The sequence below is a fragment of the Trachemys scripta genome, chromosome 13 (assembly GCF_013100865.1).
Source record: "Trachemys scripta elegans isolate TJP31775 chromosome 13, CAS_Tse_1.0, whole genome shotgun sequence".
Classification (NCBI taxonomy): domain Eukaryota; kingdom Metazoa; phylum Chordata; order Testudines; family Emydidae; genus Trachemys; species Trachemys scripta.
This window is the reverse complement of record NC_048310.1, coordinates 39,203,959-39,342,123: the sequence shown is the minus strand read 5'-3', so window position 1 is coordinate 39,342,123 and position 138,165 is coordinate 39,203,959. Positions and strand designations below refer to the sequence as shown.

Below are 138,165 nucleotides of genomic sequence, written 5' to 3'. Positions count from 1 at the left end.
TTTAACAGTGCAATTAATCGCACAATTATTCATGATTGATATTTTTTAATCTCATGATTAATTGCGATCATTTTTTTTTAATAGCTTGACAGCCCTAACTTAAATTAAATACAGGTTCAATTTTTAAAAATAAACCTATTGTAAATTAAATTTGAAATGTAAGGCCTAAATTTATTATAATCTATTAAAATCATTTAAATTAAACAGAAAAAATAATATTCACCAGTTCTGCTTTGCTGCCAAGCGTTAAAGCAAGTCAAACTGCTGAACTGGGGAAGTCACTGTCTAGGCACCTGGAACCAGAGTTTCTGAAGTGGATGACTTGATCGTTACCTGTTCTGTTCATTCCTTCTGGGGCACCTGGCATTGGCCACTGTTCGCAGACAGGACACTGGGCTGGATGGACCTTTGGTCTGACCCAGTCTGGCCGTTCTTATGTTTTTATGAAGTGCTAACCCGGCTTTTGACAGCAGTAGCCTCTTCAGCAGGTGCAAAGAATATCTTCCTCATATCAGTTTATTTAACTCCTTAAAGTTCAATGACTAGTTCTTTCTAAGTTAAGAAGCAACTCGGGAGCTGGAAAAACAGAAAAGCTTGTTTTCCTCTTCCAGGTTTGAGAGGATGAGATCTGCTAGTCCTAAAATCTTGTGGAACATGGTACCAGAAACCATCCGCTCAGATCACTAACTACAAATACTTCCTTTGTTTTAATAAATCAGTTTTAAATGTAAATATTTTTGATAAATGATTTTTCTTATGTATCCAGCACATTTAAAGTAGTTTTATTTTAACTAATACCAAAAAATGCTGGTTTTGCACATTTTACATTCATTTGAATTGCCATCCAAGTAGAGCTTGATACAAATCACAAGTAAAAACTTAACCAGCTAGTAAGTAAAAACTGCATCACTCACCATTTTCTACCTGGGACGGTCCTCGACATGCCAGCGTGGCCTAACTTTGGAGTGCATGACTTTGCAGCCATAATGTTCTTTTAGCGAAGGGCTTTTTGTGTGTGACTGAATACGGGGGACTGTGGGAATCTCCCTGTTCTCCGGATCTGTCCCGGTGTCTAAGGGCCTGAGCCAACTCCCATTAAAGTCAACAGAGAGACTCCCATGGACTTCAGTGGGAGTTTGCTCGGGCTCAGTTTTGCGTGTTATTGTAAATATTGCTCCTGTGACCCAACCCCTAACTCCGGGACTGATTCTCCGCCTTTCTCACCCAGCCTGTCCAAGCTGGTGGGACAATGAAGCAAATAGGGTAAGTAAGTGTGTTTGTGCACATGTGCAAGTACAGTCCCTCATGGACACAGACGTGCCACGGTGCAGTGGGGGAGGTCCAGGTTGGATATTAGGAAACACTATTCACTAGGAGGGTGGTAAAGCACTGGAATGCGTTACCTAGGGAGGCAGTGGACTCTCCATCCACAGAGGTTTTTAAGGCCCGGCTTGACAAAGCCCTGGCTGGGATGATTTAGTTGGGGATTGGTCCTGCTTTGAGCAGGGGGTTGGACTAGATACCTCCTGAGGTCCCTTCCAACCCTGAGATTCTATGATTCTATGATACTCTTATCGTCGGCCTGAAATCAGTGGGAGCAGTTGGGCAGTACTGCCATACTCTACGGAGACAGACTCTGGCCCTCAGTTCGTATGTGGCTTTGGGGCCGTAGCCCGGCCCTTACCTCTGCCTTCTGCTGCAGCTTTCCATTGTTCTCCATGTTTCTCTTTTTTAGGAGCTGCGGAATCTGGTTTCCAAACATCCAAACCTGGTGATGGTGAAGCTAGGTATGTGCTCTGCCACCGAACGATTCCCTGCAAGTCTGGGCGCTCCAGCTGTGGGACTGGCTGTTCCCCTCCTAGGCCTGTGCACTAGACTCCCCGAAAGCAGCTCTCACGTTCAGCTGCTAACCCCCAAAGCCACTCCTGTGTTTCTCAGCTCTCTGTGCACTGCTGCAAAGTCAGCTGTGCCAAGCTTCCTGAAACCCATCTGCCACTCGGGCCCGGGATCTCATCAGCTGCCCCGGAATCTGCATGGGGCATATAAAAAGCTCAGGTTCTTTGGGAAGAGACAAGAGATTTTCCCGCGGGGTGGCTTGGGATCTCAGGAGGGGAGGCATGGCATAGCTGGGGTTTCTCCAGGAAGGGTGGGGCTCTAGTCCTGGAGGGAGGGGTGCTCAGGGCTTCTCCAGGAGGGGGCCTCAGGCAGAAGGAGTGAGGCCAGAGGGACTAGCCTCCCTGAAGGGGGGATCCACCCGCCACCCATGGCTGTGCCTCTGTGGCGCTTCAGTAAGGACGCTGCTGCACATCAGCGTGGTTACTCCACCTCCGCGAGCGGCCCAAGCGGTGTCCGTGGAGACACTCTCCCGCCCACATAGCGCTGTCCACACCAGAGGCTAGGCTGGTAGGACTGAGTCTCGCAGGGCGGTGGCTGAGCAGCGTGGTCACACCGATTGTGAGGTTATAGTGCAGACCTGGCCTGAGGCGTCGTGCATTTACACCAGGAGGTACCCAGGGGGGTCCCAGATCCGGGTGTAGTGACTCCTGCACAGCGCTGCTTTTATGGCCCTCAGAGCACTCATTGGTACCAGACAGGTGTGGTGTGCCAGCCTACGCGCTGCATTTCTTTCTCCCAGCAGCAGAGCGCCATCTGGTGCCTGCAAGGAGATGGCAAGGTTAGTGCATCTGTGAGGTAGAGCCCAAGGTCACTGCCAGGTGACTGGGTTTATCTAGGACCCAGACTCGTTTCTTGGCATCCTTCCCCTCATCCTCTCCTTCTGCGCTCCTCCTCTGGCGTCCTCACAACCTCCCCAGCCCGTTCACAGCAGGGAGAGATCTTGCTTCCAAAAGACTAAGTGCAGAAATGGTGACACGAAGGGCCGGTGCTGCACTGGTGCTTTACTAGCTGTGTTTGTCTGACCCTCCCGCTCCATCCTGGCACCTCTGGGGATCTGCATGGATTGGAACTGCCCCATGGCTATTTCTCCAGCACAGGACCCATGAGGGTAACTGCAGAGAGAAGGGACAGGGTCTCCCCCACCCCAAAGTGATGTGGAATCTGTGCTGCCCATGTCTAAGTTTCCAGCCCCCTTCCTCGGGTTCAGAGCCCCTGCTCTCATCTTAGCCGTGAACTCAGAGCACTGTCTCCACAGCTGGTTTGGGAACGCGGGCGCAAGACCAGCTAGCCCCAGTCTGTCGATCCAGGCGCGCTGCTGCAAGCTGCATGGACAGACGCTCAGGGTCTCTCCAGAGATGCTTGTCTGAGCAGCCGTTGCTTGGGGACTGAAGTGCCTATGGTGAGGTAGTGAGGTGCACACTCTGGAGTGCGGCTCACCGAGTGGGCTCACTGCACTGGAGGGCAGCCTGCACCCCCAGAAATCTCAGCGCCTGTAACTCAACAAAGGGCTCTCAGTACCCCTAACCTCACAGCCCCTCCACCCTCTTCACAGACGCCGTGAATCCAGCAAGCATTGAGGAAGCAACCTGGAGGGTTGAGGAGCAGCTGGACGGCTCGGGCCTGAACCTGGTAATAAATAACGCTGGCATTTTCTCCGACGTGTCTCTGGCAACGGTGGATTCCGAAGAGATGCTGGGTGCCTACAAGACTAACGTGGTTGGGCCAATGTTGGTGGGCCAGGTAAGGTTGCAATGGCCAGGATGCTGCTGCACTTCCGGGGAGCGGGTGTAAGGAGGGAGACCTCTGGAAGAAGGGGAGGGCTGAGCTGAGCTTCCAGCTGGAAAACTGGAGATATCAGCTGTGTCCATGGGATGGGGCGTACCCCCCGCACCAGCACCACCAGAGTTAGAGGAGCTGGAGGGGGGTGGTCACCTCCCCGAATGCACCTGGGGCCAGCCTGTGCTCAGGGGGCATTAACAGAGCAGAGGGCGGCCCCTGGTGTAGGGAGAGAGCTGGGTGCTCATGCTCTCCACAAAGGCAGAGATGCAGGGAGTCGGCTCCTGGAATTGGAGGGAGAATCAGGAGCTGCTGAGGGATGACGCCCGCCTGAGCCCTGGGAAGGCAGAGAACGTTGCCAACCCTAGACTGTGGAGGGAGTGAGGCCCAGGCACCTTAGGAAAGAGGGGAGGTTGCTGCATTCTAGCCAAGGCTCAGCTGCAAGGGAGGGGGGCAGCCAACGGAGCCCCATTGGGACAGAAGATTAAATTGTCTCTGGATTTCTGTGGCACTTGTTAAAGGACTCGTGGCCCCGGAAGGGGTCAGACATTTGAATGTGGCTGGCAAGAGGATCAGTTCACGTATATGGCTGGAATGGGCCAAAGAGCACAAGAGGGAAACTGAGGCGCGGTGGCTGCAGCATTCCATCGGGCCACCAGCGAGGTGCTGGCGCGGCAACTGGCTACAGTCCGAGTTCTCTCGTTGGGTGCACAGCTCTTAGTGCAATCACGCCGCTCCTAGCGCCCGCCGAGTGAGTGCAGCGCCCGGACGGACGGACCGGACCGGACCGGAGCGGACCGGACAGTGCTGGCAGAGCCGGTCGGTCTCTGCCGGGCGGAGCGGCGGGAGACCCAGGCACGCGCTGCTCGGGGGCAGCCCGGAGCTCGCCCGCAGAGCGCCCGGGTCCGGGGAGACGATCGCGGCCGCCCCCGGCTGCTCCAGCGGGCGGGGCATGAGAGCGGCGGGGTTCGGTGTGTGACCGGCCCGGAGCCGGAGCCGGAGCCGGAGCCGGAGCCGGGCCCGGCAGGGGAATCAGCCGGATCTGCGGGCGCTGGGCCCGTAACGACACCGCGCGGCCCCACGCGTCCAGCGGCCCTGGCCTCCGCCCGGCCGGGTGTCGCGGGGCGTGCTGGGAGTTGTAGTTCGCGTTCCGCCTGGGCCCTTGGACGGCTCCGCCACCTGCACTACGAGTCCCACAATGCCCCGCGCCTGCTGCCAGCCGCCTCGGCTGCGTGGGTGGGGTGGGCACGGACCCGACAGAAGAGGAAGCGGTGCAGGGGGAGCGTCCCACTGCCAGCCAGGGGCCGCCTGGGTCTGTGCCCCCGGGCCTGGCCCGTGCCCCTGCCGGGGGGTCCCTGCACTGCGCGGAGCGGAGGGGGCAGTTGTGGGGCGAGTCAGCGTGCGACGGGGGAGCTGGCGGTGACTGGGGGCGGAGGGAGGGGAGAGTCTGGGGTGGGGGCAAAGGGAGGGAGGTTGAAGGTGGGGAGGGAGGGGAGAGTCTGGGTTGGGGGTGGGGGTGGTGGCAGAGGGAGGGAGGTTGAAGGTGGGGGTGGGGGCAGAGAGAGGGAGGGGAGAGTCTGGGTTGAAGGTGGGGGTGGGGGCAGAGGGAGGGAGGTTGAAGGCGGGGGGGGCAGAGAGAGGGAGGGGAGAGTCTGGGTTGAAGGTGGGGGCAGAGAGAGGGAGGGGAGAGTCTGGGTTGAAGGTGGGGGTGGGGGCAGAGAGAGGGAGGTTGAAAGTGGGGGGGAGGGAGGGGAGACTGGGTTGAAGGTGGGGGTGGGGGCAGAGGGAGGGAGGTTGAAGGCGGGGAGAGGGAGGGGAGAGTCTGGGTTGAAGGTGGGAGTGGGGGCAGAGGGAGGGAGGTTGAAGGTGGGGGTAATAGTCTGAGTTGAAGGTGGGGGTGGGCAGTAGCAGAGTAGGGGGAGATTGAGAGCCTTTGTGTGAAGGTGGGGGTTAATTGTGGGGACAGTAGGGTGGACCAGATGGGTGGGTGGGGGAGCCCAGGTGTGAAGGTTGGGGTAGGAGCTTGGCTTGAGGCTGGATTGGGGTAGCTTTGGTGGTAATGTCTGTCTGTCTGTCTCTCTCTCAGTGGCCCTTGCTCCCAGCAAAAGATGAGCACCAGCAATTTTCCTCCCCACACTCTACCCCAGTAACTTTACTGGCTCACTTGCCTCACCACCCCTCATGACTACAAAGGGAGAAATAGGCTAAAAACTAACTTTTTAAAAAGTTTTGTAAACATTATTGCACCAAAGTAGAAAATCCAGTTTTCAAAAAAATGTATTTATGAAATGTAACTTGGGTGGAGGTGGGGAGATGCAGGTGCAACTCCACTGATTGCTGCATCCAGGCTTAATGTGGCTCATAAATGTGCTAGTTAAGCAGGAGCAGGCCCTGAGGGTTTAAATAAAAAAGACAAAACTAACAGACAACACCTCTCCCACACAAATAAACCAAATTCAAGAGTATTCTGGGTATATTGATGCTAGCTGAGTTTGTTTTCTATGGGCTGAGTGCAAATCTCAATCAACTCTTATTTTGTTTAAATAAAAATTTTCATCCCCATCCCAGCAGTACCAAGTATACTATGGTGTCGTCGCACCAGGCCACACTTAGAAGGGGCCAGGGCCCATAACAACTACATGGGGGCCCACAAATATATTTGGCACCAGGCTCACAAAAGGTTAAATCCGGCCCTGGTTGTCAAAAATACTTTATACAGGTGCCTGTGTTCCCCATGGGAAACTGGGGCACAAGGCATATTGGATGTGCCCAGGGTCACATAAGTCAGTGGCAAAGCCAAAGATAGAGCCCAGAACTCTGCGTTTGGTCCTGTGCTCCCCCTTCATGCGTCATCTAGCGTGGGGCTTGGGAGCGCTCTCGAGGGACAGTTGCTTGGGGTGGGAGGAAGAGCCCAGAAGTTTGAGGCTAATTGAAAACCCTCCTTTTCTGGTCTGTGCTTCCCCCTGGGACTGTGTTGGACGGAGCTAGCTCCGAGAGCGAAGGGGTACTACCTCCGCTCAGACCCCATGGGACCATCTTCCCACCAGGCGTTCCTGCCCTTGCTGAAGAAGGCTGCCCAGGGAAGTAGCCAGAAAGGGCTGAGCTGCAGCAAGGCGGCCATTGTCAACATCTCCTCTGTTCTGGGATCCATCGAGAGAGTCCCTGAGACGTTCTTCAAGCCAGTCATCTCCTACCGTTGCAGCAAGGTACGGCCCTGAGCCTGGATCCCAGGGGCAGTGGTATCCCCTGCTCATGTACGCTGCTATTCCAGCTGGGCAGTGTCCAAAGGCAGGACCTTGCAGGATGTAGCTGTGGGGCTCTTGGTTTTTACGTGCTGTGCCTTTAACATGCTCAGAGCTCTGGGTATGGCCTCACTGCAGCACTAAGCAGGCGTTTTGGCCTTAGTGTCGCTACTGCCTGTCACAGGAGCTGCACACACTATGCTCTCTCCTGAGACCGTGCTAGTACGAGCGCATGGTAATGCCCTCGGCTCACGAGCCCTTCCCCTGCAGGCTGCTCTCAACATGCTGACCCGGTGCCAGGCGCTGAGCTATGCAGAGGACGGGATTCTGTGCGCTGCAGTTCACCCCGGCTGGGTGCAGACAGACATGGGCACCCAAGAGGTGGGTATTGGGTCCCTGGGAGCAGCAATTGCGGCACGGGGGAGGGGCTGGGGTTCGGGAACCTCCCGGCGTAGAGCAGCTGTCTGCAGCAGTACATGAACTGATCCCTGCCTCCGGTGATGCCTGGGCCTTTGAAGTAAGCCTGTGCAGGTCACAACTTCCAACCTCATGTCCAGCCTTCCAGCTTATCCACTACACACTACCCACCATGGCCCAGAGCTGCAAGCCAGAACCATGTGTGCCTGATCTGCCCGCACGGCCGCTGTGTGTGTGTGTGTGTGTGCGGTACCTATACGTGTAACTGACCAGTCACCTGCGTGCACACCTGTCAACTGTGCACACGCTCGTGGCTCTGCCGCTGGGCCATAGGAGTACGTGCAGATAAACTCCCACGTCTGCGAGCGTGGGCATATGCACGTGTAGGAAGCGTGCCCAGGCCTGACTGTATGGGGTGACATGGCCCCAGAGAACCAAGTCCAGCTTCCATAGGTGCTGGAACTTCGGATGCTGGGGGGCTGCCAGACCCCCTAGCTTGAAGTAGTTTCCATCATATGCAGGGATTACGGTTTGGTTCAGTGGCTTAGCCCCCCCACAGTACACTTTGTTCCAGCCCCCGGTCAGCCTGTTGACTTCTGAATTTCCTGGACTGTTGCAGGCCGACCTGCCCGTGGACGAAAGCGTGCGGGGGATTCTCACTGTGCTTCCTACCCTCTCCGAGAAACACAGCGGGAGCTTCTGGAGCTGGGCAGGGGAGACTATTCCCTGGTGAGAGAGCAGCACGGTACGAGGGCTGAGAGCAGAGGTGCTGGGTGCCAGAAGTCCTGCGGCCCGAGAGGGGGGGCCATGACCTCAGGCGGTTCCTGGCTGCACATGCTCCATGGAATCTGTTTAGGTGTTTGCAGAGCTGAGGTCACGGAGTAGAAATCCCTTGTAGCTGAGTCACTAATAAATACCCTGAGACACAGACAGTGCCAGTCCTCTCTCTTCTCCCAGCAAGCCCCAGGCTCCCCTGCAGATGGGGTGTCTGCCCTGGCCCCTCTCTGCTTGCTCTCCCAGGACTCCAGAGCCCAATTCACATCACTTGTGCCTGTCTGTGTGTGCACTTACCACTTGGCCAAACAGGGGAGCTGCACACGTGCATGACTGGTCAGGTACGCAGCTGCTCAGGAACCTGGTGGGTGGAGAGTGCTGGCTGGGGGCTGGCAGAGGTGGAGGCGCATTTCTCTGCCACAACCATCTAGGGTTAAAACTTGCCTTTTCTCTCCCCCTCTGACGTGGACCCAAAGAGCCTGTCCTCTGATGCGGCTGGGCTGTCCTGAGCTAGAGCCAACACACGGCTAGGATTGGCCGGGCTCAGAGCCCGAGGGGCAGCCTACAACTCACAGTCCAGTGGCAGTGGTGGGGGGCAGCTAAGTTGACAGTAAGCCACCTGTGCGCCCCCTGATCCTGGGCTGCTCTGGGGCTGGAGGCCCCTGGTGGGAGTTAGACAACCTCTGGGTGCTGAGTTCCAGCAGCCTCTGTTACATTGCTGGATCCCCTCCCCAGCACTCCCATCTCCCCACCAGCCCTGCCTGCCGCCTGGCCTTTTTGCAAGAGAGTCCATGGAGGAACTGCTGTGGATATAGGGTCCTTAGAGGGGCTAACATGAGACTCCCAAAATAACCACGCCCCTGCCATCCGACCAGAGCTGTTGCTTTTTCCACACAGGCACTTGCTGCCATGTGGGACTAGAGTTTGGGCCCATGACCTCTCTGGGACAGAGAAGGGGCAGGCTCCCGCATGCTGGCTCTGAGGGGCAGCATGCCGCCGAGTGTGAAAAATGCATTTGGAGCCCTAGCCAGCCCTGCAAAAAGCGTCGTTTTCCAAGCTTGGGTTTGTTGCGGCCGACAGATTCTGTGCATTGGGGTTATGACAAATGCCAGGTGAAGCACGGGAGACCTCAGTGGATGTTCCAGGGAGATGGCTGGGAACATGGGCCGGCCTGAATCGCTGGCCCAACTGGCCAGGGATTTTGTTACAGAGGCAAGTGAGAGCCAGGTTGTGGCAAGCGTGGAGCTCAGCCTGGAAACCTTGCTGCCCCAGCTGGCCCCAATCCTGCAAAAATCTAGTGGGGGTGGCGCACGTAATTCCCCAAAGAACCTGTGAAAATCCCCGGCTAAGGCCTCTTCTCCGCCCCTGCTCTGCCGCAGGAGGTGCCTGAGGCGGGGGCAGGACCGACTCCTGCCCCCGTTCCCTGCACCCGGGACAGGGCCAGTCCAGCTGCTGTTGAAGATGGGGGCGGGGGGACGGCTTGTGCCAGGGAGGTGCGAGGCCTGCGTGCAGCAATGTCCTGAGCACTGAGCCGGCAGGGGGCGGGGTTCATCCTTCATTGCTCTGAAGTGCATGGCATGGCCAGCTGCTGCCTGCTAACACCCTGGAAAGGAAATGGCTTCCTCGGGTTTTGGCCAGCCACAGGGAACTGATGCTGGAGCTGAGCTCCCTTGCTTGCTTCCTGCCCCCGCTGTGAGAGGATTTAACCCTGCAATGGCTGAATTAAAAGGGACAAGGAGCTCGTGGCAAACCAGGAATAACTTGCCTCAGTTAGACTAAGCAGCCAGGCCTTGGTCAAGCCCTGAGGCCTCGGCTCACTCCTCTGCTGCGAGCGTTTGGATTAGAGAAGGCTGCGAGTCTCCTTTATAGCCCACAAGGGAGTGCTGCAAGGTCAACGCTGCAGGGCAGCCTAGCGGACAGAGTACTGCACTGGGACTCAGGGAGCTTGGCTCTGACCTGGGCAAGTCGTTTTCCCTGCTCTGGGCCCAGTTTCCCCTTCTGTGAGATGGGGAGGTGGCCAGGTGCCCGGTTTACAAGTCCGCTAGCAAAGGGGAACTTTTTCCAAAGTTTGGTAACTGCAGGTGAGGGGGAGGTGCCGGGTCATTGCCCAGGCCAGCCCCTCCTCAGCCTGGGTTGCCTCTTACTTGCACTAGGCGGCTGGAGCTCCCAGCCCCGGCTCTGCATCCACCCTGATTGAATTGGCTCTGTTAACACTGGTTCTCCACTTGCGAGGTAACTCCCCGCTCTCCAGGTGTCAGTATATAATGCCTGCATCTGTAACTTTCACTCCATGCATCTGAAGAAGTGGGTTTTTTTACCCACGAAAGCTTATGCCCAAATAAATCTGTTAGTCTTCAAGGTGCCACCGGATTCTTCATGTTTTTGTGGATACAAACAAGCTACCCCAATACCTGACAGATGGGCCTGGGGCTGTGCTGAGTGGGACTCGATGGTTCTCTCCTATTCACCGCGGTTGCTCTGAAGTTCACTCCTGTCTCAGTGAGAGGTGCCTCATTCCCAGCTAGACCGCAGCACACGCCGTTGCCAGGAGAGGTCACTGGGAAGCGGGGGATAAACAAGGTGGAGAGGGACCCTCGGCCGCACAGATGCATCCAGTAAGTGCAACAAAGGGCTCAGCTTTTTCCTCTTGCCCTTAGCATCTGTCAAAACAAACGGTGCTGAGCCAGGGACTCGGGACATGCTGGTTTCCTTTGCTCTGCACCATTCCAAGGTCATAAAGCCCGTGAGCCACCCAGCTTCCCAGCCCGGCCCAGCCCAGCCCCTTTGGCCTTTGCGCACATTTGTTTTTTCTCTTTATCGGAGGCTGTTTTTCTGCCCGATGCCGGGGAGCTGGCTGCAGTAGACCCAAGGGACATGCAGCTCACATGCACATCCCCGAGGCTGGGTGGACCCCCTTGGTGAGCTAATTACCATAGATAATACTAGCTCCACCCCTAAACACTATGTATCCCCTACACACATACACTGAGATAGCACTAGCTATCTATAGAGGTACATGGTGTTTAGGGAGCAAGTGCTATTCTGTATATGTGTGATGGGTACATAGCACTAGCTCCGCCCCCTAATTACTATCTCTAGGGCGGATATCTGGTGATCGGGGCGGAGCCGGAGCTCTGTCTGGCGGGTAGATGGCGAGTGGGGCGGAGCCGGAGCTCTGTCTGGCGGGTAGATGGCGAGAGGGGCGGAGCCGGAGCTCTGTCTGGCGGGTAGATGGTGAGTGGGGCGGAGCCGGAGCTCTGTGTGGTGGGTAGATGGCGAGAGGGGCGGAGCTGGAGCTCTCTCTGTATACATGTTATGGGGTTACATCACAACGTGGGGTGATATAAAGACATCCACCTGTCAGAGTGTGGGCTGGCTGCATTAATCACACATGGCAAAACTGTTAGAGAGTTACTCAGGTCATCCCATGGAAGCTGAAATCTCTTCCAGCCCCACTGCATGGGATCTGGAATTCCCTGCATGCAACAGACACACTCATGGAGGCATGTTTTGGGGTCTCTGGGAGTAGTTCTTGTACATCTCTGCCTGCAAAGTCCAGTGCCTTGGTTTCCAGGAGTCCAACTGCACAGGGCTCGGAAGGAGCCAGGCAAACGTATGTCCACACTGCAAAACCCCGTGGCAGCGAGTCACAGAGCCCAAGTCTACCGCCTGGGGCTTGCGCAACAGTGCTAATGGCTCTGCTCCGTATCCATTCCCAGTCGGGTGCTGGAAGCTAGGGAGGCGGGTGGGTTTCAGAGCCCAGGCTCCAGCCCCAGCAGCAACAGCTGCACGGGTATTTTTAGCACCGTAGACCCAGGTTCTGACACTTGCTGCTACAGGACTTGGTTGGCTGTGTAGACATACTCTTAGAGGCTTTCTGTGCACAGAAATGCCCATGGTGTAAGGTCTGATGTCTCAGCCATCTCCAGGGCTAGGCCCCACTCCTGAGTATCCCTTGGGGGTCTGAGCACAGTACACTACCCCACTGCAAAAGCACCAGGCCCAGCTGCAGAGGGTGAACCGCCCTGGGGTGATCACTGGTGGGATCTGGAAAGCCAGGGCACCGTTTGCTTGGGAGGGGGCTTTGGCAGGAACAAGACACGGGGCTATAGCTTTTGCTGCGTGGAGGGAGCCTTCCGAAAGGGTTCGTTCTGCCTCCCTGTACTGATGATGGCACGCTTTCCACAGCAGGGGAGGCTCAATGTCCCTGGCTCTCCAAACATGTTCCCCAGACAGCCCCTTTCCACAGTCAGGGTCCAGCGCATCCCCCAACAGGCTAGCACTTGGCCACGGTATCTGCTTTTCCCCTTACTCATCTTCCGGGCGTTTGTTCTGATTATCTCTTTCTTTCCTCCTCCGCCTGCTATTTCCTGTGCTGCTTACTTGCATCCTTCCAATGTGTGTGTTTGTCTTATCTCCTCCGCCCTGGCTGGGCTCTGGGTTGGTTCACAGCATAGCAGTGTTTTTCCCCAGGAATTGAAATTACAGGGGAGTGTTCGAATTTATAGGGTGGTGGTCTGGGCCGATGGGGGTGAGACCGTGAGGATGAAGGGGGGGCTGTATGGCACCATAGTAAAAACTGAAAAAATGTTTCATGACCGTTTTATGAGATTTTACACATTATAAAATCATCACACAAATTAAAGTTGGCTACTCAAGCCTTCCATGGAGCACTACGTCTACATCCATTTTGGTTTCTTGTTATAATTTTGCACAACTCTGTTAATGAACTTCTTGAATGCAGTGCGTTCATCTTTGGTGTCTTCTCGTGTGGGTCCGGTACTTCCATTCCTTCAATTGATAAGCTCATTAGTTCATTCACATGATCAGGCAAAAGGCGACTTCTTTCAGAACACAAAATCCTATTCAATGAGGAAAAAGAACGCTCAACTGTAGCTGTTGTGACCGGGAGTTGAAAGAGATGAATTCCTACTTCTTTCATCCCAGGAAACGTAGCACAAAGATCAGGTTGAGCCACAATAAAAAAGAAGTTGAAGTCAAATCTTCATTCATTCATCGTTTGATATGCCACTCTGTGTTCAAATTCTCTGTTCTGTCCTGAGCACATGGCCAGGGCTGGCTTTAAGCCGATTCGGCCGATTCCCCGGAATGGGGCCCCGTGCCTAAGAGGGCCCCGCAACGTCCGGGGCTGCCGGTGGAACGGAAAAAAAAAAAAAAAAGCCGCGTCCTGCTTCTCCCCCCTCCCTCCAGTGCTTGCACCGCCGTACAGCTGATCAGCGCAAGCCTGGGAGGGAGGGGTGAGGAGGAGGAATGCGGTGTGCTGGGGGAAGACGCGGGGCCAGGGCGGGGATTTGGGGAGGGATCCAACGGGGCAGGGAGGGGGCGGAGTCTTGGGGGGGAGGGGTGCGAGACAATTCGCGTCCCGGTGTGGAGCCCCACACCTGCTAAAGCCGGCCCTGTATATGGCAGCCCCATTGCTGGTAGTGCTGCTCTCCACTCAACTGTCAGTGTTTTGACAGGGATCTGTAAAAGCTAGTTAGAGGTTGAGTAGAATCTAGAACGTGCTGTTGTAGATTTGTAAGAATCAAGTCTGTGTACTTTTTCAGCTGGCTTAACAAACACTTCTTGTCCTCTTCACTTAAGGAATCAATATAAATACCTTCATTAGTCAACTTCTGGACTGAAGTCTTTGCTTCTTCCAGTACATTTTCAGAGGATAGCTCTCTGATCCAAATGTAGATTCTATTGGTGGACAAAGATCTACTACTGTTGTAGCAGATGCCTGGATGGCATTGTTTAATGACCCAAGTGGTTTCAACAGTAGACTTACGAGAGAGAGAATGGCAATGGTCTTCTCTGAACATAGTAGCAAAAGTAATCCACCAGCCTCACTACTTAGATCCATCCCATCTTGGTAGATACTTTCCAAAGCCAGTAATAACGGCTGGAGTAATTTTAAGACAACAGCCAAGGATCGCTCATAGGAAAGCCAGCAGGTTTTCCCAGTTGGACTAATATGAACTTCAGTCCCAGTGTATCTTCTATATTTTCCAAGATATTCAGTCTTTTTGGACTCTTGCTGAAAAAAGAATATAGTGAAGACATTAAATTTATAGCTTTTTAAATGCCTTTTGAAGAGTCTGCAGCTTGTACTAGGACTAGCTGGAGTAGATGGCCTCTGTAGTGTGTATAGCAGAGGTTAGGGTTGCACTTTTCTCTGAGCAAAGCTTGTACTTCACCAAGTCTTCTAGAGAAGTTTGCAGCTCCATCAAATGCACAAGCAGCCATCTGTTTGGGGTCCAATTGACAAGCATTTAACTCTTCTAAAATGTGGGTTGTCACAGATGCAGCCGATGTGTCTTCTATAACTTGAACATCTAGAAATACATCTGCTGGCCCACCATGGACATCAAGATAACATACACAGTGTCTTAATATTTGATGCTCATTTGTATCGGTGCATTCATCAGCCATGTATGCAAATTTTTTGACTGTGGTGAGAGAGTTCTTCACTTTTTCAACTGTTGAGTCTTTCAGTGTTGCACCACATGCTTCTAACCAGTCAGCTGAGTTTCTTGCAGAAAGATAGTGAGCATTTGCCGGTCCACCAGTGTTCAACTTCAGGATGAACAAATTACAATGCACTTAACATTGGCCTCAAGTTTGTAGTGTGTGGTTTCTCTTGCTTAAAAAGAAAGTACAATGCCACAGCCATGTTTGTTCACATGAACTGTGTTGTATCTCCAGCATTCTTAACAGCCTCATTGAGTACTTCTAAAATTGGCTTTGAAAGTGGGCTTATAAGGCTTCCTGCGTGTGGATGCAGTCCAGAGACATGGTGTTTTGCAGCCTTTTCACTTAGTTTGTCAGCATTGGCTTTGCTAATCGGTCTGGCAAACCAAGCTCCTCCACTTTTCCCAATTAGAGCATTAGGAAGCTTTCCTTCTTTGTAAGCTTTTTTGAAAGAGGTCCACCAGTAGCCATCTTTTGTAACTTCAATAAAAGGGAACACTTTGACCGACAAACATCAGGAACTGCCTTTCGCGTTTGGAGACTCTGTTTCTTCAGTCGGTAGCTGTATTTGTGCTTTGGGCTGGTCAGATGTAGATACATCACTTGAACCTTCAGATGACACGTTGATATGTTCTTGGTGTGTTCTTCACCTTGGTTGGTTTTTGAGGCCTTTGAGTGGAAAAATTGTTGCATTGATTTTTGTCTTTTCATTTTCACTTTGACCTGCAACATGTAAAAGAGATATGAATAAATTAAATGTTTTGTTAGGATAATGCAAATTTAACATAAGGATAATGCAAATTACACCAAAACACATAACAGTTCTAGATTTCTAAAACAAATATAATTAAAAAAAAATATTTAAATTGACTTTTGAAAAGTAAGCCATCATGGGATAAGCGGGAAGGTCCTCTCATGGATCAGTAACTGGTTAAAAGATGGGAAACAAAGGGTAGGAATAAATTATCAGTTTTCAAATGGAGAGAGATAAATAGTGGTATCCCTGAGGGGTCGGTACTGGGACCATTACTGTGCAACATATTCATAAATTATCTAGAAAAATGGGTAAACAGTGAGGTGCAGATGATACAAAACAATTCAAGATAGTCAAGTCTAAAGCTGACTGCGAAGTTACAAAGGGATCTCACCAAACTGGGTGACTGAGCAACAAAATGACAGATGAAATTCAGTGTTGATAAATTCAAAGTAATGCACGTTGGAAAACATAATCTCAACTATACATACAAAATGATGGGGTCTAAATTAGCTGTTACCACTCAAGAAAGAGATGTTGGAGTCATTGTGGATAGTTCTCTGAAAACATCCACGCAATGTGCAGCGGCAGTCAAAAAGGGAACAGAATGTTAAGAACCATTAGGAAAGGGATAGATAACAAGACAGAAGATATCATAGAGCCACTATATCAATCCATGGTACACCACATCTTGAATACTGTGTGCAGATCTGGTCACCCCATTGCAAAAAAAAAAAAAAAAGATATATTGGAATTGGAAAAGGTACAGGGATGGGCAACTAAAATGATTAGGGGTCTGAAACAGGAGGAGAGATTAATAAGACTGGGACTTTTCAGCTTGGAAAAGAGATGACTAAGGGGGGCTATGATAGAGGTCTATAAAAGCTTGACTGGTGTGGAGAAAGTGAATAAGGAAATGTTATTTACTCCTTCACATAACACAAGAACTAGCGGTCACCCAATGAAATTAATAGGCAGCAGGTTTTAAAAAACAAAACAAAAGGAAGTACTTCTTCACATAACATAAAATCAACCCATGGAACTCATTGCCAGGGGATGCTGTGAGGGCCAAAACTATAACAGGATTAAAAAAGAACTAGATAAGTTCATAGAAGTTAGGTCCATCAGTGGCTATTAGCCAGGATGCTCTGAGTGTTCCTAGCCTGTTTGCCAGAAGCTGGGAATGGGCGACGGGATGGATCACTTGATGATTCCCTGTTCTGTTCATTCCCTCTAGGGCACCTGGCAATGGCCACTGTCAGAGGACAGGATACTGGGCTAGATGGACCTTTGATATGACCCAGTACGGCCATTCTTATGTAAAAAATTAATTATAATAATAAAAATGTTCAATACAGAAACTCCCCAACATAATGACCTCTCAAGAGAGCAACAATGTGAAACAACAACCTTGGCAAATAATGTCTTTTAAAAATCTTGGCCTACTATATAAGTTTCCATTCCCAGTCACAAATCTAGCATTCTGGAGCAAAGTCACTAAAATATAGTCCAATAAACAAATGTTCATTTAATGTGCCCCTCCACCACACCCCACTCACCGGCATTGTCCTTGATCAGTGGAGACTCAGAGTTCAGAGGTGCTTTCATGTGAGTTCACCTCCCAGGTGGGGGGCAAGAAGGCACCTTGCTCATTCCTTCAGCTGCTCACCCCTCGCTCTGGCCACTGTTGTTCATTGTGCCACCGTTCACTCCATCGCTCTGTTGCCAATGGCCTTGCGCAGTCACCTTCTGCTCCACCTGCCACGGTGACCTCTGTGAGTTGGTCTCTTGAGGTTCCACCAGCTCTCAGTGATTTCAGCTGAGCTCTTAGTGGGGGAACCTCACTGCTAGTGCAGGCTGGGCTGTCTCTTCCACAGAAACACTGTCCCACAGCAGGTCTAAGCACTTAGACGTGATTATCAGTGAGTTCAGCTGTAGTGGTCACTTCACAAAACAAAAGACTATGGAGCCTAATCAGCTCTGTCTTTAAACAGTGGAGAGGGGCAGGTCAAATAGTACTTGTGACTCAGGCAGACCATCAAGCGAAACACCTGTTCCCACCCTCTCTCGTGATGCCCTCAATCAGCACAGGCTAAGTACAGTTCTACTGCCCCTTACTCATACAGTAAGAACAACATTTCATTACTCCAGCATTCAAGGGATTTGTAACCCAACCCCAGCCAAAATCTATCACTTGGGCAACACAGCTCTGTTTGCTGGATACGTAGGTAGATTAGGTGTGAATGTAAAGACAATCTGGTCCTGAAGCCTTTCTCCCCAGCCCCCCAGCTCATCACTAGCTGTCAGGGAGAGCTCATTTAGATCTTGCTTACAAATCATCATTTGAAATTATTAGGTTGGCCAACATCACTGAAATGACTGCACCAACATTGTCATAAAAACAACAGCTGTATAAGGAAGCTAGTCTTTGTTCATACTTTTCAAATCTATTATACTTTTTCAGATACACATAATTTTTCATACACTGTATATGCTTGTAAAGTGTGTATTCATGTTTCAATTTCAATTCAAATGTCCAAACAAACACTAAATTGGCAACACTGCATGTAACTAGTTCACAAAATTGGGGGCGAGGGTTTTGGGGAAATTTGGGGGGGAGCGTACCCCCCCCCCCCGGGGGGGGGGTCTAGGGAAATTCCTGCAGCATGGTACTCTCTGTCTCCTCTGTACAATGGCCTGACTGGGGGGAGGGCATGGGAACTGTCACCCACTAACTCCAGATCAGTTGTGCTCCGAGTGCATAGCCCAATGTCTAGCCTGACGGAAGTGCGGACAGGAGCAGAGCAGAGCAGAGCAGGGGGCACGTTCCACCCGCCGCAGAGCAGTGAGCTGCTGAGCTGTTCTCCTGTCTCTAACTACGCGGGGTAACATTTGCGGAAGTGGCTGCCTAACTGTACACTCGCATTCAGGCATCTAATAGGCAACCTGATTATCCGAGACGCCGGGCGCCTGGCCGTGCCCGTTGGCTTGTGGGTGCTCAGCCCCCTCTGGCAGTCGGGCCCAGAATGTTTCACACAGAATCATGGCCACTTTGAAAGCGCTGGTTTCAAAGCAGCGCCCGGTGTGAGAACAAGATTAAAGGCCCAGCACCGGGCTCCATTCATTCAGTGCCCAAGGAAAGCGCAAGCAGGATGTTTGCTATGGGATGCTCTGTCATGAATGGGAACTGATTCCGAAGAAGTAGCCTACAGTGACTTTCTCCTGCTTGGCTCTCCCCACATCACAGGAGCAGCTGTGGTCTCGCAGACTGAGCCACTGTGTGGGTGGTTTGGAGAGCAATGTTCTAGTCACTGCAGTGCTGTGTGATGTCCCGTCCCATGCTGTGTAAGGTGGGGCCTGTGAATGGAAAGCTCTCCATGGGTCGCTGCACCATGCCTGCAGCCCCAGGGCGGTTCAGAGCAGGTAGTTTTGCCTGGTTGAAGGCATTTGCACCAGAGCAGTGTGTCGGGGAGGGATTTGCTCACCATGGATCGGCAGTAGCCAGACTACTTGAGATATCCCTGCTCCTCTGGGGTTCATAGAATCATAGAATATCAGGGTTGGAAGGGACCTCAGGAGGTCATATAGTCCAACCCCCTGCTCACAGCAGGGCCAATCCACAGTTAGATTTTTGCCCCAAATCTCTAAATGGCCCCCTCAAGGATTGAACTCACAACCCTGGGTTTAGCAGGCCAATGCTCAAACCACTGAGCACAGCCTGGCCCAGATTTGTTCTGAGAGGAGCCTGGGCAAGTGCTCCAGCGAGGGGCAAACCCCCCAGCGTGAGGTCAGCCTGGAAAGCCACTGGGAAGTTTAGCTCCTTCTGAGAATGCCTCAAAACACGTGAAAGGTTTTCTTTTCATCCCCACGCCCGCCCATGAGCCACCCACCCACCAGCTCCTTGAGACACAGGACAGGAGCCAGTGCAGTGCATGGAAGACGTGCTTTGAAATCTTATGAACATGGCAGCTGCTGGTCCCAACTTTATCAGCTACAGGCAGGGCCTTCCTGGGGCCTTTCTAATCCGAAGTGTGGTTCAGATCAGAGAGTTGTCCAGCCCATAATGTGCACATCTGGACTGAGGACAACTCCCCAGAAAATTAAAATGTTTGCCGTTGTGGATGGCAATTCCATGTCCCGTGGAGCAGAGATGAAAGAGAGGCCGGTATGTTTATGGTAGTCCTGCTGTTCTAGCTGAGATCTTGAAGAGGCTCAGAATATAACAAGAGAAAACACATGGAAATACTCTGACCTTTTCCCACACACTGCTGGGCTCTGAAATGACAGGGAGCTCAGAAGAAGGCCTGGAAGTCATTGTGAATAGGGCTTGCTGAAGATGTCTGCCTGGTACACAGCCTTAGCTAAACACTCAGAGGATACACAATGGGCAGGGGGGAGAACAGTGACCTGATCCTGAACCGTGTGGGACGCTTCCTGAGAAAGAGGCAAGGCTGAAAAGCTCCAGCATAGCAAGAACGCTGGTTGCAAGGGGTTGGTCATCGGGGGGAAGACTAGGAGTCAGGAGACCTGGATTCTACTCCAGGCTCTGCCATGGATCCGCTGTGGGAGTTTGGCAGGTCTTTTCCGTGGTTGTTGCCTCGGGTTCCCCATCTGTGCATTGGGGAAGTTCTACAATTCATTATTGTCACTAAAGCATGTTAGGGGTGTGTGACAAGGAACAGGGTGTGAACGGTGTTAAACCCTGTCTACATTCACCCTCAACACGGCAGCTCCCAAAGGGACAGGGCCTCCTTGCCGATGGACCACCAGCTGGACTGATCTGCTGGGTCCCTGAGATGGGCTAGCTGGACGAGCAGTCTGTGTCTGCCATTGCCTTCTTACTGCACCACCGAAACCTTTGGTGCCCATGTGATCACTGGCTGCCTAGTCCTTGAGAAATGCACTTTGCAATTCGTTCTTCCAACCTAGCCATATGTCCATACCCGGTCAGCCACCCCACCGAACCAGCGCTGCTGGAGTGGATTCAGGGCCAGCTGTGACTGTCCTCATGGCCAATATGAACCATGTTTGTTAAAATGGGTGAGCTAGCACTGTTTAACCACGGCCCCTTGTCCTAGCCCAGACGGGCTGGATGTTATGAGTGGCCAGGGCACAGGGAATCATAGACTGACATACCGTTGTGATGCACAGGTCACAGGGGCACTGGGTGAAATACAGACACTTTGGGGAGTTTCAGGGCCAGTGATACTGAATCAATGTGGGATCAGGTCACCATCCACGGGACCAGTCATCTCCGATCAGACCACTGGGCCATGGCAGTTGGTGGATTTACTTCTAGCAGGCCCCACGGGGACAGACTCCGGCTCCCTCCTCTGTGGCTGGGCTGCCCCCAGGGCCCACGGGGACAGACTCTGGCTTCCTCCCCCATGGCCAGGCCGGCCCCGCAGGGCCCCCAGAAACAGACTCTCCCCCGTGGCCAGGCCGGCCCCGCAGGGCCCCCAGGAGTAGCAAGTAGCAGACATGTCTCTTAGCCAGGTCGGTGGCTCTGACTGAGACACGCGGGGAGCTGTTGAGCGGAGACAGGAGCCATTTCTACAGAGTCACTTCTCAAGGTAGAGCTGCACTTTACTGCAGCTGGGGGCCCAGCCCTGGCCTCCATTTAAAGCCCCTCTGTTAACTCATGGACCTGAGCTTCTTAGCAGGAGGCCAGGGGATTGCCCGGGGTGGCTGGGTGAGTCTGCTTTGCTCCTGTTCTCCAGGAGGTCGGAGGGGTGACCCTACAGCTGGGGAGGGTTTGCAGAGCCTTGCAGGGACCAGCCAAAGGGGAGGGGGAGGGAGAAAGGACGGTGCTGGCCCTTTAACGTGGGGCTGCTGAAGCTGCTCTGTGGGAGGTGGAGCAGTTAATGGGAGGCAGGACCTGTGTCCCCAGCGTAAGGCAGCTCTTCAAGCAGCCCAGCCTGGCCGGGGAGGGGGTGGCTCCGGCAGCTCCTGGTGGAGCAGGCGGCTGCGGGCTGGCCGGGAAGGAGCGGCAGGGAGCAAGGCAGCTGCTCGGAGCTGCCTGAGTGTTGGCAGAAGTGGCATGTCCAGCCCCCGGGGTCGGTGAGTCCGTCCGTGGTCCCAGCAGGTCCCAGTGACTAAGGCGCCGAGACTCCGGGCAAAGCCGGTGTTGGTGCAATTCGAAGTGGCTGCGGAGGGGTGCGACGCCTGGTTTGGGAGTTCCCTGGGCGCTTGGACACCAGCCGGGCTTTTCCCGGGGGCACGAGCCTTTGCAGCCAGGGCCCGGTGAGCAGCCGGCGGCTTCAGCCTGCCGCCTGCGCCGCTCTCTCCCCGGGGCTGGCTGGGGGCCGCTCCAGGCAGCGGTCGGGTTTCCCTGCTCCCGCTAGGGGCTCTCCCAGGAAGGCGCCGTCTTGTCCCCAGCGGGGCTGCTCGGCCGCCGCGGGACGCTGGGGAGCAGGACCGGGCCCGCTGCCCCTGCTGCACGGGGGCTCCGGGTGCCCGGGCCGGGCGCTGCCCCCTGCTGCACGGGGGCTCCGGGTGCCCGGGCCGGGCCGGGCGCTGCTGCATCGCGCTGTCCACAGCGGCCCCCGACGGTGAGTGGGGACCGCAGCTGATGTGCCGGAGGCTTCCTCCCTCCTCGCCTCGGGGGCAGCGGGCCGGGCCGGGCTGGGTCATGCGGTCACCGCCTGGCCCCAGGCCCTGTGCACTGCGCTGTCACTGGGTCCGGTGGCCCCTTAAAGACTAACAGATTTATTTGGGCATAAGCTTTTGTGGGTAAAACCTCCACTTCTGCAGATGCGTCGGAAGGTTTTTACCCACCAAAGCTTATGCCCAATAAATCTGTTAGACTTTAAGGTGCCACCGGACTCCTGGTTGTTTTTGTAGATCCAGACTAACACGGCTACCCCGATCCTTGTGCTGTCATTGTTCACCAGAGGAAGTCACTTGGCAACTAGAGAATTCCCCACTCGGCTGGAGGTTAACCCCGCACTGCCCGGCTGCCCACGTGGGGCTCCCCTGGGCGCGTTGGTCCCGGGAAGGGGATGGTGCAATACAGGCAGTGGCCTGCACTCGAGGGAGTTAAGTGGCCCATGAGAGAAGTAGCTCTGAGCAGAGGCCACCCAGGCATCGCCTCCCCATGTCAGCTGCTGCAGGTCTCCCCTGTTCCGAAGAGGTGTCGGGGCCAGGGCCAGGTGGGGAACGGGCTCCAACCCCCCCACCCCGCCTCTTAAAGGCACCCTGCAGCCCTCGGCCCGGAAAGAACCTGCAAAGGGAAACAAGGGGGCTCTTGCCTTTCCCGGCGGGGTGGGCACAGGCGGCTGGGAAGGGTTTATATGCTTCTTTTTTCCCTGCTTCTTTGTTGCATTAGCCATCCGGGTCTCGTCTCCTCTGCTGATCCTGGAAGACTCTCTGGAGGCCTGGAACGCTTAGGACATCCCAGACCCCCAGAGGTGACCCCTAACTGCGCGGGGAAGCGTTTCTTAGCCAGACGATTTCAAACGCCCGGATTGCTTTGTTTACACCGATTAAACAGCTGAGAGAAAAGCTCTCCTTGGAGGGGAATTGCAACACTCTGGCCCCTTCTGTTCAGGGCTCAGAAAGTTCTCAAATAACTGGGCCCGCGGGGAAAACCTCCAGCAACTCCAGGACAGATTTCCCCTTCCTGATGCTTCTTGGATAAACCACAAACGAGAAAAATTGCATTTTGGAAGAGTCCCTTCAGGTGCCTTCGCCCGCCAGAGAAAAGCGAAACAGTGACAAGCTGGACTGGTTTCCCTTAGCAGCCCCTGTACAATTCCAACCTTTCCTGTCCCTGCTGGCGCACACGCCCTCTCGTCCATGCTGGGGCCGTAAGAGCAAGCAGCTCGTGCTGGGCTCCTCCGAGCTGCCTTTCGTCAGCATCAGATTCTGCTTAATTGAGGCCAGGGACGCCGCTTCTGGATAAACAGGTACGTTAGAGGAACAGTTCTCTTAGGGTCCCTCAGCACCCTGGCCATCCTCTCTCAGTCCATGCACCAGCTGCTCACGCCCACGGGGCTCAGCATTTCAGGGGCAGCCGGGGTCGGGAGAGAGGGGTCAGTGGAGTTGCTCAAGTGCTAGAGGTGCCCTCAGTCCTCCTGTGGGCATTGGAGAGAGGGGCTGGGTAGATGCCCCTGGGCGGGATCTCGGGTAGAGGAGGAGCGTAGGCATTCCTGCCCCTCCTTTCAAGAGGTGGGAAGGGATGAAGAGTTTGGTGGATAAAGGGCTGGCGGAGGGGAGCTGGCTGTGGCAGGATCTGTGGGGTGGATGGTGAAGGAGGGTGAGGAGGCTGTGAGGAAGGACCCAGCACACAAGGCGAGAGGTGGGGACTGGGAAGGCCCAGCTGGGAATGCAGGGCTGAGGAGGGCAGCTGCGGGGCTGGCGGTGTCTGAGTGCGGCTGGCGTGTACCTTCACCCATCTGCTTGGGGGAGTGAGGGAACGTCCCCCCCCACACACACACTGCCCAGTGCTGGATGGGGAGGGTCCTGCCGGGGGAGCAGCTGCAGGATCTTCTAGCCAGTTGCGGTGTCAGGGATGGGGTAAGGAGCTGTTTCCCCAGCCTGAGCCCTGCTGTCCTGGTGCTGCCAGCTCCCGGCCGCTCCCTGCTGCTGGGGCGAAGCCTGGCACAGCAAAGCCAAGGACACTTGGGCCGGAGGCTTCTTTCCATCACTCGGAGGGCAGCTTGCTTGAGCAGGATCTGCCACACCAGCTCCCTGCTGGACCTGCCCTCGCGATTCACTGCTCCCCGAAGTCCTGTGTACAAACCCTCGACCCCCTGCAGCCGTGGCCTGGCCCCGTGTGGAGCTCCGAGACTGCACTTACACCAAGGCAAATGTGCTGCCCCACCTGCCGGGGAGGTCATGACCCTTCCCAGGATGAAGGGTCGTTCTCCCCACTCATGCTGGCTGCCTCGTCAGCTGAGGGACACCAATGGTACGTGAGTCTGGTTTGAGTCGCCCCCTAGACATGCTATGGGGCCTACACCCCAGGCAGTGGGGCAGCGAGAGCGGGCTCTGCCCGGGCTTGGCCAGCCAATGGCTGAAAACCTGCCTGGCTCACGGCTGCTGCTTTGTCAAGCCATGAGGACCCCCTCCCCTGTGCCAGGCAGTTTTCTTCCAACTGCCAGAGCCTCTAGCCTGGTGCTTCCTTGGCTGTGTTAGTGTTGGCCGAGACTTGAAATACTCCTCGGGAAGGCGCCTGTGGCTTCGGTTCACATCCTGAGTAACTTCGTCTGCATGTCGTGTGAGCGTTCAGCGAAGGCCAGTCGAGTGAGTCACTCCAGGGCTTGTGGCCACCCCAAGGGCACCCCACCCACCATGCTGGGTTCCTCTCTGAAAACTCTCCACACCTTCCTCCATACCCATTGTGCCCTCCGGGGCTCCCTGCTCTCGGAGGGCTGTAGAAGAAGAGGGTCTGTGTTTGCAGCCTTTCCTGGGTAACCCAAAGACCTTGACTTGGGTCTCCCCTCTCGGTGGTATCTGATGTGCGCCCCATTCTGATGGCTTCCACTGCTCCAGAGCAGCTGGGTGTTCTTTCTAAAATGGTAACCAGTGAACGTAAGAGTTGGATGTCATTAGGCTCCAGAGTGAACCAGTGAACAAGGGCAGTTTGCACTGCACAGACCTGTAGCTCTCCTCTATGTGCAGAGCCAGGCAGAGCTAGTGCTATGGCCCGGGCCCAGCATGTCTCACACCCAGGCCTGGAGAGTTGCCAGGTACCAAACAGTGCCATTCTGCCACCCAGCAGCAGGTATGAGCAGTGTACGGGCCACTAGCCTTGACCTACTGAGGACACAGCCCACAGGAAGTCCCGCCTCAGGCGGGTTTGACAGGCTTTAACCCTGCTCTGACCCTTGGTCCTGACTGCTCTTGTCAGGGGCCAGGCGTGGCCCAGCCTGGCCCCAGACCGAGGTCGGTGGGGAACGGCGTTGGGAGGAGGCTGGTACTGGACGGAGCCAGGGTGCGAGGGATACCAGTGCCACCTGGGGTTCTGCGCCAGCACAATCCGTCCCCAACGCTGACAGCTGCACCAGGGCTAAGCCGGTAGCGTAGGCGGAGCTCATGGCCCTAGCACAGAGCTGCAAGCCTGCTCCGAGCTGCAGCTGCTCCGCCGCAGGCAGCGCTGGGATGCAGACGGGCCGGAGCCATCCTGTCCTGCAGCCCTCTCGCGGCCTTTGAAATAGGCTGCTGCGTTTGGGGCCAGCTCTGGCTGCGCTCGGAGCAGCAATGTCTTCCATGGAGTCTGGCCGAGCGCCGCCAGCCGAGGAGCTGGCCCCTTGTCTACACCCAGACACCTTATTCACATTGCAGCGCCAGCGGAGCAGCTCGGGCAGGGGGGCAAGGGCTCCCTCTTCTGGGCCACCCCCGGCCCATGGAAAGAGAATGGCCAAGCTGGGAAGGCAATGCAGAAAAGCAAACGTCTCAGTGTGCAGACACAGCACAGGCCCCTTGGTCTTTGCACTTTGCTCCACGTGGCTTTGGCTCAGCCAGTGAGGAACCCAGAGCTGGTACCAGGGGATCCAGATGTAAACAGTGCTTGAAAATTTGTCCTCCTGCTTTAATCACCCTAAACATAAAAACTTGGTGGCAAATTTCGCCTCAGATGGCTGCAGTGATGTGAAACCGCATGAACCAACCCCCTGGCGCCAGCCAGCACTGGGACACTCCCACCCAAACTGCCTCGAGTGCTCTGCCCAGTCCTGAAACCTTCGCACAGCAGGTGCCACTGCCCTTATGAAAAAAACCCTGTCTGCATGGAAACCTTGGCTCTTTCTGTAAAGAACTGGAAGATGATTTAGAGGGCTGGGGCACATGGCTTATGAGGAGAGGCTGAGGGAACTGGGGTAATTTAGTCTGCAGAAGAGAAGAGTGAGGGGGGATTTGATAGCAGCTTCAACTACCTGAAGGAGGGTTCCAAAGAGGATGGAGCTTGGCTGTTCTCAGTGGTGGCAGATGACAGAACAAGGAGCAATGGTCTCAAGTTGCAGTGGGGGAGGTCTAGGTTGGATATTAGGAAACACTATTTCACTAGGAGGGTGGTGAAAGCACTGGACTGCGTTACCTAGGGAGGTGGTGGAGTCTCCTTCCTTGGAGGTTTTTAAGGCCCAGCTTGACAAAGCCCTGGCTGGGATGATTTAGTTGGGAATTGGTCCTGCTTTGAGCAGTGGGTGGGACTAGATGACCTCCTGAGGTCTCTTCCAACCCTAATCTTCTGTGGAAGGGTGCTGTGCTGAGGACTGTGCTAGAATTGCAAGCTATTGCTTTCAGGCTGGGCAATTCCTAGCTTGCATAGACGTAGTTGTGGGAGCTCTCATCGAGCTTGTGTGCTAAAATCAATAGTGTAGCCATGGTAGTACGGGCGGCGGCATGGCTGGGCACCCTGACCACGAACCCATGGGGTCCAGGTGAGTTCGTACGCGGGTGACTAGCCATTCCACTGCTCATGATACTAATTTTAGCTCACTAGCTTGATGAACACTTGCACAAGTATGTCGGTGTGAGCTGGGAATTACACCCCTAGCTCCAATTGTAGACGCCGCCTAAGGGTGGTGGTGGGGTGTTCTGACTCATTCTTGCAAACAGGGGCACTGTGGGGAGCATCTGGGAGCAGCAGCCACTCTGTGCCCTCCAGCCTCGAGTGAGGTAAGTGTGCCTCAGTGCCTTGGGGAGCAGCCTGTTTTCTCTCTCTGTCTTGGGGTTTTTGTGCTAGGGCTCTGGAGTCGAAGAAATGAAGTTGTTTATGTTGCAATCATCCAGCAAGAGCATGAATGTTACTGTGTGTGCTGTGAACATAAAACAGGGACAACACCAACCCCTCATTCTCCTGCCAAGCTTGGGAGTGGGAGGGGTGTTACAACACCAGCCCTTTTAACAAGATGTTTCTCGGCCCTTCTGGTGTGGAGAAGGAGGAAAGGCTGCAAGGGGCCATGCAAAGTACTGATAAATGCCGAAGTGAACAAATGGGATTAAGAGCCTCGCACCACGCCAGCCCCGTTCAGTCCTAACAACCCAGGGCTCTCGGGAAACGAGTCAGTTTTTGTTGTTGTTTATTTAAATTCATGTCCAAGAATAATTTTTGTTGATGATTTCCCTGGTTCCCCACTCAACGCTGTTGGTGGCCCTCAATCCTGCCCCATAGCCCCCCTTATCTTACACTCCCAGGATTGTATGTGCCCACACACGCACAGATGTGCTGATGCCTCTGTCTCGACTCACAAGCCCTCCTGCTCCCTGAGCAGCTTTGCCAATAGATCTCAAACCTGACCTGTGCCAGGCCTGCCCTGGGTCTGCAAACATCCCACGCTACTGCTTTGGCCACGTGGCCAGAGATCCTGCAGCGACTCCCCTGTGGCCGCCAAAGTCAGGCTGTGGACTTCGCTCCCTAGTGTCCTGACCCCTTCCTTGCGACACCTCCAGCCCTTCTGTTTTGCCCTTGTAATTCTATGGAGCCAGCTCCGTACCAGTGTTACTGTTGGGTGACAGCAGATGGCAGCACCTGCCAGGGGACAGTCACAGTGATGCCAGCTTTTAGAGACTGCCGAGAGTGACAGGTACCAAAGAGTGTGCCAGCAGCCTGCTCCATCTGCAGGCGTCGCCCATCACCCTTTGTCTAAGCAAGAAGCTGGCCCTAGCGGGAGATCTGTTACCACTGGAAGAGCAGGCGGCCGTGTGGGCTACCAGAGAAGGCATTGCAGAGCGCTGGGGTCAGGTCCCAGAGTCCCGTGACTCACTGTGTGACTTCCCCCATCTGCATGGGTCTGCGGATGTAGACGGGAAGGGGGCTGTGGAGACCCCCTGCAGGCAGAGCTAGAGACGTGCTGGGCACTGCCATGCATGTGTGTCTCCAATTGCCCGAGCACAGTACGGTAGCGCCTGCTTTACGGTGAACGCCTCCCTGCCTGCGCCGCCGGTTGCAGTCCCATTGACAGGCTGCAGCAGGCTAATAACTGACCGAGAGATGTTTCAGCGAGTTGTCAGAACCCAATCGGCTGCTCCTAGCCCCAGCCTAGCCCCATCTAGACACCTCCTGACGGGCGTAGGGCCAGCTCAGAACCTGCGGGGCCCATGCTTGGACCATGCTTATCGCAGCTGTTTGTCATTTATTAACCCCGCAAGGAGATTGTGGGACTGTCGCCTGCCCCCCGCCACCCCCAGTGTGTGTGATAACCGGCAACACGAGCAATGTAGGGGCAAGGACGGTCCTTTCCCAGTGTGTCTGGGCGCTTCCCTCCAGCCCAACTATTCCCACTGGCTCCATTCCAGGCCATATCTCGTCTCTGGGCCCAGCCGGGTACGCTGGGTTTCACTGCCACGTATCTTCTCCCGCCCTGACCCCTCGCAGACATACACCAACCTCTGTGGGTTCTGCTTCCCGCACCCCTCCCCCAGCCAGATGGCAGGGGTGCAGCTGCTTGTTCTGTAGGGACGGTGCTGGCCACAGCTGGTCTCCCTCATCTCGAGCCTGATGGAATCCTGCCCCCCAGGATCTCTGGGCTGGGATCTCTCGCTGGCTGACTGCCCCAGGCCCTGCCGACAGAGCCCCTGGTCTTTGCACCGTGCCTGGCGAAGCATGCACCAGGCCAGAACCCACCTGTCTCTCTGGCTGCCTGCAATCTCTGGGTAGGCGGGGTGGGAGGGATCACTCACGACTCCGAGAGCCCAGGTGGGGTGTCAAAAGCCATGGGGGAGTGGAGCCCCCTGTGGCTCGGACCTGGAGGCGGCTGGAGCTGTCAGTTTTCTCCCATGCTTTCTGGGTTTGGGGGAGGGTGCTCAGGCCTCTCGGCCCCAGCTGGGGTTTGTGATGTCACCACGCCACATTGCTCTGTACCCCTGGACTTGGCAGCCATTGCTGGCACCCTGCCTGCTGAGTTTCTGGCTCTGGCTGGTTACGGTCCAGGCTCCAGCTGCGCTAAGAGGAGCACCAGACTTTCCTGGGGTCAGGAGTGCCCCTGTGGGGCTCAAGGTGGGGCAAGAGGAATGGCAGGAGAGCTCCCTCGGGGCACAGACTGTCCCAGCTGGAGCAGAGTGTGGAGCCTGGCCAAGGGGACAGGCAGGGCGAATACAGTGAGCATGAGGCACATAGGAGCTGCCAGACTGGGTCAGACCCTGGGTGCAACCCAGTATCCTATCTCCAGCCATGACTGGCACCAGCTGCTGCAGGGGAAGGTGTAAGAACCCCACAGTAGGAGGTGCCGGATAATCCACATCACACATGGACCCCTCCTGGTCTCTAGTGGACAGAGACTGGCTCAAGCCATGATGCAGGAGGGTCAATATCCTCTGTCATCATTACATGTGATCACCCTGGCTAGTTGTATTCGCTGTATCAAATCAGTTCCTGGCTGCAATGACTTCATGTGGCAGTGAGTTCCACAGGCTAATTATGTGTTGGGGGCAGGGAGATTTCCTTTTATCGATGTTTGAATTTCCTACCTTTCAATTTCATTGACTGCCCCCTTGTTCTGAGACTGGGAGAACAGCTGCTCCCCATCTCCCTCCTCTACTCCAGGCAGCATTTTTTGGACTTCTATTGTGGCCCCTCTTCTCATTTCTAAGGCTTTGTCTACACTGGAACTTTGTCGGCAAAACTTGTCATTCAGGGTGTTAAAAAAACACACACACCCCCGACAGACAAAAGTTTTATTGATGAAAAGCACCGGTGTGAACAGCGCTTGGTTGGCAGGAGCGCTCTGCCACTCGTGGGAGGTGGAAGATTTTGTTGGCAGGAGAGCTCTCTCCTGCCGACAAACAGCAGCTACACTGCGTGCCTTGGAGCAGCACGGCTTTGGCGGCACGACCGTGTCCTAAAATCCTTAGGTAACCGTCCCAGGCTCTTCAACCTGTCTTCATAGGAGAGCTTTTCTGGGCTCTTGACCTCTGAACCTCCTGCAGTTCTGCACCGGCCTTGCCGGGTTGGGGTGACCAGTCCTGCACAGAGTGTTCGGATGTGGCTGCCTGCTGATTTCGATTCCGGCATTAGAATAGGTTTGGGTTTGGAAAGAGGGGACTGGTTGTGTCCCTAGATTGGGGGCTAGGGGCTGCAGCTTGAGGCCCTGCTCAAGGCCCAGGTCTTCTGCCTGTCATCTCAGCACAGAAATGCTCTGATCGCTTGCTGCCTGGAGCTGGCAGGTAAAAAGACAGCACCTGAGGGCCGGGTTTCCCCCAGATCTCAGCCCCGTGGCCCTGCTGGAGAGAGGAGGCCGATGACGGTGCTCGCTGGACAGTGCGGTGGGGGAGGTGGCTGTTTCTGTGCGTGTCACGCGGGGGACTGGATTTGGTGCTGTACAAACCCCGAGGGAAAGCTAGTCCTCCGCGCCAAGGGGGTTACAAACGGGGGAGGGGACAGCTTTTCAAAAGCACCCGAGTGATGCAGGCGCCCAAGTCTGACCTAGGCACTCGGAGCCTTGGGACGGAGCTGACCGGTGACTCAGTCCCTACAGCCTTGAGGCCTTGGCTCCTGCATCCCACAGGGCAAAGCTTTCCAAAGCACCTGACCAGTTCCGTGGCCTTCCCAGATTGCTCCAAACCAGTGGCAAAAGCTCTCTGCAAAGGGGAGGGTGTTTGTTTTCAACCTCTGCCTTCCTGTACTTGTGAGGGTCACAGCGTGAGCTCCGGAGCCCCCCACCCAGAGAACAGGCAGAAGGGGGGCCATAGAGACTGGGTCTGGGAATTCACGGTCACTTCTGGGTGACCTTCTCCCGGGAGTGGAACGCTTGGTGCTCCCAGACAGCTGGCCAGCGCGGCTCTCAGCAATCCACCAACCGCACTCAAAGAGCATCAGGCAGAGAACTCATGACCCTGGCCCCCAGCTCCTCCCATCTTTCTCCAGCCCCCCCCCCCCGGGATGTTAGAGAATGCGCCATGGAAGCCGTCCAGGTGAGGAGTAGCGTGACCAGGCCCCCTACGCTCAGGGCAGCAGAGTGTGGACCCACCCACACACCCTGCTAGAGCAGAGCGCCTCGTGGCTGGAGCACAGTGGGGGTGCAGCTGTGTCTGCCCCGAGCTATTCCCCGCACCTTGCAGAGCCCAGAGTCTCTCTTGCATGCTGAGAGCTGCGGTCACATACTTAATAGACTGCCAGGCTCTTTGAAGGGCTGGGGCCTGGGGCTGGATGTGCCTGGACATTGATCCGAGCCAGCTGGGAAGGGGTCAGGTGTTGGATATAAAGAGCTGAGCCAGCGCTGGTGAAAGGGGGCTGTGGGAGGGAGGCTGAGACTGGGTAAATAGTGCTGAGGCCCAGGGAGGGAGGCAGTGACAAGCCGGGGTCCCAGCAGCCTGTGTGAGTTTTGTTTGAATTAATAACATGGTGCCCTGAAGGCGTCAGTGTGGTTGAGAGTCCTTCATGGGCTGGGAGACAGGCTAGCACCTTATGTGGTAGAAAAGCAGGCATGCAATTGGCCCCCGAGTGAGGGGAAACTGAGGCAGCATCTCGCCTGAAGCCAGACCAGTAGGTGGTGCTGTGATACCCCCCAGTGCTCTAGTAAGGCTGCAGAACTGGGACAGGGAGCTGTACCAGCAGAGAGCCATGTGAGGAAAGGGCACTGATAGAGTGAGCTCCATGGAGGGACCTGGGCAGGAGGGAGGACAGCAAGCGACCTTGGGGGAAAGGTCAGGAGAGCCAAAGTGGGGAGCAGGAGGGAGAAAAGTGACCGGTCCCGGAGGAGAGGGGTCTGCTCTGTGCTGGGGACCCTTTCTGTGCCATGGGGCCGTGCCATTGTGAGCAGGCCAGATTCAGCCCGAGTGCAATGCCACGGCTGGCCCCATGGCTCATGTCGCCCCCCCAGGTGCTGTGAGGCTTGCACTAGGAATGTCACTAGTGCCCCCCATGGGGGAGGGAGCCCTGAGCGCAGGAGGGCCAGCTCCCCACAGGCTGGCTTACCATGCCTGCTAGGCCTGCATAGCATGAGAGAAGCCAGCCTGCTGCCCCCAAGTGCTGAGGGGGTTGGAAGGGATGCCATGGTGAATGCACACCTCCTCCCAACATTGCAAGGGCCTACAACAGGGTGCAACTCCGCCCTGATTTGGCCCATCCACCCTGCTATAGATGGAGATGGAGGAGCGGCTGGGCCAAGGCTGATTCCCCACTCTGGCACTTTGAGTGCAGAAGGTGGGGCCCTAAAATACTGGCCCCTTCAGGCTTGTATTAAACTCCCACAGTTACAGCTTTTCTCTGACCTTGGATGGGTAGATGCTACCACCACCTAAGTGCAAAACCCCTTTGAGAACCCAGGAAGGCGCACTTGGGAACTCCTTCCTGTGGGGTACCCTCAAGCCCTTTCACCCCCCTCTGGGGAAGAGTTGAGAAAGAAAAACAAAGGAAATCAGCTGTTGCCCCCAGCTAATTAAACAACCTGTGCACAAACCTCTTAGGACACAAAAATCCAATCCTGTTCTTAAAACAGGTGAATTTTATTAAAAACAAAAAGAAAGAAAATACATCTGGAAACTCAGACTATTGTTAGATTAAAAAAAAAACACTTACAAAGATTAAACATGAAGAATAACTTTCTTGAGGTCCAGCTTAAAGGTTACAAAAAGCATTTGGGGTTAGCCCAGAGGAGTCCAGAAGCCATAAAGAAATAAAAGAGATAAACGTAATCGCGTCTTCCTAGACATTTCCTGATCTACTTACATCTCTGGATTTCAAATGAGTAGTTTCTAGGTATGATACCGATGATTTTTCATACTTAGCCCGAAGCTTCCTACAGCATAGTTGCCCCCTGTCTGCCTCTCCCCAGAACAACCACAGACAGAGGAAGGGCAAGTTTTTTTTCCCAATTTTAAAAAGTTCTAGCCTTCCCATTGGCTCTTTTGGTCAGGTGCCCACTCCCTTCCTTTTACCTATGCATCTCAGGGAGACTTTTTAACCCCTTACAGGTAAAGCAAGTAGAGAACAGCTGTGTGCTGGATTGCGGTGCATTGGGATGGAGGGGGTCCCTGTCAAGGGGGGGTCCGAGCGTAGCCTGCCCCTTTCCCGGGCAGCCCTAAATGCAGGAAATGTTCTAGTTCAACCAGGATTGGGGGCTGGGGGTCAGAGCATGACAGTTCTGCAATCCCAGGGCTGGTGCATGTTCTGCAAGGCCCCTTCCACATGGGGCAGGAGGAGACAGCTGGTAATTCTCCTCTGTCTGGCTAGAGCAGAGCCTGCAGCTGCCTGCCCTGAGGTCAGGGGGCTCCAGCTGTGAGCCCCGCGTAGGGCCAACAGCCAGCAGGCGCTGTAAGTAACCTAACTACCCTGACCTGAGCACTGCGCCTCTCGCGGAGGTGGAATTATGAGCTTGGTGGAGTGGGTGACTTACGTGGCGGGAGCAACGTTGTAGTGTAGACACTGACAGAGTTCCCTTACAGCGACCTAACTCTGTAGTGTAGACCAGGCCTCAGTCTCCCCCGCCCAGAAATCCTACCCCCGAAATGCCATCAGGTGTAAGTGCAAGGAGCCACTCCCCACCCCTTCCTTCACTGCCGACTTACTGTCAGGAACGGAACAAACCCAGAGCACCTGCTCTCCCAGAGCCCTGGGATTTGTAGCAATGTCCCTACAATGGAACTCGTCGGGTCGCTGTGAATGCTGCTTGCCGGCAGAGATTTTTGCTGATCAGAACAGGAGCTAGATACAGTAATGACAAAGTGCCTGTTCTCCGCCCAACATGAGGGCTCCTGAGTGGAAGGGACAAGTACTGCGAGGGAGGCTTCAGTGCAGCATTGCTTCCAATACCAACATCCACCTTGACTGCACCTTGCATCCCTAAGCACTTTGCAAGCTGTCTGCATACATCAGCACTGAAATGCAGCCACCTCTGGGGCGGAAAGACACTGCACCCAACACAGCAGGGGGAGAGGAAGAGGAAATCCATTCACCCCTGCTTCTTGCAGGAGTCCCCTGCCTGCCTCCACCCACTGAAGAGAAAGGGTCTGAGGCTCCGGCCCAGCTCCACCACTGGGATCTCCCATCATCTTGGCAGGGGAGGCCAATGGATCTGCCACACCGACAGGATAGCCCAGGCCAGTCTGGAGAGCTGTGCAGCTGAGTTGAGCTACTGTCCGTTACCAGTGGAGATGTTCGGCTCCATGAAGATCTTGGCTTCTCATGTCCAGCTATTTGAAGCCATTGGGTGTGTACATCCCCTTCCGTAGGCAGCCGGCCCTGCTCTGAGTCCCCGTGCAGCTGGATTTATGTGTCCCAGCAATAAGGGCGCAATTTTTACTTTCCAAACCAAATGTACCCCTCCATTGCAAGAGCCTTAGCACAGACGCACTCGGCAGGCCGCAGGCACATTGGGACCTGTCTGCACTGTGACTGCACTGGTCACAGCAGCACGAGCAAACAGAGCAGACTGTGTCCCTCACACGTGCACAGCAATGACCGCACTAATCAGAGTGCTAAGACGTGGGACCCTCAGCCAGATTCCACCCCCCTGACTGCAACGGAGCCGCTCCCGGTTTTACCCTACTGCTCAGAGACAAGCCTGGCCCTCAAGCTCAAGCTCCTGGTGCCAAATTTCTCTCCGGTGTCGCTCCATGGGCGTCAGTGGAGTGACACTGGGGAAGAATGTGGCCGCTCCTGTTTATTATTGCAGGAGAAAGTTACCCTTTAAAGCGTAGCCAGCTTCGTCGGCGCTGCATACCGGCCCCAAGGCCTGCAATGTGCCATCGTGCTGGCTCTCAGCAGACGCACTCCCCGCTGCCAGGCCTGTGTCCTCCTGGGGCTGTGCCAAGGCGTTTCTCTTTGTTTTCTGTTCCCCCATCAGAAGGCTCAAATCAAACATCTGTCTTGGCAGAGGACCTGGATCAGCAGAGTCTCTCCAGGCCTCAGTCCTGGACTCCGACGGGGCAGAAACATACGATTCAAAGATCGGGTTGGAGGGGAGCGAGCAGAGTGACCCTGCTGCTGCTTCTGGATCTCAGTACAGGACACTGTCTCCTTTATTCCCTCAGGAGACCAGGCCGGGGCCTTTGAGCTCTATCGAATCCAGCCGGGGAACGTTTCAAGGGAACAAACTGCTGAGCCCTTCGGAGGCAGTCAGAGAGGGAGCGCTGCACCCCCTCTGCACGGCTGAGGGAGGCGCTCTGAGCAATGGAGAACCAGTAGCAAAGACGCACTTTACACAGGGACCCAGAGCAGAGCTGTCACTGTCGAGGCACACTGGAGAGAGGTGCCCAGGCCTGGGAACTGCTCAGAAGACAGTGCCAAGATGCTGAGGGGCCTCCAGATATACCCACTTTGATACCCAGCCTCCCTGAGGGAGTATTCCCCCCATTAAAGCTCTCCCCAGGTGTCTCCCAGGGATTGTCCTCAGAAGCCATTGCAGGTGGGCACAAGAACCCAGGTGACCTGACAAGCCGATGGGGTCTGACTTATTGCTAGTGCTGGTTTCGTTAGCTCATACATAGGGGCTGTGAAACCCTGGCACCAGATTTCTGTGCCAGCAGGACTGGATTCTGGCAGCCAGCTGGTATCTCAGCCACTTCTCCTTTACATGTGGCTTGCGGGAACGTTTTTTGCTGGCTTCCCTGCCAATCAAATCCAGGAGACCTCTTTGATGCATTCCGTGTGGCTGGAGTGTCTTCCATTAATCTGAGTGGGAATCTCTATGCTAGCCATCAATTTACAGTCTGCCGGAGAGCCCTGCAGCCCTCTGCAATCTTGGGGACTTTAGAACCTTAGATCAGGAGTGGCCACCCTGTGGCCCCGGAGCCACATGCGGCTCCTTGTATTGGCACCGACTCTAGGGCTGGAGCTACAGGCGCCAACTGTCCAATGTGCCGGGCGGTGCTCACTGCTCAGCCCCTGGCTCTGCCATGACCCTGTCCCCGCTCCACCCCTTCCCGCCCCCTCCCCTGAGCCTGCCGTGCCCTTGCTCCTCCCCCCAAGAGCCTCCTGCACACCACGAAACAGCTGATCAGGAGGTGCGGGGAGGTGTTGATCAGTGGGGCTGCTGGTGGGCGGGAGGCGCTGGGAGCAGTGGGGGAGGAGGGAGCTGAGGGGGGGCTGCTTTTGGGCGGGAGGCGCTGGGAGCAGTGGGGGAGGAGGGAGCTGAGGGGGGGCTGCTGACATATTACTGTGACTCTTTGGCAATGTCCATTGGTAAATTTGGCTCCCCAGGCTCAGGTTAGCCACCGCGGCTTTAGATGAACTGGTCTACAGCTTCCTAGGTCCGGGCCTGCTCCCGCTGAGCGGAGGAATATGCTAGTCGAGGGCAGGAAGAGCCCCGCACGCCCTGCCTACAGAGCTGGATTATCTGGATTCTTGCTTCCCTTTGGTCAGGGCCCTGCCAAAAGGGGTTGGAGGCAGAGAAAGCTTCCTGACGGGGTGGCTCCAGCTCTGACCCCCGTGTGCTTCTGCCAGCAGTTCTGGGAGAGGTGAAAAAGGAACGAGATTGGGTTGTCACTTTGCATCTGTAACTATGACAATTGCCCCACAGCAGGAAGAAGCTGCCTGACTTGTGTGGCTGCCTGTGTCTCCCCCTGACACGGGCTGGATCGCACAGGCAGCGACTCAGGAGGAGTGCGTGACTCATCCCGCCGCACGCCCCAGCAGGAGGGAATGATAATTATCCGTGTGCGCGCAGCGTGGGCTCCTGAAAGCTGCAGCACGTGCTGGGGAGTGGGGCTGGGGCGGAGTCCGACAGCCCGCGCGCTCGTGCTGGAGGCGTGTGAGGGGGTGCACACCCTGTCGGGCGCTGCTGCACGCCTGCGGTTGGTGCTGCTCACGCTCCTCCCTGACAGTCACTGGCGAGTCAGACTGTGGGGTTAACACCGGGGCCAGTGCAGTGCGGCTCCTGACTTGTGACCATGTGGCCTCAGCCACATCATTTCACCTCCTGCCTGTATTGGCCTCGCTGCCAAGTGGCCTGTCTGCCAAGGCTCAATCAGTTCTGCTTGTAGGCACGTGGTGCGACTTGGCTGGGTGGTAGTGCAAGGAGGACGCTGCACGGAATGGGGCTGCCACATGGTTGGGCTCCTGGGGGTTAGGGGCCCCCGGGGGCTCATGACCATGGACCCTAGTGAGTTCAGGCCCAGAGTCTCTCTGAAGAGGGATGAGGGCAGGACCCCAGTCTGTGAACCAGTCAGAACGGGACGTTGGCAGGGTGAGTGGAGGGAATGAGGCCGTGGCTACAGCTGCCCTGGGCCCAGTGAGTAATAGCAGGGAGCCCTGTTTCCTTCCACCTTGAGTTCTCCTTTCCGTGCTTTATCACCTGCCCTTCCCCTGCCTGCTGTCTGGGGGCAGCTGGCCGACCACGGCCAGCAGGCAGGGTGGGATAGGCAGATGCCAGGGTGGAAATATTACATGGCAGTGGCAGAGCTAGGAGTGGAAATTTGGCTGGGCCCCAACTTATGATGGATAAGCAATGCCCAAAGGTCCAATGTGACAGGAAATAATTGATATTGCATATTAAGTATTACTGCATCGTGTATTTGAATGCCAGGGTCAGGAGTGTAACGGGGTAGCTGGGTGCAGAGAAGGGATCTGTGTGCAGGGAGCTGGGGGAGGGAAAGGGGGGCGATCACTGAAGCCCCATGGGCAGGCCTGATTTGAGCCAGGCAGGGGCGGGTGGGCAGCCAGGAGAAGTTTGTAGCGCTGGGCAGAGGCCATGGCGTTCCACACAGGGGCCAAGAGCCACCTGCTCTTCCTCCTCCACAGCCATTCAGACATTGGCTTCTGCCTGAGGCACCGATTTGGGCCCACCTGTGGCCATGCCCCTGCGGCCCGGACCAGCCCTTTCCCCTGTGGGTGTTAACCCTCTTGGGAGTGGGAGGCTCTGGGACTCCTGCCTGGCCTCTGATGCATCAACCAATCCTGCCTCCTGGGGCAAAGTGTAACCCCTTCAGTGCCTGGCAGCTCCAGCATTCTCCTCATAGACTTTAAGGTCAGAAGGGACCATTATGATCATCTAGTCTGACCTCCCGCATGATGCAGGCCACAAAGCCATCCCAACCCCTTTCCCTTGACTCTGCTGTTGAAGTCCCCAAATCCTGTGGTTTAGAGACTTCAATTAGCAGAGAACCCTCCTGCTAGCGATCCCTGCCCCATGCTGCGGAGGAAGGCGAAAAACCTCCAGGGCCTCTGCCAATCTACCCTGGATGAAAATTCCTTCCCGACCCCAAATATGGCGATCAGTAGAACCCCGAGCATGCAGGCAAGAGTCTCCAGCCTGACCCTCATTGGCCATTGATACTATTTACCAGCGATGGCACACTGTTCGTTTGACTAAAATCACATTATCCCCTTAAACCATTCCCTCCATAAACTTATCTAGCTTAATCTTAAAACCAGACAGGTCCTCCGCCCCCACCGTTTCCCTCGGAAGGCTGTTCCAATATTTCACCCCTCTGACGGTCAGAAACCTTCCTGATGAGGGGCTATCCAGAAATCCATAGGAGAGGCCTTGGCCATGGTGCTATGTCAGAGAGTAACGGGCTTGCCACCCAGCGACTCAGTCCGGAGCACTCCCGGGGGCCCCAGCACACCCAGGGGTGAAGGGCGCTGACAGCGTCTCCTTTGGACGCAGGATCTGGCTCTGGGCAAGCAAAGCCCCTGTTCTTTCCCGCCTGCAGGTCCCACTGGCCCCTGGGAGTTCCCATGGAAACAATCCGATAGGGTTGCACCCTGGCTCTGAATCGGTGCCAGCGCGAGAGGGAGCTAGAGAGATTGGTGATGGCTGCACACTGAGGACCAGTCTCGGGAGCGGGAGCCCTGGAAACGAGGCACAGCAATGGGCTCCAGGTGAATACTTGTGCCCCGTTGCTTAGCTCTGAAGGAGCCATATCCAGCGCACTAGAGAGACTCCGGCCAGTGCGCTGGCACTGCGGAGGGCACAGATGCTGTCTGGCTTTTGGTCCCCCTTGGAGCATCATGGTGGCTTCTGTGCTCCCGCTGGGGCCAGTGTGGTGCTTTCCCGGACGGTGAGTGAGCGTGAATCCGACTGACTGTCACACCTCTCTGCTCAGAAGCTGCTGAGCTTCGTCCCAGATCCTCACAGCTCTATTGCTGGCAGGGGGAGTTAGGCGCCTACACGTCTTTGCAGATCTGGGCCCTAGTCCCTACACAGCCGCCTGTCACCTTTGGGACAATCCTTGAACCCGACAGCGGGCTTGTCTGGGAGCTGGTGGGGCAGCGCGTGGCACAGAGTGTGGGCTCAGTCTCTCATCATTTTGTCCCTGTTTCCTGAGAATGGGCCAGCGCTGATCACTCTCTTCCCAGCTCATTTCCCAACATCTCCCTTCTGCTGTGAGGCCCAGGGGCCCATGCACTGCCTCTCTCCTTATGCAACGGCGCCAGCTGCAGCCCTAAGGGTCTAACCCAGGGCCCCGTACGGTGCGCTGCACCGTAGCCCGGCGACCAAGAGAGGAGGACCCAGCAGGTGAGGTAACGTCCTTTATTGGACTAACTTCTGTTGGAGAGAGAGACAGGCTTTGAGCCCACAGAGCTCTTCATCCACTGCGGCTACATTGCATGCAAGAGAGGAGGCAGGAAGGACTGGGAGGGAGATCACTGGGGCAGCACCATCCAGCCCCAAGGGAGGCCACTGAGTGGAGGCAGTTTAAGACCCTTTAAACAGCAAGATTAACATCTGCTTGGCACAGCCATTACAAACCTCCCAGCACTTTCTGTCCAAATAGGGGTTTGCCTCAGGGCCCCTGGGCAAGTTCCTCTTCCTCTCCCCCTGCCGTGTTGGGTGCAGTGTCTTTCCGCCCCCGAGGTGGCTGCATTTCAGTGCTGATGTACGCAGACAGCTTGCAAAGTGCTTAGGGATGCAAGGTGCAGTCAAGATGGATGTTGGTATTGGACGCAATGCTGCACTGAAGCCTCCCTCGCAGTACTTGTCCCTTCCACTCAGGAGCCCTCGTGTTGGGCGGAGAACAGGCACTTTGTCGTTACTGTATCTAGCTCCTGTTCTGATCAGCAAAAATCTCCGCCGGCAAGCGGCATTCACAGCGACCCGACGAGTTCCATTGTAGGGACATTGCTACAAATCCCAGGGCTCTGGGAGAGCAGGTGCTCTGGGTTTGTTCCGTTCCTGACAGTAAGTCGGCAGTGAAGGAAGGGGTGGGGAATGGCTCCTTGCACTTACACCTGATGGCATTTCGGGGGTAGGATTTCTGGGCGGGGGAGACTGAGGCCTGGTCTACACTACAGAGTTAGGTCGATATAAGGAAACTCTGTCAGTGTCTACACTACAACGTTGCTCCACCGAGCTCATAATTCCACCTCCGCGAGAGGCGCAGTGCTCAGGTCGGGGTAGTTAGGTTACTTACAGCGCCTGCTGGCTGTTGGCCCTACGCGGGGCTCACAGCTGGAGCCCCCTGACCTCAGGACTGACAGCCAGAGCTATGAGTCCCACGCCTGGGTGACAGCTCAGGCTGTCAGCCCCAGGGCAGTGGGCTCCCACTGTCAGTGCCTACCCAGTTAAATTGGTGGAAGCACTCCTGGTGAGGACGCACACCACCCACAGATGGGGCGTCGTGTGGACCTGAACCACTGCAGTAATGCCTGTGGTCGCTCTACGTCGACCTAACTTAGATTGATTTAATTTTGTAATGTAGACTTGCCCCGAGTGAGTCCCAGTTTCCATTCTGCTTCACAAACCAGCAACCCCGTCCATCGCTGCTCCTCCTCCACTGCTCCTCTCTGGCTGTGGGAGGCACTGCTCTCCGTCCCTGAGCCAGGGCGAGCTTCTGACGGGCCTTGGGCTAGAACCCCTGACGCAGGGCTGCCTGGGTGTCCTGTCCAGGGAAGTTAAGTCAGGGGCCTGACACAGGGAGCCATTCATAGAGGGCGTGGCTTCCACTGGAAGGGGCGTGGGAGCACTCTGAATCATTTCTCTCTCCGGTGTGCCCAGCTGCTTGGTAAGGTCTCATCCCTGGCCCTGCCCACCTCTTCTGTCTGGGCTGCGTTAGCTCTGCCATGCAACCAGCCTTCCTGGCAAGGCAGGGGCATCTTCTCTTGCCTGAGCTGCCCACTGCGTGCGGGTACTTGGCCCGGAGAGCAGAGCCCTGAGTCTATGGGTCGGATCTGTAGAGCTGCACACACACAGCTGTCTCCGTCCTCGTGATAGTTTGACATCTCCTGTCAATCAAAATGAAATATACAGACAATTCCTCCTGCCGCTGGGCACTGGCCTTTCAGGCTGCTTGGGGCGGGGAGCCTGCAGGGCTGATGGAACGTGGAAATCAGAGAGCAGTGGATGTAATAACAACAAAGCGAACCCTTTGAGGCCGGTTCTATAAATAGCGGCTGGAGCAGAGAGGAGATATATTTATCCCCCATAACTCACTCTTGGCTCTGGCCCTTGCCAGTCACAGGTTTGCAGGCCTGGCTGGGGTGGGAGTGGGGTTGGACTGGCTGCACTGTGGTAGTTTGGGTCTCATCAGATCCACCAGCTATATTCAGATCAGATCCCACTTAGACCCCAGGTCTAGGGTGTCCGCCTCACTCCGTTACCCACCCCCCACTCCAGGCCCATGTTGGGGATGGGGCGGGGGGTTAGCACTGGTGCGCCTGCCCCCAGGCTCTGCACGCTAGGTGTTATGCAGTGATAAGGGAGGGCAAGTCACCCACAGGGCCCTGGGCCCAGGCCAGTTTAAGCACAGTAATGGGGCAGATGGGTTTGATACAGTGGTAACTCGAACCCCGTGGGCGCCGTGTCCCCAAGGGTCTTGTGCAGGGGCGGGGAGCTGAGCCCTGCCCACCGGACACACCATGTCCCCGAGGAGCCTGTACAGACATCAGGGTCTGAGTGACCCCCGCCCCACGGACGCGCCGCAGCCCCACGGATCCTGTGCAGGCGTCGGGGGCTGAGCCCTACCCCAGGACACGCCACGTCCCAGCCCCCCACGGGGCCGGGGCTGGGCTCGCTGCGCCCCTTTCGCCCAGGGGATGGGAAGGGAGATCAGAGCCCCCGGGCAGGGTGACGGGCTGCGTGTGCGGCCGAGCTCCGCCGGGGCCCCGCGTGGGCCGGGCCGGGGGAGGGACTCGCAGCCGCGGGCCCCGCCCAGAGGCTGGAGGAGGCGGCGGCTGCGGGCCGCGCTGCTGGGTCCGGGCCGCCGCTGCGCTGTGTGGGGGGCAGGCGGCGCGGCGCGGCGCGGCGGGGAGCGGAGCGGAGCGAGCGGCTGCTGCAGCCATGTAAGTGCCGGGCCGGGCCGGGCTGAGCCGGGCTGGGGAGGGGGCGGCCCCTGCGGCCGGGCCGGGCTCCGCAGGTCGGGCTGGCTGGGGGGCGCCGGGCACTGCTCCCCCGGCCGGTGCGCAGCCCCCTCTCCACCCTCCCCCGCACCCCTCGTTGGAGCGGGGCGCACGGGCCCGGGGGACACTGAGCACTCGTCATTGTCCATGTCATTGCCGAGTAATTGTAACCTCCTTTGGCAAGGAGTCCCCAGGTGCCAGCTGGCTTCGATTGCCTCGCTGCCTGCCGGACTCTGTGTCCAGCTAGCGGCCCGTGTGGGTTCAGGGGCTGGGGCTGGACGAGTTTCCTCAGCTTGGTGGGGTGTCATTTACAGATGAAACGTTTCGGCTCCTTGCCGCGGCCCCCTTCCCCCCCCCCCCCCCCCCCCCCCCCCCCCCCGTCCGTGGCTTGTTTTTGATCCCGGGCCTGTTTAGTTGTTTGCTGGTAGCTAAGGCATGGCACACAAGAGTCCAGCCGGGGAGGACAGTGTGCAGTGGATAGGTTTGGTTTGACGGTAAAAGTATTGCAGTGATGGGGTGTTTTTGAAACAGCAGGGCTGTGCCCCTGAGTTCTCTGAGCCTGTGTGTGCCAGCAGGATCAGCCGAGGGGAGCCTCGCTTTTAAATTACCAAGAAGCATTTTCATGGCCCCTGAGAGCCGAAAGCAGCTACTGTGAGAGCCCTCTTGAAAGGTGACCGGCACAGAGAAAGCAATCAGGCCTGTGCTCCTTTCCCCCATTTTATGATGATTACAGAGAGCTCCAAAGGGGCGTTTGGTGTTTTCCAAATGAAAGGGGTGTGTGTGATATCTCTGTCTCTGTCTCTCTATCATGGAAGACGCTGTGGCTGACTGGAGAGCTGGGAGATTTAGGACATCAGGGTTTCTGTGGAAGCAGAACCCAATTAAGTGAAATGGAAAGTGATATTTATTCCGACTCCTTGAAAACCTGTGACCCAAGCTCTCCTTGCTAAGGAGGCAGTGTCCCAGCCTCTTTGTTAAAGGGCTATGTGAACTCCCAGGTCGCATTTGAGTTTTCCAGTGAAAAAGGAAAGACCAGCCTTGACACTCTGATATGTATAAGGACAAAAATCAAGATGCGAGAACCTGCCAGACAAAAATCAGTGTGTGTGTGTGGGGGGGGAACGTATGGGGGTTTTCCTTTGCAGCTCACTTTTAAGTGTCAAGTGTCAGGGGGTAGCCGTGTTAGTCTGTATCTACAAAAACAACAAGGAGTCTGATGGCACCTTAAAGACTAACAGATTTATTTGGGCATAAGCTTTTGTGGGTAAAAACCTCACTGAAGAAGTGCACTTTTGCATCTGAAGAAGTGAGGTTTTTACCCACGAAAGCTTATGCCCAAATAAATCTGTTAGTCTTTAAGGTGCCACCAGACTCCTTGTTACTTTTAAGTGTATTCCTCAGTTAAGGGCTCCAGCTGTACCGTGGTGCAGGCGGGCACAGGATCTGGGCCCTCGCCTCCCGTTCGGGGCTAAGTTTGGAGACCAGTGGGTGACTCTTCCTTAAACTAGATGGCACTTGTCCAGGCCAGACAAGATAACGCGTTGGGTTCTCTTTTCCTTCCTTCCTCTTGGTTGTATAAATAGAAGCTTTGTAAGTTATGAGGGGAATTTGGTGCTGCAGGCTGCGTGTTTCTGGGCAGCCTCTGAACCGATTAGGGATCGCTTTGAAGGCGTTTTGCTTTTGTGTCCTCTGGCAACTAGGTCCTTGCCAGGCATTGCTTCTCATTGACCCACAGGAGGGCACTTGCAGAGGGCATCCAATGTAGGGGCTCTGGCTGTTAAAGCTCGAAAACCGAAGAGTTTTCACCCATTTGCCATTTAGGGCCTACCTCATCTACTCTCCCCCTCAGCCTGTGTTGGAAGCGGCTGCATGCTCGGGGTGGAAGGCCGGGCAGCCAGTCACAGAATCGCAGCAGTCAGAGAAAGGTCAGGCTGGAAGGAACCTCAAGAGCTCGTCTCGCCCCATGCCGAGGCAGGCCCAGGTGTGGGGAGCCTTTGAGTGCTACCTGTCTCCTCCCTGGGGGCTGGGGGGCTGGGCATCAGGCTGCTGGGGCTGGTTTGCTTTGAGGCGTCACAGGTGGCAGCTTTGTCAGCTGGCCTTGTCCAAGCCCGCCTGGAGAAAGCCAGTGCCGCCTCCGACGCCATGTCCTCAGAGGACAGGGACGGGAAAGGCCCGTTGAGCGTGGCTGGCTGTTCCCTGGGAGGCAGGGCAAGAACAGTCCCTGCAGGGTATTGTCTCAGGCCAATGCAGGGTGTGTGTCTCCCTTCCTAACCCTTCCCCTCTGCCCCTGGCTGGGAGGCTGGAAGGCCATTGTCAGACCTTGGCTCAGCCTGATCCATGCTTCTCTCAGCCACACAGAGGAGCCCAGCCATGAGAAGAGAGGAGAGCGCGGGACACAGTGTAACCTAACCCATCCAGGCAACTGCAGCATGCCAGAGCCAGGGGGAGGGGCCCGAATTCTCCTTCGCCCATGGAATACTCAGCTTCTGGTGGAGCAGCTGGCGCACCTGTCTCCCTGGGTCGGGCGCCTGTCTCCCTGGGTCGGGCGCCTGTCTCCCTGGGTCGGGCGCCTGTCTCCCTGGGTCGGGCGCCTGTCCCTGCTGGTCCTGGAGTGGGGCCTTCCCGGGGGGCTTCTGAGGACTGAGCCCTGGGCTTCAGCATGCTCTGGGGTAGCTGGGTTCACCCTCTGCCCAGCCTCGTTGGGAGCTTTCACAAACTCTGTCATTCCATGACATGTCCCCAGGCACGTGACTTCCTCTGGGGTCTCTGTGGCTGCGGGGTGATCCCGCTTTGGGCCCCTGCCATCCAGAAGGGACAGGAGGTGATTAGAGCTGCTTCCTGTCGCTCTGCAGCTTGCTTGCATGTTTGTCCTTTTGCATTTTCCTAATCCACTTAAGAGCATTTTTCCTGCTTGAATTCTAAATACTGCTGCGAAGAGCACTTTCACACGCGCTCCTGGGCTTGGGGAAAACAGGCTCAGGTGCCCAGCAAGCCGAGCAGTGCTTACTCCGTGGCACAGTAGTGTGGGTCACCTGGGGGAGAAACGGATCTGCTTGCCAGTGGGGTGGGGTGCACGCCCCCACGCAGCTCAGCCCCCCCAGGGGATCCCTGCTTGGCAGCACTTGCAGGACGTGGAGTGGAGGGTTTGTGGCTACTCGGATCATCCTGTGCTTGTCCTCCTCTCGTAAAGGGGTCATGGGACTCCGGGACTTGCGTCTGCTCAGGGGCCGGTCCAGCTTTGGGGGCCGGGTGCTGGGATAAGGATTTGGCCCACAAAGGATGGTATGGCCTACTGAACTGCCGCGCTGCTCAGGTTCGGCGCGGTTAACCCTGTCTTGGCAATGGTCCCCAGGAGCCATTGTGGGCTGAGCTCTCTGAATGTAGCCGGTGTCTGGGAGCAGTGAGGACAAGGCAAGGGGATTCTCACAGCGTTAAGCATGGATGCTTTTAGTCCACCCAGTGCAGCAGCCTGATGCCAGCTGCCCGGCTCCACTTGCCTGTTTTGTGGGGGGAGCATAGGCTTGGGCCCGCAAGCTGCGCATGCAGCGGCACCCCCAGAGCTGCAGCGTTAAATAGATTTGCGGGTGGGGGAGTGAGAGGCAGCCGAAGACAGCCTTGCCTTCAAGGCTTTGACTCCCCCTGGGCCACGCAGTGCACTGGTCATCCTCTCACTGATGAACTCTGCTCCCCAGCTCGGTGTCTGACAGCGCCTTAGGGCTGCAGGAATCTCGTTAGTCATGAATACTTTTGGAATGATTGCTCCGGGTTGCACATGAGACATTTCCTACTGTGCTGGGAGGGGAGCGGGTCTGATACTGAGAGCTCGCGCTGCCCTGGGGGACTTGCATGTGGACAGCTGCAGCGCTGGCTGGAAAATGCCCCGAATTCCTGGCCTGAGACGTGCTTTCTGTGGTGGGAGAGGAGGAAGATGGCTGGAGGAAGGGCAGAGTATGGGGTTCATAGAATAACCTGTAGGGTACTACTGCACTCCTTCCGCCCCCCAAATGGCCCATCTCTCACATTGGGGGCAGGGACAGCTTTGTTCTGGGTCGATACAGCGCCTAGCACGGGTGGGCAAACATTCTGGCCAAAGGGCGACATCTGGGTATGGAAATTGTATGGCGGGCCATCAATGCTCACGGAATTGGGAACAGGGGTGAGGGCTCGGGGGTGGGGCCAGAAATGAGGTGTTATGGGTGCGGGAGGGGGCTCCGGGCTGGGGCTGGAGCAGAGGAGTTCAGAGTTTGGGAGGGTGCTCCAGGCTGAGACAGAGGGTTGGGGTGTGGGAGGGGATTCAGGCTCTGGGCTGGGGCTGTGGGTTCCAGGGTGGAGCCGGAAATGAGGGTTTCAGGGTGTGGGAGGGGAATCCAGGCTGGCATTGGGGTGCGGAGGGTGGTGGTGAGGGCTCTGGCTGGGGGTGTGGGCTCTAGGCCGAGAACGAAGGGTTTGGGGTGCAGGAGGGTGTTCCGGGCTGGGACTGAGGTTCGGAGAGTGGGAGGGGGATCAGAGCTGGGGCAGGGGTTTGGGGCACAGAAGGTGGTGCGGGGTGAAGGCTCCGGGCGGCGCTTACCTCAAGCAGCTCCTGAAAGCAGTGGCTTGTCCCCCCTCCGGCTCCTACGTGGAGGTGCGGCGCTGTCCAGGCAGCTCTGCGCACTGCCCTGTCTGCAGGTGCCGCCCCTGCAGCTCCCATTGGCTTCAGTTCCTGGACAAATGGAAGCTGCGGAGTCAGCGCTTGGGGCGGGGGCAGCGTGAGGAGCACCCTGGCTGCCCCTACATGTAGGAGCCAGAGGGGGGACATGCCTCTGCTTCCAGGAGCCGCACGGAGCCACGGCAAACATAGAGCGGGGCAAGCCCCCGACCCCGCTCCCCGGCTGGAGCACCGGAGTGGGACAAGCCCCCGACTCCGTTCCCCGGCGGGAGCTCGAGGGCCAGATTAAAAGGTCTGACGGGCTGGACACGGCCCGTGGGCTGTAGTTTGCCCACCCCTGGCCTACCACAACGGGGTCCGGGACTGGGCTCCTTGGCGCTACCACAGTACGCAGCCCGCTCTGTAGCCTGAATCCAATCTTCCTATGTTTTCAGTCTTCCGGCTCCGTCCAGTTCAGCCCCTGCCTGCCCCGGATTCCCGTTGCAGAGCAGTCCCTTGGATACGTTCTGTCCGTTGGGGGGTTAGTGCCCAGCGCCTGTGGCAGCTGTAAAAGTCTGGGGCTGCTCTAAGCTGCCTTGGGTGCTGACAGGCCCTTTCCCTGTTGGATTGTAAACACAGAAAGGAGAAGTGGGAGCGGAGGGCGGGCCAGGCCTGGCCTAGAAGCATGGCTCTGTCTGACTGTGCAGCCCTGGGGCTCGTCCCTGCCAGGCGAGGGTGGAAGTCCAGTGTCTGACTGACTCGCAGTGTTTCTGCCCCCTTTGGTGCAGGCTTGGAAGCTGCTGCACGTGGATTTGCCCCAGGGCCTGGAGGCCCAGAGGAGCAGAGCTCAGCCTGGAAGTTGTTTCTCAGCTTATGAAGTGAGATGGCTGGGAACCTGGGTCTGCTGGGCTTGTCTCACCCTCTCTCCTAGGCCCTGCCTACGCTAGAACCTGGCACGTTGCTGTCAGTGATTGTTGGCAGCAGCCCCCTGAAGTGGTGTTGCAAAGGGCTGGGGTGGGGCAAAATGTGGGCTGGGGACTTGCCGAGACGGGCCCGGCTCTGGGACCAGTGCCGAGCATGGGTTTGTCCTGCCCACGCCAAGTGGTTGAATGGTTTTCAACAGCACCTCGGAAGGGCCTGTTGGCAACCATCCTTATCAGCCCCAGGCCCGTTTCCTAGTGTGGCTGGACCTAGGTGTGTTTGCACTGAAGGGTAAGGCCAGGTTTGAACTCCAGCTCTGTCTACACACGTGTCGTCGTGCTGACCCAGGGCCCTAGCGCCCCACAGGGTGCAGGGTCTGAGCCTCTGGCAAGCTGGGACCCAGGGTTCAAGCCCTGTTGCTTTGCAGTGTGGACTCAGCCCCACTGGACTCATGTGCTGGGAATCTGCCAATAGTATCCCAAAATCCCACGGGCCAACTCTCTGTGACCTCTGGACAGTTGAGTTTCCCCACACTGCACCATGAGCAGAGGACCCGAGCGGCGCCTTGGGACTGTCAGGAAGCACCGGCAAGTGGAGGCGACTGGCATGGGTTAGAAACCTCTGCCAGGGACGCACCGTCTGCAGTTAGCCCTGACTCCCTGATGGACCTGCAGAGCATGGAGCAGGGCTGGCTCGTCACTGGGGGGAGCCAGTGTGGGGCTGGGACTGAACGGCTGGGGACAGCTCAGCTGCCCATGGCCCCAGGCTGAGGGTGTGGCGGTGACAGCTGGTGGTGCTGGGGCTCTGCTGGGAACGTGCCTGGGCTTTGCTGAGATCGGAGTTGTTCTGGAGGTGGGGACTGGACGTCTGAGGGTTGTAGCCTGGAATCTCACCCCCTTGGATAGTGACCAGGGCCAGGCCCCCCGGTGGCTGTTGGGCCATGTGGAATGAACTGGCAGTTGCTGACTGTCCTGCCCTCCAGCTCCTTTTCCCACTCAGGTCTCCGTTTGTTTGCACTGTTGTCTGTCCAGGTTCAGCTCCGTAGGGCGGGATCCTGCCTGTTGGTTTGTCCGCACGGCCCTGTGTGTGCTGGCGGCCCTGCGTGCCTGTTGCAGGTGTTGAGCACAGGGCCCATCCGTGCACTTTGCCCCTTGTGATGGGCCCAGCAGAGGCCCCAGCTGCAGAGCTGGGGGTGGGATCTCTCCGGCGCAGGGCTGTACCTCGGGCCCCTCCGCACTGCGTTCCCGGGCAGGGGAAGCTGTTCTGTGGCAGCAAAACACTCTCCCTTCCCTTTTCTGTGCTCCTGCTGCAGGCGCGAGCTGCCAACCCGCATTGAAACCGCACCAGAGGGTTTGAACCAGGCAGGATAGCTGGGCTGGGCCGGGCTGAGCTGGATTCGCTCTCCTGGCTCTGCACTGGCCCAGGGGAGGGGCTGGTGGACCCTGCAGGCCACGTGAGGACAGCGGTGCCTTTGGCAGGCTGACCAGGGATGAGTCTTAGCCCTGCTGAGTCGCCCTGTAAATGAAAAGCAGCTGTGAGCAGGGGGAGGGGGGGGGAGCAGCGGGGGGGGGGGGGGTGGGGGGGAAAGATCATTCACTACTTGCTCCTTGTCGGGGGTAGGTCGGTGTTGAACCGGGGGAGCCTTACTGCAGGACTCCCAGGGGCTCTGGGAGCTGGAGGCCTCCCCGCGTGGTCGCTGCCCTCCCAGCTCCCACTTGAAGGGCAGCTTGTTGAACTTGCCGGGAGTGTGCCTGGCCCCGCCGCCCCGGGCTGGCCTGGGGGCAGGAGCTCTGCTGGCCGCCTGCACTTGCTGTTCTGCTGCAGCCGCTGGCAGGGAGCGCTGTGAGCTCGGCTCGTCCAAGGGGTGACGTGGAGAGGAAAGGCCCCGAGCCAGGGCCGTATGCGTCTCTCCAAAGAGAGCGGAAGGGATGAGCAAAATGGTTCTAGCCTCGGGCGCCCCCAGAGACTGGCTCGGTGTGGCCACAAGCAGCCATCAGCTGGCTGTCTGGGGGTGGCCTGGGGGCCACGAGCGGCCTTTGCCTTCGCTCCTGGCAGAGCAGACGCAGCTGATGGCTGGCAGCTTCTGTGTGCTGTCGCTGGTGGGCAATTACTGAGCCTCTCCAGGGAGACGCAGGTGGCGCTTGGGGAGAGGGCTCTGCCTCTGCTGTGCTCGCTTCACCCCACAAAGTGGGGCTGCGGGCGGCCCTTGCTCTTCAGTGGCAGCGGAGATCCTGCAGCGCAGCCCCTGGGCTAGGGCCGGATTCAGGGCGGTGGAGCAGGTGCACCTCTGTTCACGTCTAGGCACCCTCCTAAAGCCAGACAAAGGCCTGTTATAAAGGTGTGGGCCGTGTGTCTCTGGGGGCTGGTCACTGCATCATTAGGGGGCACATGGTGCGTCTCCGGGGAAGAGGGGCGCATTGAATTTCATCATTAGCTTCCTAACAGGGCTCTGTGACTCCCTCTGCTCCACAGCAGGGTCTGCTGGGCAGCGCCACTCAGGGCTTAGATCCTGGCATGCACACAGCATGTCGCGTTCTGGCCTGTCAGCGTTAACCCCTTAGTGCCATTGGGTGCCAGCCCTCAAGCTAAATGGGAAATGCTATTGCATGGAGAATTTATTCCCCCTCCCCTCGAGTGAGCACGCTGAGGATTTGCTGCGGAGATGCTGGCAGGCGAACCAAACCTCCCTTCGTGTGGAAGGGTTTTCCCTATTTGATGTGGGGATCTTGAGTGGAGAGGGCTCCAGGGAGCTTGGAGCCCAGACAGTGCTGAGCAGGGACCTTTGCGGAGTTAATGTTTACCTGGCGAAAGTGCATGCCCCTTCCTGGTGAGGCTCCCTGGGCGCGGAGAGGGGTCGGAGTGGGGGGTTGCCTCCCCGGGGCAGTGGCGAGTGGGGAACTGCCTCCACACTGTCGATGCTTAGTGCTGGTGGCAGGTGGGTTCCCAGGTCTGCAGAAGATGTTGAAGTTTTTTGGGGAGGATTGTCCCGAATTGGGGTGTATCACGGAGTGTGGAGGGACACCAGGCCCTGCACCCCCGGCTTCCTGCAATTCACCATGACTCTCAGCCAGCCAGTAAAGCAGAAAATTTATTTAGACGACAGGAACACAGTCCAAGACAGGTCTTGCAGGCACAGACAACAGGACCTCCCCCAATTAGGTGCATCTTGGGGTCCCAGGGCACCATAGCCCCCTGGGAGATCAGAGTCCTGCCTGCCTCCCAGCCATTCCACCAGCCAGCTCTGAAACTCCCTCCCCTTTGTTCCGTTTCCAGGGCAAAGGTGTCACCTGGCCTCTAGCCCCTTCCTGGGTTCTCATGTTACATGCTCAGGTATTCTCCCTCTGCCAGTCTCTCATCCCCCAATGCAGACCATCCTAGCCACACTCCCTTCTCAGCATTCACAGACCACATTAAGAACAGTCCCAGTTTGTCACAGGGTGAAAATCACAGACCTCCAAAGTTTCCCAGACCTGGGAGGCCATTTCCAAGGCACCAAAATGTTCCTCCTGGTGGGAGCGTTGAGCTGTGAGGAGCCGATTTCATCCTGGCTCTGCCAGGCCTGCTGGGAGCTTGGGAACCGGGAGATCGGTGAGGAGCCAGCAGGCAGGAGGGAGGACAACCAGGCACCTTTCCACCAGTATGTCGACCCTGGAGACACCTTCCTGCGGAGCAGCTCTGGGCCATCGAAGCAGCACTTTCCGGTGGAGAACTGTTGGCGTTGGAACAGTCCTGGTTGATAGAGCCTGTTACGGCAGAGCTGGGGGCAAAATGGCCTATAGAGGGAGGAGCTCTGCTCCTGGGAGCCAGAGTCATTTAGTCCCATATGGCTTCTTGTAACGTGCCCCCATTGCTAGCTCCAGTGGGCCCCATTGCTGCGGGGGGAGATGAGGGATTCTCGTGGATCCACTGTCGGGGGCCATTTCCCGTCTACCCAGCCCCTCGGCCTCAGGGCCTTGTTTCTCACCTGTGGCCCATTCATTGTGAAGTTGCCACCTGGGAGTTCTCCCAAGAGAGCAGCCCACCCCGCTGCAATGGTGGTGCACGCTGCTGAGCCTGCGCTGAAGATGCTGTCCTGGGGACTCCCAAAGAGAGACATGGGGAGGCTGCCAAAGACCTTGTCTTCGCTCGCAGTGGTTGTAGGCTGCGTGTAGTTGCGGGCCGCAGGCTGTGTCCGTGCTCGCTGCAGTTGGTAGCTACGCGTGGCAGCGGGATGTGATGCTGCTAAGTATAGCAGTGTAGGTGTGGGAGGCGCAGACTGGGCACGTAGCGAGCTGTACAGGGTACATACTCCCTGAGCTGTGCCTCACTGCACTGCTCTCTGCACCTTCGCTCGCTGGGTGTGCAGTGTCTGCTGGAAGGGTAGGCATACCAGTCCACTATCTCGGAGTAGGCTGGGTAGAGCTGTGTGCTAGCTGCTTCGCCGGCTACGTGAGTGTTAAATATGAGATCGGAGCATCCAGCGTGCCACAGACTGAATCTGGCATGTCTTCCCTGCCTAACCTTCTTCAGATCATTCCCCAGTCCAGGAGCAGGGCTGAATCCAGGAGTGGTGGGTGGACATGTCCCGAGCTGCCACCGTGAGCTCCAGAGCTTCAGCTGTCCTTTGTCTCCTGCTGTTGGGTTTGTGAAGAAAACCTTGCAGATGTGCAGCTGATGGAGTGATGTCTACCTGAGCTTGCAGAGAGCCTGAAACCATAGCTCTGAGATGGGAAGCCATCTCAGTGGGCACTCACTTGGATGCTCAGTGATCCTTGCAATGCCGCTGTTAAGTGTTCAGTAGACAAGGTGGGTGAGGTAATGACCGACACAGCACGCTGGGTAGTGTTACGTGTGTTGCTTCTTGTCACAGCACGTGAGGAAAGAAAAGATGTGTCGTTACCAAGATCTACAGTCTGAGACACCATTCAGCTTGGTGCCATGACTGGTGTTGCTGGGGGAAGAGACTGCCCCTTAATTCCCCCCCCCTTCCCCCCAATTGAGGAGGGGAAGCCAGCAGGGTATCTGAGCTGCGCCGAAGGGGAGCCAGGTCCAAGGAGTGCAGCAGAGCTGGAGGGGGCATGTGATTGTGTTGTGAATAGCTGCACCTATTGAGAGCAGTGTCGCTAGTCAGCGGGTTCATTTTGTGGGCAGAGTGCTACTACACTCCTCCCGGCCTGGGGTACCATCCAGAGAGGACACCTGAAGTCAGTACGTTTAGCTTGGGTCAGACAGAGGGTTGTTCTGCCCTGGAAATCTAAGGTCTGGCCATCTAGCTGATTGCATTCCCGGGGGGCTGCTGACTCGTGAGGGTTTAGTACGGTGCTGAAGGGTGCATGATGCAAGTCCCCGGGTCCGGCAGTAGATATGGCTGCCATGGGATCCAGCTGCCATCAGACAGAACAAGGTGCATCCACTGGTGCCTATCCAGTCAGTATGTTCAGTGACAGCCCCCAGAGCGTACAGCCAGTGGGAAGAGCGGCATGGTAACTGCTCCAGGTGCTTTGCAGACCTACAGGCGAGGGAAGACCGGATGGCATAACACCCTGACTTGCACCCTCACTGTCCTTCCTGTCCTTCTTCTGCCCAGAACCTCCCTGACCAGGGGAGTGAAGAGAGACGTGGGACTGCCAGCTGGAGCCTTGGGCTTGGTCTACACTACCCCCCTAATTCGAACTAAGGTACGCAACTTCAGCTACGTGAATAACGTAGCTGAAGTTCGAAGTACCTTAGTTTGAATTAGTTCGAACTTACTTTGGTCCACACGCGGCAGGCAGGCTCCCCCGTCGACTCCGCGGTACTCCTCTCGGCGAGCTGGAGTACCGCAGTCGACGGCGAGCACTTCCGGGTTCGACTTATCGCGTCCAGACTAGACGCGATAAGTCGAACCCAGAAGTTCGATTTCCAGCCGTCGAACTAGCGGGTAAGTGTAGCCAAGGCCTTGTGCTCAGATGTAACCAGAGGGAGCCGGAAGGAATGCTGGGGAGAACAGTCAGAGGATGGGGGTTGTTTGAGTGTGTTTTGTGGCATCTCTGTGTGCTTCTGCTTTGGTGTGTCTGTTTCAGTTTAATTCCCTAGTGATCATGCTAAGGGGGCCTGTTCTCTTCCTTCTCTACACTGCTGAGGTTCTTGGTGATCCAGCTGCATCTTCTAGGCCAGAATGGCTTATTCTGCGTATTCGGGAGGCCGTGATATGCAGTGTGTAGAGGGGCTAGGAGCTGGGACTTGCAGGTTCTCTTCTTGGCTTGGCACAGACTCCCTGTGTGACCTCGGAGCAGTCCCTTCGCCTGGGTGCGGCAGTGGCTCGTGTTTGGGGATACTGCTCCGGTGAGACTAGCAGGAGCAGTGCTTCAGCACACCGCATTGTTCGGTGTTCCGCTTCGTTGCTCTGCTTACTTCATTGCAATTCTGCAAACCCTGAACATAAAGTGTGATTAGTGTTCTTGCATCAGACCTTCGCTGCCTCTCCTCCGAACGCTGGGACGGTCCACAGGGGCTGGGACAGGCTCAGCCCATTTCAAACTAGGGCAATCCTGCAAAATCTAGGCCAGGTGCGAGAGTGGGGGAGCTTTGCAGACCTCTGAGCTGGGAGGGGTCGGGTGCAACCATGCCAGTGAGCTCTGCTTCTTCAATGATGGTTGGAGATGTGCTTCCCGCACCCCAGTGTATCCACAGCTCTGCCGGCCTGTGACAGGCATGGGAACTGGGGCCCAAGCTCAGGTCTCCCCAGAGCATGGAGCACGAGCTTGGCTCAGTACCCAGCATAGCCAGTTCTTGCCTGTTCAAAAGCTGGCCGTGGTAATTCCCTGCTGAACTTTAGAGCAGTTGGGTCCTTGGGGCTGGGGCTGACAGAGCCCTGTTCGATCAGCCAGCCTGTCCCCCAGGGTCACCACAGGATTGTGAGATGGGCCTGTGTCAGGCTGTGAGTGCTGGCTGCTGCCTGGAGCTGTAGCGTGACCGCCCCAGCCTGGGGCTGGTCTGACAGCACTAGATTCATTTGCTCTTTGAAGCCCGCTGGGCGGTGACCTGTAGCTCATGACGCAAGCGCTGAGCGGAGCTGCGCACAGCACCCCTGGATAAGAAACCCACCTACAGCCGCAAACTGCGAGGGCAACAGCCCAGACTGTGCTCCCACCGTGCCGAGCCTCCTGCCTGATGCTGCCCTGTGACTCCTCTGACTCCAGTTCTCTCCCCGGGGGGTGGCTGGCATAATGTGGCTAGTGTGGGGCCGCTCTGCAGCCTTGGTACAAGAGGGTTCGTGGGTGGGGGTAAGAATGAGCTAAACTCTTCATTGGTTTCCTGGGTTAGCTGGAGAGGAGCTGCCCGCCTGGTCTGTGCTGGAGAAAGGTACAACTGCTCTTGCAGCACCTCGCACGGAGCCCGTGCACGGCTGGCTCCGTATGCACAGGGATGCAGCTGTATCTCCATCCTCGAGTGCAGGGGGGCAGGACGGGCGGCCTCTTGGAGTGTGGGAATTCTCTCCCTCAGACCAGGCCTGGCTGCAGACACCCTCTGTGTGGAGCATTGCACCTGCACAGGCTGCACGGCATCCTGGAAGTCGGGGAGACCCCGGAACTGTTACACAATTGTAGCTAGTGTGTCTTGGCTTGGGCCCAGCCCCTCCTGCACATTGCCCTCGCTGCTTCTGGACGCATTGCCTGGAGCTGACTCCCCTCTAGGAGGCGCTGTCTTTAGGGGGAGGCAACTTTGAGCTCAAGCTTCCGGCTTCCACCCTCCAGAATGAAGTTCTTCAAATCAGCAGGGTAGGCAGCAAGGTCTAGTGGTTAGAGCACATGACTGGAAGTCATGTGGTTCTGTTCCTGCCTCGGCTGCCAGCTCACTGGGTGGCCTTGGGTGTGTCGCTTCCCCTCCCTGGGCCTCAGTTTCCTTATCAGCGAAATGTGGGTAATTTCACTCGCCTGCTGCAGCAAGGTGCGTTGAGTCCTTTGGACGAGAACCTGTCTGGACGAGCTGAGTGTTAGTGTCAAGGTGTTCTCACTGCGGAGCGCGAAGGGGGACGGATGTAGCTGCCCAGGGTAAAGGCCCAGCGAGAGGCAACTCAGGCTGGGATGGGTCGTTTCATAACTGACATGCCCACGTTAGAGATGAGGATGGCTGCAATCTGCTCCCTCACGTGCCAGCTGGGTGCTGCCCTGGGGCACCTGGGGAGCGGCCAGTGCATCCCCATCTGTGCCCTTGGGCCTGCACCTGATGCTACCCGGGCTCTGATTTCCACACTGGGTTTGTCAGTTTGCGGCGTGCGTGTGAGACACGCGTTCCCTCCGAGCTCAGAGTGCAGTGGCATTGGCCTCGGGTGGTATAGGGCCTGGACTCAGCTGTAATCCCTGCTGCTGGGACTCACCTGATCATGGGACCATCTGCCAAGGTGTGAGACGCAACCAAAACGCTGCCAGTTCCATCCAGAGCAAAGCTGCCCTTTGTCCTGGTTCATTCACCCTTCTCCAGTGGTCTTGATGGCATTGCCCCAGTGGGGTGCGACCCGGGGTCAGCCACGGGTTGGCGCTATCTCATAGGGTGGATAAGAACAGCCAGACTGGGTCAGACCAGTGATCCATCCAGCCCAGTGTCCTGTCTGCCGACAGTGGCCAATGCCAGGTGTCCCAGAGGGAATGAACAGAACAGGGAATCATCCAGTGATCCATCCCTGTCGCCCATTCCCAGCTCCTGGCCGTCATAGCCTAGAGACACCAGAACACAGGGTTGCATCCCTGCCTATCCTGGCTAATAGCCATTGATGGACCTAGCCTTCATGAACGTATCTAATTATTTTTTGAATGCAGTTATGCTTTTGGCCTTCCCAACATGCCCTGGCAGTGAGTTCCACAGGTTGACTGTGTGAAGAACTTCCATTTGTTGGTTCTAGACCCGCTGCCTCTTACTTACGTTGGGTGACCCCTGGATGGGTGTGTTAGGGGGAGTGGAATAGTCCAGGAAAGGGAGCTAGTGTTATCAGCCCTGCTTTACAGATAGGCACAGAGAGGGCAAGGGACCAGCCAGTCAGTTGCCGAGCTGGGAATGGGACCCAGGGGTCCTGTGCACTAGCCCATGCTACTTTCACCAGTCTTGTGTCCTCACTGAAGCCTGAGTTGTATAGAGTGTGGGGGAGTGGGGAATGGCTGGCACTGTTACCCCCCCCCCCCCGTCTGCCATTCCTGTTGGCTACTCATGCCGACTGGCACAAGAGAGGCCACCTCTGCCTCCGCTGGCCACAGGGGCAGAGCTGGGTTCAATGGGGTGGAACTGAGCAAGTGGGAACTTCAGGAAAGCATCCCAGTGGGGCCTGCTCTTCCGGTCCTGGGGGTCCACCCAGGCTGAGTCCTGACTGGCAGCTCCCACCCCTCAGTGCTCCACCACTGGGCCTTGGTCAGTCTTGCTGGCCCCGGACCCCTTTCCCTTGTGACCCAATGTGACTGGAGTCTCTGCTGAGGGCCCCTCTTCTCTAGGGGTCCATGGAGGGCTTGTGCAATTGGCCCTTGCCAGTAGTGCCCTCTGTTGGGGGCTCCCCCCAGCTGTGAAGGACACAGGCCTGATCCTGGCATGTCTCCCCAGGGCTCAATGGCCTCGTTACAGCCCCCCACCGAATGCGGGCTCCTCCCCAGCAGGCTCTGAGTGTCACTCTGCTGGGGAGCAGGTGGCTAAGCCCAGACTCGTCGCCAGCTTCCTGGCTTGCCCCCTTCTCTCAGTGCCAGCCTAGCAGCGCTGGGCTCTCTCCCTGTCGGGCGGGGGGTGGGGGCGGGAGGAGTTCCCAGCTCTTTGCAGCTGATATCCCTGTAGTTTCCTGTCTGAATCACATGGCTGGAGCCAGTTTCCATGGAGAAGGCGAAGGGGGTGGGCTCCCGGGTGCCTTTAAGACTTCAGTGTTTTCCTTCTGTCCATGGGAGTGGAACAAAGGGAAGGCGAGTGGCTGGCTGCGCGCTCTGTGCGCGCTCGCTCTGCCTGGGCACCGGACATGTGAGTGCCAGTGTGTGGCGGGGCCGTGCCGGAAGGGGGGCGGGGTGGGGGGCTGCTGGCTAGTTTAGGACTGGGCCCCCCACCCCCGGTATTTCCTTCCTGCTGAGCAGCCCTGTGGGGGAGATGTTGTGCCGAATGCGTTTAGAGAGGGGGACACAGCCCAGAGCTGGGCCAGCAAGCCTGGGCTGTCCTCTGCGGGATCTGGGCGGTGCTCATTGGTGGTTGCTGCCTGCGGGGTGATCTCTGGTTAGCGCGGTGACATTGGTCTGAGTGCTGGCTCGAGGCCCTTTAACCGCAGGGCACGCGGAGCCGCAGGGCAGCTCCTTGCAGTTGGGGCCGGCCGCTCTGCGTGCCATGGATCAGCCGTGCTTTGCCAGTGGTCGTACCTGGCAACGCCTGGTCTCTGGGCCAGGGCTTTGCTCCTGAGCTCTATTGTTCTCAAGTTCAGCCTTGTGCTTGGGTATTTACAATAGTCATAATCCAGGGGTTTGGACTGATGTCCCCGGGGACCGGGACAGGCAGCCCCTGTCCCTTCTGCGAGGCCAATGGGCCCTGTAGGGCCCCTCTCCGAGATATTCAGGCCTTGGTCTCTGCAGAGGGGGGTCCATGAGTGTCACTGGGCTGAATGGACAGCTGCTGTGTCCTCTAGGGACTGGGTTTAATCCCCTGGTGCTGCCCACGGCCTGTTTCATGCAGACACCGACCTGCGGGGGGCTCGGTCACGTGGATCTTTGCAAGCCCACGACGGCTGGGGCTGACCATGCGCCCACTGCGTTGGTGGCGAAGCGCCCACTGGCCTTGTGGACGGAGGCTGATAGCAGACAAAACCCTGCTTGTTCCTGTCGGGGAAGGATATGTCTGGTTTCCTAGGAGGCATGGGGAGACCTGGAAAGGACTAATTGGAAGCCAAGTCAGTCCATAGAGGAATTTCCCCAGGCTACCCCCTGCCCGGGGCTTGGTGGGTTCATGCCTTGGTGTGCGGCTCCCAGAGGTGCTGGGCTGCTGGAGGCGGTTCAGTCCAGGGCCAGCTGCTAGCTCCAGCATTGCTGGAGGGCGATGTCATTCGCAATGCCCCACCCCTGCGGCTGCATCCGGTTCCCTGGGGCTGGAGCCCCTGCCATAGGCAGGCTGTGGGGGCACTTGGGGAGGCCACCCACTGCCCGTCGGTCAATGGCTGTTTGTCCTGCTGGCGGCCGCCTCCTCCCCGGGTTAGCGCTTTCTCTTTCTCTGCTATTGTGACGGCTGAGGAATGCTTAAAGGAATTGAAAGGACAAACCTTGCTTTGTTGCTGCCTTGGCTACTCCCATGTATTCCTGCCTGGCCACCGCCTGCCAAGAAAACCGGGGGGGAATTAATGCCTGCTTCCCAGTCAGTACCCCAGAACCTTGCAGTGAGCGGATGGTGCCTGGAGAATGGGCAGGCGTCTGGGCCAGGCCTGGGAAATGTTACCAGCCACCCGCTAGCCAGAGGCCAGTCGGAAAGGAGTTGGGGGTGGACGGGGGCACTGGGCTCTGCCCCGACCCGGCTTGGAAGCTCAGTCTGTCATGCTGGCCCCTAGCTAGCTACTGTCTGGCAAAGGCCATGCACGTCCCCCCGCCGGCCCATCTCTAGTGTTTCTTGGCTTGTGCCCTTGGAGGGGGGGCATTGTGACCACCTAATTAACTGTACCCCCCCACCCCGTGGCGGGTGACTGTGGGGTGCTCAGAGCTGTCGCAGATTGAGGTGGCATACGTGCTGGGAGCCTTAAGGGGGTGGAGCAGAGCAAGCCTGGATTAGTGCGTCTACCACAGTCTAGTATTGGCTAGTACCCTCACAGGGGCAAGCGCTGGGGGCCGGGGAGGTTGGCTACTCTCACTAGGGTGAGTGCGCACAGGGACGGGGGAAATTGACCCAAACCCCGTGTGGATGAGCCCGCCTGGGTGACTGCGCTAGCGGTGGGAATCCCCTGGTGCTGCAGAGCCACCAGTGCCTGCTGAGGGCGGGCAGGCGGGCGGGCGATGTTCTCAGGGGTAGAGGAGCCAGGTTACGTGCCGGAAGGGTGAGAAGTGCCAAGGGGGCGCAGGAGTGTCTGAGCTAGCGCCGCTCCTCCAGCAGGGCGCTGACTCCTGCCTTAGGGGCCTCTCCCCACTAGCACCCTGGAGAGGGAGCGGCTGGTGCTGGGGGGCAGATCTGCCTGCCCGTGAGAGGTCCCAGGATGCAGGGGCTGCATCCCTGGATCTCCATGGTCCCCTCTTGGCCCGGGAACAGGGAGGAGCTCTGGTGGCGCAGGACCCATAGTGGCGCCCAGCCAGGTCTTCTCACTGTCCCCTTCCTCCTTGGCCTCTCCCTCGGGGCTATTTATAGGGACTCCGCTTACATCCGTTCTATTTCTGTCTTGCTGAGGGAGATGCGAGGGGCTGATCCCATTTGTGTCTCGGAGCCCCTCCTGGCTTGGCCAGCCCCCAAGGGCTCAGCGCTGAGTCTTGCATGCACCCGCCTTCTCCCTGCTCTGCGGGGATCTGACCTTGTAAACCCGGTGGGAGAACCCCTGGGTCCCCACTTACTCCCTGGGGCCTAGCTCTAAGGGCTGCTCTCCACTGCTTCTCTTGGGGGTGATTTTTTTAAAATATTGAACATTGACCACTGTTGGCAGACAGGACACTGGGCTAGATGGACCTTTGGTCTGACCCGCTATGGCCGTTCTTATGAAATAGCTCCATTGTGCAGCCCCTAGTGTGGACACAGCGACAGAGGTCTCAAGGCGCGCTGTGCCAAGACTGCGTATCCCCCTGCCCTACAGGAATAGTGCTCCAGTGTGAGCACCTTTACCCTTGGTTAATTGTCCCCACAACGGGCAGTCAAATCAGTCCTGCCTCCTAGCACCAGGATTGGCAGAGGAGAAGTGGTGGCCCAAGCGCCTGAGCCAAACGCGATAAAGCAATGCAGCCCCCATGGAATAGTCCTGCCCCGTTGAGTGGGGGTGCGTTCCATTTAACGGGGCTTTTAGGGGAACTGTTCTAGAAACGTAGAGAGCCTAACAGAGAAGGGTGTCCTCCTGCTGTGGCTTTTAAACCATCTGATAGGATTTAATAGAGAAATCAGCCAGAATGTGTGTCTCCTGGGTGACTTAAAAATCTCTGACTCTCAAAGGAAGGGCTCAGGGCTGCCTGGAAAATACTGGTTAGCAGATTCCTGACGCTTTGACTATGAAATCTAACTGCAGGGAGCCCCATGGCTCCTGGAGAGCAGCGGTGAATCTTCGTCCCTGGGGTGAGAGCCACGTGGAAGCGGGAGAGGGAACTAGAAATGGAACCTTCCGAAAGAGAACCAGGGACTCAGGTGAGAGGAAAAGCCAGAGTAGAAAGTCCACGGTGCCTGGTGGAGCCCAATCATGAGAGGCCAGAGCTGTGTGGGTGAGAGTGGAGATGGGGTGAGAGCTAGCAGTGAGGGGAATTAGACACTGGAACATTAACCAGGGAGCTGGTGGCCTCGCCATAGCTTGGAGATTATGTAGCTTTCTGTCAGACAGGCTGTAATCCAGCTCTGGGACGGGTTCTGTCATCTAGGTGTGCAGGGGACGGGGCGGCAGGTCCTGGAATCCCCTTCTGTTATGGGTCCTGGGGAGAACAAGGCAGCTGCATTGTCCTCAGCGTGCTCGTGACGCGTGCAGCTCTGCATTAAGACCATAACTGTAATCGAGTCTCAGGCTTCAGACAAGTGCCTGCAGGGGTCAGAAAGGACTCGCAATTGGTGACCGGGGCAGGAAGGAATCACAGATGCACAATTGGTCAGATGTTTTGGGGGGATTTTCCGCCTTCCTCTGAAGGGTCCGAGATTGGCCACAGCTGGAGGCAGGACAGTGTGGTGGGTGGCCAGACTCCTCTGTCTAGATGTCTGGGGCTTGCTCCCATGCTCAGGATCTAACTGATCGCCAGGTGTGGGAAGGAATTTCCCCCCAGGTTAGATTGGCTGGGACCCTGGGGCGGGGGGAGGGGGGGGTCACCTTCCTCTGCAGCGTGGGGCAGGGTTTTTCTCCAGGGATCACCTAGCACATCCCACCTCATCAGTCCCTGCCATTCCAGGCCCTGCTGCTCTCTGCCTGTGGCACACAACGCTTTAGTCTCCCAAGGACAGAAACGTTCCGTCAAACCTCACTGAGCTCCATGCGGGGTGTCTGGGTGGGGTCAGTGGCCGGAGGACACAGGCGCTCAGACTGGCTGAAATCTAGGGAAGGGGCAGGAAGAAGTGCTGGGAGACCCGCCCAGGGGGTTATCTATCAATCTGCCACTGCCCGGGGTGGGGCAGGACTGCGATATTTAATTCATTTTTGTGGGAGTATTTTGGGGATCGGAAGGGGACATCTCGGGTCTGTGAGCTTGCCAGCAGCCTTCAGAATCCAGCATGAGAGCCCTGTGAAACCAGCTTCGTTCCAGGTGGCTTGGCTGGCGGCCTTTGCTCGTGTGGGGCTCTGGGAACTGGAGTGAGGGATGAGAAGTGTGTGTCTTTGCAGACTGTGCCTAGACTTGCTGTGGCCTTGTTGTGGATCTTGCATGACATGTGGTGCATCCCCTGCTGCACTCAGCTCTCTGTCGGTGGGGCGCCCCAGGTCCAAACCCCACTGTGATCTGATCCTGCTGCCCCAGCAGGAGTCTTGCCATTGATGTCAGTGGAAGCAGGGAGGGAGATCTTGATGTTCATGCTGAATTCCCTTTGCTCTTCCTTCCTTGGCGTCGTGCTTGGGATGGATGGGCAGTGCTGAGTAGGGAGGGTCTGCCTGGCAGAGAGAGCCCTCTGGGCACAGCTGGTTTCACCTGTCAGAGCAAACCTTTGAAAGTGGTGGCACGGGACTGGCATAAAACCTACCCAGCTCAGCACAGGCCAGGGCTGTGTCTTGTCAGAAAGCCGTACGTTACGTTAAGCCTCAGGGCTCGTGTACGCAACACTCTGACCGTTGCTCCAGCCAGCCGCAGAGCATGCCGCGCAAGTCTGTACACGCACCCTGTCAGCCGTGTCTAGAGTACTTGTGCGTAGCCGTGAGACCAAAGTGATTTGATCGGCCAGCCAGGCCACCTGAGCTCCTGCTGCCGACACCACTTCGCTGTCAAGGTGTCACCGGGACCCGTGTGCGTCTGCACTCGTGCACGTGCACAAGCACGCTCCCGGCTGACCTTTCAGAGGGATTGCTCTGTGTGGTGGGGTGGGCACCTGGCTTCAGAGCCTGGGAACCATGGCAGCAGCCTGGGGGTTTCGGCCTGCTCAGCGAGCGAAAGCTGGGGCTCCTTCCATCTGGCAGCGTTCCGGGGCTGGGGTTAATGGCTGGCTGTGCGCCTCGGTTCCGGCTCTGGTGCGATCCGGGCTACAGAGCTCCTGAGTGGCACACGCAAATAGAGTAGTTATTCCTGGTTTCTGCAGGGCGCGGGGAGAAGGCTCTACTAACCCCTCCCTCCCTGAGCTCTGATGGTTCAAACCCAGATCTTCTTCCAGGCCTCTCCTTGGACTTGGCAATTCAGTACAGACGGTGACACTCTGAGAGCAGGCTCTGGGCGTGCTGGCCCTATCTAAGCCTCCCTTGTCTTTTTGTCCCCAACTGCCCCCTCCTGAGACCCCACCCACCCTAACTGCCCCCCTAGTACCCCATTCCCTACCTGTCCCCTGACTGTTCTGACTCCTATCCACACCCCCACCCGATCCCCGGGACTCCCACGCCTATCCAACTGCTGCCTGTCCTCTTACTGCCCCCCCGAACCTCCAACCCATCTAACCCTCCCTGTCCCCTGACTGCCCCAATCCCTCTCCACACCCCTGCCCCCTGACAGGCCCCCCCAGAACCCCTGACCCATCCAACCCTCCCCCTGCTCCCTGTCCCCTGACTGCCCTGATCCCGCTCCACACCCCCACCCCCTGACAGGCCCCCCAAGAATCCCCGCCCCATCCAACCCCCCTGCTCCCTGTCCCCTTGACTCACCGTGCTCCCCGCCCCGCCCCACTCCACCCCAGCTCACCTCTGCTCTGGCTCTGCTAGCTCCCCTGAGCGCGCAGCCGTCCCGCTTCTCTGCCCCACCCCAGGCTTGCCTCGAATCAGCTGTTTGCGCGGCAAGCCTGGGAGGGAGGGGGCGAGAAGCGGAGCAGTGCAGCGCGGCTGTGTGCTCAAGGCAGCAGGCAGAGGTGGAGCGGAAGTGAGCTGGGGCGGGGAGCGGTTCCCCTGCGCCCCCCCCGGGTTACCTGCTGCGGACAGCCCTCCCTGCGCCCCCTTGCCCCAGCTCACCTCCGCTCTGCACCTCCCCTGAGCGCTCTGCTTCTCCCCCATTCTCCCTCCCTCCCAGGCTTGCCGCGCAAAAGTCTGGGCGGGAGGGGGGTGGAGGGGAAAAGCGGCGTATCTGGGGGAGGAGGCGGGGCCTGGGATTTGGGGAAGGGGTTGGAATAGGGGCGGAGCCGGGAGCGGGGGCGGGGGTGCGAGCACCCACCGGCGCCGGCTAAAGTCGGTGCCTATGCCCTGTGCAGCGCTGCCGGCCAGCTGAAGCTGTAGGGGAGGGGGGGGAAGCGGGGGAGGAGCTTTTGCTGCCGGAGAGGCCCCAAGTGAGCGGCTCAATCCGGCGCGGCTGCCCTGTCAGCCGCTTTTGGGTCTTTAAATAGCCGTCCAGGGGGAAATCCCGGACATTTTTAGCTTTTTACAAATTCCCCTGGATGGCTATTTAAAGACCCAAAAGCCGGACGTGTCCAGGGAAACCCAGACATATGGTAACCCTACTGGTGGGGGTTGTGCCAGGTGGCTCTGGGGGGCAGTGCTCACGCGGTAGTGGCAAGGCCTGGAAGGGGCAGCCCGTGGCTGGATGCAGCGGAGAGCTCCCCACTCGGCAGGACTGTGGCACGCCCAGAGGAGGTGGCCTGGGTAGAGATCGTGGCAGGGTGTGCAGTAAGGGATCGGGGGGTTGTCTGCCTAGCAGCCACTCCTTTCTCGGCACGGCCCGTCTAGAGCTCTGCATGGTGGCTCTTGGGAAGGCAGTGGCCTTGCTCCGGTCCCCTCTGGCTGATGGAGTCTCCTCCTTAGGCCCAGCAGGGGTGGGGGAGGGGGAAGAAGCTGCCACCCCGAGGCCTGCTGGTGGTGGGTGCATCAGCTGGTACCTGCCCATTCAAATTCAGACCTTCCCCTCTGTTCTGGGTTGGTGAGAGCCCCCTCCCCCACTCCCGGGGAAGCCCTGCGGTTGGACTGTCTCCTGGTGGCTTTGTGGGGCTGCCTGCCTGGGCCCACCCCCACCCTCCCCTGAACTCTGCTAGGTCCAGTATGGCATGCTCCCTGCCTCGGCCCCTTCCAGTGGGTGCACAGTGCCCGCTCTGGCACCTGGGTTTGGCATCCTGCTTTCCCGCGGGAGGGCACTGATCTCGGAGCGAGGGGTGCAAAGGGGAGCTGAAAATGAAGCCGTCATTGCTCTTGTGGAGCAGGAGGAGAGAGGGAGTGGGGGGGCGCAGTGCATGTTAGTAAAACGGAGACTTATAGTCCTGGTAGGCCAGTCCAGGCAGGTGTTGGGCTGGCGCTCCCCCCGACCACACTGCACTCTGCTGGTGCCCCTCAATCCTGACCCTCAGCGCCCTTGTTATCCACGCCCTGCCCCCCCCCCCCCCCCCCCCCCCCCCCCCCCCCCCCCCCCCTTTTCCCCCCCCCCCCCCCCCCCCCCCCCCCCCAGCTTGGCTGCTGCCCCTCGATCCCGACCCACAGCCCCCTCCTCTCCTAGCCCTGGACTCTGCTGGTGCCCCTCAGTCCTGCCTTGTCCCGACTGTGGTGGATTTTGTGGGGCTGCCGCTCTCACGGGAGCTGTTCGTCCTTGAGCCCAGTCTCTGGAGGTGGCTGGTCTCGTGTTGATTGTTCCCGAGGCGTCTGGGATCTGCTCCCTGAGTGACAGGAGAGGCAGCTTCCCCCCTCGCGGTTCTCTGCAGCATCTCTCAGGTGGGGCACAGCCGGCTGGGCTCACTCTGGGGCAAGGTGAGGATGTGGGTGTGACCTCCCTGCCACCACCCCTGATGCCCAGCTGCAGGTCCTGCCTCTCTCCTGCCCGAAGGGGGTGGGCAGGCCCCAATCTGAGCCCAGGTGCTGTGCCCCTTGCAGCAGGCCAAGGGCCGTCTGATTCCCCCACAGCAGCGGAGCGTTCCACCTACTGGAGGCCTGATCTCCCTGGCCCTGGGGAGAGCCGGCAGCCAAGGCCCACAGGCTGATAGGGAGCTGGCAGGGCCGTGGGGCGGGCAAGCCTCTGCAGGGCACAAAGGTGGGGCCTTTCGAGAGGTGGAAGAGGGGGATGTCCTGGGTGGCTGTGCCGCAGTGAGTGGCAGGCAAGTGCTGGTGGCAGAGCCTTGGGCTCGCCCCCTTGGTATGGGGCTCATCAGCATGGCTGCCTGGGCTCCCCTCAGCTGCTGGGATAGTCACTGTGCCAGGCGAGCGAGGGGGACTCTGGGAACTGTGCCCTGAAAGGCTGGGGCTGAGCTGAGAGGGGAGGGGGCAGAGAGCCCCCGCCCCCAGCCCCATCGTGGGAGCTGCACTTAGTTTAACCCCTTGATTGCCGTGGGGTGGCCACTGGCTCCCTGCACCAGCCCCGTTGGAGCCAGCCCATTGGAGTGGCCTGTGGCACCTGCCCTCTGCGTCGGGGCCTTTTCTTGGCGGGTGGCTCTGGCAGCTGCGGGGGCTGCCAGCAGCACGGGACATTTCCAGGCAGACAACTCTGCATCTGAACAGCTCCCCATGGGGGGTACCTGAGCCAGCCTCCTGCTGCTGGCTTTGGGCTCCATCTTGGGGGCTCAGGCAGCGCTGACTGAGGGAGGGCCAGGCCTGCCAGCCCAAGGCTGGGATAAAGCCTGGATCCCTCTAGCGGGGTCCAGGGAGAGCCCTGTTGGAACCCCAGCTGCTGTTTGCCTTGTACCTGGCTGCCGCCCTGGCCAGCGGTTCCGATTCTTCCCACCAGCCTTCCTCCATCGGGCAGCCCTCCCACTGTCCCCTGCCCCTCTTCCCCACGGGGCTGGGCTCCTCCCCTCCCCTGGCGCCCTGCTCTGCACAGGAGGCTCTGGGGGCAGATATTCATGTAACTCAGTTACCTGCATGCTCTGTCCTGCCTGGCTGGGGCATCTGGGTCCCCTTGGAGAGGGAGGCCAGATGTGCGGTGGCTGGCCGGGAAACGAGCTGGCCCAGCAGTTCCAGAGCGTTTGGTGTCTCTGGGGAAAGCATGGGTCCGTGTGCAGCATGTTTACCCCAACCTGAGCTCCAGCCTGGGGCGTGTCTGGGGCCAGGTGCCATGGGATCAGCAGTCAGCGTGAAGGAAGGCAAGGGCCAGGGAGCTGTCAGGCCAGGGGCTCTGCACTGCCCACGTGCCTGCAGGGTGGATCACGAGCGGTGCACCAAAGAGCCTGGATGAGGTCCCGTCCTCCCCGCCCGGGGGCAAGAGATGGAGCATGCACTCCAGGGAGCGGCACTGCCCTGTGCTGGCCCCAGCTCTGTCCCAGTGCGTTGGGCAGGGCAAGGGGGCTCTGTGGCGCAGGGGTGGGGTGAAGGGGTCTCTGGTTCAGGGAGCTGGGTGGGATGAGGGGGACTCTGGCACAGGGGCGGGGCGAGGGGGGCTCTGGCACAGGGGAAGAGAGGGGGGCTCTGGGGTAGGGAGCAGGGTGGGGTGAGGGGGAGCTCTGGCTCAGGGGCTGGGCGAGGGGGGCTCTGGCGCAGGGGAAGAGAGCGGGGCTCTGGGGTAGGGAGCAGGGTGGGGTGAGGGAGAGCTCTGGCACAGGGGCAGGGCGAGGGGGGCTCTGGCGCAGGGGAAGAGAGGGGGGCTCTGGGGTAGGGAGCAGGGTGGAGTGAGAGGGGCTCTGGTGCAGGGGAGAGAGGGGTCTCTGATGTAGGGAGCAGGGTGGGGTGAGGGGGGGCTCTGGCAGAGGAGGCGGGGTGAGGGGGGTTTCCGGTGTGGGGAAGTGTTCTTGAGGGCAGGGATAGGATTCCACAGGGAGTCCTAGGACCTGTGTTGTCTGATCTGGGTTTGTGGATCCCATCAGAGGAGAACAAAACCTGCTCTTCGGTGATGCCCATGTCCCGCTACCCTGCTCCCCCTCCCTTGGGCTGAAGGGAGTAGAACAGGGGTAGGCAACCTATGGCACGTGTGCCAAAGGCGGCACGCGAGCTGATTTTCAGTGGCACTCACACTGCCCAGGTCCTGGCCACCGGTCCAGGGGCTCTGCATTTTAATTTAATTTTAAATGAAGCTTCTTAAATATTTTAAAAGCCTTATTTACTTTACATACAACAATAATTTAGTTATATATTATAGAGACCTTCTAAAAACATTAAAAGGTATGACTGGCACATGAAACCTTAAATCAGAGTGAATAACTGAAGACTTGGCACAGCACTTCTGAAAGGTTGCTGACCCCTGGAGTAGAGTCAGGAGAGGGGAAGCCCTTGGTGCCCCTTGTCCCTGTCTCTCTGGCCGGCCGGCTTGCTGCCTGCGTCAGGGTCCGCTCAGGCTCTGCAGCCCAGGGGCTCATTCCTGGTTTGTCTTACATTCCTCTAGCCCAGGGGTTCTCAGACTGGGGGTTGGGACCCCTCAGGGGGTCGCGAGGTTATTACATGGGGGGTCGCGAGCTGTCAGCCTCCCCCCCCAAACCCTGCTTTGCATCCAGCATTTGTAACGGTGTTAAATACATAACAAGTGTTTTTCATGTGTAAGGGGGGTGGCACTCAGAGACTGCTGTGTGACGGGGTCACTGATACAGAAGTTTGAGAACCGCTGCTCTAGCTTCTGCTGTAGGGCTTCAGGTGGCCACCGGCAGGGTCAGGGAAGGAGTCCCCCCCGTACTCTGGGTTGGATTTTTATTCTTCCCCCCACGTGTTCTGTTTTATGTTGGCTTATCTCCTTCCTCAGCAACAGGGCAGGGGCTGGGCAGCCCTGGGTCTCTCCTGGTTTGTCTTCCGTTCCTATAGCTCGTAGAATCATAGATATCAGGGTTGGAAGGGAGCTCAGGAGGTATCTAGTCCCACCCCCTGCTCAAAGCAGGACCAATCCCCAGACAGACCAATCCCTCATGCTGCAGGGCTTCAGCGTCCGGAAGGGGTTTCCACCCCCCACCCCCAGTGTCTTCTGCGGGGTTTCAATCTCCTCCTGAAGCCGCAGGTCTGGCCAGGGCTGGGGCTGGGGTGCTGGGCAGGGGCTGGGCTCTGCGGTGGCACCCGGAGCTCTCTCCCTTGGGGGTTTGGCTGGCTGGTTCCTGCTCACAGGCCGGAATTCCCCCAGGTCAGGTTGGCAGGGACATGGGGGTTTGTCGTCCGGCTCGTCAGCGGGTGGGGGTCACTTGACAGGATTATCGGGGTGTAGCTCCCTTTGTTGTTTTCCGGGCACTGGTGAGCCTCACTCCCCATTCTCTGCCTGGCACAGGGCTGTCCTCTCCTGAGGGCTGTAACGCGTGGTCTCAGTCCGGTTGTTGGGGTTAGTGTGCGGGTGCTGGGGCCTGTGCTATACAGGGGGTCAGGCAGGATGTCTGGCGCTCCCTTCTGGCCTAGAACTCCATGGCCCGGGCTCGGGCAGTGAACTGCGGTGTAGCTGTTCAGGCTGGAGCCTGGGCTCTGGGACCCTGCATTTCCCAGGAGACTGCCCTGTGCCCAGATACAACTGAAGGAGACTCCCGCTGGGAACGGGCCAACTAGCCTGGTGTAGAGATCAGAGCCTCCTGCACTGAGTGTGGGCTGCTGGTCACCCAGGGGTTAACAGGAGCCTGTGGAGGGAGGGAGAAGTGAAAGGCAGACGCCCTGGATGGGGCGGCAAAAATGGTAGAGCTGGCCCTGCGGCGCAGCATGGGGTGCGTGCTCAAAATTTTTTTTACTGATGGGGCACGCGATCAAAAAAGTTTGGAGACCACTGCCCTAGAGCACTCCTTTAGGGCAGGCTTCCCTTTGCACGTTGATCCTAAGACTGGTCAGTGTGCAGAGCCGAGTGCTCAGAAGCTAGGAAATGCCAGTATTAAGGCTGCCTGGGCAACCTTAACTCTGCCCCTTGTGCACGTGCATTGTGATCCAGTCGTGAACTCCGTGCTGTAGCACCCCTGCATCGCTCAGTCACCAGATGGACGCTGAGAGGGGCGTGGGGTGGGGAGTTAAGAAGAGCACAGAGTTCTCACAGGGCTAGGGCACTGGACTGGAACCCAGGAGAACTGGGTTCTGTTCCTGCCTGGCCTGCAGATTTCCCGCTGGGCAGGACTGTTGTATAACAGTGGTGGCTTGGCTGTGTCTGGGTGATGTCGTGTCCCCTCTTCTCCAGTCACCCTAGAGTCTTCCAAGGGAGACAACACCTCAATTGCCTCTATATAAATCCATGGTACGCCCACATCTTGAATACTGCATGCAGACCAGAGGTCATCCCATCTCAAAAAGATATATTGGAATTGGAAAAGATACAGAGAAAGGCAACAAAAATTATTAGTGGTAGGGAACAGCTTCCATATGAGGAGAGTTTAATAAGACTGGGCTTTTCAGCTTGGAAAAGAGATGATTAAGGGGTGATATGCTAGAGGTCTATAAAATCATGACTGGTGTGGAGAAAGTAAATAAGGAAGTGTTGTTATTTACTCTTTCTCATAACTCAAGAATGAGGGGTCACCCCATGAAATTAACAGGCAGCAGATTTAAAACAAGCAAAATAAAGTATTTCTTCACAGTCAACCTGTGGAACTTGCCAGAGGATGTTGTGAAGGCCAAAACTATACCAGGGTTCAAAAAAGAACTAGATAAGTTCATGGAGGATACGTCCATCAATGGCTGTTGTCCAGGATGGACAGGGATGGTGTCCCTCGCCTCTGTTTGCCAGAAGCTGGGAATGGACGACAGGGGATGGATCACTTGATGATTATCTATTCTGTACATGCCCTCTGGGGCACCTGCCATTGGCCACTGTTGGCAGACAGGATACTGGGCTAGATGGACCTTTGGTCTCATCCAGTCTGGCCGTTCTTATGTTCTTAATTCTAAAGCAGGAAACGAGCAATAACCCTGTTGTTTTTGCCCCCCAGCCCTTTCCCAGCTATTCTCTGTTGGAAAGAAGTAAACGGGGCCAGTGCCCAGTATTTTCCCCCCCTCTCAGGTTACCTTTAACTCCCAGCCATGCTGGTCCTCTTATACATGGCCCGAACGACCTAGGTATTTCCAGCCCCATAAATAAACTTGCTACCACAGTCGTGCGCTGGTGGAGGCTCTTGCTATCCAGTGAGAGACCCAGAGGAAACCGAAGGTGCTCTGTGCTAGACGTTAAACTCCCACGTGTGCTGTCTCTTGGAGCGCTGCCTGTACACGTGGCATGGCTCTCCTGAGAGGCATGGCTCACAGCCTGCAGAGGCATGCTCCTGTGAAGGTTCCCTTAGAGAGGAGATGGCCCCTTGGAATGTAGATGCCAAGCAGGGGCCGGTCAGTGACCCTGACAGGCAGCAGCTGTAAAACTGGTGAGAGGAAATGCTCTTTCATGCAATTGGCTTGTGGAACTCACTGCCACATGATATTGTGGCCCAGAGCTTAGCAGGAGTCAGGAGGGATTAGACGTTGAGACTGGGAACAAGAGCAGCTCGTTACAGGAAATATTTAGAACCCCCAATAGTTTGTGAAGGGCTCTGCCCTCTCCCACCTCCGGGCTCCAGCCCTCCTCTAACTGCAATGGCTGAGCTAGAGGGTCCCCGGGACTGTCTGCTCCTTCCTTTTGAAGCGCCTGGTGCCGACCGTGGTTGGGGCTGGCTCGACCTATGGATTGCCAGCCTGGGCCAGAGCCACGGTTAATACAAGCAGGGACTGGCAGAACATCTCCCTTCCGTCTGCCCTTGGCTTTATGTGGGTGCCTCTGGGAATCTCCTTAGTAATACACAGCCAGGGCCCGTCTCTGCTGCTATTCGCTCCAGTTCAAAGGGACTGTGAACCTCAGATGCTTCCTCCTCCAATTGCCCCCGCCGGCATCTCTCCTCAGGTGGGGACCGCTGGACCCGGAATGGCGCTGCTCTGGCACGTCCAGGCTGAGCAGGCCTGGTGCCGGGGGTGAGCGTTCGCATTGGGCAGGTAGGCGTGAAGAGCGAGAGTGTCCGCTCTGGCAAACTCGGGTCCAGTGGCTGGCTGGGTGACCTTGGGCAAGTCGCTTCCCTGTTATGTGCCTCAATTTCCCTCCCTGTGAAATGGTGGAAAGGTCTAGCTCAGCGCTAGGGATTGTTATCGTTGTTTGTTATTAGGCAATCTAAGTGGAGGTGAATCTCAGGGAGTTTTGTCGTAGAGCCCCTCCCCCTGCTCCGGCCCATGTTTTGGGAGGCAGGATGAAAACGATGGCCCCCAGGCTGTGGGGGATCCCGCCTGCTCAGTGTTGGCTCAGCCTAGGTGTAGGGAAAGCCATCAGCATTGTGACTAACCCCTGCAGGGGGCGTTGGTGGGGACTGAGCATTGGCGGGGGGCTCTGGAGGGGACTGGGCATCTGCGGGGGCGACAGAGCCCTGCGGGGGTGTCGGAGGGGACTGGGCGTCGGCAGGGGGCACCGGAGGGGACTGAGCCTTGGCGGGGGGCGCTGGAGAGGACTGGGCATCTGCGGGGGCAACTGAGCCCGGAGGGGACTGGGCGTCGGCGGGGGCAGTGCAGAAGCCCTGGCTGAGGGGCTGCCCATGCCCTAGAGACCTATGCCATGGCTGAGAACCCCGGTGGAAGTGCCACCGGGACAGCGTGCCCGCACAGTCCTGCCCCACATCTGTACCGTCTCTGTGACGTTGTTGCAGACCCATTGCCCTCTGGTACCTATCCCACAGTTCCTGGCACGGCTGTATGAAGCAGTGGCTCCAGGGAGTCCTGGGGAATTGGGGGAGAAGGTGAAACTCCCCTCACTCCCTGGGTACCTCCCCTGTTCCTCACGTTTGCAGGGCTTCCCATCCACTATCGGGATCCCCCCAAAGGGAGCAGGTCCCTGCCAGGCCCAGAGGAGAGCTGGTATGCGCCACAGCAGGGAGAGTTCTGCCGAGGCCTGTGGTAACTGGTGCCGCACGCTGAAGGGCTGGTACAGGAGCAGCCGCACGCTGCCCGGTGCAGATTCACCCCACGCCAGGGAAGCTCAGCTTGGAATGGGAAGACGTCGGTGATCTTGTGTGGATTCAGAGCCCAGAAGCCAGTGCCAGGGAGGGCTGGCGGGAGTGACGGGGCTGGGAAGCGGTGATTAAATGAGCGTGGCTAATTGCGTAGTGCAGGGGGCATCTGCAGGGTCTGAACAGCCGGCAGGGAGTGGCGTAGCCAGAGCAGCGGGGTGGGATACAGCTGAGTCACTGGAAAAGCTCCTGGCAGTGAGATCAGCATGGACCATTCTTCCCAGGCCCAGGGAAATGGGGAAGCCCTGTCACGGAGAGGGCCTGGCCGAGGTGCCGGGAGGCCGGAGAGGGCCCGGCTGGAGGGAACAGTTGGCGGGAAGCACTAGGTCAGAGGCTCCTGCTCCCATGGGCCCATGGAACTTTTCCAGGGGAGCAGCTGCTGCAGATGCCCCGGAGATGTTGCAGGCGGGGAGTGGGTGTGTGGGTCCCTGATGCTGCTGGCCCTGCCCCAGGGAAGTCTGGGAGTTACTAGACCGTTTCCAGGTCTAACGTCCTTGTTCCCTGAAGGTGGCGCCGTTGGCCAGCTGTCTCTGGGCTCAGTCTCACTCTGCAAGGAAGCTAATTAGGCTGCCTGGGCTTTTGCTAGGCTGGGCGTCCCGCTGGCTAATTAACTGGGCGGCATCCTGTGCTGCTGGCCCATTTACTCTAATTGCCGACTCCCCAGAGTCAGTGGCTTTGCTGATTGCGGGGCTGCTGCCGGGCGGGGGAGAGGGTGCTGCTGGGCCTGGGCCTGTCGGGCGTCCTGCCGGCTTTGGGAGCTGCCGGCTGTGTGCAGAGCTGTAGTGTAGCTGCTCGTGGGTGGTGGGGCCCCTCTCCTGAGCAGAGCTAGCGGTGAAGCCTGCCGGGTCGCAGGCGTGACTGTGCCTTGTCTGTGGGATGCCGGGTTTCTGGTTCGGGGAGAGCGCAGGGGTGCAGCCCCAGTCTGGGAAGGGCTGGGAGATCTCGGCTGGCTTGAAAGGCGTTGGTGCGTGCCTGTGCCCAGCAGTGAAATGGGGCGGGGGCTGCCTGGGCAACGGTGCATGTGGGCTGACAGCCTGATCCTCCCGCGCGGCTCTACTGCTGGGCTCCTGCCCACAACACTGAGCCTTGTGGGGACCCGCTCTCCCCAGCCTCGCGGGAGAGGTTCCCCTTACGCATTGTGCCTCCTGGACCTCACCCCCCCCACCCCCCGGCTCTAAAAACAGCAGTAAACAGGAAAGGAGCCGGGAGGGAGGCGGCTTTTCCTTTTCTTCCTGGCTCAGGGCTGGGCTCTTCCTCTTGGGCCCTTCCTCTCTGGAGCTGCGGGGGCAGAGCTGGGGGAGGCTGAGACATGGGGGATGTGCCCCACCATCATGCTCCCTACATGGGTATGGGAGTGGAGGTAGCTGGCTCAACCGCACCCTTTGTTATGGTGGTGCAGCTGACACGGACTACAAGTCCCATAGTACAGTGCTCCTCCTTGAGCCGGCGCCCTTGCTGCAGTGCATGCTGGGACCTGTGGTCCCCATGGGCCGCACCTCCCTGTTAAAGATGGGAGCAGGAGGTTGGCTGTGCCCTGCTGCAGTGATGCAGCTTTCAGGGTCCTATTAGGCAGCTGATGGGCTCTCGGGGTGCCGCTGTTAGGGACACCTCCCTTCCCTTGGCATTGTTAAAGGAGAAACTCCCCACCGCTTAGACCCCTCACTGGGGGCACCGTTCGGGGAGTGAAGTAGGGTTGCCAGGTGTCTGGTTTTCTACCAGAACGCCCGATCGAAAAGGGACCTTGGTGGCTCCGGTCAGCACTGCTGACCGGGCCATTAAAAGTTCAGTTGGCAGTGCAGTGAGGCTAAGGCAGGCTCCCTGCCTGCCCTGGCGCCATGTGGCTCCCAGAAGCAATGGTATATCCCCCCTCCAGCTCCTATGCATAGGGGCAGCCAGGGAGCTCCACACGCTGCCCCTGCCCCAAGTGCCAGATCAGCAGCTCCCATTGGTTGGGAACCACAGCCAGTGGGAGCTGCAGGGGTGGAGCCTGCAGATAGGGCAGCACGGAGAGCTGCCTGGCCGCACCTCCCCATAGGAGTTGGAGGGGGGGACATGCCGCTGCTTCTGGGAGATGCCTGAGGTAAGTGCTGCCCGGAGCCTGCACCCCTCATCCCCTCCTGTGCTCCAAACCCCTGCCCCAGCCCTGAGCCCCTTCCCACCTTCTGAACCCCTTGATCCCAGCCCAGAGCCCTCTTCTGCATCTCAAACCCCTCATCCCCAGCCAGAGCCCTCACCCCCACCCCAACCCCCTGCCCCAGCCTGGCAAAAATGAGCAAGTGAGGTAGGGTGAGTGACAGAGGGTGGGAGGATGGTGTGAACGGGGGGTGGAGCCTCTGAGAAGGGGTGGGGCAGAGACGGGACCTCAGAGGAGGGGTAGGGGGTGCGGCAAAGTTGTTCAGTTTTGTGTGAGTAGAAAGTTGGCAACCCTAGAGTGGAGCTGTTACCGAGGTCCTAGTGGGAGCCAGCTATGGTCACTCAATTAGGGTGAACTGCAAAGAATGGCGCAGCCAAACCCACAAAAGCTGGTGGATATTCCAATACTTAGATTCACCAAGCCAGCATAAAACAGCTTCTTTATTACCTCACTGGTTACTCAGAAATCCAAACAACACAGTTCTCTTAAAGTGATCCAGCCTCAGGCCTCCATCCAGGTACCCACATCAAATATGATGACAATTTCTGTAAATCTTATTTCATCATATAAAAGAAAAGGTTCTACCAATCCCAAACGATCGAACACATTACCTCCCAGGTTAGCGAACGTTTCAGATCTTACCCAAATACACACTACAGCCAATTCTTATTAACTAATCTAACATTTATTAAAAAACAAGAGAGAGAGAGTATGGTTAAAAGCTCACTATGCTTACAGACTTGAGTTCAATTCATTGAGGTTCAGATTCACAGGAGAGATGGTGCGCTTTGTAGTTGCAAAGAGTTCCTTTATAATTCAGTTCATAGCTCGGGGTGAGCAAGCTTTTTGGCCCGAGGGCCACATCTGGGTGGGGAAATTGCATGCAGGGCCATGAATGTAGGGCTGGGGCAGGGGTGTGGGAGGGCATGCGGTGTGCAGGAAGGGGCTCAGGACAAGGGGTTGGGGTGCAGGAGGGGTGCAGGATGTGGGGGGGGGCTCAAGGCAGGGGATTGGTGTGCAGGAGAGATTGCAGGGTGTGGGAGGGTGTGCAGTGTGCAGAAAGGGGCTCAGGGCAAGGGGTTGGGGTGCAGGAATGTATGGGGTGTACGAGGGGACTCAGGGCAGGGGGTTGGGGCGCAGGAGGGATGTGGGAGGGGGCTCAGGGCAGGGGGTTGGGGGGCAGGAGGGATGTGGGAGGGGGCTCAGGGCAGGGGTTTGGGACACAGGAGGGGTGCGAGAGGGCAGGGGGTTGGGGTGCAGGCTCCGGCCCGGCACCGCTTACCTGGAGTGGCTCCGGGGTGGCAGCGGGGCTAAGACAGGCTCCCTGCATGCCCTGGCCCTGCACCACTCCCAGAAGCGGCCAGCACCACGTCCCTGCGGCCCCTGGGGGAAGGGGGACAGACAGAGGACTCCACGCGCTGCCCTCGCCTGCAGGTACCTCCCCCGAAGCTCCCATTGGCCGCGGTTCCCCATTCCCGGCCAATGGGAGCTGTGAGGGGTGGTGCCTGCAGGCGAGGGCAGCATGCGGAGCCCTCTGTACTCCTCTTCCCCACCCCCCCCGGTTCCCCAGGGGCTGCAGGGACATGGTGCCAGCCACTTCCGGGAGCAGCGCAGGGCCCGCGGTGCCACGGGGGTGGCAATCCTGCGGGCCGTAGTTTACCTACCCCTGTCCTCGATCATAGTCAAATGTCCAAATCTCACATTCAGGGCGAACCAGCATAACTGGGACCTCAGTCTTGCAACTCAAACTTCCCCTGATGAAATCTAAGCAGATCTGAGATGACAGAATCAGGACCCAAGGGTCTTTTATATAATTTCATGACTTTTAACAAGTTGGAATTCCTCTGGGAACAAAAGGTCATTAGGATGACTTTGAAGGAGGGCCCTCACTTACAAATTAACATAAGGCCATTTGCTTGTTCCTCCACCACTCTCAGTACATTTCAAAGAGAGATGAATACTGAGATATCCTGTATTTACAGTTCATTTACAGGATAGGATGTTCTTTTGACCTCTGAATTATCAGAATACAGCATAAACAGGGACTGTTGATTACATTGTCCACCCTACTCATACATATGTAAATACACAAAAACACAAACATTATCTCCCCACGTGTCTTCTGTGGGTTATTCATTTTGCAGGATGTTTAACCTTTTCTAGCCACGTGTCACACCCCCAACGTGAGACTGGCGTGGAAGGGCAAAATTGGAGCTTCTGGATACACCTTAAGTACCTTCCATTATTGATATAAGCTGTGTTTATACTAAATTATTTGCAAGGCCAAATTACTGATGCATGCTTTGGCCCCAGCCAAAAACTTAGTCCATACTTTGTGAAACACTTTAGTGATTTCAGGGTTTGGTCTATGTGTTAACTTAACATAGCCATGAATGTTCTTTAGGGAGCACTTACTCTGGTATTCAGCCATGAAGGCGGTGAGGTGTTGTACCTCATTTTCCCTTTGTGCACAGCAGTTCAAACTTGTAGTGGTTTTTCTGCTGTGTACTGTTTCAAGATTAGATACAGACACTCACTGTGAAATATCAGTATCACCAGGCCTTTTAACAGTGTGTGTTGTCATGTAATGAAACAGTATAACCATGAAGGCTTTTACAACATAGAGTTCTTATGTATCACCCCCAACATGTTCGAGGGTTTTTCAGAAAACGTGCAGATTGTACATTTTTACAGGTTTTGGTATCAGCAGCAAGTTAGTTACAGTCATTAGCAAGAACATCGGTATTATCACAAATGTACATTTACAGTCATGTTTGCCATGCCAAGCCTTTGGTTTAGACGAATCATTCTTTAGGTTAGCTTGTTCCTTATCCCTTTTGAATCTTTGTAGCTTTTTCTTGACCTCAGGGTCTTCCTTAACATAGGCTTTCAGTTTAACCACTTCCTTGGGGTTTGGGTATTTTAGGGTTAACCGGTGGCTTTTATTTACAAGGTTTAATCCTTCCCTTCCTCCCTGTCCAGTAGGGTCAAAATCTGAACTCTTTGGTGTAACAGAATCAATCCATTGGCTGGCTGGGTGTGTGCTCTCTGCTAACAGCTACAGGCAAGTCTTTCTCCCCCCAGTCTGTCAGGTAATTTGCATCAACACAGACACTAGCCTGCTTACCAGTTTTCAGATCCTCAACCGTTACCAATCCGAAGGCTGGACTCTGTCTTAAAGAGATACCATCCATTTTCACTAGCATGTTAGACTCAAGGGTCTTTTGTCCGTCCATTACCAACCTCTGCTTCCACATGGAATCAGATGTCAAGTCCACTAAGAGACTCCAAGTCATATCCAAAATATCTGGAGATGAGAGTTTGCCTTCTCTCCCTGTTCAGTTATAAGGTTGTTCTGCTCAGAAAAACCAGTAACCCGATCTCTCCTCAGTACCTGAGTCGCAGACTGCTTACTTAAAGAATCAACACGGAGACATTCATTGTCTCCCCAACAAGCTGGTTAAGTGGGCTCAGTCACTGCCCCTCCCCTCGGGCCATGAGGAGCACCCCGAAAGACCCAGTTCACTTCTGCCCCCAGTTGGCTCCTCGAGGAAAGGTCCCATTTCAGTTGCACGGAGTCCGGCAGTCGCAGCCCGGGAACGTTCCCTGGCGCTGGAGAGGATGTTCATGAAATGCAGACAAGGAAGCAGCTGCCCCCTTGCCAGCTCCCCTTGCAGACTTGCTGCGAGGGTGGAGATGCGGAGTGCCATCATTTTGTCACGTGTCCGGCCTGGGGGAGAGCTGGACTGTGCCCTTCCCTTGTTTCTACGCAGTCCAGAGCCTGATGGCCCATGTGAGGAGAAAGTGTGTTCTGCGTGCGTTGCCTTAGCGATGTAGGGCAGGTCGCCTCGGAGACTGTCCGTTGACTGGAGAGTTAGTGATCCTGAGAGGTCAGATGGGAAGTTGAGTGAGCATTTGGCCGCGTTTGAGTCCGACTGTTGTTAGCACCTGTCTACCTCTGGGGCCTAAGGAGCAGGTGGGAGAAGGAACCTGTATAAAGATCCAGTGCCCTGCCCCTTTCAGTCAGCATGTGAGAGCGTCCAGTCCGCACCCCACCAGGCCGCCTCAAGCACCCCAGGGAACGCTCGTCACTGATGTTGGGTTAAAGGGGCAGGGGCGCTGGATCTGTAACAAAGACCTCCCCTCTCCCACGTGGTTAGATACGGGGCACTGCATGGGGGGTCGTGCAGGCTGCTTCGTTAGCGGGTGAGGTGCTCGGTGCCGTTGTGACGAGCCCAGAGAAAGGCAAGAGACAGATTGGAGACTGTGAAAAACCAGCAGGGACAGAGGGAAAACTCTGTCCAGGCCCCTCTCCATTGTAAAGAGCGGGAGCAGGGCAGCAGCCCAGGCCTGGGTGGGGGGGGCCCATGTTACCGTCTCTGGGTGCTGCGGGGACCAACACGGGAGAGGAGACCGTCTCTGACCTGGGTGCCCCCCAGCTAGGATCAATTATTTCCTGCGCCCACCTCATCTTCCCTGCACCTGCAAAGGGGGATTCTCCAAGGTAGCCCTGCAATGCTAGGTGCATTAACCCTTTGGGGACTGGTTTACCCATTAACCCCTTCCTGCCCCGTCCCTGTAGGCCCCTCTGGCTGCAGAGCAGAGGGAGGCTGTCTCTCATGATTGTGGAAGGCTGGCAAAGAAGCCTTCACCCCGCCTCCAGCTCTGTGCCGCTCACGTCAAACTCACACAGCGCTTACAGGGGCTGTGTCCCTTTGGCGCAGCAGTGACGGAGCATCCAGGATCTCTCCTTTCCTTTGCCCTGGAGGCCTGTCTGGCCCCTCCTGGCTGGCTTCAGGACAGAAGGTGCTGCCCTGTGCGCTCTCAGCCCCAGGGGTGTCTGTAATCCTGCTGGCTGAGGAGCCTGTGTCTATGGGCCTCATTCCCCAGGGTGCCAGGTGCTGGCCCATGAAGCAATGCCGGAGTTGACACAGCTGCATGCTGTGGGCCGGACCGCCCCTCACAGGGCTGGCCTGGCAGGAGGGTCTCGCCCTGCCCCACGGGGGAGCTAGAGCTCACTGCTGGGGTTGGCAGTGTTTCTCAGGTGACCCAGCCTGTGCAGCCCATTGTGTGTGGCACCCAGACATCCAGCCGCAAGCTGCAGCGAATACCGTAGGATAGAGCACGGGCCCCAGGAGGCTGTCGGAGCCAGGCAGGGAGGTTCTGGCACAGGGGCCCGAAAGCTGGGCTTTCCCAGCTGCCATTGCACACGGCCCCATGGCACGTGCCAGCCCTGCCCACGTAGCTTGTGCCATGGGCAGGGTGTTTGTGTCTGTTGATCGTTGCCGGAGCCTGGGAGTCACACACCTGAGCTCTCTGGCACTGGCTCCCCGTCTGACCTTGGACAAGTTCCTTGTGCCCGTCCTTGCTTTCCAGGCCAATATAACCAGGCTTGTGCTCCACTTCCCCCCGACCCTGGCCAGGCTGTGAGGCTCAGCGATGGGGGAAGTGCTTTGAGATCCTTGGAGGGGAGGCGTTCACCAGAGATGGGCAGAGCCATGGTAGCTTTCACGGAGACTCCAGCCCTGGCTGCCACGGGAGGAATTCAGGGGTGCTGGGGAATGGGGAAGCGGCCTTCCCCTGAGGTAGCCCTGCACCAGGAGCTCGACTGGTTTCACTCTTGTTTCCCACTCATGCTTGGCGCCAAACGGTGGCGCCGTGCACAAGGGGAAGGGAAACCACACAGCACAGGGAGCCCGTGCCCAGGTGTGTGCTCTGCCCGGAGCCCCAGCATCCTGTGGGGGAAGTGGGGGGACAGGTTGAAGGGTGCACTCTGGAGGAGGCTGGAGCAAGCAGCGGAGGGCTGGGGGCACCGTCGGTGCCTGTCTCAGCCCCCCGGCCATGGCGGCGGTGTGGTTGGTGCTGGCGGGGCGCTCCCCTCCCTTCGGAGGCGTGGGTTTGACTCACTGCTTTGGGAGCAGCAGGAACCATGCGGTGATGTCAGGCCTTGGGCAGGGGAAGCGTGGGAGGAGACTGGGCCCGGCTCAGCCGGCTGGGGAGTGCGGAGCAGAGCTGGCTGCTGCAGGCAGCCCCAGATGGCTTAACCTCCGGTGAGCGAGGGGACCGGCAGCCGCTGCTCCCTGGCACTGTTGCCCCAGAATGAACGGCAGATACAAAGGTACCATGGCCCACTTAGAGCCCCCTCTGCCCTGCGAACCCGCTGTGCCCGGCTTCCCCGCAGTGGGATGCCCACCCCGGCCCGGGTGGCTTCCTCCTCTCACTCTTTCTAGTGATCCAGTCTGGACACAGGCGCGAGCAAGGCAAGGGGGGAGTGTGCCCTGTGCTGCGTGACCTGCCCCCCTGCTCCTGTGCTATAGGTCTAGAGGGCGTGTGTGGGGCTTGAGGTTTCCCTGGAGATATGGACAAGCCAGAGAAGGACGATGGTCCTGTCTCTAGATTTAGAGAGCTGGGGTCTGCTCCTTCTCTGTGGCCTTGGCGAGTCGCTGCCTGGTCTGTGCCTCAGTTTCTCCTCTGTAACCTAGGTATAATCATACTTCACTTTGTGGGGGCAGGGAGGCCCCATCATTGTTTGTAAGGTGCTTAGAGCCTCACGGGACTGGGGCAGGATGGCTGGGCTGGGGTGCTGAGTGTGTGCTGGACAGCCAGGTGCTGGCTGCAGGAGGGGGCTGTGCGTGACACTGGAGTAATGCTGCATGGTCCCTACTGCAGCCGGGATACTGTGATGTAAGGGTCTGGACCGGCCCCCGGTACTGGGTCTGGGAGATGCACCAGCTCGCTGCCAGTGTGTCGGTCTCCCGCCAGCTGTGGGGCGTGGTGCCTGGCGGGCTGGGCTCCCGGCGGCTCTGTGGGGCGTAGCGCCCGGCGGGCTGGGCTCCCGGCGGCTCTGGGGGCGTAGCGCCCGGCGGGCTGGGCTCCCGGCCGCTCTGTGGCATAGCGCCCGGCGGGCTGGGCTCCCGGCCGCTCTGTGGCGTAGCGTTGTTTCTGTAACTGTAGTGTTGTGGTCTCTCACCTTGGTGAGTCGATACTGTGGTGGTCGCCCCTCCCCCGCCATCACTTTGCCAAGTACACCACTCGTTCCGGATAGTGAGAGCCCCGAAATAGACAGTGGGGCGCAGGCTGGGAGCTGCGGTGGTGCCACGAGGTTGGCTGGCACTGCTGCTGGCTGGGGTAGGTCTCTCCCCACCGATAGCCCTTTGTACTCTGTCCCTCCGCTGGGCACCTCAGCAAGGAGACCCCCTTGCTCACTCGGCTGCTCAGCCCAGCTCCGTGGCCAAGGTACCGCACTGGGACCCCTGCACAGCCTGGAGAGGTGCACTGGGGGGCTGGGGGTCAGTGAGCTGGGCTGGCGAGCAGCAGGGCCCCTGGCTGGGGGTATAAAGAGCAGAAGCAGTGCTGAGTCTCAGCGTCATGGCACAGACAGCAAGTGGCAGCCCTCTGCCAGGTACCGGCCAGGTGAGGTGGGCTGAGACGGGGGACTGGCGAGGGGTGGGGGGGATGCTAAGGGCTCCATCAAGGAGGTGGCAATGCCTCTCCCACCCCACCCTGCCGGGGTAAGCTGTGGGGACAGAGAAGTTCTCTGAGCTCTCTCGGCTCAGGCTCTGGAAGGCTGGTCTGGGCACAGCACAGGACCGGGCCTCCCCTGTGCCGTGGCTGCCAGGCCCAGGGAGGGGCAGGGGCTGGGTTGCCCCCGTGGTGGTGATGGCGCTCGGGGCTGGTGCCCTGGGTGGGGTGGGGGTAGCGTCCCATGGGCCCTGCCCTCGCGCCGTGAGCAGGCTTAGCCGGAGTGTTTCCTATGGCAGGCTCTTCCGGATGGGCACCAAGGGCTCAGCAGTGCTCAGGAGGGGATGAGCCCGGCTGGATTCACGCCAGCTCTGCCTGCCTGCGGGGCTCAGACCCAGATCCCAGGGCTGCTCAGGGTCCTGGCAGTCCACTCTTAGAAAACATCTTCTCCCGGCAGCTGCAGGCATGGGAGATGCATGGGAGTGCGTATGTCTGTCTGCATGGGAGTGATGGGCACACGTGTCTGTCTGTCTGTCTCAATCGATGGGGAGGGCCTGGGGTGTCGATCTCCATTGGCGGGGGGCTGGGGGGGAGGAGCTGCGGTTGTCTGTCTCCATTGGCGGGGTGGGGGGCTGCGGGTGTCCGTCTGTCTCCACTGGGCGTGTGGGGGGGTTGCTGTGCATGTCCCGGCAGACGGGAATCCCTGTCTTTTGGCAGTGCCCCACGGGCGAGGGAGGTTGGCTGAGCCAGGCTGGCTGCTGCAGGGCAGGGGTCAGTGGGCTGGGGTGGAGGTTAGAGGGCGGCATAGCCAGGGCCTAGAACCACCCCCAAGGGCCGGTGCACGGTCCCCAGTGTGTGTGTGCAGCTGGCACCGGGGGAAACCCACCCGCTGAGTGGATGCAAACACAGACGGCATCACCATGGCAACTGTGGGCATGGGCCAGTGCTGAGTAACAGAGACCGTTTCCTTGGCAATCTGGAAACCACCCCTCCCCCATGGCTTCCACCTTGTTTTTCCCCCCAGCTTCCCCCATGTGCAGCCATGTGGGTTCTAGATCCCCTCCCCCACTGCTGCCACCTCGGCCCTCCCGATGTGCCAGGCTCTGGGCCCTCCTCCCTGGCTGCTGCTCGTGGCAGTCGGGGTCCCAGCACGGGGCGCCAGGCTAGTTTCAAAGCAGGGTGGTGCTGGGCCAGGTCTCTGTCGGTTAACTCAAGTGCCGGTGCCCAGCCGCTGCTGGGCTTGGAGAGCAGAGTGCCAGCCTGTGCGCACTGCTCTGGGCGTGGTCTCCAAGGCCCCCTTGGCTGTGTGTGGTGCAGTGCGTGGCCCAGCCCTTGGCCTGGCGTGCCCCTTTGCGCAGCTGTTTGGAGGAGTAAACAAGCACTTCCGCCAATTCTTCAGTTTCGGCGCTCCTTCCCCTTCCTGCCACCTCCCTGTCAGTGCCCTGAGTGACCGGCCACAAACCCACGCCGACAGGAGGGCGGGGACCTCCGGTACTGCCTACTGCGCCCGCCCTGCCCGCTCCTGTCAACCCCCCGTCCAAGCGGGTCGCAGCAGCGGGCGTCTTGCTTGGGTGCAGTCCCTTCCGGGCCCTCATCGTTGCCAGGGCGGTGAACTGTGAGCTCACGAGCGTGGGCCGCTGACGCCATGGCTGTGAGCTTGTGACCTCACGCCCAGAGCCAGCCGGGGTTGCAGGCGCCAGTGACTGCAGAGTGTGTCTTCCCGACGCCTCTCATCCAGTGGGACTTTCAGTGGGGAAGGAGGGGATAGGGTAAAGTTTGGTTGTGGGGGAGGCAGAGGGTTCCTGCCAGACAGTGCTGTGGGGTGCTGCGTCTCAGGCTCCCCCAATGTCTGCACACACCTGAGCCATTGGCTCTGGGTTCTTCAGGGGCCCTCTCCTTGCGGGAGACACTCCTGAGTGCCCACGGCCCCAGCATCTCCCATCTCTGGGAGGAGATGTCTGGGGCCTCTGAGATCCTTGATAATGGCCTGGATTTATTAGGCAGTTGTGACTCTTCTTTGACTCAGCAGAACTTTCTCCTCTGCCCCCATCTTGTGCGTTGGGGAGGGGAAGTGTGGGGGTTGCTCCCCTCGAGGAAGCCAGGGTGGGATCTGTCGCTCCCCTGCCCTCTGTGACCAAGCAGTAGTTCCTGGATCCTGGTTGTCAGGACCGAAGGGGGGGCAGCTCTGCTTCCTGAGTGACTCCAGCAAACCATGTCGTGTGCTCTTGGCAGCCGGCCTCGCTGGAGACTCTGTCCCCAGAGCTGCGTCAGAGGCTGGCGTGGGGGCTTGAGGTGTGTATATTGCTTAGATCCTGGGCTGCGCTGACCTCCGTGAAGCTGCACAAACAAGGATGCGAAGGCTGAGATGGGCAAGAGGCTTAGGGCCCAGATTTAAGGACGCTTCCTCCAGCTCTTTCCCTTGGGAGGAGTGATGCAAGCAAAAGTGTCTTTAAACATGCCAAGGGGGGCATGGGGCAGTGAGCTCCCAGCGGGGGCTGCAAGGGCACTGCCTGCAGGACACACATCTGCCCCTGAGGTTCTGTGCCTTGTGCCCCTCTAGAATGGCTGAAACTAGCGAGATCAGAAAGGAGACGCCCCTTCCCTTGCCAGCTCTGTGCGTTTACTCTGCACAGGACAGTGTGGAGCCAGGCCAAGTGTGCAGCTGCACTTCCAGCCATGGGAGCATGGTGCCATCTCACTTGTGCGTCACTGTGCAGGGGAGCTCCCGTCACACTCAGCCAGAGGGTGGGCAGCAGCAGCAAAGCAGAAACGGAAGAGTCAGGCGGCATGTGTGCAGAGGGGAAGTTGGGGCGGGGGGGACACGACTGATCTGAGACTCCCCCTCTCCCCCCCGTAACCCGTCAGAACATCTTCGTGGGAGCGGAAAAATCCTTCATGTCAAGAAGGGATTTCAAACTTCAGGCCCTTTCCCGGCGCTGTTGATAAATCCGACTGCAGCCGCCCTGGGTTAGTGCCTGGGAGTCGGAAACAGAAACCAGCTGAGACTGACCCAGCTGGTTTTGCTACCCGCCCTGAGACCTGGAAAGTACATTGGATTCAGCATTCTTCCTGCCCCAGTCATCTCCATGACGCACCAGGCATCAGCACAGCGTCTCCTCTTGACACTGTAGGGGGGCAAAACTGGCTGTTAACCACGCCTCCATGCGGGGGGAGAGCTCATGGAGCTCTGGGAGGTTGTAAACGAGGAGCATTTGCTCCAGGCAGGTCACTGGAAGAAATAATTGGGGAATTGTTCAGTTCCTCCTCTTGGGGCCGTGCAAACAGCTGGTAACATCTGCCACCTCTGCCCTATTGGCTCCCGATCTGGGGAGCGTTGTCTGGCATTGAGTGGGGACTGACATGGGACTCCTGGGTTCGGTTCCTCACACCCTGCCCTTGGGGGAGTCCCACGCAATTTGTCAGAAGTGGTCACTGATTCTGATGCCCCCATGAGAGCGCCTGGCTCAGTGCAGCTGCTGCTAAGCCGTGCTGAGCTCTCGCAGCTCCCACGATTTAGGCCGAAGACGTCTCGCGGTGGGCTCCCAAATCGGTGGCCTCTTCAGAAAAGCTGTGCCTCGGTTTCCCTATCTAGGCCATGGGCTCACCGCCAGCATGTGCCTGTGAGGTGCGTTGCAGGCTAACCAGGGCTTGGCAGGCGTTCGAGAAAGGGCAAGGGTTTGTTGGCACCGACTATGGTGGGTATGGCTTAGGCTGCAGTTTGATGGGCACACCCCAGTTTGATGGGCAGCTCTGGCTTGGACACCAGAGGGTCTGATCATTTGAAACCGGAGGCTCAGTAAAAACAGCCCCCACTGGGTTCCAGCCGCTGATCTCCAGGCACTCAACAATGGAGGGTGGGACCATTATCCCCATTTCACAGATGGGGAAACTGAGGCACTGAGCAGGGAAGTGACTCGGCCAGCAGTCCATTGCAGAGCAGGAGCTAGAGCCCAGGTCTCCTGAGTCCAGTTCAGTGCTGTGGCCGCTAGGCAACACTGCCACCCCCACCTCCCCAGTAACTAACTGCAGCCCCCAGGAGGGACACTTACCCCCGAGTGTGAAGCTTTTTGAAGCACTGGGACCCCAGGGCGAGGGGCCAGGCCAGCCTGTGCTGTGCGTCCTGGTTACCACCTTCCTGTCGCTGCCCTGCTCTCTGCCCTTATGACAGAGACACGGGTGCCCACCCTGTGCCCCGGGTGCCATATAAGGCTTTAGCTGTCACTGCCACGTCTGTGTGTGCTCTGGAGTGCTGGCACCTCCCTGCCCGTGGTCCCCAGCCTTCTCTGCTTCCCTCGGTGACAGTGGGCTTGGGGAGCAGCGCGAACACGGCTTGCGACTGGGCACCATCACCTCCGCTGCGGCGTCTGGGCATGGCGGCAATGGATGCCCAGAGCAGGCGCACAGGGAGGGCAGCCACCGGCGGGAGTGCGATCAGGGCGCTGGGGCTTGGGGAAGGTGGTGTCTGAAGAGTTCTGTGCTGGGCATATGCAGGGCAGAGAGGAGCTCTGGGCTTGTGCCCCGAGTCACGGGTGCCGGGGTCTGTTCTCTGAATGCTAGGGGGAGAGCTGGTGACTGGGTGCCAGTGGTGCCCTCTCTCCTGTGTGTGCATCTGTGCCTGGGGCAGGGCAGGGGTGTCTGACTGCCGGCCCCCTCCTGCCCCTGGGAAGAGCTGAGTGAGGCGGGCGGGGGGAGGGCTGCCAGTCCGCCCCTCCCCCGGCAGTACCAGTCACTGACACTCTCTGCAATGTCAGGAATGTGCGAACACTGGGGCTGTCCCACCTACCTGAGGAGACCAGCCCTTGGTGAGCCGAGGGCCAGGGAGATCCCCTGGCTGGGTGCACTTGTGTATGCCTCTCAGGGCACATGGCCTGCCTCCCCTCTGTATTTTAGCCCCAGCGTGGCTCGCTCTGAGGGGCTCCCCACGGGGATTGCCTGACCTCGCGGCGCAGTCCCTGCGGGGGTGCACTGGCTGCGTGACCGGCCTGGGCGCTGCGCTGCATGGGAAGGTAAGAGCATGGGCTGGGAGACCCTGTGAATGTGCCCCCTCTGTGCCCCCTCCATGCCCCCATTTCCAGTGATGCCAGGGCCCCTGTCCATGCAGTCCCACATCAGCCCTGCATGTGTCCGTGTAACTCCCAGCAACCCCTTGGCCTCCCTGGGAAGTGCGACTACCCACCCCTCGGGGCTCTAAGCCCTTCTCCCCGATAGGGGAACAGGGTCTGACTTGGAGGCTGAGCCGCCAGGCAGCTAAGGACGCTCTCGGCTCGGAGCGTGGTGGGGCACTCGGTGCCTGGTATTCTTGGGGGTGTGCCAGCCCCAGAGGGTGCGGTGGGAGTGGGAGCCGTGTCGGAGCTGGCGGGAGGTGAAGAATCCTGTCTGGGCCGCAGCCCTCCCTGTGAGACCTGGCCCCACGCGTGCACCAAGCGGGGCAGAGTGTGTCTGCCCTGGGGAGGAGGCGTGGACAGCAGGGTCAGAGTTCCAGGTGCTTTGAGCTGTACCCGTTTGTCCCGCTGACTGGTGGCAAATGGGGACAGGCTGACACCCATTGGGTCCTGGCGGCCTGCTGGCTTGGCTGGCTGCTGGGTTCTCCCGCGCCGTGTGGGCCCTCTCTTGACTCAGGCTTTGGCTGCAGTCTGCACCTGCTTGTGGCTTGGATCGCTGCCTCCTTGGCAGAGCCGGGCAGGAGCCCCGTGCTGGCTGGCTGTGAGCTGTGCCCATGGCAAGGGGCAGCCGGGGGAGAGTGGAGCCGACTGGCTCCGCGCTGTCTCAGTGCTGGGTCCCTCCTGCGCTGGCTCAGGGGCGGATGGGAGGGTGAGCAGTGTTGATATTGAGGTGCTTTGAGCTAAGCTTTGGCCTCGATACCTTCCAGAAACATGCCTGGCCCATGGTTCGCTCGGTGCCAAGTGCTCCAGGGACGGCCCTAGCCAGACCTAGCGCAGCCAGCAATCCGTTCTTGGGCCCGGTGCACACGGCACCCTGCTGCAGCCAGGGTGTGCATACGGCACGTCACTTGGGCTGCCCAGCCTGGAGCCCGGCTTCGGCAAGTCGGGGCCAGGCCCAGGTCTAGATGGAGGGGTTGGGGGAAGGTGGGAGCAGGTGAGATCGCCCAGCCGGGGGGTTATTCCCAGCCCCATGAGCTGGCATCAGCTCAGTTGGATAACCGTTGGGCGTGAGAGGTATGTCCGGGCAGCTGGAGTGAAAGCACGTGGCCCAGCAAGCAGGGCCTAGGCAGGGCCAGGGGATGGAGCAGGGTGGAGGTGCAGTGCGTGTGAGGCAGAACTGAGAGGAGAGGCTCAGCAGGGGTTACATGATGGGGATTTCCTGGTTTCATTGTGAGCGCCTAGCTGCCCCAGCCCCCCCCTCTGTGCTCGGCGCTGGACAGAGCTGGAGCAGAGGCAGCCACTGCCCCAAAGTCTCAGTGGAGGGGAAGGGGCAGTAAGTGGTACAGCAGGCGGCTGGGGGCAGAGGAGAATGGAGTCCACCGATTGCTGTCCCATCTGGAGTGACTTTTGTGGGCATCCTAGCGGCATTGCCCAGGCAGCTGGCAGAGGGGGCCCAAGCTCGGGGTGCCCTGGCTGAGCTGGGGGTGCATGCTGGAGTCTGGGAGTGGGCGAGAGAAGGGGAGGGGACCCCCCTCTCCTGGTGCTGGAGGTCCGGGCTGATACGAGAGTGGCAGGATCTGCCACGTGAAGGGGCTGCGTGGGAGCGGCAGCAGCAGGGCAGAGCCCTGGGCATGTGCCAGCAGCGGGCATCTGGCTGGGGCTCACGCCTTCCTTCCCGCTCCCGCCCTGGCCTGGGGAAGGAGCGCCCGGTGGGAAGGGCTGCTGGCTCCTCGGGCAGCCCAGAGTCCCTTGCTGCAGGGCTGGCATGTGGATGTGTTGTATTTAAAGTACTGCACAGGATCTTTTCAGGGGGAATAAGGCAGAACGCCACATTTATTAGTAATACATGTATTCATTAACACTGTATTATATGCATATAATATATTACACTTGCGCGCACACACACACACACACACACACACACACACACCCCATTCCGTCTTGTTGTTACCAATTAGTTGCTCCCCTTAACTTCACTGGCCAGGTGAGTTAGATGGGGGAGGGGGTGGAGCCGGGCTTCTGCCGATCCGGATCGATGCTCCCATGTTGACAAGACGAGACCCGGGGTCCTCTGCAAGACACCTCACTTTTATAGCAGCTTTCCTCTTATGCAAATCTATACCAGATTTGAACTCTGTGTCTGTGTCCATTGGTCCTTTGTGCTGCTTTCTTTTGAGTGTTGTCCCAATGCTGCAAAGAGGGTGTTTCCAAAAGAAGGAGCTTGCTTCTAACCCCCGAGGCCGTCAGTATGTCTGCTTGTCTTTAATGAGCCCACTTGACACGTTTTATTGTCCTTGGGTCTGGCTCCCAGCCCCTCTCCAACAGTTTAGGCTGTCTGGAGGTGCTGCCTTCCATGCCTTGCTCATCCACACCTTATTCATTCAACAGGGCAATTGATTAAGAGTGGGGGGGGGAGAGCTCTTGTTCTACTGCTAGCAAAAAGAAATTTTTCTTCTATCTTATTCTATCCTTAGGGGCTATAATATTATACCAAGGGCAATGCAAAGTTTCTAAATGAGGTTTAGATACAAAGTTCCATGAAAACAGAGGTCACACGTGGGTAGACCCACCACAAGGTTAGAGAATAGCTCAGTGGTTTGAGCATTGGCCTGCTAAACCCAGGGTTGTGAGTTCAATCCTAGAGTGGGCCATTTAGGGAACTGGGGTAAAAATCTGTCTGGGGATTGGTCCTGCTTTGAGCAGGGGGTTGGACTAGATGACCTCCTGAGGTCTCTTCCAACCCTGATATTCTATGATTCTATATGAAGAGGCACAATGTAAAGACATATGAAAATTATCAGAGATTGATCTACAGCTGTCCCGCTGGGCAGGCAGAACTGAAATGGCTCCGTCCACTGGCTCCAGGTACCAGACGGAGCCGCCTGAGGTAGAGGAATGGCTGCAGGGGGGCATTGCTCTGGGCACATGGAGAAGGGGTGGGCAGAAGAGAGGGGACTGGCTGTGCCCCCTTGCACTCTGCAGGAGCGGGTGGCGGATTCATGCCACCCCAGGCCAGAGTTGTGCAGCTGGCTGTGCTGTGGGCAGGTTCGGGCTGTGGGCGCGATGGGCTGCCGGCAGCCCTGTCGGTGGGAGCCATGCTGCTGTCGTGGCCCCTGGTAGAGGAGGTGGAGCCAGACCCATCCCATGCCCAGACCTGTATATAACAGCGGGCGGCAGCAGCCTGGCTCGCTCTGCCCTGAGCCGATTAAACGGCCCCCAGAGGGTAATCTGGGGCCCTGCAGGTGAGCCGGCCTGCTTGGGATTACAGCTCCTCCTTAATGAGCTTAATTGGGCCAGCGTTGCCCTAGAGACCGGAGGGGGTTGGCGCTGCGCTGGAGAATGGGCCAGGCAGCTCGGCTGTGTTAGCAGCCTGCCCAGGCTGGTCGTCGGGGACCCGTCCTGCCCGGCTCTGCTCACTGGGCCTTGCTCTCGCCGTGGGAGCACTGGCAGTTAACCCTTCAGCGCTGCGTGGCAATGCTCCCCCGATGGCAGGGCAGCCAGGGTCACTAAGGACCGGGCCGGGGCCCGCCAGACTAGCCCAGAGCCAGCAGCTGAACAGGTGTGTGCTGGGGTGGGGCTGGTTCTGTGTGAGCAGCTGGGGGGGTACAGGGTGCTGCAGCCAGAGGTCTCTGGAGGGCGGGCTGGGGCCCTGCTGGAGTGGGGTGCCCAGTGCAGCACAGTGGTGCTGGCATCGCAGGGCAGGGATGGGGCTGGGGCTGGGGCTGCATCCAGCGTCCTGCAGACGCTCTGAGCTCCCTGTTCAGGCAGCCCCGTTGGGATGTGTCTGTCAGAGAGGGTGAGCCCAGGGAGAGAACCTCACTGGTGGCAGTGTGCCAGGTGTGCTGAGGACCCATCCCCGTGCCAGGCAGGCCCCAGTGGCTGGCCCCATCAGTGGCTGGAGGGTTGGCACTACCATATCGCAGTCTGGGTCCCTTCCCCCTGCGCGGGGGGCAGTGTTGTGGGTAGCTGACCCCCCCATGGCTTCCTGCCAGTTGGCACTGTGCCCATGCCCCCAGTTGCTTGGCTGCCCCCCGGGCGAGAGGACTAAAAAAAGGAGGAAATGCTGCATAAGCCAATTAGGGAGCCGAGGAGTCCTGCGCTGGGCCCCGAGCGCCGCCCCCTCAGCGCGTTATCCCTGCCCCATCTGTTCAGCCCCTCTGCTGCTGGAGCCTTGGCCTCCCCTGCATGGCTGTGTGAGCAGGCGGGTGCCCGGGAGAGGGAGCTGTGCCCCTCCTGGAGGAGATCTGGCAGCCTTCCCCTCCAGGCTGCGGCTGCTTGGGCTCCTCTGGCCCTTTGCATGGCCATTCGGGATCGGGTTGGACACCCACCTGCATGGAGTCGTTTGGGGGTGAAAGGGGCCGTTGGTGCCAGCAGCTTCTAGAGCAAACAGGAATCTCATGGCAAGGCCCAGCTCTGCCAGGCTCTGGCCACAGCCACGCTGCCCTTCAGGACTTGTCTTCCTCCTTGCGGCTCCCTCTGGGGCTCCTTGCTTTGCCATCTGGTGAGGTAAGTGTGAGCTGCCATCCCCTGCGCCTCCACCCACGGCCTTGGGGGAGCTGGGCTGCCCCAGCAGACACTGCGACCTGGGCACTGCCATGCCATGGGGTGAGCGGTCACCCTGGGGCCTTGTTCTGTAGCGGGAGTGAGTGTCCCCTCTCCTGGGCACTGACACGGCGCTGCCGCCAAACCCCAGGGCAGCCCAGGGGCTCCTGCTGGAGGCAGCAGGGCTGCGTGTGGGACCCTGCTGAAGGGTGGCTGGTGAGCCAGCCCCCGGGAACGTGGGCCTGTGAGATGCAAGCTCCTGCTCGGACTCACTAAAGCGTCCCTGAGCTGCGGTACCAGATGGGAGGCTCTCGCAGTCACTCCTCAGCAGGGCAGCGGCCGCCACTGGGGGTCCTGGCTCCGGTTCGGTTCAGTATCTTCACAGATTATTTGGATTCGGGCGTCAAAAGCGCACTCGTATCTCCTGCGGGCCATACCACGCCGGGGGGGGGGTGCACTTTAGAGGGCAGGATTAAATTCAGAATGAGCTGGACAAACTGGAGAAATGGTCTGACATCAACAGGACAAAATTCACTAAAGACAAACGCAAAGTGCTCCAGTGAGGAAGGCCCAGTCAGTGGCACACATACCGAGTGGGAAATGGCTGCCTAGGGAGGAGCACTGCAGAAAGGGATCTGGGGTTATGGTGGTTCACAAACTGAATATGAGTCAGCAACCAAATGTCATTCTGGGATCGATCCCCATCCGCAACTGCTGGTAGCCGATATCGCCAGTGGCCGGTGACGGGACACTAGATGGGGAGGGCTCCGAGTTACTACAGGGAATTCTTTCCCAGGCGTCTGCCTCACGGGTCTCACCCACATGTGCAGCGTCTAACTGATTGCTGTATTTTGGGGAGGGAAGGAATCTCCCCCGGATCAGATTGGCAGAGACCCTGGGGTTTTCTTCCCCTTCCTCTGTAGCCTGGGGCCTGGGTCACTCGCTGGGTTGAACTAGAGCAGTAATTTCCTCCTTTTTTCATTTGCGAACCCCTACAAAATGTTGAATCTCCATTCAGTGCAGACCCCTTTGTGAAAAAGCCACCCCCCAAGCGATGTAAGTTACACCTGCCCAAGCGCCAGTGTGCCGCAGCGCTGTATCAGGGTGAGAAGCGTTACCGCTTCGCGGGAGGTGGAGGGTCTCCTGCCATCATAGCAGCTGTAATGATTCTAGTGTGGACTAGCCCTAGGAGTGCTGTACAGCAAGGCACGAGGAGTAATTCTTCTGCCTCGAGTGATTGTTCCTGTCTATTCCAAGCAGGTGCGTGCACATGGCGCGCACACCAGCCGGAAGATTCTCCCCTAGCAGCGTCTGTAGGGTCGGCCTTGGGGCGCCCTGTATAGGGGCCTGCTGACCCTCCACCCCCTCAGTTCCGTCTGACCGCCGGTGACGGCTAGCTGGAACTTTGCTCGCTCTTGCAGCAAGCATAGCAGTGTCCCGTTTCAGTGTATATAAAGTTTCCTCTCTTAGTTTAGAGTTAGTGCTAGTCGTAGATAGTTAATAGTCGTTGGGGGGTTCCCCCAATGTACTCGTCGCCCCGCTGGGGCATGCCCAGGTCCCCAGGGTTTAAACTCTGCAAGGACTGCGGGAAGTTTATGCCAAAGAGTGACCCGCACTCTTCCTGCCTAAGGTGCCTTGGAGAGAGCCACCAGAGAGACCGGTGCAGTATCTGCAGGGGATTCCGTCCCAGGACTCTTAAGGACAGAGAGCAGAGACTCAAAGTGCTCCTGATGGAGGCGGCCTTATGGCCACACTCGGACTCCGAGTTGCCCAACCTGGTGCCCAGCACTTCATCCTCGGTGCGCAGCGCCCCGGCACCGCTAACAAGACAGGAGGCCCAGTCCAAAACCTCTAAGTCCCAGCACCGGAGAGTCAGGACACAGAAAATCGGCCTCCGTGAGGCACCGATCACCATCTCCGGTGCCCGCTAAAAAGAAGAGGCCGGTGAGGGGCCGATCACCCCACCAGGACCTTAAAAGGCCGGCGGCGTCCACAAGTGCAGGGGGACAAGCTGTGCCACAAACTCATCCTCCCATCGCAGTACCGTGTGCTGCAGGCCCCTGCTGAGACTGAGGGTACAGAGGAAGGCCCTTTGCAGGTGATCTCCTCCTCTTCCTCTCCGGATGAGGTGGTCGCAGGAACTTCACCAGCACTAGAGGACAACCAGGTGCTTCAGCAGCTACTTAACCGTGCAGCCCAGAGCCTGGCGATCCAAGCGGAGGAGATTGAGGTGGATGTGGATCTGGTAGTGGACATCCTGGCCCCCTTGGGCCCATCCAGGGTAGCCCTACCGTTGATCAAAACGATAGCCGATACGTCCCGCACTCTGTGGCAGACGCCAGCTTCGTTGGCCCCTATGGCCAAAAAGACAGAGAGGCACTACTTCGTGCCCTCCAAAGGCCAGGAGCACCTGTATGCCCACCCTCCCCTGGACTCTCTGGTCGTGGATGCGACCAACCAAAGGGAGCGTCAAGGCTTCCAAGGGTCTACACCGAAGAACAGGGAGGCCAAACAGTTGGACCTGTTTGGCAGAAAGGTGTACTCAACAGGGGGACTGCAATTACGTATAGCCAACCAACAGGCTATAGTGAGCCGGTATGGACACAGCACATGCTCAGCATTGTTCAAGTTCGCTGAACTCCTTCCCCAGGAATCGTGAGCAGAGCTCTCAGCCCTGGTTGAGGAAGGGAAGTTAATTTCCCGGGCATCCCTCCAGGCAGCCCTGGATGCGGCGGATGCAGCCTCCCGCACACTGGCGAATGGGCTGGTTATGAGGCGGGGAGCCTGGCTTCAGGTCTCAGGCCTTCCACATGAGGTCCAGCAGACCATCCAGGACCTCCCCTTCGAAGGGCCCATGCTCTTCTCCGAAAAGACGGACAAGAGGCTACATAGCCTAAAGGACTCAAGGGCTACCCTTCGCTCGCTGGGATTGCACACCCCAGTCACCCAACGTAGGCAGTTCAGGCCGCAACCGGCCCCACGACCTTACCAGCCTCGGCACCGCACCGACGCCTTGCAAGGCGAGGCAGGAACGGCAGAAGGAGGCAACAACAGCCCTCCGGCCAGTCGTCTGGCCAGCCAAGGCCCCCATCGGGGCCTAGACCCCCAGTTTGAGGGTACGGTCGGGGACGACCTACCAGTCAGGACTCGGGATCCTACCAACCCTCCCTTTTTGTCACATCTGTCCCCATTCTATTGTGCCTGGTTGTGACGAGCAGGGAGCGGGGCAGGGAGTGGGGCAGATTGGGGGTGTGACAGAGCAGGGAGTGGGGCAGATTTGACCTGGGACTGTTGCAGGGGGGTTGCATTGGGGATGGGGGACTTCCCTTGAAGGAAGCTACCTGAGCTGTAACCTGAGCAAGGAGTGGGGTTGGGAGAAATAACACCTTCTGGCCGGGAGACTGAACAAAGGAGAGGAGGAGCAGAGGGGAGGGGGGAGAAAGCAGCTGGAGGAGTTTTGGTTTGGTTTCAGTTTGGGCTGGGTGGTGCAACGCAGGGAACCCCAAGCTGGGGTCTAAGCTCCCTAAACCCCCCAGAAGGACTTGATTGAGGGGTTCTGGTTGTACCTACACGCTCTGCTTGGGACTGTGTTCCTGTCATCTAATAAACCTTCTGTTTTACTGGCTGGCTGAGAGTCACGGTGAATCCCAGGAAGAGGGGTGCAGGGCCTTGACTCCCCCACACTCTGTCACACTGGTCCCGAATCACATCGGACAGTTGGGTGCTTCGCATGGTAGAGAGGGGATATTCTATCCAGTTCTCCTCCCTCCCGCCCCACCAGCCCCCCTCCCTGTCCCTCTTCAGGGACCCCTCTCATGGGCAACTTCTAATTCAGGAAGTGCAGTCCCTCCTCGTAGCAGGGGCAGTGGAGGAAGTTCCTCAGGGGCAGGGGCTTCTACTCCTGGTATTTCCTAATACTGAAGGTGAAAGGAGGCCTCAGACCTATTCTGGACTTGCGGCATCTGAACAAGTTTGTAAAGAAGCTCAGGTTCCGCATGGTCTCCCTGTCCTCCATCATTCCCTCCATGGATCCAGGGGACTGGTACGCCGCCCTTGACTTGAAGGACGCGTATTTTCATATTGCAATAATCCCCCAACACAGGTGTTACCTCAGATTCATTGTGGGCAACGCCCATCTTCAGTTCACGGTTCTGCCTTTCGGCCTGTCAGCAGCCCCGAGGGCCTTCACAAAGTGCAGGACAGCCGTGATAACCTTCCTGCACAAGCGGGGGATTCAGGTGTTCCCCTACCTGGACGATTGGCTCATCAAGGGCCATGCCAAGGCACAGGTGGAGGCTCAGGTGATCTTCATCAGACTGACCTTCCTCAAGTTCGGCCTCCTGCTGAACGAGGCCAAGTCCACCCTATCCCCCACCCAGAGGTTAGAATTTATAGGGGCAATTCTGGACTTGACACACGCCAGAGCGTACCTGCCGGAGTCCAGGTTCCGGTCCAGGTCCGAAATCATTCTCGGTCTCCAATGCTTCCCAACCACCACAGCAAGAAACTTCCTCAAGTTAATGGGTCATATGGCTACGTGCACATATGTGGTAAGCCACTCCAGGTTCCGGCTGCGCCCTCTCCAGGCTTGGTTAGCGACCATGTGCCGGCCAGGGACGCCCTAGTTTCTGTGGTGACACTTCCCCGAACGGTGCTGGATTCCCTCCAGTGGTAGCTCGACCCGCAGGAGGTCTGCGCGGGAGAACCCTTCGCCAGCCCCCAGCCCTCCCTATCCTTGGTAACAGATGCATCGGATCTGGGGTTGGGGGCGCATCTGGGGAACCTCAGGACCCAAGGCCTTTGGTCACCAGAGGACCTTTCCTTACACATCAACGTCAGGGAGCTAAGGGTGGTGCGTCTAGCCTGTCTGACCTTCAAATCTCACCTGGCGGGCAGGTGCATTTCAGTCCTCACGGACAATACATCGGCGATGTTCTATATCAACAAATGGGGGGGGGGGGGGGCACGCTCCTCTCCTCTGTGCCAGGAAGCCCTCGCGTTATGGGATTTCTGCGTACAGAACGCAATTCGCCTGTTGGCTTCCTACCTCCCGGGGGAGCAGAACGGTCCTGCGGATGCCCTTAGCCGCTCGTTCCATGGTCACGAGTGGTCCCTTCGCCAGGATGTAGCACGCTCAATCTTCCGTCTCTGGGGCTATCCCCAGATAGACCTGTTTGCCTCGAGAGAAAACAAGAAGTGTCAACGTTTCTGCTCTCTTGTGGGGAGCAGTCCAGGGTCTCTGACGGATGCCTTCCTCCTCTCATGGGAAGGTGGCCTGCTTTACGCCTTCCCCCCGATTCCCATGATTCACTGGGTACTCCTCAAGATCCGCAGGGGTCATGCTCGTGTCATCCTGATAGCGCCGGCGTGGCCGCGCCAACACTGGTATACATCACTGCTGCACATGTCCACACGGGCGCCCCTCTTGCTATCCCTGCTCCCAGACTTGATCATCTCTGCCATCTGAACCTGGAGTCGCTCCACCTCCCAGCCTGGATGCTCCATGGCTAAACCCTGTGGAGATGCAACGCTCTCAGCAGGTCAGGCAAGTCCTTCTCGGTAGCAGAAAACCCTCCACCAGGGCCACATACATACGCTTCTCCATCTGGGCCAAACAGCAGGGTCAGGCTCCATTGCTCGCCCCGATCCCTCTCATTCTGGACTACTTGCTTCATTTGAGACAGCTAGGACTTTCCCTCTCTTCGGTTTGGGTCCACTTGGCGGCCATCTCAGCATTCCACCCAGGAGCAGAAGGTGGTTCAGCTTTTGCAAACCCATTGGTTTGTCGCTTCCTCAAGGGCCTGGACAGATTGTTCCCGCATACTCGACAACGAGCCCCGGCTTGGGACCTCAATTTGGTCCTTTCCGCCCTCACAGGGCCTCTCTTCGAGCCCCTGGCTACATACTCTCTGTTATCTCTCTCATATAAGGCTGCATTCCTAGTGGCTATCATCTCAGCCAGGAGGGTGTCGGAACTCAGAGCACTGACGTCCGAGCCTCCGTACACTGTCTTCCACAAAGACAAAGTCCAACTCAGGCCACACCCGGCGTTCCTTCCGAAGGTGGTCTCCCAATTCCACATGGGGCAAGACATTTTTCTCCCTGTGTTCTACCCTAAGCCACACTCCTCCGGCACGGAGCGTAGGCTGCATTCCCTGGACGTCCACAGGGCCCTGGCATTCTATATTGAAAGAACCAAACCGTTCAGGAAATCAACCCAGCTCTTTGTTGCCGTGGCCGGCAGGATGAAGGGACTCCCTGTCTCATCACAGCGGATCTCCTCATGGATCACAGCCTGCATCCGAGAATGCTACGGTCGGGCTAAGGTGCCTGCCCCGCCAACCACGGCCCACTCCACAAGGGCACAGGCCTCCTCCGCGGTGTTCCTGGCTCAGGTCCCGACACAGGAAATATGCAGAGCTGCCACGTGGTCCTCAATCCACACATTTACGTCGCACTATGCCATCACGCACCAGGCCAGAGACGATGCAGCCTTCGGCCGTGCAGTGCTCCAATCCGCAGTGAACTCCGACCCCACCGCCTAAACTCAGGCTTGTGAGTCTCCTGCTTGGAATGGACAGGAACAATCACTCGAAGAAGAAAAAACGGTTACCTACCTTTTTGTAACTGTTGTTCTTCGAGATGTGTTGTTCATGTCCATTCCAATACCCACCCTCCTGCCCCTCTGTCGAAGTGCCGGCAAGAAGGAACTGAGGGGGTGGAGGCTTGGCGGGCCCCTAAATAGGGTGCTATGGAGGCGCCACTCAAGGGGGCGCCAACACCGACCCTACGGACACTGCTAGGGGAAAATCTTCCGGCTGGTGTGCACGTGGCACGCACACACCTGCTTGGAATGGACATGAACAGCACATCTCGAAGAACAACAGTTACAAAAGGTAGGTAACTGTTTTTTCCACTCCACTCAGCACTGAGAAGGCCTCAGTTGGAGCCCTGTGTCCAGTTCTGGGCACCACACCTTGGGAAGGACGTGGAGAAACTGGAGAAAGTCCAGAGAAAAGCAACAAAATTGATCAAAGGTCTAGAGAACATGACCTGTGAGGGGAGATTTGAAGCAATTGGGTTTGTTGAGTCTGGAGAAGAGAAGACTGAGGGGGGACATGTGTACAAGGTTGTTCTAAAGAGGAGAGTGATAAGTTGTTCTCCTTAGCCACTGAGGACAGGACTAGAAGCAGTGGGCTCGAATTGCAGCGGGGCAGTTTAGTGGAATCCCCGTCACTGGAGGTTTTTAAGCACAGGTTGGACAAACCCCTCTCAGGGCTGGTGTAGGTAACACGTGGCCCTGCCTCAGTGCAGGGGCCTGGCCTAGGTGGCCTGTCGAGGTGCTTCCAGGCCTGTGTTTATGTGATTCTACGTGCTGTGCCTTGGACCATGGCAGCTCCTGGAGCCATGGCGGGATCTGGGTGCAGTGACTGCCTGGGCAGTGCGGGCACATCAGTGTGGTGGAGGGGCTGTGTCCAAGTTACTCAAGGCCCCGAGCAGCTCTCCGGGGTGTGGACTGCTCTCTCTGCGCATTACCCCTGCGTAGCCACGCTGATGGGCAGGAGGAGGCTGGGCCAAGGTCTTCTGCTGTGGCCTGGTATTTTCAGCGCCCCTCTGGCATCCACTCCCAGTGGCCAGCCCATCTCTCTGCAGACCCCAGGGAAGGCAGATGGCTCTCTAGAGGGCCGCTCCTTCAGTGTGCTGGTGTGTCTGCTGTGAAATACAGCCGTGCGTCCAGCCAGCCCTCCTGCAATCCACGGGCTGGCCACATCTGGCTTGTCCTGACTCTTAGTGGGTGGCATGGGCCACGCTGAGCTCCATCAATGGCTATTAGCCAAAATGGCCAGGATGCAATCCCGTGCTCTGGGTGTCCCTAGCCTCTGTCTGACAGTGGCTGGGAATGGGTGACAGGGGATGGATCATTTGATGGTTACCTGTTCTGTTCATTCCCAGGGAAACACCTGGCATTGACCACTGTCAGAAGACAGGATATTGGGCTAGATGGACCATTGGTCTGACCCAGTGTGGCCGTTCTTATGTCTGTGTGATCCCCTAAAGACTTAGGGGGTCCTCCAGCCCCTCGGGGGTTACCGGGCTGTGGTTGGAGATGGCACCATCCCCCCCACACCTTGTGAGGTGCTGGGCATGGATCATTGCATTAGGAGTAGATCTGGCTCCATGGCCAGCCTGGGACAGCAGGGGGGCACCAAAGGGGTTGGGGGCACGTGTTCCTTTCCCTGTCAGGGGATGGCTGAGAGCTGCTGGCTGGTGCCATGTTGCAGAGCTAGGCAGGGATTGGCATTGTTCCCTGGGACTTACGAGCCAGACAGGCCCCATTGACACACTTGGCTAAGCCAGTGGCATGGGCCCTCGTGGCTCCATCTTTGCAGCACTGGGGGAGGCTGCTGTAGGAGGGTGCATGCGCTTGTGAGTTGCGGGGCTGCCCCGGGGGTGGGGGGAAAGTTTGCAGGGAGGGGTAGCTGGAGTGGGAGACAGTGGGCAGGAGGGGGCTGTGAGCAGTGTGGGGAGCAGTAAGGGGCATAGCAGTGCAGAGCACATGTCCTTTGTCAGAGCAAGGTGGGTCAATATCCTCTCCCTCTCTTTACCTGGGGGAAACTGAGTCACGGTGCGGTCAGAGACGGGCTCAAGGCCTAAGAGGTCCTGGCTCCCAGCCACTGGTACATACCTCTTACCAGGAAATGGCTCTCTATGGAATACACAGCACCCCAGCAGGATCTGGGGGGCAGCCCTGGTGGATCAGCAGTGCAGAGAGCGCCGGCCCCTCCCTATGTGGTGTTCCCCAGGCCGGGAACCCAGCTGCCTCACTCCCTTTCCTTCCCCAGAGCAGCTCCTGGGGACTCTCCGGCTGCAGGGTGGGTCGGGGACTTTCCAGCAGGCTCTGCTGTCCTGGGGCTTCCTTCCTGGCGGCTAGCGCAGAAGGTGGGGGCCTTAGCGGATTGCGGGGGCTGGGAGCTGGCAACGCTGCCCCGACCTGGCGCCGGGATGGCCTGGGCTCTGCGATCTCCCAGCAGAGCACCTCTGAAATGCTCCTGTGTCTGCCCAGCGCTGCCCTGGTGCCTGTTGCATCCCCAGAGACCTGGCTGAGCGCAGGCCAGTGGGGTGACATCCACCCCCGCCCCGGGCAGGGGCACCAGGGATGCACTTTCCCCACAAGGGGGGGCACTTTGCTGATGTGGGGGGCAGCCAGCTTCCACCCCAGGCTTGAGGGGATGGGGCTCTCCATGGGTTACAGGGCCATGTGCCCCCAGCTGCGGGGCCACGCAGCGCCCCCTGCAGGGCGTGGCATGCTTTGCTAAGGGGCTGTGATTCCCTGGGGGAGGGATCTTTGGGGCACTGGGGCAGAGTCTCAGGGAATGATGGGGGGGTTGCTTGCAGCCCCTGCCAGTCGGCTGAGGCCTGCGCTGGGCAGGGCTCCTGGGCTGGGCTGGCCTCTGGCCGGGAAACGGGGCTCCAGGAAGGCTTGGCGTGCCTGGGACAATGAGTGTTTCCTGCTGTCTAGGGCCTGTGGCGTGGCTCGGCTCCCCCCGGTGCCTGTCCTTCCCGGCACTGACAGTGGAGTGGTTCCCCAGCTTGGGCCCTGCCACGTGCTGTTCTGCTGGTGCCTGGCTGGCTCCAGAGGGAGTGCGGGGAGTTGCTTGGCCCATGGCTCAGCAGACAGGGCAGGGGGCAGCACCAGGGCAGCAGTCTCCCGGGGCAGCCAGGAGCTGTGCTGGGTCCCAGAGCCGGGTGCCACACACACTCTGCTCCCGGGGGGCCTGCCGGAGCTCTGGGCCCAGTTCTCAGACTGGCACCTGGCCCCATTGCTCGGCGCTGGAGCCCTGCTGCCTGGCATGTGATGCCGCCTGGAAGGCCTGGCTCACACCCAGCCTGGCATGGCAGCAGTGCCGGGGAAGGGTCGGGTGTAGGGCTGTGGGGACCAGCCAGCGGCGTTGGGAGAGCGGGACTCCATGCTGGAGCTTGAGTCGAGGTGGTACCTCTCCCTGCCGTCGCCCCAGGAGCCTGACCCTGTGCCAGCCCAGCACGCCCAGCTGTCCCCACCCGTCCTCACCATGTCGTTTCCTTCCCCCGCAGGGAGGCCCTCCAGGTCGCACTCCACCATGTCGCTCTCTGTGCGGCCCCAGCGGCGCGCCCTTGCTGCCAGGATCAATAGAAGCCAGTCCTTCGCCGGTGTGAACTCGACACAGGACAAGGCCTTCAGGTAGGGCCCGGGGGCTGGCGCCTGCTGGCGGGGGCGAGGCATCGGCCAGCCTGAGTGTGTGCCGGGGTGCCCCTCCCCCTCGCTCAGCAGGGATCTCCGCAGCACCTCGCACAGGGGGGTCACGGCATCAGACCAGACTCCCAGTCCCCTGCTCTGTCGACACGTCGCGCCGACTCCCTTCATGGAGTCTGTGGAGGGGACGTTCCTGGAGCCTGGCTGGGCAGTGCCCACTGGCGCATACTGTGGGAGAATCGGGTGGTTGCCAAGCAGCCGGGCAATGCTCTGGCTTGGGACCTGATCCACCCGCTGCTGCTGTGCGAGATGGGCGCAGCATCCCTGCAGCCCGGGCGCCGGGGAGTGGCTTACAGTGTGGCGGGAGGTGATGGGGGGTCGTCCAGCAGCCCCGCAGACCGAGCTCTGCTCCCCCAGCTCAGATGTTTGGCTCCGAGGTACTTTCTGCAGGAGTCCCCATCTGCCCCCAGCCCTTGCCTACAGCGATGATCCCCTGCCACGTTGTGCAGGCTGCTTTGGGCCAACCGGCTGCTCCCCAGAGGTGGCTGCAGTGGACGGGTGCTCTGGGTCCCTAGCTTGGCAGTGCTGTGGGGTCCTTGAGCCCAAGGGGAGCCCATAGGAATGTGTGATGTTCTGCTTGGCTCCAGCTTTGGGAGCCCACCAGACATGCTGCTGAGAATGGGAAGTGGCCCTGGGGCATTGTCCATGGCTCCAGAGGGCTGCAGGGCTCAGGGCTCCTGGAGCTGGCTGTCCCAGGGCCCTTGCCACGGTGCAGCGTGGAGAGGCACGGAGCCACCTGCCGCTCCCCTGAGATGCAGCCTGCTGGCTAGTCATGTCGTGGCTGGGCCGATGGGCAGCAGCCTCCCCAGGCTGGGAGAGCCCTTCCTGCCCGGGGCGCTGCGAGCCCCGGGGTGCTGCTGGCTCCGGCATTGCTCCAGCTACTCCCCCTGGCAGCGAAGCACCTGGGCATCAGGAAAAGCAGCTGGAGCCTGGAGCCAGCCTGGGGCCCCTGCTGCCCTCGGGGCCAGCACCACCAGTGAGACTGGAACTGGGAGGCCAAGGGGGCAGTACGTCGGGGGAGGCGTGTGCAGGGCAGGCAGTTGGCCAGAGGGAGGCAGTGTGGTTAACAGGACAGCAAGTCCTCATGCACAGGTCCAGCAGGAGGCTGTGGCTCTGGGCCGGGGGTGCTGGCCTGTGGGAGGGGAGGCGGGGCACCCCCAGGTGGCGGCAATGGGAACCCGACACAGCAGCCCTTCCTGGCACACCGTGCCAAGAGAGCCCACCAGTGGCCTTGGAAATGGCTCAGCTACAGGACAGGCTTCAGGCAGTGCATTGGTGCTCTGGCGGCTCCCAGCGTGGCTAAGGCATGTGCCGTGCCCCTTGGGCACAACCCCTCTGGGGCCTCTGTTGTGCCATAGCTCAGAGGTGCCCTGGTGTGCCCTGCAGTGCCCGGGCAGGAGGATCCTGGTGTGCCCTGCAGTGCCCGGGCAGGAGGATCCTCCTCCTGGCAGAGTGCTCCTGCCCACCGCCTGGCCGGGTCCAGGAGGCTTGTGCCAGGGATTGCTTGGCCTTGTGGCTGTGGCGGAGGCTGGGTTGTGGCCTGTCGCTTGCACAGTGACTCGGGGGTCAGTCCCTTGTTGTGGGGGTGGGGCAGGGAGTAGTGCAGGCCATGGGGCTGAATGCCTTCGCCTGACCCGTCCCAGTGCCCCCAGACGCCCACGGCTCAGCCTCGCAGGGAGGAGGGAATCAACCCTGTGTCGCAGACCTTGGCATGGAACCCAGGAGTCCTGGTGCCCACTCTCCAGGCCTGTCGGGAGAGCCCCGTGCCCCATTAGGCAGGGACGTCCCCAGGGATTGCATTCGGAGATCCCCAGCCCGAGCAGGACGGGCCACGCTGCGGGCAGGGAGCCAGCATGGGGCGATGTTTCCGAATCGGGGGTGTCCAGCTCTGGTAGTCGAGCAGGATCTGTGCACAGCTGATTGCTTTGAGGTATTGGTAGTGATTTTAAGAGAGTTTTAAGTTTGGTGGCTGGAGAACAGACAAAGTGGTTACTGGTTTGTTGTTTTCTGTTTGCTTATTTTGGGTAAGGGAAGTAGGGACAGAAAAGGAAGCAAAATAAGTAAGAGTGAAGATCAGAAGAAGCTAGAACTACACAAGTTGCAAATTGCCCAGAAAGGCTGAGCACTGAGCACTGGGAAAGTCTCTGTTACCTAAGAAGCCCCTGAGCTGAGGCATCCCAGTTTCAGTGAACTGACCAATTGTGGGTGCGTATCTTCAGGCAAAGGAGAGTGCACCGTGGCTGGGAATGCTTTGCTCTGCCCCCCAGCATCGCCCCTGTTTTCCATCAGCTGATTTTCATCCATGGGCGACTTTCACCCCAGCACTGGGACAGCAGAGCTGTGTGTCGCCTGCGTGTTGCTGGCACTACATGATGCCTGAGCGGTTCACCTAGTGGCTGCGTGTAGCTGCTGAAAGGGACTGGCGAGAGCCTTGGTCCCTGTGGGACTCCACACATGAGGGATCTGTGGGGGAGGTGCAGGCTCCCAGCACTGGGTGCGTCCCTCCAGGAAGGACACAAAGCTTTGTAGAGCACTGCCCTGCCCCCCGCCACCTCTCTCAGCATCCCTGGCCCCACCCAAGAGCCTGCACTCCCAGCCAGAGCCCTCACCCCCTCCCACACCTCAACCCTTTGCCCCAGCCCTGAGCCCCCTCTCACACTCCGAACCCCTCGGCCCCATCCCTGCCACACATCACCTCCAGATTGGTGCACATAACAAAATTCATTCCACGCATGGATGTAAAAAATTAGAGGGAACACTGGTTGGGGGGATTCTTTGGTCCTGCTGTCCCAGCCTTTGTTGTCTGCTGTGGGCGCTCGAGTGCCTCTGGCTCCGGGGGTCGGAAGACCAGAGATCCGTGTGTGTGTGACAGGGCGGGGGGCCATTTGGGGGCCTGCGTGGCGAGGGTCAAGGCTAGCGTCCATGGTAATGCTGAGCAGGCCCTGGGTTCCGTGTCCTGCGGGCAGAGTGGTGCTGGCCAGCCCTGCTGGAGTGCTCGACTCGGGCCGTGGGGCGCTCTGGGTAGCTGGGCGAGCTCTGGCTGCTGCCTTACGGAGGTGATGGCCTGGCCCAGGCAGTGGTGGCGTGCTGCCCTAAAGATGGGCTTCTAGGCTCGAGAGCTGGCCCAAGGGGAGATGAATGTGTGGGGATTTCTGGGATCCTGGGGGAGAAAGAGGACAGCTGGAAAGACCCACGGACATCATGCCTTGCTTAGAAATCCGGGATGGAGCTTCCCAAGGGGGGGCCGATGGGGTTGTCGGAGAGTTTTTCGAGGGCCCCCAGTGCCTGGAGAATGTGCCGTGCTGGGCCCATGTCCTCTCTCTCAGCATCTCAGTTACGGGTGGTTGGGAGCTGCCCCGGGCAGGGAGTCTGGGCTGTGGTCCTTGTGACGAACTGGGACTGTTCCTACTGTGGTCTGTGAATGCTGACAGGGGAGTGTGGCTAGGATAGTCTGCATTGAGGGATGGGAGACTGACCAACGGAGAATACCTGAGCATGGAACATGAGAACCCAGGAAGGGGTTAGAGGCCAGGTGACACCTTTGCCCGGGAAACTGAACAAAGGCTGTGGGAGGGGTCGCTGAAGGGAGAGTTTCAGGAGCTGGCTGGTGGAATGGCTGGGAGGCAGACAGGGCTCTGACCTCCCAAGGGGGCTGGGGTGCCCGAGGACCCCAAGATGGACCTAACTGAGGGGGGTCCTGTTGTCTGTGCCTGCAAGACCTGTCTTGGACTGTGTTCCTGTCGTCTAAATAAACCTTCTGCTTTACTGGCTGGCTGAGAGTCATGGTGAATCACAGGAAGCCGGAGGTGCAGGGCCCTGACTCCCCCACACTCCGTGACAGTCCTTGCCGTTGGGTGCTGGTTAATGGCTTGCCTGGGTGTGCAGAAGTCACGTTTTCTGTCTCTGTGGAGGCACTGAGTGATTGTGAGAGTCCTGCATCCGCTGTTCTGTGGCCTGGGGTTGAGTTCTCAATGCATTGCTTGAACGGGGCCGTGGCAAACTCTGCAGGGAGGAAGCTGGCTTCGGAGCGCGTGAGCTGTGACCAGCCCCACTTCTTGTCCCAGTTAGTGCCCAGCAAACAGGCAGAGCACCAGGTCTCCTTCACGCCCAGCACTCCCATGGTCAGTAGAGGAGCCCTGAAATCGGAGCAGACTCTATCTAGCCACCGTGGGTGCCACTTCCAGAACCAGGGGTTCAGAGGCGCGGCTGGAGGTGATGCTGGCATCCGCCTCAGCCCCAGGTGCAGCCACAGAGTCGGCTTTGATGGTTGGGTGCTGGTTGCTGGAGAACCTGCCCCCTCTCCCGGTTCTTCCTTGGCAGTCGAGAGTCCGGGCCATGGGTTCCCCCTCCCTGGTCACTCAGAGCCTAGGTGCGTTGCCCATCAGGTCGCACTGCAAGGCTCCTGTCTCCAGCGCTGAGAAGTTTGATTTGGGGTGGGGGGGGGAGAGGGTTCTTCATGACTTATTAACATGCCTAGAGTGGCGCGTTTCCATGGACGGGACCCGTGTCGGAGGCCGGATCGACCTGGGGTTACTGGCAGGCTCACTGCTGCAGACATGGCGGTGATTGGACATGGGCATGGTGGCTTTGGCTGCGGTTCTGGCCCTGTCCTGGGTGCACAGAGAATTGTGGTCCGGCCCAGGCTGGGACTGGGCTCTGGGACTACGGGGGCGGGAATCTGGGCCCCCTTGACCTTCCTACACCAGCCCTGCATGGCCCTGGCCCCGCTCAGCCCTGGCTACAGTGGGCGAGCGTTCAAGGAGATGGGATGCCCACACTGCTGGCATTGCTACCGCCTGGCTTTGAGCAGGGCTAGCCACCGGCAGCTCTCCGCACCCTGGCACTGGCCCCAGGTGGCAGGTTCCCACTGAGGCATGGCAGGTGGGAAAGGGAGAGGGCTGCCATTGCTCCTGGCGCTTCCCCCTCCGTGATTCCTGCAGAGTGTGGCCTTGTCCCCAGGCGCTCGGCTCCTGGCACCGGGCAGCAGGGACCAGGTGGCCGCGCCAGCAGGAAGCTCACCCCCGGCCTCTTTGTGCTTCCTCCCCTCAGGAACCTGCCTCCCTTCAGCACCCCAACGGTGTCCAGGAAGACTGGCTCCCGGGTCAGGAGGATGTTCTCCATGTCCCACAAGTCCCCCCCACCCAAGGTGCCACAGCCTGACCGGCTGGACGAGGTGTACGAAGCGCTCAAGAAGGGGCTGATGTAAGTGACCTGCCCCGCGGCGCCCAGCCTGGCTGCACGGGAAGGGGAGCAGCCAGCCATGCAGCTGGATGGCCCCGAGCAGGGGGTGCGTGGGAACAGAGCAAGGGGCGCCCGGTTCTGCACGGAGACACAGGGCTCCCTGGGAGGGCCCCGGACAAGCCGGTTCCTCTGCACGGGGACTGGGCGGCTGTGCCGTTGGGCTGCAGATGAGACCGATTCTCTGTGGCTGGGCTAGGCGGTGGCCCCGGGAGAGCTGAGCTGTGCCCAAGTGGCTATTCCAGAGAAGCTGCGCTCCAGGGCAGTCCGAGCCCTGGCACCAGCCCAGCCCTGAGTCAATCCCCCCCTCAGAAGGCTGCTGGGAGCTTGGCAGTGTCTGCAGGCCGGGGGGGCGCCCACGGCTGTGGTTTGTGACCAGCCCTTATTGTAAAGCAGTGTGATTCCTGTCACTGGCTCGCTCGGAGGCTCTCTGCTGAGGGACTGTCTGTGAGAGCTGGGGGGGGGGGGGGGGGCGGGGGGGGGGAGGGGGCGGGGGGGGGGCGGGGCGTGCCCGGGGGGGGGGGGGGCTGGGCAAAGTAGGTGGATGTGAGTTGGGGCAGGGAAACTGGCGCCCTGGTAAACTTGTATTTTGGTACCCCTGGCCCCTGCAGGAGCCCCCGAACATCTCCCCACCCCCCTCCCAACACTTCCAGGCTCCACTGCCTCCCCACAGTGCTGGGGGGATGGGAGCCAAGTGTGGCCCATGGGTGGGGTTGAGCTGGAGGGGGACGGGTGCCAGGGGTGGGGTTGAGCTGGGGGGGGGGGGGGGGGGTGGGCGCCAGGTGTGGGGTTTAGCTAGGGAGGTAGGTGCTGTGAGTGGGGTTGAGCTGGGGGGGCGGGTGCCGGGTGTGGGGTTGAACTGGGGAGGTGTGGGGCAGGTGTGAGGTTGAGGTGGGTGCTGGGTATGGGTGCCAGGTGTGGGGAAGAGCTGAGGGGGTGGGCGCCGGGTGTGGGGTTGAGCTAGGGAGGTGTGGGGTGGGTGTGAGGTTGAGGTGAGTGTGGGGTGTTGGGGAGAGCTGAGGGGGCGGGTGCCGGGTGTGGGGTTGAACTGGGGAGGTGGAGTGTGGGTGCCGGGTGTGGGGGAGAGCTGGGGGGGTGGGCGCCGGTGTGGCGTTGATCTAGGGTGGGTGTGAGGTTGAGCTGGAGGGGGGCGGGTGCCGGGGGGGGTTGAGCTGGAGGGGGGCGGGTGCCGGGCGCAGCCACTGATGGGGGCTGGGCTCCGCTGGCTGTCTCTATGCCCAGCCTGGGGGTTAACGTGGGGGGTGCTCTTGCCCGCAGAGCCTACCTGGAGGTGCACCAGCTGGAACTGGAGAAGCTCAGCACCCAGATCCGCGAGTCCAAGAGGAATTCCCGCCTGGTGAGTGCGGGTCGCACTCGGCTCTGCGGGCACTGCTCTGCCCCAGCTCCTCCCCCTGCGCTCTGCCTGGGTCCCTGGGCAGGGTGTCTCCACAAGGGAGCTGGAGGGGGATTGGACCAAGGGTGAGACAGGAGCGGCGAGTCTGGGCAGGGTTACAGTGCTGGCTGGATACCCAGGGCAGCCCCTGGTGCCTCTCCTGCAGTCCAGGGTGCCTGTGCATGGATGTGAGCTGCAGAGCCCTGCGGCAGCCCAGCGGTGCGCCGTGACAGCCCCTCCCTGTGGTCTGTGCGGCAGTGGGAACCCAGCTGAGGTTCTGGCGCTCAGGCAGTGAGCTCCTTAGCACGGGGCCCCCCACCCCGGGGCTTCCCATGCTGCATGTTATGTGCGCGCTGCTGGGGTGTTGCATGTTTGTGCTGACATGCTGCCAGGTGCCAGCGTGTCCGATGGCAGTGCCATGTGTGATCCCAGTGATTTCTGAGCTCTCACCCCTCTTCTGTCCTCCTTTCTCTAGGGCTTTCTCTACGATCTCGACAAGGTAAGGGCTGGTGCTGAAGAGAGCCGCTGGGGGAATAGTGGGGTAGGTCCCTTGCTGAGCTCCTGATGCTGCTCTCTGGGCCGACTACCTCCCCTCCGAACTGGGCACTCACCCATTCACCCTCCTGACTGGCCTCGTCAGCTCCCCTCCCCACGCAGGCCTCCCAGCCGGACAGTTCCTGAGGTGCAGGGGAACGTGGGGCAGGCTCTGCTAACGGGGCACCTCCCGCCTTGTATCCTGCCCCGTTGCACAAGAGCCGCGTTGGGAAAGCCAGACACCAGCATCCAACGTGCGACTCACTGTGCTCTGCCCTGGACCAACCCGCTGGGGTGGGGGCTTTGGGGGAGCACACGGACAGAACCTCTGGGCTAACGGGCTTCAGATAGCCGGTGTGGTGGCCGAGGGGGGCCGGCACGGGTGGGGTTCTGCTTGGGTTTGTGCCCTGGTCACTCAGGGCCTGTCTGTCCCACGTCTCTTAGAAGCCTCCGTGGGTGGCTGGAGAGCTAGCTGGGTCGCGGCCCCACCAGCGCCCCGAGTCGCTCGGAAGGCTGCGGAGCCACATGGTTTTGTAGGGAGTTAGTGGCTGGCTCGCAGCCAAGGCCTGAAGCACGTGTGGGAGAAAGGCGCTCTCGATTACCGCCTGGGGCCGAGCGCTGGGCCTCCATGGGGATCCCAGCCCTAGCGGGGAGGCAGCTCAGCTTTCCCGTCCTGCCCTACCCCGTGCCCCCGGACGCAGCAGCGGGGAAGCCCGTGCTGGGCCTGTGTGGCCTGGAGCTGCCCCTTGTGGCCTGGCCCCATGATGGGCCTGTGCGGCCTGGCCCCGTGCTGGGCCTGTGTGGCCTGGAGCCGCCCCTTGCGGCCTGGCCCCATGATGGGCCTGTGCGGCCTGGAGCCGCCCCTTGCGGCCTGGCCCCGTGCTGACTGCATCTGACCCACTCTCCTCCTGCTCGGTTCCAGCAAGTCAAGTCGATCGAGCGGTTCCTGCGCAGGCTGGAGTTCCATGCCAGCAAGGTAAGGGCGACCTGCCGGGGGGGTGGGGGGTGCCCCTCACGGCTCTTATAGGCATGTGGGGGGCATGTTTCTCCCTCTACATACTTCAGTGCTTCTCAAAGCTGCCCCGGGCTCCCCTCCCACTACTGCCCCGGGCTCCCCTCCCACTACTGCTGCCCCAGTTTCCCCCACACTGCATGCGGAGGTGGAAAGGAGGGGAGTGCGGAAGGGCCCCCCGAGCACTGCGCCCAGCCCCTCACCGTGGCGTTGCGGCTCTCATTGCAGATTGACGAGCTCTACGAGTCGTACTGCATCCAGCGGCGGCTCCGCGATGGGGCCCACAACATGGTCAAGGCCTACACCGCCGGCTCCCCGGGCAGCCGCGAGGCACGGGACAGCCTGGCCGAGGCCAGCAAGGGCTACAAAGAGTACACCGAGGTAGGGGGGCCGGGCGGGGTGCGGGGGGGCGAGTGGGGAGGGGCTGGAGCCTGTGGCTAACGGGTGCTCTCATCCCTCCTGTCCCCAGAACATGTGTCTGCTGGAGAGCGAGCTGGAAAGCCAGCTGGGGGAGTTCCACGTCAAGATGAAAGGTACATGCCCCCCGCAGTGCCCCCTGCTCCCCCCACACCCTGCTCCCCTTCCTGGTCCCCCCACACCCTGCTCCCCTTCCTGCTCCCCCTCCCACACCTCCTTCCCGCTCCCCCCCACACCCTGCTCCCCCTTCCCGCTCCGCCTCCCATACCCTGCTCCCCTTCCTGCTCCCCCTCCCAGACCTCCTTCTCGTTCCCCCACACACACCCTGCTCCCCCACACACACCCCTTCCTGCTCCCCCTCCCTGCTCCCCGTGCCCTGCTCCCCCTCCCACACTAAAATCATGAGTGATATGGAGAAAGTAAATAAGATAAAAAGTGAATAAGGAAAAGTTATTTATTTGTTTCCATAATACAAGAACTAGGGGGCACCAAATGAAATTAATAGGCAGCAGGTTTAAAACAAATAAAAGGAAGTTCTTCTTCACACAGCGCACAGTCAACCTGTGGAACTCCTTGCCTAAGGAGGTTGTGAAGGCTAGGACTATAACGGGGTTTAAAAGAGAACTAGATAAATTCATGGAGGTTAAGTCCATTAATGGCTATTAGCCAGCATGGGTAAGGAATGGTGTCCCTAGCCTCTGTTTGTCAGAGGGTGGAGATGGATGGCAGGAGAGAGATCATTTGATCATTACCTGTTAGGTTCACTCCCTCTGGGGCACCTGGCGTTGGCCACTGTCAGTAGACAGGATACTGGGCTGGATGGACCTTTGGTCTGACCCAGTGCGGCCGTTCTTATGTTCACCCCGCTCCCCCCCTCCCCCCCCCCCCCCCCACACCCTGCTCCCCCTTCCCACTCCCCATGCCCGGCTCCCCCCCACACCCTGTTCCTGCTTCCCCACCCTGCTCCCCCCAATGCCGCTCCCCCAACCCCGCTTCCCCTTCCCGCGCCCACACCTTGATCCCCCCAGTGCCGCTACCCGTCCCACACCCCCTCCCACAACCGCACTCCCCTCTATCCCCACCTTGCTCCGCCTTCCAGACCCTGCTCCCCCTTCCTGCTCCCCCCACCCTGCTCCCCCCAACACAGCTCCCCCTCTCACACCCGCTCCCCCCACCCTGCCCTCCCCATACCCCGCTCCTTCCTATGCCCCACTCCCCTTAGCCCCCTGCTCCCCCCCCACTCCTCCCTCACACCCCGCTCCCTTTGCCCCATTCCTGCCCAGGCCTGCCCTGCACATGGGACTCCGCACCAAGCCCAGGGCAGGGGGTGAATCCTGGGCCCTTGATCCCCCTCTAGCTGCGCAGCTTAGCAGAGGGGCTTCTCTTCGGGGCAGGGTGGGGCCTTGCTCCCTTGCCAGCTGTGGGGGCCAGGGGCAGGGGAGTCGGCTGGTTCTAAGCTTCCCCTCCCGCTTCTCTTGCAGGACTGGCCGGGTTTGCCAGGCTCTGTGCTGGGGACCAGTATGAGGTATGTGGGGAAAGCAGCTGCAGGAGTCAGCGAGCCGGGGGGTGGGATGGGATCGCTGGCAGAACCAGCCACTGAAATTCTCCTGGGGGGCAGAGGGGAACCCCAGGCAGCTCCCCTCTCCCTAGAGGACAGAGCGAACAGGCCGCCGAGCCCCGCCCTGCTGCAGGGAAATGCGTGGGGATTGGGGATTGGCTTGGAGTGGCTGGCACCGACCCCGCACTCTTCTCGCCCTCAGATCTTCATGAAGTACGGGCGCCAGCGCTGGAAGCTGAAGGGGCGCATCGAGGGGAATGGGAAGCAGGTGTGGGACAGCGAGGAGATGGTCTTCCTGCCCCTCATCACCGAGTTCCTCTCCATCAAGGTACAGGGCCAGGCGTGGCCAGGCCTGGGGCTCTGTGCCGACCCTCCCTGAGCACAGCAGGGCCAGGAGCTGGGCGGGCAGCAGCCCCATCCTGATCCGCTCCACAGGCAGGAAGAACTCAAGTAACCGACCCCGTGCCCAGGCATGTCCTGCCGCCGCGGCCCCAGCTCCGTCCCTCGCCGGGCTCCGAGCCAGCTGTTGCCAGGCCGTTGGCTCTGGCTGGTGCAGCTTGTGGGGGAAGGTCGCTACTGCTCACTTCCTTTCCCAGGGCAGCGACGGGTTAACCTCGGGGGATGGCTGAGCAGCCGAGCGCACCGTCCCCCAAACCGGGCAACCCCCCGCCTTGTGCCGGGGCCCGTCTGTGATCGCTGGGCCAGGGCCTGCGGCTCTGCATGGGGCCATCGGGGCATGGGCAGAACAGCTGCCAGCAGCATCCAATGCTCCCGGCCTGGGATCCTGCCATGCAGCGCCCGGCCTGTGGCAGAGCTGGCGAGCTGCTGGCTCGTGACACTGGCCCCGCCACGGGCAGTGCACGGGGCTCTGCCGGAGCCGGAGGTGGCAGGTTCGAGTCCCCTGACACGCTGTGCTGTGTGGAGGCATGCAGCCGCTCATGCTGAGAGACCCAGCAGAGCGGTTTGGGGCCCCATTGCACACCAGGGTGCTCTGCTCTCACTCGGCCCCGCCCCAGAGAGAGTGTGGGTCAGACCTCTCCCCAGGCCAGCACAGGCGGCCTAGATCCCAGGGGTCAGAGATGGGACAAAGAGCAGAGTCCGGAACTTCCAGCGACTGACCGTAAACATCGGGTGAAACCCAGGAGGTCCAGGCTCTGCAGTGCCCATGCTGGGCGCCCTGCAGCCCCAGCTCACAGGCGGCTGCCCATGCCCCCTCTCACGGGCGCTGGCCTCAGCTCCCCCCTCTCCCCTGCCAGGTGACGGAGCTCAAGAGCCTGGCCAACCACGTGGTGGTGGGCAACGTCTCGTGCGAAACCAAGGACCTGTTTGCGGCGCTGCCGCAGGTGGTAGCTGTCGACATCAACGACCTGGGCACCATCAAGCTCAGCCTGGAGGTGAACTGGAAGTGAGTGGCCTAGGGGAGCGCGGCCGGGAGGGCTAGCTGGGCTAGTGCGGCCCTGTCTGCCCTGGGGCTTGTCGGCCCTGCTGGGGGAAGCCTGCCCAGCCCGGCGCTGGGTGCCGGTGGCTGTCTCCGAAGGATGCTGGGGCCTGGTCTGTGATCTCGCTCTCCCGATGGCACTGCCCAGGGGTGGGGTCCTGGATCCAGATTGGGCAGGCAGGCCCCCACCTGGGCAGTTGGCTCATGGCCCCTCTGGCAGGTCGTGGTTCCATCGGCAACCCCGGGGGCTCATGGCAGCTGCACCCCTCCTGTGCTCTCCAGCATTGTGGCTAACGCTTCAGGGTGTGGGCAGCCTGCCCAGCCTCCCTCCCTCTGTGCCCTCTCCTGGGCTTCCCGCCCGCTCCCCTTCCCTGCTTGCTGTCGCTTTCCGCAGCTCGGTGCCCGCGCCAGGGTCAGAGCTCAGCGCTGCTACCAGCCCTGCCTCTCCCTCGTGCTGCCCCATGGCACAGGGCACCAGCCCTGCGCGTGGCAGGAGGCTTGGGAGCCCAGCTCCAGGCCTGAGCCCAGCGGCCTCCCACCTGCAGTGCTAGAGCCCCCCGCTCCTCTCACCTCTGTGCTCTCGCCCCCAGCCCCTTCGACAAGGACGATCAGCCCTCAGCTGCCAGCACGGTCAACAAAGCATCCACTGTCAACAAGCGATTCTCCACCTACAACCAGAGCCCGCCTGATACGCCCTCCCTGCGGGAGCAGGCCTTCTATGTGAGTGCGCCTGGCCCCGGGACGGGGCGTGCCCTGCGCGGGAGCTGGGGACCGAGAGCACTCTGGGAGGGGCCCCTGCCTTCTCTGAGCCGCCAGCAGGGTCCCGCTGGGCCTGTGTGCTCCCAGCGCCGTGGTGTGTCCGTGTGGGAGCGCAGGGCTCCCCTGTGCTCTGCGTGGGTCGCCTGTGGCCCACGCCCGGGGCAGCTCCAAGGGACATGGCCCTCTGGGCTGCTGCTTCATTGATTTGCAGATGTCCTGCTAGGGCCCCTCCCCCCCCGTGCCAGAGCCGCTGCGCCCTGAGGATGGCAGATGGAGTAGCCAGGCCGCCCCAGCCGCCGGCTGAATGCCCCCGAGATCCCTCCCCCCTGCTGACAGCTCCCTCTTCTCTCTGCCCAAAAGCCCGGAGTGGGCGGCCTCCGAGAAACCCGGGGGGGCCTTGCTGGACATCGTCCGTGAGACGCTGCTTGAGAAGCTGTCTCGGAGCTGCTCCTGCAGCGAGGGCTCCTCGGTCCCGCTCGGGAGATGCCCGCAGCGGGGCCGTGTAAGTTCGCTGGCTGGGGCCAGCCTGTAGCTTAGCCTGGGTGGGCTAGTCACCCCAGATAGCACGACCTGCTCACTAGCCCATCCATAGGGCCTGGCTCTGGGAACCTGTCGGACAGGGATTCCCAGCCCCCAAACTGCTGTCTCTGAGCTGGCAGCCGCCCGTAGGCTCCAGGCTGGGCAGGGATCCGAGTGTGAGGGGAAGCCCCATTCCCCAGAGGCCTGTTCAGGCCCATGCCAGCCTCTCCCTGCATGGACAAGTCTTTACTCTGAGGCTGCCCCGGCTGCCCCATGCCAAAGGTGGTGCTGTAGCTGCTTGCCATAGATATAGACCCTGCCCCCTTGCCCTTTCCAGCCCAGTCCGTGCCCACAGTGAGACGCGCCTCCAGCTCCACTGTTCCTTGCCCCATCTCGTACTGCTCATGCCAGCCCCGCCAACGGGACCCGTTGCTCACACCTGGGGTGGCTCTGGGGCTGCCCGCTGTGGGGTTAGGGGCTGGAGGAAGGGCACAGAGCAGGGGCTGGCAGCCAGGACTCCTGGGTTCTATCCCCGGCTCTGAGTGGGGTGGAGCAGTTACAGCAGGGAATACCCTGGAGGTGGACCCAGCCCTGCTTTGATGGGACATCCCCTTCCCAACACCCCCCTCGCCCTTTGAAGCTGGGCCCTGTGCCGGGGGAATGTGGGCACTCACACGGCATGGGGAGGTGTGCGGAGTATGTGTGTGTCTGCACAAGGCTTTCGTGTCCCGTTGTGGCTGTGGGGCAGCTCCGGGGGCGGGGGAGTGGGGCTGGTGCAGGCTGGGCACCAGAGTACACACTGTGTTGACGAGCCCGGCTCACAGCGTGGTGCTGAAATGCCTGGGGCTGTGTTGGCCAGCCCCTTCCTCCCAGGCAGTCTGTCAGGGCCCAGCCGACGTGACGGGGACCCTGGCCCCGAGGCTGGAGCAATGGCCCGCGGATGGGACCCTGCCAGTGGGATGCTCCCCGCACCGGGGAGGGTTTGGTTTGGTCCCAAGCCTGAAGGGGGCTGAGCTCTTGGCTCCCGCAGCCCTGCCCAGTGGGGAGCTGGCTGCGATGCTGGGGGTGACATGGAGTTAGGCTGGGCTGGTATCCTCACCGTGACTGCCCTGCCCCCAGGGAGCTGGCAGACCCTGGGACTCAGCAGGTTGGGGGCAGATGGGGGGGTAGGGGAGCTGCTGAGGGGGAAGTGGGAGGCTGCTGGGACCCAAGTGAGCCAGTGTGACACCCTGGCAGCGGTGGAGGGCGGGGGGCTGGAGAAAGCTGTGAGGGGAGGGTGTGGCCAGGGGCAGGGTGGGTGGGGCTGCTGGCTGTGAGGGGAGGGCGTGGCCAGGGGCTGGGTGGGCGGGGCTGCTGGCTGTGAGGGGAGGGTGGGGCCAGGTCTTGCTGGGGGCATTGGCAGGGTGGGTGGGAGTGGCTGGTGGCTGCGGGGGTGATCGCTGGCAGCGGGGCGCAGCGTGGCCGGCGGCGAGGGGCCGCGCTGACGTGCCATCTCTCTCTAGAACATGCTGCGGCGGCAGGAGGAGCTGGAGAACGGCACAGCCTGGTCCATCTCCTCGGAGTCGTCGGATGATTCCTCCAGCCCCCAGCTGTCGGGCAGCGCCCGCCACGTCTCCCACAAGCCCATCGTACAGCCCGAGGTGCAGGCCTCCGCCCCTGCCATAGAGATCGCCTTCTCCCAGCAAGAGGAGGCGGGCGCTGCAGCCGAGCCCCCCAGCCGGCAGGAGGAGCCAGGGGGCGCGAGGAAGGAGGTGGTGGTCAATGGGCATGTGCCCTACTCCCGGACTCTGAGCCACATCAGCGAGAGCAGCCTGGACGCGGCAGTGGATTGCAGGGAGGGCCCCAGCGCCCATGGTGGGGAGCCTTCGCCAGACCCCCAGGACCCCAACACCGGGGAGCTGCCTCCCCTGGAAACGGACGCCCTCCCCGAGGCCTCGAACTCGCCGGTGCCCTGGGCAGGGCCCGACAAGGGCCCGGAGGCTGAGCTCTGTGGGGCCATGTCTCAGGCCGAGGCCTGTGAGCCTGTGGTGGGGCGGTCTGAGGCCGCTGTGTGCCAAGCTCTGGGGCCGCAGGGGCATGAGGTCTCCCCGGGCCGGCCAGTGGTGCTGCAGCCAGTCTCAGAGGAGAAGGGGAGGCCGGCCCCTGCCTCGCTCCCGCCCCCCAGCCCAGCAGAGGTGCCAAGGCCCAAGCCTGTGGACTGCGGCCTGGAGGAGGCCATCGGCTCGCTGTGCTCGGCCCTGGACGACTACCGGGGGCAGTTTCCCGAGCTGCAGCCGCTGGAGCGGGAGCTGAAACGTCTAGAGGAGATCCTCATGGTAAGGGGGCAGCGGTGGGGCCTCGAGGATGGTGCCAGCCCTACGGCAGCCATGCGGGTAGGTGCCCAGCTCCTCCCCTTCCCACGTAGGGCAGCGAATGTCCTTGGGCTGGGGATGCTGGTTCATGGGCTCTGTTGTCATGGTCCCCCTGCCCTGTGCCCCTTGTGCCGGTCAGATGGGGGGTGGAAGGGATTACATCGTGGAGAGCGGGGTTTGGGGAGCAGGGCCCAGCAACCGTGGCCGGGTCCCAGGGCAGCTGGGGCAGACTCTGGGGTGACGGGCAGCTGATGTGGCTTGGTAGGGACTGTGGCGTCTAGAACCAGCTGTCCCTGCTGCAGTGTGCCCACAGCCCGTCTTCCCGCCGTGCGTGGTGGAGTAGCCCAGGCCCGAGGGCCACGGGATGGGTCCCAGCTGGTAGAAATGCCGGGCAGCAGCAGCTGGCCAGTGGCCCGGGGACACAGCCTGCCCAGCCCCCACTCCTTACTGTCCCCACAGCACAAGCAGGGCATCTTCCTGAGCCGCGCCTCCAGCATCAGCCTGACGGTGGAGCACGCCCTGGAGAGCTTCAGCTTCCTCAACACCTCGGACATGGACGACTCGGAGGGCTCGGAGGAGGAGGGCAGCCGGAGCGAGCGGTGAGCCGGATGGGGCCCCCCCCCCCAAGGGCGCTGGCACTGGCTGCCCCAGTTGAGGAGGCCTAGGGCGGGGCAGAACATAGCTGTGGATGGGTTCTGGTCCCAGGCGCTGACCCAGGGTGCCTGGCCTGGCCACTTCCCTGCATGGGGTGACCCAGGCCCCCCCAGTAGGAGCTGGGCCACGTGCAGAGCTGGTCGTTGAGCTCAGGGAGTCAGACCGAGGGGCCAGGTTCGATCCCCGTTGCCCCCGTCCCGGAGTTTTGCTGTGGCTGCCGTCCCCTTCCATGTGCCCGGGAAGCCCAGAGCCTGCTGGCTATCGCCCACTGGTGGCCAGGCCTGGCTCTCAGCGGCAGCTCCCAGGGCACGTGGAGCAGGTCATGCCCACCTTGCCTCCTCCGGCCAGCGGGACCCCGGTACTGCGGGGGTGCGGGGAGCCTCGGCCTTGCCACCAGGAGCGCTGCCGTGCCCGTGCGGGCCCCCTAGTCCCAGCCAGCCATGCTTTGGGCAGGCTGTGCGGCAGCAGCGCCACCTAGTGGTCAGGGTCCTGGAGTGCGGTTCGTATTCACTGCCTCCTCCTCCTCCTCCTCCCCCCGCAGCTTTCCAGAGCTGGGGTGCAGAGGGGAGCCTGTGGCCCAGCTGCTGTCCCCTGCGAGACGTGGGGGGCTGACATCTTGAGGGAAGCAGAAATGGGTCCCAAACCCATCCAACTCCTTGTCCACTCTAAACCACAGGGATCTAGAGATCAGACTAGCAACGGCCCCTGCCCCAGGCTCTCTCCCACTCTGGGTGCTGCCGCACAACACGCTCCTTGGAGGCCTGGGGGACTGTTAGAAAAGGGTGTGAAGCCCAGGACTCCTGGGTTCGGTGCTCGCAGGGCGGCAGCGGGTGCTGGGGGTGAGGGCAGAGGCCCAGGACTCCTGGGTTCGGTGCTCGCAGAGCGGCAGCGGGTGCTGGGGGTGAGGGCAGAGGCCCAGGACTCCTGGGTTCAGTGCTCGCAGGGCGGCAGCGGGTGCTGGGGGTGAGGGCAGAGGCCCAGGACTCCTGGGTTCGGTGCTCGCAGGGCGGCAGCGGGTGCTGGGGGTGAGGGCAGAGGCCCAGGACTCCTGGGTTCGGTGCTCGCAGGGCGGCAGCGGGTGCTGGGGGTGAGGGCAGAGGCCCAGGACTCCTGGGTTCGGTGCTTGCAGGGCGGCAGCGGGTGCTGGGGGTGAGGGCAGAGGCCCAGGACTCCTGGGTTCGGTGCTCGCAGCGCGGCAGTGGGTGCTGGTGGTTAGGGCAGAGGCCCAGGACTCCTGGGGTCTGTTCCTGGCTGTACTTTTGACTCACTGTGTGGCCTCTCTGTAATGTGGCTGGCGCTGCCCACCCCAGGGGACCAAAGGGCTCAGTCACTGGGGGCTGGGTGCACTGGGGGGCCTCAGCTGCCCCTGGAGCCTGGGGGCAGAACCCACTCTAGCAGGGTGAGAGCTTCCCGGGGAGTTTTCCACCCACATGGCCAGGGGCTGTCTCCAGGGGCTCCCACGATCGCTTCCCAGGTGTGACCCCAAGCACCCAGCCCCTGGAGCGCCCCACCTGCCCCTCCATGCACAGAGGGGCCTGCTGCCCCACGGCTGTGCCTGCGCGTCACTGAGCGCTGGGGCCGTTGGGGGTGGGGATGAGCGTGCGTGTTGTCTGCGGGCTCGGCAGCAGCAGGGTGCTCATAGGGTAGGTCCTACGTAAACCAGGGCTCTTTTTTTCTTCCTTTGGTGCAAGTTCACCGGCAGTCGAACTGGAAGGATTTAACCCCCAGCCCTGAGAGCTGGAGGCTGTTCCTCGGGCAGGACAGTTGGCGCCTGTGGCTGAGGTGGGGGGGGGGTTCCCTTGCTTTGTGGGTGTGTGTTTACATGTCCCCCCCGTTCCTGCAGGGCTGGCGGGGCCCGTGCTGCGGGCGGGGCATTGGGAGGCTGCGAGGCGACGGCCGAGGACACCGGCACGTGCAGCGGCTCTGAGGGCAGCTCTGACCCCATGAGCACCGGCAGCGAGTTCCTGGACAGGGCTGTGGTGCTGCACCTCAGTAACTGCAACCGTCTGCTGCTGGTGAGTGCGGCATGGGAAGCTGTGTGGTGGGGGGCATCTGCTGGCACGTGGGGCTGTGGCCTTGCTGGGGGCTCCTGCAGAGTGGGGGGCCGGTGGGACGCCAGGCTGGCGGGGTGGCACCAGCCAGCCCAAGCACAGACTCCCCCTTGGCCAACACCGAGGGACGCTGCGGGCTGGCACGAGCCGTGACAGCTGCTGCCCCCAGCTCTGAAGGCAGACGGGCATGCTGGGAGTGTGCAGGCACCCCCAGGCGCTGACATGTCTGTGACTTGCAGAAATTGGGCACATTTGGGCCGCTGCGGTGCCGGGAGATGTACGCCCTGGACAAGCTGATGAGGGAAGCACAGGTGCTGGAGATTGTCTGCCAGCTGACGGAGGAGAAATCGGGAGCGGCCAACGCTGCAGCGGAAGGTAAAGGCCCTGGCACAGCGCCCATCCCAGGCCCACGGACAGGCACCACGGGGTACTGCCTGCCAGAGTGTGTGCTGGGGTCAGAGGGCGGGGCTCGCCACTGGGGTCTGTGCTGGGCTCCCTGACGCAGTCCCGGTGATGGCGAGCGAAGCCTGCCCCTATGCTGGCAGTGCCAGCAGCGTGCCCCGTGCTGGGTGCGGCTGGCCCTGACCGTGTCTCTGCCCACAGTGGTGCAGTTCTCCACCCGGAAGGAGGGGGTGCTGGCATTCTGGGACCGCTGCGTGGAGCAGCCCAATGTGTACACCTGTCCCGTGGAGCGGTTCCTGCGCACGCTCAGTGCCCAGTATGCAGCGCCCGTGGCTGAGCGGCAGTCGGGCCTGGCAGACTCAGGTGAGTGCAGTCTTGGGACACCCCGCACTGCCTGGATGGGCTGAGAGCTCTGGGCAATGGCTCAGCTCCAATTGGCCTTCTCTGGCTCCCCCGCCCATGCACAGTGTGACTCTGAGAGCTGAGAAAAGAACCCAGGAGTCCTGCCTCCCAGTCTTCTGCTTTGGCTAGCCCGTCCCGCCCCTCCAGGAAATGCCAGTGGTGGCAAAGTACCAACCTGCTGGAGGGGGCTGTCTTGGTGCCAGCCCAGACAGCCTTGGGGCATTGTGCCAGTGAGGTGCCCAGGCTGCCCCGGGGTACTAACCTGGTGCCCTCTCCCTGCAGTGTGCGTGAAGCTTGTGGAGGTTGTGCTGGACCGGCGGCTGCCCAAGCGCCCTGGGAGCAGCCAGGGTGAGCAGCTCACCATCTTCCAGTACTGGAGCCACTTCGAGTCGCTCCCCGTGTCTACACTGGACGCCTACGTCATGGAGCTGGCTGAGGAAGGTAAGAGCCTGCAGTCCCCTCATAGCTCCAGCGCTGGCACAGGCGGGGCACTGGTGCGGTTCCCGTGCTCGAGGGGTGGGTGGTACCAGCGCTGGCACAGGCGGGGCGCTGGTGCGGGATCTGTGCTGGAGGTTGGGTGGTACCAGCGCTGGCACAGGCGGGGCGCTGGTGCGGGATCTGTGCTGGAGGTTGGGTGGTACCAGCGCTGGCACAGGCGGGGCGCTGGTGCGGGATCTGTGCTGGAGGTTGGGTGGTACCAGCGCTGGCACAGGCGGGGCGCTGGTGCGGGATCTGTGCTCGAGGTTGGGTGGTACCAGAGCTGGCACAGGCGGGGCGCTGGTGCGGTTCCCGTGCTCGAGGGGTGGGTGGTACCAGCGCTGGCACAGGCGGGGCGCTGGTGCGGTTCCCGTGCTCGAGGGGTGGGTGGTACCAGCGCTGGCACAGGCGGGGCGCTGGTGCGGTTCCCGTGCTCGAGGGGTGGGTGGTACCAGCGCTGGCACAGGCGGGGCGCTGGTGCGGGATCTGTGCTGGAGGTTGGGTGGTATCGGCGCTGGCACAGGCGGGGCGCTGGTGCGGTTCCCCTGTTCTGAGTCATTGGATGGCCCAGCACCCACTGTGCCAGTGCAGCAGACTGCACCAGACTGTCTCTAGCACCTGCCCGTGCCAGCTCGCTCGCAGGCCTAGGCTGCGCGCCGCGATGGCTTTGTGATCCCTGCCCAAGGTGCAGTGGGTCTGGGCTGAGCTGCTCCTGCATGTGTGCTCAGTGCTCTCCCCTAGCTCCTTCTGCCTGCGGCTCACGCAGCGCGGCCGGGATACGGCCCCTCGAAAGCACACTCTTCCCTGGCAGGCCCAGCTCTCCCGACGGTGCGGGGCGCTCGCCTTCCCGTCCCGCTGGCAGGCGGGAGTGAAACCCCGGCCCCGCAGGGCACAAGTGGGGCTCAGGGCTGCCCTAGCTGTGCTGCGGCTGTTCTCACCCCCCCACCCCCCCGCAGTGCTGCTGGCCCAGAACCTGAACTCAGACGACCAGGACGTGGTGCTGAAGGCGCTGAAGCGAGTGCCCGAGAGCCGGCTCAAGAAGGACGGGCTGAAGGCCATGAGCTTGCTGCTCATCGAGGGCAACAGTAAAGTCGTCAGTGCCGTGTCCGCCCAGCTGCGCAGCCTCGCCGAGAACCCCCGCTTCCGGGAACGGGTGAGCGCCCCAGGGCCCTTGCAGCCCTGCCAGGCGGGGAATGGGGGTTGGGGGGGTACCAGCTGCTCTCAGAGGCTCTGCCCACGCCTAACGGCCCGGGGCAGCCGGCACAGCCCTGCGGTGCTGATCTCTGTGTCCCCCAGGCCCTGGTGTGGTACTTGGAGCAGCTGGAAGATGAAGAGGCGCAGACGCGAATCGCCAGCTGCGCGGCCCTGGGGTGTCTCAAGGTAAGTGCAGCCCCCGGGCTCATCTGCATGGGGATCGGTGGCAATGAGCAGCTGCCAAGGCCGTGCCCCTCTCACCGCTGGGCCGTTGTGTCCATGGGGGGTGACGTGGGGCCCAGGCTAGGGCAGCAGAGGGGAAATTGCCCAGATCCTCCCTGTGCCCTGCTGCCGGTGGGACCTCAGTGGCCTCCCCTCCTAGGCACAGTGGCGGCAGCATCCTGCCTGTGCTGGAGTCCGGAGAGCCAGGGCGGTGGCTGAGCTCATCCTGTGGAGGGGAGGGGAACGGGGGGAGGGAGTGGAGCCCCAGCAAGACTGGGATGGACCCAGGCAGCAGCAAGGAGGTGGCCTGTTCCCAGCCCGGAGAAGCCATGAGATGCGCCCGCACAGGGGAGGAGCCAGCAGGCAGCTCCACCCACCACTTCTGCTGGTCTCCTGGGCAGCACTAAGGGCAGAGGGGAGGGTGGGGGCAGGGGACATAGCCGGTCCAGAGCAGCCCATGGGGGACTCTGTCCTGGCCGACTGCCTGCAGGGGGAAAGCGTGGAGCTCTGGGACTGATCCCTGGGTCCCTCGCTCTGCCAGAACCAAGACAGGACCACAGAGACCTTGTTCCCACCCTCTACCTGTCTTCCTGGCCTCTGCCTGCCCATGCTGCCCTGCCTACAGTGCGCCCCGGGGTTGGGAGTGCAGGCAGGGCAAGGATGGGCTCAGCGCTGTGTCGGCCTCTCCCGGCAGGCCAAAGAAAGCATCGAGCAGCTGGTGTATCTGTGCCAAACGGACAAGGAGGACGTGCGGGAGGCGGCCAAGCAGAGCCTGATGCTATGCGGTGAGTGCCCTGCTGCACGCCCGGGGCCTGGAGCGGCTCCTCTAGGTGGCACCAAAGCCAGACTCTGCTCGCACCCCTGTTGGTACCGTCCCAGTGCCACAGAGCTAGATCCTAGAGCGAGGCTCCCCGGTCCTGTCCATGCTAGAGCCTGGCTGCAGAAGAGGGCACAGTGGACCAGCTGGATATGTGATAGGCCTTTGGTCCATGCCCCGCTCCACGAGCTCAGGCTTGCCACCTTGCCTGCTGCTGGCGCCATCCGTGGCCTGGCCGGGGCGAGAGCAGAAGCAGGCCCCTAGCCCGGCAGCCTGGTCCCCTAGGTAATGTCAGCAGGTGCTCTGAGAACGTGAAGTGTCATTATTATTTATTATCATTTATTAGATGGCACTGAGAGACCCATCTGATTGGCTAACTAGGCTTCCAGGTCGTGACAGCAGCTGCACAGGTCGGGACGTGTTGGCCAGATTCGTTCCCGCTCCCCCATTCCTGCTGCTTTGCTCACGAGTGTCTCTTGTTTTGGACCCTGTCGGCCATGTCCTTTTAACCTGTGTCTTTGCTGTGTGTGGACCCCAGTTCTGTGGCACGCCCCGAATGTGTCGGCATGTAGTGTACGGCCCTGCTGGTGTGTGCATGTGTGCTGCCCCCTAGTGGCTGCAGCCTGCACAGGCTCTGCCAGCTGAGGGCATTTTCCCCTTAGCTGAACTGTTTGAGGGCAGTGGTGCTGGAGCTGAGCACCTGGGTTCCATCTGCACCCCCACCTGGATTCTTTATTGTTACAATTCACATTGAATAGAAACGTCCTTAGAAGCCTGAAGCCAGCCGTGTGCATCAGCCCCGAGCTCGCAGTAAGCTGCAGGCCGAGCCGGGGGGAGCCAACACTGCTCTCCTGACTGCCAGACTGGGGCAGCTCAGCTGGGCCAAGGCCTGAGTGGAGGGGACAGGGGGCTTAGAGGGGCCTGGGAAGGGAGCCTGCTGGGTGGCTGGGTGACTGACCGTGGCTTGTGTTTGCAGGGGAAGATGGTAAATCGGCTCACCGGCGGCTGGAGGAGACTCTGAACAGCTTACCAAGGATCTTCGCACCAGGCAGCATGGCCAGCACCGCTTTCTGAGACACGCTGGCACTAACACACGTGTGATCCCTTTGGGGTGAAGGCACCAAGGAGCTGCTGGAGGCTCTCTCAGCCTGGGCCCAGCTCCCATGCCTTGGGAACATGCAGCAGTATTAGTACCTCCCTGCCAGCCTGACACCCCCCCTCACTGCCTTACGGAGCACAGCTTTCCCTCCCCCGGCACTGTGCCAGAGGGGCTGTGGGCACACCACCGTGGAGAAGTGGGGCTTCGGACACTCCCCTCCCCTCCAACTTGCTTTTCTATTGCAACTTGCTAGGTGGGGCCAGAGCTTGTGTGCCCCTGCTGGAGACTGGGCTGGCACGTGAAGTCTGCATTGGGACTCCTTCCAGTAGCTCGCAGGCTGCTCAGACCTCCCCAGATGGACGTGCACTTTGAGGCGATGTTGTTTCTTTCCGGGAGCTCCCTTTGCTGTGGGCAGCGTCCTCCTTCAGCGCCTGGAGTCCCCGGGACTCAAATAAAACGAGACATAGATATTAATATATTCTGCTGGCGTATCTTCTTTTCAGCTCCAAGGGTCTCCTGCCTCCCCCTCCCACAGCTGAGCCTTCCCCTGGTGTTAGTCACTTTTAAAGCAGGGTGGGGGAGAGGAGCAACACAGAGAGGGGACAGATGGACAGAAGCTGCCACCTTTTTGGTTTATTTTATTTTTTATTTACTGAGTTTTGCAGAAAAGCAAAAACAAAAAAAAACCTTTTCTATAAAGTCTCTATAAATCTATATATAATGTAATTACAGAGAATGGCTAATTTTGATTTTAAACCAGAAATAAAAATAAACCTTTAATGAGCAAAGGTGTCGCTTTGTGAGAGTTTTGCCTGGGGCAGAAGTAGAGGCTAGTGGTTACAGCGATGGGCTTGTGAGCAGAGCAGGGATTAGCTGTGTGGCCTGGGAAAGTTCCACTTCTAAGATAGGGATGTCCGTCTTCCCTGAGATTAGCTTGTTAGAGCACTTTAGGCTCCTCGCTCCTAGAAATGTGACGTGGCTGGTCCCTGCCCTGTTGGGAGATCCCACTCAGCACCCTGCTGGCTGGGGGGCAGCTGGAGGAGAGATGCTTTGGACGGGGGTGGAGAGCAAGTGTATTTTTTCCACAATGCAGCGTGGTAGAAATGATCCAAGGAGTGAACAGCACAGCGCCAGGACCCCTCTCCCTTCAGGCAGCAGCAGGAGGCTAATACGGGGCCTGGTCAATGCACCTCAGATTTCCTTACAGCACAATGCAGGCAGCTGCCCAGCAGAGCTGGCTGTGAAGACTGTGCAGGGCTTTGGCTGGTTTGCCTTTTGCAGCCAGCTCCTCGTGTGAAGAGCCTGTGCAGAGGGGAAAGCACTGCTTCTAGGCACTGCGCGAAGGCCAGAAGGGAACGTGGGCTGTGAGGGCAGGATATGCCCGATCTGTAGTGTCGGCTGGCACAGCCTGGAGGAGTAGCAGCCAGAGTATTTTTCTGAATGTAAATACCCCCCCGTGAGCCTGCATCCCACCCTCTGCCTGTTAATGACTGTCGGCTGTTGGCACAGACCGTTCCCACCCTGCACAGAGGAGCATGTGTGAAGAGCCTGAGAACGCTGTGGGATGGGTGGCCCGTGCTGTCCTGGTGGGGGGCAGGGAGCAGAAGCAAATCATGGGACTGTCATCTCCTCCCTCCCCTGCAGCCCTGTGATCAAGCAGAAACACCAGCGCAGCAGGCTCTTTGTGGAAGGGCACAGATCCAGGGCATTCCTGGGGCAGCTGCTGCAGCCAGCCAGAAGCCTCCCTTGAGAAAGGGGGCCAGATGCACCATTAGCTTGTGCAGTGTACCAGCCAGAGGGGAGCTGGAAGCTGCACATGCTGCCTGTCTCAGCTCAGCCCTCCGCGCAGTGGGCTTGTGAAATCTTCAGGGAGATCCGGCCCAAGGAGAGGGCGGGGCAGCAGCTCCCAAGAGTCCTCCCCCCCCCCTCCAGTGGGAGCCATGTAACACCCACTGAGTGGGGGGAGGGAGACTTGAGTCCCCCTATTTCAGATTGCTGGCATTTGTACTGCAGCTCAAAATGTAGGCTTGATAAACAGGCTTTTAATAAAACCTCCTGTTTCCATAACTCTTTTCAGTTCCAATGACCAGTTCCCCCAAAGCGTTTGCAGCTCGGACACGGCCGGGTAAAGACCCGGAAGGGGAACGGACTGCAGCGACCGTCAGGCCTGAGCTGTGGGGAATGCAGCAAGGACCCAGAGCATCAACAGCAACGAGCCAAGTGGAATTGGAAACCACTTCTACTTTGCTTTAGGCCATTTGGCCTTAAGTTGATGCCCAGCCTTTAAAAAGAGCCTTGGATGATTCTCTTTTAAACAGGAAACGGAGATTTTCTCCTTCACTGAACTCCACAAAAACGGAAGGAATTTTGCATAAGCTTAAAACCAAAGAAGTCCCTAGCTGGCAGACTGGGTACCGAAATCTTCATCCAAAAGGTGACTGGCCAGCTGACCAGATGGAAAGCTTTACTGCCGTGCTGCTGCCAGACTGACTGGGGCTTTAGGGTGCAGGTTTATGCACAGGAAACAAGAAGCTGCCTTTGGTAATGGGATGCAAAAACCTTTGCCCTCTCCTGTGCCTGTAAGTAGCAGACAGATGCTGCTGGGTCAGTGCTCACTCGCTGGGAGCCAGGCAGCCCCATGCCAGTCTCCCCGCCAACGTAGCCGGTGATACATGTGGCATCTCAGAGGCATCCATTACTCACTGCTCTTGCCAGGAGCAGTCAGACCTTATTGACTGGCCAGGAGGGACTTGTGAAGTATCCTTGCCCTGCTGCTCAGTACCAAGCTAATGAAGACGTGTTCATAGACTCATAGACTTTAAGGTGAGAAGGGACCATTATGATCATCTGGTCTGACCTCCCGCGTGATGCAGGCCACAAAGCCGTCCCTACCTTTTCCCTTGACTCTGCTGATGAAGTCCCCAAATCCTGTGGCTTAGAGACTTCAATTAGCAGAGAATCCTCCTGCTAGCGATCCCTGCCCCATGCTGTGGAGGAAGGCGAAAAACCTCCAGGGCCTCTGCCAATCTACCCTGGAGGAAAATTCCTTCCCGACTCCAAATATGGCGATCAGTAAAACCCCGAGCACGTAGGCAAGAGTCTCCAGCCTGACCCTTGTTAGCCATTATACTATTTACCTGCCATTGCTCAGTATTTCTCGGCTAATATGTTTTACCATTAAACCATTCCCTCCATAAACTTATCTAACTTAATCTTAAAACCAGACAGGTCCCTCGCCCCCACAGTTTCCCTCGGAAGGCTGTTCCAATATTTCACCCCTCTGACTGTCAGAAACCTTCGTCTAATTTCAAGCCTAAACTTCCCCACGGCCAGTTTATATCCATTCGTTCTCGTGTCCACATTAGTACTAAGCTGGAATAATTCCTCTCCCTCCCTGGTATTTATCCCTCTGATATATTTAAAGAGAGCAATCATATCCCCCCTCAGCCTTCGCTTTGTCAGACTAAACAACCCAAGCTCCTCGAGTCTCCTTTCATACGACAGGTTTTCCATTCCTCTGATCATCCTAGTGGCCCTTCTCTGCACCCATTAATGGGGAAGAGATGGGACTCTCTGACTGAGATTTCCCCTTTCAAGCTCCTGCAGTTCCCCATGTGACAGTCACTACTGAAACTTTTTTGAGCCTCTCTAACTTCCCCAGCGCCCTAAAGAATGGGGGGAGGGGGCTCCTTTTACTTGTTCTCCCTCGAACCTATACGGCAACACCATTGCTCTAAGAAGCAACAGAGAGTCCTGTGGTACCTTATAGACTAACAGATGTATTGGAGCATAAGCTTTCACGGGTGAATACCCACTGTGTCAGACGCATGGCTCTACTTTGTCAATGCCCTGTGCTAGGAATGTACAGTGGGACCCTTGGGTTAATCATAGGTGATGGAACTGGGGGCCGGGCCAGCACTCCCTCCAGTGTAAGATTTCTCTGTCCCCTAAAGAGGTTTTGCACGACTGAAAACGGTTCTATTACCAGTACACAGTGAAGCTGCTCTCCATTCATGCTTTGCCCTTCAGGGTTCACATTCCTGTCATGCCACCTGGTCTCCCTTGGGGGGCACAAAGGGAGGAATTCAGATTCCCCCCAATTCCTGCAACTGAACCCTGCGAAGTGTTCTGTTAAACCAAATCACTTCTCTCTGAATACTGCTTTCCCACCCGGCTCCCAGTGACCCCTGAGATTGATGTAACTGGGAGAAATCTGAGAAAAAGCACTTTGTGCCTGTTTCCTTAATTACTTGCCTTGTATACCTGGTCAGTTCCCCCTTGGTTCCGTTCGTCTCACAGCTAAAGCAGAAACATTTTCAAAAATAGAAAAATGCTGCTGTAAAACCACACGTGAAAACCAAGGCATTGTGATCCCAGAGCCACACCTGGACACGTGCACTTCCAGGTAAACATCAAGTCTTTACACAGCTCAGACTGTTGGGAAACCCAGGGTTCCTGAAGTTTAAGTGCTTTATTCAACAGTTTAAATGCTTGAAGAGGGATTGCTTAACAAAATGGGTAGGGGGAGGGGGGGAAATCAGTGGCACAGTGTGTTAAACAACACTGGGCTGCTCGAACCTGCCAACAGAATGAGTATTTAGGAAGATATATCCAAAGAGGAGAGACAAAACCAGTTACATTGTGAAGACTGCCTATGGGGAACATAAATGCATACAAGCCCTTCAAAGCAAGGGACTGTCAAGTTAAAGGCATGTCAAGGAAGGCTACTTTATCTCCACATTTTACATTCACTGAGACTCCACCCCTCTTAGAGAGCCCCTTGCTCACCAAAATGTTTAGTTAACACACACACTTTTCATTAGTGCAGTAGAACTCCACTTGACAATATTAACTTCAGGTCTTAGCCGCTTGTGCAGCAGTGCCCGGGGGAATAGAGTTAGTTCTGTATTGTAGTGTGATAGGGAGGAATGCAATGCGTGTGCTGGGACTTATTGCTAGAGGAACTTCACTGCTTTAACAATGGTCTGTGGCAGAATTTCATTGGGTTCTTTTAAAGCTGTATGGAGGGTTTAAGTGGAAAAGACCACATCAAAAGCTCTTTGCGGGCAGGGACTGTCTTTTTTTTCCTGTTTGTGCAGGGTCTGGACTATGCTGGGGCTCCTAGGTGCTATGATAATATGAATAATTAAACAGACCCTCTTATTCTTCAGTAATACGTACATTTGCCTATGAAAGAGTAATTTAAAACTCTTATAGAAGGTCAAAACCCAATGTCTCTATTTTGTACTAAAGAGAACACTTAGTATTGTTCTGACAAGTGAGCCCATGTGTAGTGAAAAGCAGAATGCGTAGCACAGAAATAAAAAGCATATGGCCCATGTCATCATGAGCTATTCTGATATAATTGCATATTGTGATTCACTTTATTCCTTATTTTGTTTTAAGACTTGCTTTAAAAGCAACATCCAACGCTCTCATTTGAAGATGGCACAAATTACACACCCCTGGGGGAGAGAAGTGGTGTTACAGAAGTGGTCATAGTGCCACTCACTGAAATTTGGCCTGTCTGCCATCACTCCCCCACCCCCGTCATGACCGGGGCGGGCCAAACCCGAGCAGCACTGAGATCCTGTGCACCAGGTTGCAATGCACAGACCAGGGAACTGAGCCCAGCAGCTGCCACTGTAGCCTGGGCTCATTCTGCAACCTCCCCACCCCCCTCAGGGAGCAAGATCTGACCCCACATCCAACCCAGGGCCTCCCACAATATAAAGATGAAATGAAAAATTGTTTTAAAATTCACTGGGCTCTACCACTATTCAAGATAATCTCACTCTATAAATGGATTTTAGAGCATTTTGACAATTAAAAAACTCAGTGGGGGTGAGGGGCTGACTATCCGGAAACCCTTGACCGAATCACCCCAAACTTACACCACTAATTCTACCTCTGGCAACCACCGTTAAAATTATACCAGGATTTCCTGTTCAACAGAGGTGAAAAGAGTCTACAAAAAATCTATTTTGGGTTACAGTATCACCATCACAGGGTTTCTGTAGTTTTCTGCACTGCTTGGTTTTTTTGTAACAGTTTGTTGAGGGGGAAGTTTAATTTGAGATTAGCTCAAGCTTGTCTAATGTCTATTACTTCCTTTGGACCCCTTTCTCAGATAAACTGTTGCACTTTGAGAGGAAACTGATTGTAGTGCTCACTTTCGATTGTCTAGCTCAGATGAATAATTGTAGAAAGTGTTTATTTTTCAAGACAAACATAAATTACTGTTTTGACTGATACCTGTATCCTGGCACCTCATTAATTAATGACAGCCTTGCCCCAGTCCTTCGAATCATAGAATATCAGGGTTGAAAGAGACCTCAGGAGGTCATCTAATCCCACCCCCTGCTCAAAGCAGGACTAATCCCCAACTAAATCATCCCAGCCAGGGCTTTGTCAAGCCAGGCTTTAAAAACCTCTAAGGATGGAGATTCTCCCTAGGTAACCCATTCCAGTGCTTCACCACCCTCCTAGTGAAATAGTGTTTCCTAATATCCAACCTAGACCTCCCTGTGACGAAGTGGGAATGTTCTTAATGTTTTCTCTGAATACTAGTTAGTTGCCTCAGTTTCCCCTATGCATTTCTTAGGTATCTAGAAGGGGGGGATCAGGGTGTATAATTGTTGCAGAGCCCAAGATGCCCCCTGTGATACTGTCTGCACAGAGAATGGCCAGCACTCTGTCTCCTGGCAACTAATGACCTGGGCCCCTCCTCTGCAAAGATGCCAATTGAAGGTGTTGGAGAACAAAGAGATCAGGTCACTTCATGGCCCGGGAAAGAGACAAAGGCCAGAGAAGAGGGGCTGGAGAGTTTCAGTTTGGAGCTGGCTGGGGACGTGGAATGAGTACAGATGTGGGTGTCTGGCTCACTGCCCCTCAAAATGGACCCGGCTGAGGGGTCCTTTTCTCTGTACCTACAAGCTCTGTTTTAGACCGTGTTCCTGTCATCTAATAAACCTCTGTTTTACTGGCTGGCTAAGAGTCACGTCTGACTGCGAAGTGGGGGTGCAGGACCCTGTGGTTTCCCCAGGATCCCGCCTGGGCGGACTCGCTGTGGGAAGCACACAGAGGGGCAGAGGATGCTGAATGCTCCAAGGTCAGACCCAGGAAGGTGAAGCCATGTGAGCTTTTTGCCCTGAAGACAATCTGCTCACAGAGAGGAGACTTCACCAAAGTCCTCACTGGCTTCGTAGGGAGCAATTCCAGAGCATCGCCCGGGGACTCCGTGACACTCCCCCACTGCAATTTGAGACCATTACTCCTTGTTCTGTCATCCGGTACCACTGAGAACAGTCTAGATCCATCCTCTTTGGAACCCCCTTTCAGGTAGTTGAAAGCAGCTATCAAATCCCCCCTCATTCTTCTCTTCTGCAGACTAAATAAGCCCAGTTCTCTTTGCCTCTCCTCATAAATCATGTGCTCCAGCCCCCTAATCATTTTTGCTGCTCTCTGCTGGACTCTTTCCAATTTTTCCACATCCTTCTTGTAGTGTGGGACCCAAAACTGGACACAGTATTCCAGATGAGGCCTCACTAATGCCGAATAGAGGGGAATAATCACGTCCCTTGATCTGCTGGCAATGCTCCTACTTATACAGCCCAAAATGCCATTAGCCTTCTTGGCAACAAGGGCACACTGTTGACTCATATCCAGCTTCTCATCCACTGTAACCCCTAGGTCCTTTTCTGCAGAACTGCTGCCTACCCACTCGGTCCCTAGTCTGTAGCAGTGCATGGGATTCTTCCGTCCCAAGTGCAGGACTCTGCACTTGTCCTTGTTGAACCTCATCAGATTTCTTTTGGCCCAATCCTCTAATTTCTCTAGGTTCCTCTGTAACCTATCCCTACCCTCCAGTGTATCTTCCACTCCTCCCAGTTTCATGTCTCTGCAAACTTCCTGAGGGTGCAGTCCATGCCATCCTCCAGATCATTAATGAAGACATTGAAGAAAACCGGCCCCAAGACTGACCCTTGGCTGCCAATTAGACATGGAGCCATTGATCACTACCCGTTAAGTCCGACGATCTAGCCAGCTTTCTATCCACCTTATAGTCCATTCATCCAGCCTATACTACTTTAACTTACTGGCAAGAATACTATGGGAGTCCGTATCAAAAGCTTTGCTAAAGTCAAGGAATAACACATCCACTGCTTTCCCCTCATCCACAGAGCCAGTTATCTCCTCATAGAAGGCAATTAGGTTAGTCAGGTATACCTTGCCCTTGGTGAATTCATGCTGACTGCTCCTGATCACTTTCCTTTCCTCAAAATGCTTCAAAATTGATTCCTTGAGTATCATCTGCATGATTTTTCCAGGGACTGAGGTGAGGCTGACTGGTCTGTAGTTCCCCGGATCCTCCTCCTTCCCTTTTTTAAAGATGGGCACTACATTAGCCTTTTTCCAGTCATCCGGGACCTCCCCTGCTCGCCATGAGTTTTCAAAGATAATGGCCAATGGCTCTACAATCACATCCGCCAACTCCTTTAGCACCCTCGGATGCAGCGCATCCGGCCCCATGGACTTGTGCTCATCCAGTTTTTCTAAATAGTCTTGTACCACTTCTTTCTCCACAGAGGGCTGGTCACCTCCTCCCCATACTGTGCTGCCCAGTGCAGTAGTCTGGGAGCTGACCTTGTTCGTGAAGACAGAGGCAAAAAAGGCATTGAGTACATTAGCTTTTTCCACATCCTCTGTCACTAGGTTGCCTCCCCCATTCAGTAAGAAGCCCACACTTTCCCTGACCACCTTCTTGTTGCTAACATACCTGTAGAAACCCTTCTTGTTACTCTTAACATCCCTTGCTAGCTGCAACTCCAGTTGTGATTTGGCCTTCCTGATTTAACTCCTGCATGCCTGAGCAGTATTTTTATACTCCTCCCTGGTCATTTGTCCAAGCTTCCATTTCTTGTAAGCTTCTTTTTTGTGTTTAAGATCAGCAAGGATTTCACTGTTAAGCCAAGCTGGTTACCTGCCATATGTATTATTCTTTCTACACATTGGGATGGTTTGTCCCTGCAACCTCAATAAGGATTTAAAATACCGCCAGCTCTCCTGGACTCCTTTCCTCCCTCATGTTATTCTCCCAAGGGATCCTGCCCATCAGTTCTCTGAGAGAGTCAAAGTCTACTTTTCTGAAGTCCAGGGTCCGAATTCTGCTGCTCTCCTTTCTTCCTTTCGTCAGGATCCTGAACTCGACCATCTCATGGTCACTGCCTCCCAAGTTCCCATCCACTTTTGCTTCCCCTACTAATTCTTCCCTTTTTGTGAGCAGCTGGTCAAGAAGAGCTCTGCTCCTAGTTGGTTCCTCCAGCACTTGCACCAGGAAATTGCCCCCAACACTTTCCAAAAACTTCCTGGATTGTCTGTGCACTGCTGTATTGCTCTCCCAGCAGATTGAAGTCCCCCATGAGAACCAGGGCCTGTTAGTTGCCTGAAAAAAGCCTTGTTCACCTCATCCCCCTGGTCTGGTGGTCTATAGCAGACTCCCACCACCACATCACCCTTGTTGCTCACACTTCTAAACTTAATCCAGAGACACTCACGTTTTCCTGCAGTTTCATACTGGAGCTCAGAGCAGTCATACTACTCTCTTACATAAAATGCAACTCCCCCACCTTTTCTGCCCTGCCTGTCCTTCCTGAACAGTTTATATCCATCCAGGACAGTACTCCAGTCATGTGAGTTATCCCACCAAGTCTCTGTTATTCCAATCACATCATAATTCCTTGACTGTGCCAGGGCTTCCAGTTCTACCTGCTTGTTTCCCAGGCTTCTTGCATTTGTGTATAGGCACTTAAGATAACTCACTGATTGTCCTGCTTTCTCAGTATGAGGGAGGAGTCTTGCGCTCTCCTGCTTGTGCTTCCTCCTGGTATCCCACTTCCCCACTTATCTCAAGGCTTTGGTCTCCTTCCCCTGGTGAACCTAGTTTAAAGCCCTCCTCACTAGGTTAGACAGCCTGCTTGCGAAGATGCTCTTCCCTCTCTTCGTTAGGTGGAGCCTATCTCTGCCTAGCAATCCTTCTTCTTGGAACACCATCCCATGGTCAAAGAATCCAAAGCCTTCTGACACTACCTGCATAGCCATTTGTTGACATGCATGATTCAACGGTCTCTACCTGGGCCTTTTCCTGCCACAGGGAGAATAAACGAGAACACTACCTGCGCCTCAAAGTCCTTTATCCCTCTTCCCAGAGCCACGTAGTCTGCAGTGATCCGCTCAAGGTCATTCTTGGCAGTATCATTGGTGCCCACATGGAGAAGCAGGAAGGGGTAGCGATCTGAGGGCTTGATGAGTCTCGGCAGTCTCTCCGACACATTGTGAATCCTAACTCCTGGCAAGCAGCAACTTCTCTGGTTTCCTGGTCGGGACGGCAGATAGATGACTTAGGAGGAAGTCCCCGACCACCGCCACCCGCCTCCTTCTCTTGGGAGTGGTGGTCATGGAACCCCCATCCCTAGGACAATGCATCTCATGCCTTCCAATCGGTGGAGTCTCCTTCTGCTCCCTTCCCTCAGATGTATCATCTAATCCAGTGCTTCTCAAAGTGCCGGTCCGCGAGCCATTGGCTACCAATCCGCAGCGAGTTTCCTCATAAGAGCGTCGAATAGGATAATAATATGGCACCGGTCCCTGCCACATTGGGAAAAAAATTGCCGGTCCCCCACATCAGCTTGAGAAACACTGCTACTCTACACATTAGTACCTGTGGAGAGAACATGAAACCAGTTGCTCACCTGTATCTGCATTGCTGGTACATGGATACTCCTCTTTCTTCTTCGGGAGGTCACATGCTGCTAATTTTCTTCACCGTCCTTCTCTCCCTGCTCCGCAACCTGCTCTGATTCTTCAGAATAGGGAGTTTCTTGAGGCTCTAACTCTTTTGATCATGCTGACACTTAAGAGAGTCACAGCTACTTACTTTTCTTTGACCACATATGATCCTATAGTTCAGAAAATGGAAGGGGAGTATGCATCATGATTCTATTATGGCAGTGCCTCTGCTTACTAGAGTCTGGCCTGCTCCGCACTAGAAAATTACACTGGTTTAACTACAGCAGTCAGAGGTGGGAAAAACTCACAGCCCTGAATGGCGTTGGTAAGCCAACCAAGTCCCTGTGTAGACAGCGCTACCGCCTCTTGCAGAGAATGATTACCTACCCCGCCAGTAGAACCCCTCCCATCAGCGTAGGTAGCGTCTCCATTGTAGTGTTTTAAGTGTGGACTCTTTTTTCCCTTTATTGAATTAAGGCTATTTTCCTCAACAATACTTTGAAGTAGAATTGAAGTATGCATGTGTAGTATAGAGCACTTTGAAATGATGGCTCTTAAATAGTGCTCTCAGAGCAAAACTTTCAGAAGGAGCCTCTACAGAATGCAACTAACGTGCACAAGCCATTCTCTGAAACCTGCCTAGGAGAGGACTCCAACTGACACTACATAGGTTCAGTGGCCACAGCATGTCACCTTGAGCCACCTGATACCTGAATAACTGCAGGCAACTTGATTTGCAACAGGTGCCTTAGGGCAGGGGTTCTTGCAACAAAATTTTTGGTGGCCTCAGAGTGGGCCACCAACTCTCGATAGCCGCACTGACACTTTTTCCTAGAGGTAATAAAGTAATATGCACATATGTAACCCTTCTGCCAGGTGGAGCCTGCAGCAACAAGAGCAGGGTTCAGTATCTAGGGCTTCCTTTTCAACAACACAACACAAAACTGGCTCAAGCCCCCACCTAGTGACCTGTGACAATTACACACCATCCCCAGGTCACCTCTAAGAGATCATACTTCCCCTCTCGCAAGCACAGAGTCTGAGTGTAGCAAAAACTTTTAATAAAAGGAGGGAAGTAACTCAGCATTAATTTGGGAAAACACCGCAACTAGGTTCATAAACATAAACCATGAGCAAAAGACCCACCCCCAAGTAAGTTGGGCAGTGTCCTTTTCCCCTCAGGTTCTTAAGTCCAGTAACCCAAAAGTCCTTTTAACTTGCCCATCCCTACTTTGTACCCTACTCACCGTTGCTGTCTGGGCCAGTGCAGCCCCAGAGTTCACCTCCCACCCTGTGTGGAGGGGGTGGTAAGGAGGCACCTTATACGCTCCGCTTCTCTGGCCCTCTCCACCAGCCTCCCTGTTGGCTGCTTACTGTGCCTCTCCACCAGCCACCCAGCTGGCCACTCGCCAAGATGTCTTCAGGCTCCCCCCCCAACACAGCTCTCAGCGATTTCAGCAGTTAGTGGGGGATCCTCACTGCTGGCGCACATGGGGCAGTCTCTTGCAATAGAAATACTATCCCCAAGCAGGTCTAATACTTAAACCTAGGTATTAGTGATTTCAGCTCTGTAGCATGTAACAGGACTCTCAGTTGAATCTAAATTAGCTCTTTCATTATACCATGAAGAGAGAAAAATGGTCAAATGGTGTCAAGAGCCCTTAAACAGAGACCCACACAGCCAGGTACAACTACCTATCCCTACCCTCTCGCAACTCCTTGTGTCCCCGCCTAGCTAGTGCTGTTTAGTTGAGGGTGAGTCCCTCCATTGGGGTATGCCAGGTACAGTTCTGCTGCCCTCAGTTCACACAAGGATAACAACCCTTTATTACTCATGCCCCAATAACAAGGAGACTGGGGATCCAACACCAGCCACAAGTGATCATTTGGGCAACTAATCCCATCATGCTGAGCACCTAGACAGGGTGGGTGTGTCCATGCAAACAAGATCAGCTCCTGAAGTCTTTTTCCACAGCACACCACTAGATGTCAAGGGAGAGCTCATTCAGACTCTGCTGACACATATATACATCCAAATCATTGTCATTTATTTATGCAAGGTTTGGGGTTGTTGTTTTTTTCCCAGACTCAGTAATAAAAATCATGCACAGTTATCTCTATTCTTTACTGGACCTAACAGAATAGAAACACAAATAAGGTGCTTCACACATTCTTGTCTTCTTCATTATTGTTTCTTTTGCTTTTTTGGTAAAAGTGGTTGTCTGTATAACAATTCT

The 138,165-nt window shown here is 58.4% G+C and overlaps 2 protein-coding genes across 8 annotated transcripts in view; both read left to right on the top strand.

The window, feature by feature from the left end:
• The window catches only part of LOC117886672 (C-factor-like), a 13,920-nt gene extending 5,657 nt beyond the window's left edge, over positions 1 to 8,263 (top strand). Inside the window, exons 2-7 of one of the 3 annotated variants that reach the window (XM_034788682.1) lie at positions 612 to 679; positions 1,736 to 1,787; positions 3,449 to 3,636; positions 6,720 to 6,878; positions 7,185 to 7,295; positions 7,906 to 8,263. In XM_034788682.1, coding sequence (XP_034644573.1) covers positions 1,775 to 1,787; positions 3,449 to 3,636; positions 6,720 to 6,878; positions 7,185 to 7,295; positions 7,906 to 8,064 — 630 coding nt within the window. In that variant the 5' untranslated portion in view covers positions 612 to 679; positions 1,736 to 1,774 and the 3' untranslated portion in view covers positions 8,065 to 8,263. The remainder of the gene's footprint in view (positions 1 to 611; positions 680 to 1,735; positions 1,788 to 3,448; positions 3,637 to 6,719; positions 6,879 to 7,184; positions 7,296 to 7,905) is intronic. The other 2 variants (XM_034788681.1, XM_034788680.1) reach the window with 2 other exon arrangements.
• Positions 8,264 to 22,707: 14,444 nt separating this feature from the next.
• RIPOR1 (RHO family interacting cell polarization regulator 1) lies at positions 22,708 to 125,616 on the top strand. 5 transcript variants are annotated; one of them, XM_034788344.1, is made up of 23 exons: positions 81,214 to 81,325; positions 102,405 to 102,531; positions 107,653 to 107,805; positions 109,120 to 109,198; positions 109,710 to 109,733; positions 110,691 to 110,744; positions 111,009 to 111,161; positions 111,250 to 111,313; positions 112,679 to 112,722; positions 112,958 to 113,083; positions 114,012 to 114,160; positions 114,784 to 114,913; positions 116,974 to 117,843; positions 118,282 to 118,422; positions 120,318 to 120,491; positions 120,767 to 120,902; positions 121,131 to 121,292; positions 121,614 to 121,772; positions 122,765 to 122,961; positions 123,105 to 123,188; positions 123,919 to 124,009; positions 124,388 to 124,451; positions 125,018 to 125,616. In XM_034788344.1, the coding sequence occupies exons 1-22, from the start codon at positions 81,307 to 81,309 to the stop codon at positions 124,408 to 124,410; spliced, it is 3,159 nt and encodes a 1,052-aa protein (XP_034644235.1). In that variant the 5' UTR covers positions 81,214 to 81,306; the 3' UTR covers positions 124,411 to 124,451; positions 125,018 to 125,616. The 5 variants fall into 5 exon arrangements, with proteins under 5 accessions (XP_034644233.1, XP_034644232.1, XP_034644231.1 ...); XM_034788342.1 differs by lacking the exons at positions 81,214 to 81,325; positions 124,388 to 124,451 and adding an exon at positions 22,708 to 23,240; XM_034788341.1 differs by lacking the exons at positions 81,214 to 81,325; positions 124,388 to 124,451 and adding an exon at positions 42,318 to 42,433.
• The last annotated feature ends 12,549 nt before the right edge of the window (positions 125,617 to 138,165 follow it).

What these genes read in the sequence shown, in the direction of transcription:
- RIPOR1 (XM_034788340.1), top strand. An exon ending in GTGCTGGGGACCAGTATGAG is followed by an intron (nt 112,723 to 112,957) that starts GTATGTGGGGAA and finishes TCTCGCCCTCAG; the next exon opens with ATCTTCATGAAGTACGGGCG. An exon ending in AGCCTGGAGGTGAACTGGAA is followed by an intron (nt 114,161 to 114,783) that starts GTGAGTGGCCTA and finishes TCTCGCCCCCAG; the next exon opens with CCCCTTCGACAAGGACGATC.